This window comes from Phyllostomus hastatus, unplaced genomic scaffold (genome assembly GCF_019186645.2).
Source record: "Phyllostomus hastatus isolate PE091 unplaced genomic scaffold, TTU_PhHast_1.1 phas_contig_17, whole genome shotgun sequence".
Lineage (NCBI taxonomy): Eukaryota > Metazoa > Chordata > Mammalia > Chiroptera > Phyllostomidae > Phyllostomus > Phyllostomus hastatus.
In genome coordinates, this window is record NW_025333664.1 from 2431243 (window position 1) to 2570601 (window position 139359).

Here is a 139359-nt window from a genome sequence, read left to right on the forward strand (position 1 = left end):
GAGGTCGTTCATGGGGCTGAAGTAGTGCTTACCGTATTTCGTACTTTTTTGCTTATTGCCCCTGTTCTTTGTTCCTATTTTCGTCTTTCGCTCTTTCTGCCCCTTGTTGACCGAACTGAGGGTTTCATAGGATTCATTTTCTTTGTTCTCCACAAAGAGCTTGTTCGGCACCATCGCTTGCTCTTTTTTGGACTGCTTTTAGTCGTTATTCTGGTCTGCCCTACACGGGGACAACCCGTCCAAGTCCACTCCCAGGCCCCGTCCTGCCACTCCAGGGGCAGTGCTGTGAAAGCCCACTCCTAGTGCCCCCCAGCCCCTCGTGACACTGGGGGCGTCCCTTTCATTCACGCAGAATCACACATGAGCGTGTGTGTACACATCGGCCTACATCACCAAACACGCTGCTGTCGTTGCTACTTTGAACAAAATATGTTAGATTTATGAAGAACATGAAAAATAGCCCTGGCTGGCATAGCTCAGTAGATTGAGCGGGGGCTGCGAACCAAAGTGTCGCAGGTTCGATTCCCAGTCAGGGCACGTGCCTGGGTTGCAGGCCATGACCCCCAGCAACCGCACATTGATGTTTCTCTCTCTCTCTCCATCTCCCTCCCTTCTCTCTAAAAATAAATAAATAAAATCTTTAGAAAAAGAAAAGGATTTGCTTTGTCTCCACTGCCTCACCTCCATGCCCTTCCCGCCGTTGTGCGGGTCTGAGTTCCGGCCTAAGTTATCTTCCTTCTCTGTTGAGGCTTCTTCTAACGTCCTTGCGAGGGGAGTCTACCGGCAGCACATTCCTCGTGTGTGTCTGTCCCAGGACATCTCGACTTCTCCGTCGCTTTTGAAAACGGACTCCACGGGCGCAGAACTGCAGGTGGGCGGGGCTCGTCTCTCGCACTTGCAATGCTTCGCGTCACTCTGTTCTCGAGGAAACGATTTTTGAGGACAGTCAAGTGTCACTCTTACCTTTGTTCCCCTGCGGGTAAGGTGTTTTTCTCCTCTGGCTTTTTTCTTTCTTTCTTTCTTTTTTTCCAGGATTTTATTCTTCTTTGGCTTCCTGTAGTTTGAAAATGATATGCCTAGATGCAGGGGTTTTTTTAATGTTTTGTTTTGCAGTTTTCCTGCTCAGTGTGTTAGCTTCCTAGACATGTGGTTTTGAGGCCGGCCGTACCTTGGAGAGGTTCTCCATCGTTACTGTTTTAAGTATTTCTTCCGCTCCTCTCCCTCTCCTCCTTCGGGGCTCCCACTGCTCGGAGGGACGCCGCACCTGATGCAGCTGTCCTATAGTCCTTAGGTATTGGGGGGGGAGGGGACTTCAGTCTTTCTTCTCTCTGCTTCTCCCTTTGTGAGGATTCCAGCGGCACAGCCTCTGGCTCAGAGACGCCGCCCTCAGCCCAGCCTGCAACAGGCCCATCGAGGGCACTCCTCGTTTCTGTGTCTGTTACAGCATTTGTTGTTGTTGTTGCTGTTTTAATCTTTTCTTACGATTTCCACCTCTGCTCACACGACCCATCTGTTCTCGCATGCTGCCTATTTTCTCCATTAGAGGCCTCAGCATATTTTCCTCGTTGTTTTAAAGGCCTGGTCCGCGCCTTCCGGCATCGTCGCCGCGTCTGGTTTTAATGCCTGCCCTGTCCCTTCCAACTGTTAGTTCTTCCTTTCGGCGGGTCTTGTGTTTTTTCCCTGGTGGCCAGACTCCGTGCGCTGGGTGGGGAAGGGAACCGCCGACAGCGGGCCGCAGAGACGCGGTGGCGAGCCGTGCGGGAGGGAGGCAGGCTGCAGTCCGAGGGCTGGCGAGCCGGGGCCTCTGGGCCGGCAGCGTCACCGTGTTTCTCCGTCCTCTCCTCCCCCTCGGGTGGGATGGGGGTCCAGGGTGGGGCTGGAGGTGGGTGTGTCCCTTCCCAGGCCAGTGGGGCGCCGGTAACTCGTCAGGTCAGACTCCGGTCACTAGGGTCCCTGGAAGCACCCCCCTCTTACTGTGATCCCAAGTGGGGTGAGCCCGTCCGTCACCCATACTTGTCCTTGTCTGGCCACTCAGACCACTCCGTTTCTCTGACTACAGTGACTGGTTCAGAAAGGAGCACATGATCTCAGTTGGACCCATCAGAATCCTTCTAAGAATTTCCTTCTGTCATGGGACCAGGAGAGAAGCACTTTCTCAGGCTGGAGTCGCTAAGGTGTGAGGAGTGTGCCCGGCTGGGAGGGGGCCACCGCGCCCGCACTGGGGAGGGCTGGCCGGAGACAGGAGAGAGAATCGGAGTCTGGTGGCACTGACTGAGATCCGGCTCTCCTACCCACCGGCCTTCTGAATTAGTTTAACCGATACCTTTCCTTTTTAAAGATGAGTGTCACTCGCAATTACACGATCCTGATGGGTACATGACCTTATTTTTTGTTACATTAAATGCTAAGCCAGCAACCACCTATTGCTTTGCTTGCTGAGAAAAAAAACAAAAACAAAAACAAAAACCTCTGTCCCTCCCTGCAAACCCTTCTCCGCAGTTATTCTGGGATGGCCTTTTCTTCTGCCACGGACTTGCAGCCTAAGCGGAAGCCGGCCTTTTCCAGGCCCCGCCGTCCCGGGCACCTGCGACTGGCCTGGGAATGGCCCCTGGTTCAAGGCTGGCTTGTCCTCCTTTCTTGAGGTTCCCCCGCACCCCGCTGAGAACCGGGAGATCAGATAGAATCCATTAAAATAATACACTCCTTTTCTGAGAGGACAGGGCCGTATTCACAGTGTTTAATATCCTGTGAAAATCTCTAACAGGAACTCTTGAAAATCAAGTAGAAAATTATAAGAACTCGAATAGCAAAAAAAAAAAAAAAAGAGGAAAAGACGAGAGCACGCACTTTCTGGAGGAGCAGACGGAAGGGCCAACGAGCGGTGAAGAGACCCTTGAACTTATCAGGAATCAGCGCGCGCCGCTCCGCGCGGGGGCCGCGCTCCTCCGGCGCCCACTTGACCGGCAGGATTTGAAAAGCTGGCGACTGCCAACCGTGGGCCACATGGGGGGCGGGTATCGGCGCCTTCCTGCCGGCCGGCCCGTCGCGGAGGCCGGGGCGCCCTACCGGAGAGACGTCCGGCTCCGCTCGGTGAAACCGAGTCCGTGCCCTGCGGCCCCGACACCCCACGCTGGGGTGCGCGTGCAGAGGGCGGCGGTCACGTGGGCCCGGAGGGGCCGTGGGCGGGGGCGCCCCTGGCACCGTGCGCCGGGTGGCAGGGAGGGGAGGGCCGGGCCACGCACGTTCCGGCTCTTTCTCCCCCCACAGGCCCGTGGCGGCCCTGACCTCCCCTGCCACTTGGAGCGAGGTGGGACCGCGTGGCGTGTACTTTGGCCGTGAAAGGGTTTAGACTACTGTGATCTGGGCAGAGTCTCTTACCGCAGCGGAATCCGCCCCCGCTGACCGTACTGCGGCCAGCTCTGGCCACCAGGAGCGCGGAACGGCGCTCGCGCGCAGCCTCGGGAATGGGCCTTAAACACACGGCCGGGCGGGCGGTGGGCCCATTGCGGCCCCAGCATAATACTGTGTGTGTCCGCGAAAAAGCGATGTGCCCCACGCCTTTTCCACGCTTTTCCAGGGATGGACACACACACACACACACACACACACACACCCCAGAAAGGGTACTCAGCAAGCACACGGGAGCTGCAGGCGCGCGTGGAAACGGAAACGCAGCGGAAGGGGAGCCCGCCCGCCCAACGGGAGGCACCTGGCCCAGACCAGTGCGGGCCTGCCAGCGGCTGGGGACCCTCCCTGACTCGGCGCTCTTTTCCTGGGTCCAGCCAGGGGAAAGAAGATGTGCCCACCCCCACCATCTCTCCCCTGGAGGCACCCAGGGATACCTGCTCCCTGCGCGTCCTGCCGGGGCTTAGGCATCTGTCAGCTGTGAGTGGCGTCTTTTCCCAGTTGCACTTTGTGGTGAGGCCATCCGCTGCAGAGGGGACACACACGCCCGTGCACGTTTGGCCGCTGGGCGACTTTACTGCTGGGTTTGTCCTTTTCCGGGCACGAGCGCAACCGAGCGGCGGCGGCCGGGAACCCAGTACCGAGACGCGGCCGTCTGCGTAGGGACGCGACCCGGGAAGCCAGCGGGACCGGGGACCCTGCCTGCTCTGCCTGGCCTGGGGGTGTCCCCTGCTCTGTCCTCAGGACCCCTGCTCGCCTGCCCGCCAGCCCTGCTTCCGTCCTGGCCCCCCTACCTTGGTTCCACTCTGTGGGTCCTCCTCGCCCCCCCCCCCCCGCCCTGTGGCTGCTCCCCAAGTGGCTTTCCTCGCCTCTCCAGGGGGGTGGGAGGGTGAGGGGGGAGGGACGTCCGAGGGCTTCGCTTCCCCCGTTTGTGACCGGCCTGCGGCTGCTCTGCGTCTGGGCCACGTGCTCCTCCCTCCTTCAGCCGCCAGTCGTTCGGATTTTTAAACTCTACACGGACAGACGGACGCACGCGCACACGCCCGAGTAACTCCGGGCCCCCGGCAGAGCGGCTTCTGTTCCCGTTCCAGGGGGTCGCACCGAGCGGGTCCCGAGGCCAGCAGGGCAGAGGGCACCAGGGCAGGGCCAGGGGGGGATGCTGCCCCTGGAGCGGGGTGCCCTGCACCCCCATCCCCCATCGCGGGCGCAGGGCTCCCCAGACTCGGTTTCAGCCTCTTTATAGGGTGGGATTTAAAAACAGGGTAAGATAGGCCCTGGCTGGCGTAGCTCAGTGGATTGAGCTCGGGCTGCCAACCAAAGTGCCGCAGGTTCGATTCCCAGTCAGGGTACATGCCTGGGTTGCAGGCTATAACCCCCAGCAACCGCACATTGATGTTTCTCTCTCTCTCTCTCTCTCTCTCTCTCTCTCTCCCCCTTCCCTCTCTACAAATAAAAATAAAATAAAAAATAAAATCTTAAAAAAAACAATGTAAGATAATAGAAATTGTACATCATTTAATGTGAAATAGTATTTCCCATTACACACATGTAATTATAATGGGATGCAAGTGTAGTAATAATGCAACAATAACCTATATTAATCCATCATAAAACACAATATGGTGTAGCATGATAAATTAGATATAATTTAATATGTAATGTATCACCTTATACATGTATAATTATAATATAAAATATGTTATAAGTGTGGTAATATAAACTATAGCACAGTATTAATAATCTGGAAGATAAATTTATAATGCACCACAGTGCAGTTTTAATTGTATATAATTGAATATGTAATACCTCACACACGTGTAATTATAAACTACATTGTAACAGCGTATGCAATGTAGTAATTATTATTAAAATCTAGGATGCCGTATGATCCGACACAAACGGATTTAAAGCCTCTTTGGATCACGAAGAGGATGGACGTGTGTTGCCCTGGCCCGGCCCTCGGTGGGTGTGAGTTTTAGGTCAGAGTTGGGGGGCCGCGAAGAGCCGCACAGTTAGGGCTCGGCTGGGCACGCCACCGGGCCGCCGCTGTCTCTATGGTTACACGGCGCGTGAGCGCCGGATGCTCGGGAGGGCGCCTGGCGCTGGGTGCCGAGCTGAGGTGGTAGCACGCTCGGGGCCTCTCCTGCGGGGTCTTCCTAGGCCCCCTACGTAGCCCATCGCCCGCAAGTCATGACGTCATCGCCTACTTTCTCATGACGTTAACGCCAATGATTCTTCTTTCTTTCTTTCTTTCTTTCTTTCTTTCTTTCTTTCTTTCTTTCTTTCTTTCTTTCTTTCTTTCTTTCTTTCTTTCTTTCTTTCTTTCTCTCTCTCTCTCTCTCTCTCTCTCTCTTTCTTTTTTTTTGCAAAATTGCACTGGAAGTGTAACATGAACTTCCAAGCAAAGTTAATTAACAGCGAGGACAGCGGGCACCGTTTTGTCGTTCCCGACTCACGAACGGTGAGAATCCTGCCGGCCGTGGGACCTGCACGCACAGGCACGCACCCGACCTTAAGGAAGGGCCCAGGGCCTAGAAAACAACGGGGGGGGTGGGTGGGGGGGGGGCGTGTGTCGGCGGCCTTTCCGTCCCCACCGAGCTGCTGCTGGGGGTGCGGTCCCCTTACCCCGTTAGCGCGGGAACCGTGTCGGCGCCTTCCGGGCGCTCCTCCTTCGTGTCCGGGCCACCCCCCCTTCCCCCCGCCCCTTGCGATGGTCCGGGTCCTGTTTGCTGCGCGCGGTTCATCTCCCAGTTCCCAGGGAGGTCTCTCAGGAATCAGGGCAGGACACACAGTATCGCTATCGTTTTAGGAAGAACCAAACGAGCAAGAGGCACTCATCTATGTTAATGTATCAGGAAATCTACTAGCTCCAGTGATAGACTCGCCGGTGGCTGGCGGGACTGATACTGTAACGCAGTAACAGTGTAATAAATTCTGTGTAATTCAGTGTGATTGTTCCCCTTACACATGTGTAATTGTCACACATGAAATATGTCACGGATATCAATATGCAGTGATATAAAATGTTGTGCTATTTTAATAACCTATAAAATAGATGCATATATATAATTTATGCTTTTTTATAGATATATGAAATGCCCAACGTGACAGCATTCTTCTAAATGTTACCAAGTTGCTGAACCAGCTTTGACAAACCCAAAGCTGCAGTGAAATGCAGAAGAAAGATTGTCAGAATTGCTTACTTTGAGAGCATGGACAGAAACGGACTCTCCACCTCCTTTGAACTTGGACTCCCACCAGGGAGGCGTGGGAGTCGGAAGATGCTCTGAGCTACACCTGCAGGAGCCCTCGCCTGCATCCGACGTGTGGGTTCATTCCGCGTCCAAGTTTAAAACAAAACTTCCAATTGAAGAAAAAACGTAAGTGCCTTGCCTTGTAAGTTCAGTTTTTATTGGAGGCACATCAGTGGGAAAAAAAATCCTTTCCTTTTTTTTTGTAGCAAAAGAAATACAAGACTGAGTTTTTGCTTTCCGCACCGACAAGGTTTGCGGAGAGGGCCTTCGTGGCATGTGTGCCTGCTGTCCCGGGCGCGCACTGGGGATGTCCCTGCTTGCTCCACTCCTGTTCTCCTTAAAAAAGCGAAAGCCAGCCCTGGCTGGCATAGCTCAGTGGATTGAGCGCGGGCTGTGAACTAAAGCATCGCAGGTTCAATTCCCAGTCAGGGCACATGCCTGGGTTGCAGGCCATGACCCCCAGAAACCGCACATTGATGTTTCTCTATCTCTCTCTCTTTCTCCCTCCCTTCCCTCTCTAAGAATAAATAAATAAAATCTTTAAAAAAAAAAAAAGCGAAAGCCTCGCAGTGTGTCCAACCTCTCAGCGTCTCTGGGCCACACTGGGAGAAGCAGAGTTGTCCTGGGCCACACGTTAAATACATTGCGACACATAATCACAAAGAAAAACCTCATAGTGTTTTAAGTAAATGTGTGAGTTGGCGTCAGGCCGCATTCAGAGCCCCCCTGAGCCGCAGGTGGCCCGTGGGCGGCGGGCTGGACGCCCCCACTGGGCAAACGATAAGCTGCCGCGACAACTCCAATTTGCCGCCGAAACCATTATGCCAATGTTCCCAGCTCTGTATGATAATGGAAGGGCTTCTTTTATAGTTGTGAATGGAGGCAATTATGGAATTCTATTTGGGGTAATTTCTCAACCGGCTGCACAGTCAGCTATAATTTTAGGGTTAAAGGTTTAATGCCGTCGTTTTCGGATTTCACCTGTGTTACCTACTGGTTTTTCGATTTCCGGTTATGGATGAGGGAAAGGCCTCTTCTCACGTGTGAAATGCATCCTCTGCGCAATGCGCTCTTGTTCCCGGAGACGAATCACATTTTTTCTAGCTGTTCCAGTGAAGTAATTCTCTTTGGGGGAAAGGCAAGAAAACTGGAGTTTTTCCTTAAAACTGTCCACTCCGGCATTCCCGTATCGCTGCCCGCTTTGCCTGTTTTTCGGTGGGAGCCTTTGTTTCTTTGATCTACAGGTTTGCAAGGCCTACCTGTGTGTGATCTGACGCTAAAAGTGCGTTTGGTCTGAAGGTAAGGGGAACGTGGCGGTGCCCGGCCGCCCCAGCGAAACTGCACTGAAACTCTCCTCCAACTGCAGGAGCCCCGGGGCACCACCGCAGTGTGGAGAGTCCTTATGCCCGCTGCTGCCCCGGCCACGGGGTCGGGAGAGACAGCAGAGGGAGAAACATGGCGTCTCCGCAGACCCCCCCCCCCAAATGCAGTGTGATTTGCGATGGGGCTGCAGACACTCGCCGAACACCGGGAAACCCCAGAGCCCTGGGAACGTGGTTTCAGATGCCCTCACTGGCCGGGCGTTAGGGCACTGGTGGGCCCTCACTTTGCAACGATTGGTCAAGGGAATTCCGAGGCACCGACCGGGAACCGGGAGTCGGCAATGGGAAGGCGCAGGCGCAGGCTCTGCTCCCGGGCACCCCTGCCACCCCAGTCCCACGGGCGGTTTTCCGTTTCCCCCGGTTCACTGAAACCCAGCGGAATGGGAACTCCTTCCTGGGAGTGGCCCTGACCTTGAGTTCCAGGACCACAGCCTTTTGTTCTTTAATCATTTCTCCCCTCTCAGAAAAGGAAAAGAACCAGTTCTCATCTCTGGTTCAGGGATCCTTATTTCCAGGGGCTGATCTCAATGATCCCCAACCTTCCACTTCGTCTTTCTTTTTTAAAGATTTTGTTCATTTTTAGAGAGGGGAAGGGAGGGAGAAAGAGAGGGAGAGAAACATCCATGTGTGGGTGCCTCTCCTGTGTCCCCTACTGGGGACCTGGCCCACAACCCAGGCCTGTGCCCTGACTGGGAATCGAACCGGCGACCCTTTGTGTCACAGGCCGGCACTCAATCCACTGAGCCGCACCAGCCGGGGCTCAGCTTCATCTCTGAAGCAGCAAAGTGTGTGTGTGAGTCTGGAAACGGTCTTGGTAGGAAGCGGTGGGGGACCCAGCTTTCACCCGCAACCAGAAGAGCCCAGCGACCGGTTCGTTAGTCCCAAGAGGAAGCAGACGCCCGCGCCCTCGCATTTCTCCAGGCGGTTCCGAACCACTCGCCGGGCTCTGTGTCCAACGCCCTTTACTCCAGATTCCGAAACATGAACCTTTTCTTCGTTTGCTCTCTTCCTCACCCCACCCCCAAGCCCCACCTCCTCCTGATCCAAATCTCGGCTTTGAGCTGGCCTTCAGGTGGCACCTAACTCGGGAAACGGAAGGATCTGTGACGCGGGGCCCGTGGTCCCTGGGCGGCCGGTCGGGCCACCCTGCACCGCAGAAGCGCTCCGGCGTCCGCCGCGGTGGGCTGGGAGGCGGGCCGGGCCCCTGGGGCTGACCCTGGGTGGTGCCCGCCTTCCCCAGCTCCGTCCTCAGGCCCCGACTCTCTTCTCCCTCCCCACGTGTCCCTTTCACGTCGCCTCTTCCAAGAGGCCCTGCCTGGGCCCCATCTTCTGACATGACACCAGCCCCCGCAGCCCCCGCAGCCCCCGCAGCAACCCCCTCCCCATCACGCTGCTGGGCGTCCACAGCAGCCCGTGGGACGCTCTGAATCTCCTAGGTTACGGATTAGGTAGCACAGGACAGCAACTGCAGCCGCCTCGCGGTACCCCGGGTCTCCCGGACTTACCCGTGGGCCGAACTGGACCTTGACCTCTTAAATGACATCTCCCCTCCCCCCTCCCCCGCCCCACCCGCCCCCAGCCCCTGGCAACCACGTGGGAGCTCTTTGCTTTGATGAGGCCGAGCGCTGCAGAGTCCACAGGTGGGATCTGTCTTCCCCCGTCTGGCTTACTCCACTGAGCAGAAGGCCATCGTGCTGGCCTGTGTGGTCACACGCGGCAGGACTTCCCTCTTTTTAAAGGCCCCGTGATGTCCCGTTGTGGGTGCGGGCGACCGTTTCGAAGTCCGTTGATTTGCGGATGGATGGAGGGTGTTTTCATGTCTTGGCTGTCGTGACTAGTGCCCACACCTGTTCAGGACACCGACCACCTTCCCTCTGGGTGTGTAGCCAGAGGCGGGGTTTCTGGGTCAAGCGCCTCCTCCCGCAGTCTTTCCTTGGGGGCTGCCCCAAGCCACACCCCCACCAGCCAAGCGCGGGGCTCCCCCACCCTCCGCACCCTCGGCGGCGCTCACGTTTTTGTCTTTCTGGTCCTAGCCCTTTGGTGGGCGTGAGCGGATACCTCGAGGCTCGGACTTGCGTTTCCTGATCGGTGACAAGGGGCATCTTTTCATGTAGCTGTTGGCCACGGGTATGTCTTGTTTTGTGAATTTTTTAAAATTTATTGATATTTAGAGAGAGAGAGAAAACATCGATTTGCTGTTCTCCTTCTTTACGCCTCCACTGGTTGCTTGTCCTGTGAGCTCTCACTGGGGATCGAACCTGGGACCTTTGCCTCTGTGGCCAATGCTCTAGCCAGCTGAGCTCTCTCTCTGCAGAGATATCTATCCAGGTCCTTTGCACATTTTATAGCCAGGTTTTTTGGGGGGTTTGGCTCTTGAGTTGTGTGTATTCCTTAAACGGACACACCTCCTTTTACTGTCCCGCTGTATTGCGCTTTGCAGATATTTTGTTTTTTTGCAAATTGGAAGTTTGCAGCAACTCTGTGTCGACCAAGTCTGTTAGTGCCATTTTCCCAACAGTGTTTGCTCCATTTCTGTCATATTATGGCCATTCTCCGATTATTTCCAGTATTTCCAATATTTTATTACTGTTACGGCTGTTGCGGTGACCCGTGATCTTTGAGAACTCGTCTGTGAAAGGCAGAATCAGCTGATACGGCAAACTTCACTGTTGTCTTTTTTTTACATCCTCACCCAAAGACAGTGTCCCCTTCCACGGCTTTCAGAGGAAGAGGAAGGGAGGCGGAGGAAGAGAGAGACATCGGTGGGTTGCCTTCTCACACACGCCTCGACCGGGAGCGAACCTGCGACCTTCCAGTCTACGCGACGCCGCTCCAGCCCGCTGAGCCACGCCAGCCAGGGCTCACCGTCGTCTTAGTTAAAGGAACTGCCGCCCCAGCCTTCCGCCCCATCCCAGCCCCATCAGTTAGCCACCGTCAGCGTCAGGACAGGGCGCTCCACCAGCAAAAAGATTACAACGCACTGAAGGCTCCGATGGTGGTTAACACTTTTAGCAATAAAGCATTTTAAAATTAAGGCATGTATATATTCTTAGATAGAATGCCGTTGCTCACTTAATGGGCTACCGTGTAACCCAACACAGCTTCTATATGCACGAGGAACACACACGCAATGCGTGTGACCCACTTGACTGCAGTCCCTTGACTGCAGTGGCCTGGAGCCGCAGCGGACCGTCTCTGGGGCCTGCCTGCACACTCTGGACGGTAAGTCCTTATCAGCGACATGGGTTGTGGACTTATTCTCCCATCCCACAGTTCGCCTTTTCACGCTCTTGATTGTTTCTGTGGTTGAGCAGCTTTTTCACTGGATGCAATCCCACTTGTCAATTTTTGTTTTTGTTGCCTGTACTGGCAGCGTTACGCCAAAAAAAAATTATCGTCTAGACTAATGTCTAGAGCGTTTTTTTCCCTGTCTGCTTCTGTTAGTTTTATGATTTCAGATCTTACATGTAAGTCTTAACCCATTTTGAGTTGATTTTTATATACAGTTTGAGGAAAGAGTCTGATTTGATTCTTCTGTGTGTGGATATACAATTTTCACTATAGCATTTAATGAAGAAACTGTCCTCTCCTCCTTGATACTCTTATTGAAGATCAACGGACCGTAGATGCGTGTATTTATTTCTGGGCTCTCTGTCCTGCTCCATTGGTCTACGTGTCCATTTTTGTGCCAGTCCTGTACTGTTTTGACTTCTGTAACTTTGTAATATATTCTGAAATCAGAACATGTGACACCTCCAGCTTTGTTCTTCTTGTTCAAGATTGCTTTGGTTGTGTGGCGTCATTTGTCATTCTATCTTAATTTTAGGGGTTTTTTTCCCTATTTCTGTAAAGCATACCTTTGGGATTTTGATAAAGGTCACATTGAATCTATAGATCATTTTGGGTAGCATTGACATTTTAGCAATACAAATTATTCCAGTTGGTGAACATGGGATGTCCTTCCATTTCCCCGAACCATCTTGAACTTCCTTTGTCAATGTTTTATAGTTCTCAGTGCACCAGTCTTTAACCTCTTTGGCTTAGTTCATTCCCGAGTAATTTATTCTTTTCGCTGCTATATGAATGGGATTGTTTTCCTAACTTCTTCTTTTTTGGATAGTTTGTTGTTTGCTCATAGAAATGTGACTGATTTTTGTATACTGATATTTTACAGAATTCATTTACTCTGACTTTTTTTTGTTGTTGAGTCTGAAGGCTCAACAACAAAAGTCATTTCTGACTTTTAAAAGATTTTATTTACTTGTTATTAGAGAGGTGAGGGAAGGAGAAAAAGAGGGAGAGAAACATCAATGTGTCTGCATACATGACAGTGTCATCTGCAAGGAGGTAATTTTACTTCTTCCTTTCCAATTTGTATACCTTATGTATTTCTTTTTCTTGTCTAGTTGCTCTGGCTACCACTTGTAGTTCTGTGTTAAACACAAGTGGCAGGAGTGAGTACCCTTGCCTCGTACTGGGCCTTAGAGGAAAAGCTTTTAGTTTTACCCCATTGATTGTTGTGTTAGTCTTGCCTTTTCACATATGACCTTTATGTGTTGAAGAAAGTTCCTTCTAAAAGTATTTTGTTGAGAGGTTTTTCTTTATTCATGAGTGGATGTTGAACTTTGTAAATGGTTTTTCTCTGTATCAATTAAGCTAATCGTGTGATTTTTATCCTTCATTCTGTGAATGGAGTGTCCCACGTTGATTGATTTGCACCTGTTGAACCATCCTTGCATTCCAGGGGTAAATCCCACTGGCTCATGGTGTAAGATCCTTGTTATGTGCTGTGGAATTTGATTTGTTGGCATTTTATCAAGGAGTTTGCATTTATGCTCATCAGAACTATTGGCCTATAGCTTTCTTTTCATGTGGTATTTTTGTCTGGTTTTGGTATCCAGGTGATTCTGGCCTCATACGATGAGTTTGGAAGTGTTCCCTCCTCTATTATTTTGGAAGAGTTTAAGTAGAATGGCATTAATTTATCTTTGAATTTTTGGTAGAATTCACACATGAAACCATCTGGTCCTGGGCTTCTCTTTGTTGAAAGGGTTTGGGTTACTAATTCAATCTGCTTCTTTGTCATCGGTCTGTTCAGACTTTCTGTTTCTTCTTGGTTCTGTTTCAGTAGGTTGTATGTTTATAGGAATTTAGCTCTTTCTTCTAGGTTATCCAATTTGTTGGCATATAATTGTTCATAATTATTTCTTATGATTCATTTTTTCCTGAGTCATCGGTTGAAATGTCTTCTCTAGTTTCTGACTTTTAAAAGATTTTATTTACTTGTTATTAGAGAGGTGAGGGAAGGAGAAAAAGAGGGAGAGAAACATCAATGTGTAAGAGAAACATTGACTGGTTGCCTCTTGCATGCCCCCAACTGGAGACCTGGCTCACAACCCAGGCATGTGCCCTGACTGGGAATTGAACCAGCGACATTTTGGCTCATAGGCTGATGCTCAGCCCACTGAGCCACACCAGCCAGGGCTCATTTCTGATTTTTGAAACTTGAGTATTCCTTTCTTTCTGAGGGTAGCTAAGTGTTTGTTGATATTATCTTCCCCCCAAAAAAAAAGAAACCCAACTCCTACTTTTTTTCTTATTGCTTCTCTATTATTTATTGATTTACTTCTACTCTATCTTTATTATTATTTTCCTTTTACTACCTTTAGGTTTGATTTATTCTTCTTTTCCTTGAGATCTTCTCACTTTAAAAAATTTTTATCGATGTGTGTGTGTGTGTGTGTGTGTGAGAGAGAGAGAGAGAGAGAGAGAGAGAGAGAGACATCAGTTTGTTGTTCCATTTATTCATGCACCCATTGGTTGATTGTTTTACATGCCCTAGCCGGGGGGTCAAACCTGCAACCTTGGCGTAGGTGGGGCGATGCTCTAACCACCTGAGCTGCCCAGTCAGGGCTCTTTCCTCTTTTTTAATGTGAGTGATTATCACTATAAGCTTCCTCTTAGTATTGCTTTTGCTGCAACATTCTGTAAGTTTTGGTGTGTTGTATTTTCTTTCTTACTTTTTTTTTTTTGTCTAACGGTACAATTTAAATTTTCTTTTAATTTCCTTTTTGACCAAATAGTTATTCAAGAGTGTGTTATTTAGTTTCTACACATTCATAAATGTTCTCATTTTTGTGCTTTTATTGATTTCTAGTTTCATTCCAGTTTGGATGGGAAAGTCACTGGGAGAAATTTTGATCTTAAATTCGTTAAGATTTGCTTTGTAAGCGAACGTGGTCTGTCCTGGGGCATGTTTCCTGGGCATTTGAGAAGAGTGTGTGTTCTACCGAGTAGAAAGTTCTGTACACCCGTTAGGTCTCTTTGGACTATAGTGCCGTTCGTGTCAGCTGTTTCTTGATTTTCTCTCTGGATGGTCTTTCCATTTTTGAAAGGCTATTGATTTTGGCATGTTGGTCTTATAAAACTGTTCTTTACTAAATTGACGTGTCTTAGTAATTATTTTCCCGTGAATGTTTTGGGGAAATCATGATATTTAATTATATCATTTGCAGTAAAGGATAGTTCTACTTCTTCTTTTCTAATTATCAGGCTAATTGCTTTCTTTTGTCTAATTGAATTGACTTATATGTCCAATACAATGATAAATGTAATACGGCGATATGAGGCATCCCTGTCTTTTTTGTTTCTTATTTCTGACCTTATTGGAAAAGTTTCTAGAGGTTCCTCATTAAGTAAAATTTTGATTATTAGAGAAAAATATATATTATGTACATATTATATGTGTATATATATTGTACTATACAAATTATATGTAAATGTATGTTATACATAGTATACTTATGTGTTACATAGTCATTATATTAAAGTTTCATTAATTACTATATTATTGGATTTCTAAAACTATAAATGGGTATTAAATTTTGGCAAATATTAATGTTTTGCTAATATTGAATCAGCCTTGAATTCATAGAATAAATCTAATCCTATCTAGGTATGATATATTATCTTTTAAATCTAATGTATTCTGCTTGCTTACATTTAAAAATTTTCATAGTGATATAAGTGAGGCTGGTCTGTAATTTTACTTTTAGATGCAATCTTTAGCATGTTTTAGAATCAATGTTATACTTGCTTCACAAAAATAATGTTGAACTTTTCCTTTGGCTTTACTCTGGAATAATTTAAGTAGTACTGACATTATTTGATCTTTAAAGATTTAGTAGAATCCCCTATAAAACTATGTGGGCCTGATGCCTTTTTTCCTCCTTCTCATTCTTTTAAAAGTTAAAGTATAATATACATACTGAAAACTGCACAAATTATTGGCCTATAGTTCAATGAATGTTCTCAAATGGAACGTGTTTCATAATCTAAATGCTGAGTAAGCAGGCACTAGCACTGCAGAAATTTCCCTCATGCTTCCTTCTGGCTTCCCACCCCAAAACAGCCTGGGGCTATTTTATCATGATGCTATCCAAGTATGTTCTGTATTTTTTTTCCTATGATAAGTGGTCTGCTTAGATTGTTTTTGTCTCCACTGGAGTTGATTTTGATCAACAGTATTTCAGTATTTTCTGGACAATTATCTATTTTTAAAATAATTTTTAAAAATATTTTATTTTTATTTATTTTTAGAGAGGGAAGGGAGAGAGAGAGAGAGAAAGAAACATCAATGTGCGTTTGTTGGGGGCCATGGCCTGCAACCCAGGCATGTGCCCTAACTGGGAATCGAACCTGCAATGCCTAGTTCGCAGCCCGAGCTCAATCCACTGAGCTACACCAGCCAGGGTGACAATTATCTATTTTCTCCAGGCTTTCAAACTGATTTATATAGAATCATACAAATTAGTCTCTTATTATTCAAAAGGGTTTTTTTTAAAAAATCTATTATCTCCCCTAATCCTTCCAAACTACAGGCACTGCACATATTTTCCTTGATGTTCCATCAAGATCCAAATTATAAATCCTCACATGTGTGGAATAGTGCTATCGAGTAGATGTTTTTCTGTATGCCTAGCTAGCTGTGTATCTAACCATCTACCTCCTGATCCTGCTCTCTGGGTATCTTTGTCTATTCTCGGTGCTGGAGAGAAGGAAGAGCACTAGCCTCAGGCTAAGGACGCGATGCCTCTTACAGCGGTGAGAGAGAAGCCAAGGGAGTCGTGGCAGCGCTGGCCCTGCCTTTGAGGGGCTGCTGAAGTCACCCCGGGGGCACCTGCATCCGGAATTTTCGGTCAATGAGACATGAGCCTGTTTTTCTGGGCCACTCCAAGTCCACGTTCGGTTATCGGCAGCCAAACGCATTCCTGACTGAGACAGAGAATGAGACGGGCAAAACCAGGAAGCTGAGGCGCTCATGTACATGAATGTGCAGACGCAGGACAATCACGGTAGAGACGCCAGGTCCCTCGGCTCCAACACAGGGAGCAAAGTGGGGAGCCGTTACTCACATTAGTGCTGATTGCAGTGGCCTTTTAGTGCAACCATTGTTAAACGACTAACTTGCATGAGTTATTCACCACGTTTTAGATGTAATTTATCTCTTTTTGTTGTTGCACAGTGGGGTACGGATTGGCTACGCCTGGGCCAGATAGTTAGGGCACCTCTTCGTAGGGGTTCAACATGGCTGCGTGAGACAACCCTTATCGAGGCCCAAGACAGCTCTTGGCACCCGGGAAAGCGCTCCATAAACGCGCGTGCTCAGGTTTCAATAACTGATATTAATCGAAAGCACTGCTGGCTACTTGGACTTGGATGCCCAGCTCCTCCGCATCTTTGTACTTCCTCAAGAAAAGTTACCTCCTCCCAGAGGCCCCCCTGGCTACTCTGTCTAAAGTGGAACCTCTCCCCGATCTCTCCCACTCCCTGTTGTCCCCAGCTTGTTTACGAGCTCAGAGACCTCGCCACCATCTGTATTTCTTTTGACGATTTATTGGGGAAGTGCCTGTCTCCCCGGCAGGGGGTGAACCCCAGGGAGCAGACGGCCCAGCGGCTGGCACAGGTTCTGTGTTCTCTCCACAGTCGTTGGATAATAAAACGACCAAAAGTATCCCCCAAACCCACATGCTTTATGGTAAAAGAATGCCACTTGACCTAGAAGGGGCATTTCTTCTGATACAGTTTTGCTCACATTTAAATAAAAGGGAAGGTGGGTAAGAATTCTGCCCAGTCTAGCTAGGCCCTCCTCATATTAGGCCTCGTCAGGGGGCTTAGTGATTGTTTATTATTATTATTATTATTATTATTATTATTATTAATTTCTTTAAAAGGTCAGTGAATGGTTATTTATAATAACTGGCCCATACACTTTACAAAGTATGGCACAAATTCTTACATTTAGAAAAATATGTTGTTTTGGCATTCAACTAGAGGTAAAATTCAACTAAAAAATTAAAACTAATGTCTTCTTATAATCAAAGATTTCGATGTAATTCTCCATAATTTCTTGGCTTGCTGAAGACCCTAGCGTTTAGAGTTTAGAGTAGCCCTGTGAGAGTTTGGTTTGGTACCGGGTCAAAGGGCAAACGGAAATGAAAACGGTTCAGAGAGGAGGGATGGATCCTGAGGAAGGGAAGGGACCCTCGGACACAAAGGGGCGACTGGAGGTGGCCTCACAGCTACCCTCGGAGTGGGTGGGAAGGGGGAGCCCCTCCCCCTCTGCCCCTCCCCCCCACCCCATCATCACCGCCGGTTTAGACCAGCAAGAGGGAGCACCTGGGGTATCATTCTCTTGGTATAACCGTGGCCTTGACATTTTTCTAATTTTGGTGGATATGTGGCTAGTGCTGTGGCCACCTTATGTGGACTACTCAGAGAAGGTTCCAGAAGTTCTACGGAGACGTGGCATGCAGGTGGTCAGCTGGAAAGAGGGACTATGGACCAGCGTTGAACCTGTTTTCTGCCAGCGTAGCCTTTCCTTGGGTGGGTGGGTGTCTGCGTGGTCGGCTGGTCTGCTGGTTACACCTCACAGCCGGTCTCAGGTTCTAATTAGTTGTGTGTTTTTTTGGATACTTCGTGGGATTATGGGAATTTGTGGGCTGGTCTTCCGACTATATTTGCATAGTAAGCAATTATGTAGATTATATGTTAATTTGGGCTGGGTTTTTAAAAATTGATGAATTTTTTTTGAGAGAAAGGGAAACATCGATTTGTTCCATGTGACACGCATTCATCAGTTGATCCCTGTGTGTGCCCTGACCCGGATGGAGCCTGCAACCCTGGAGTGTCCTGATGGCGCTGTAACCCACTGAGCTCCCCGGCCAGAGCTGGGGTTGGGGGGGGGGTTTGAGGGCTGTTCTGTGGCCTAGCCCACAAGCAGGCGCACAGTCTTTACGTGGACTGGATATGATACAGGGAGGTTTGTGGAGATGGTGTGTTTGGGACTTTTTCTGCCCTCCTTGGGGCTCATGTTGCCGACAGTTTACTTGGCTAGGGTTGGTGTGATTTGGAAGGCAGGGGGTGGACATTTGGCCTGGATTATAGAATGGACTTGGTTCACGTCCCACTGGGCCCGTGGCAGAAGGTGCAGTGGTTGACACGGAAGCAAGCTGGGGTCTCCCCCCAACCACCCACCCACCTGGGGAAGCCACACCACGGGTGGGCACCAAGGGGTGACCCTGGGGGTGAAGGGCTAGAGAACCCAAGTGGACCTCAAGTCCAAGTGGCAACCTAAGGGGCTTTGGGGGGCCTGTGGGTGCCAACGACCACTCCCTTCCCACAAGGCGCAGATTTTATTTGCATTTCACTTATGGTGCGGGTTCCACATTCCCAATGTATTTTAATTGTTTGTTCATGTGTTTTGCCCATTTTTGTGATGGGTTTGCTTATTCTTCTTGCTAATGAGGGAAATGAACCCTCTGGGACAGATTTTGATCCAGTCCCCGCCCCCGTTCATAGTTTATGTGGTTTATATTTTGTATGGTCCTCCCCTCCCCCCCGTTCTCTCGTCCGTGGCTTTTGGATCGTAGCTCATGCTTGAAGATTTATACGAGATTTTATTTGTAAACATAGCCATTTTTAAAGCACCTTTTTGTATTTAAACATGTGATTGACTGATGTATGTATGAAATGAGGCAGGGCTCCACCTTAAAATTTCCCCCAAACAGCCAGCCAGTTATTTTAATACCATTTCCATTTTTGTGATAGCTCCTGCTACCACCACCTATTTCGGGGAGACTCTGGGTACACGGACACCCTGGGGTGCGGGGCTGAGAGGATCTCTGGGGGGGCACCAAGGACCCAAGTACAGGATTCTGGAAGGGCCTAGTGGTTTCCCCCTGGGCCTTGTTTGGGAGGAGGAGGAGGGGGTGGGTGCTTCCTGTTGTCTGCCGAGTGTCTCAGGAACCCAAAGATTAGGTCGAGAGAGGGGCCGGATTCCTACGCCCACTTATGAGTCTGGCCCTTGTCGCCTCAACGTGGGGCCGCCCACCCTTTGAGGCCATCGACACCGCGACCGACCGCCCAGGCGTGAAACCCGCCGCAAATAACGCATCGGAGTCGCAAACTGCTCACATTTAATTTTTTATTGATTTTTAATGCTGCACAAGACAATATTTATTTCATTTAATTCATTTAATGATTTCTGTTTGCTGCTGTTAATTACGTAAAGAGAGGGAACCATTGTGGCCTTTTTATCTATCTGAAGGCCGCCTTAAGCTTTCTAAATTTGGAATATTTAAGCAAGCTGGAAGGGGGAGGGGTTTCGCAAAATCACTCAGGGGGGAAGGGAAAGGCTGCGTTGTCAATCATGCCCTATGGTGGGTGATTAACTGCGTGTACAATTACATTTCATTTTTAATTGTGCTTAAGGCTTGAATTAAAGTCGGGGTTCCCTTCTCACAGCAGCTCGTACTGGCGGAGGTGCATGCGCTGGATGATGTCGCGGCAGTCGTTGAACACGCGGCGGATGTTCTCGGTGTCCACGGCGCAGGTGAAGTGTGGGTAGCAGTAGTGGCGCCCGTCCCCGCTCGCGGTGCTGATTCTCTGCGGGGCGGACACGGACACGGACACGGACACGGGTGTGAGCGAGAGGCCTCCTGGCTGGAAACCCCGCCCCCCCAAGGACACTCCGCCAGCTACCGGCGTCACAAGTTACCACGAATCCCAGCGAAGGGGCCCGAGAGCTCAAGTTCGCGTGGGCTACCCACGAAAGAAAACCAAAGTGGATGGTTTAACCCCCAAACGTGGGAGTAAGCCGATTCCCACCCCTGAGAGTAAGGGCAGTCAGAGAGGGAGCTAAAGACAGTCTCTACTCACCAGAAACTCATCGCGGATGAAGTACTTGGCCCGGGTCACGCGTGGGTCCTCTCCAGGCTCGGGAGTAGCTACGGAGGAGATAGACATTTTGTTACTTAAGGTAATTAGCCAGCATGCCTGCACCACGGCCACCCCCCCTTCGCCTCTCGGGTCTCTCCGTATGCAAATAGGTGGGAACAGCCAAGCAGCCGGAACGCGTGCCACGCCCTACGTACCATCCTCAGGAGTAGTGTAGCGAGCAAATTCTGGAAAGTAGTCCTCAATTTTCGATTTTCCAGCAAGCACTTTCTCAGCGAGCAGGTCTTGCTTGTTGAGGAACAGAATCACGGAGATGGTGCGCAGCCATCTGACGGGGAGGGGAGCGGAGCTGCAGCCCAGCGGGACCGCACTCTGCCGCGGGCGGGGGGGGGGGGGGGCTGGGGCCACGCGCCCAAGCACGTGGCCAAGACTCTGCTCTGTGACAGCCCCCCCCCCCGGGGCCGGGCGGACCCCCGCGCCCACCTGTTGTTCCAGATGCTCTTGAAGAGGTTCAGGGCCTCCTGCAGGCGGTTGGTCTGGTTGTCCTCCCGGATGACCATGTTGTAGCTGCTGCTGGCCACCACGAAGATGATGGCGGTCACATCTAGGGCACGGGACAGCACAGGGATGCGTGTCAGAGGCCAACACGACCCCTCACGACTACGAGAGCAAAGTGTCCCGAAACGGGAGAGGGGCCCGGGCTCCCCTACCATTGAAGCATTGGATCCACTTGCGGCGTTCGTCGCGCTGGCCGCCCACGTCGAACATGCTGCGGGAGGGGGGGCAGCGGTCACCCCACGGGCTGACCCCGGCCCCCCACGCCGAGCGCCACAGGGAACAGAAAACCATGTGCTTACTGGAAGTTGACTTTGTCCACCTGGAACTTGGTCTCAAAGATTCCAGAAGTCAGGACACGGCAGCGAAGCAGGTCCTGGAACGAAAGCAAGGTCAAGCCCGCCCGTCCCGAGCCGAAGCCCCGGCGGGCTCGTGGAGGGGCCTCGAAACCCCGCTGGCCTGCGTACCTGGTCGCTGGGGACGTAGTCGGCCTGCTTGATGACATCGATCTTGTCCAGGAAGCTGGGGGACAGAGACGGACAGCGGTGCGCTCAGCACCGCCCCCGGGCCCGCCCCTCCCGCCCCCCGCCTCCCGCCTCCCGCCGTGGCGTGGCCTGGCGTGGGCTCGGCCTGTGCCGGGTTGTGCACTTGCGGGCCTTTCAGCGTGGATTCCCCGCCAGGGGCCCGTGGGAAGCACGCGGCGGCTGCGTTCCTCGGAGGGACAGCCCTTCCTTCTCCCTTTTAAGCTCCTCGGGGGCCCCAGACAACAAAGGAGGAGGAGGAGGAGGAGGAGGAGGAGGAGGAGGGCGCACGCGGCCCCGCCCGCGCGACCACGCTGCACAGGAAACGCTCACAACGCTCCCTTCCGGCCCGTGTGGCCCACGGGCGAGGAGCGTCCAGATGTGAAATCTGGAGTGTGGAGAAACCTCGGGGCCACGCGGGCGGCGGGTCCTGCGCCAGCCGCGAGCGGGCCGGGGGCCGGGGGGCCGGGCCTGGGGGGGGGTTCCCCCCGGGGACCGAGAGCCGTGGGTGGAGAAGGGGGCCCGTCTCCCTCTCCTTGCTCCACTCAAAGCACGACCAGGAAGAGTGACTTCTGAAAGACCAGACTAATTTAACTGATCTAAAACAGGATAAAAACTTCATGTTACACCCAGGGTGGGGGCGGGGGCGTTGGAACGGCTTGAACATGGGCCCCTCAGGAAAGAAAGTCCCGGAGGGGAAAAGCCTGCTGCTGGAAGAAGTTCTGCGAGTTTTTTTTCCCCTTCCTCCTCGCCAGCCGAGCCGGCCGGGCTGGGAGGGCACTCCGACTTGCCCAATCAGTCTTACGTTACAGCGCCGGGCCAGAAATAGCTCCCCGGCCGCCCTGGCCGCCAGCGCGTTGCCATGGCAACAGAACCACAGTTCTATAAATAGCTCATCAGTACCAAATCTTGTGAGAGAGACAGCTGGAGCCGGGCCAGCCAAACCCCAGTTCAACAAATAAAAATAGGCAGCTTAAGAAATGGGCAAGGCACCAGTATCTCAACTGTAACATGAAGGCACTGCGGGCGGAGGCGGGCAGGGCCCGGCCCACGCAGGCCCACGCAGGCCCGGGGATCCTCCGGCCAGGGGTGCCATTTTACAAGTTGTCAGCTAAGTTCTCTTTCTCCCAGAGTTGCTTCAAAGTTGCCATACACTGTGGGCTCGGCGCCACTTTCAGATAAAGTTGCAGGAGTAAGTTAATGTGGCATTAAAGAAAAAAGAAAACAAAAAACAAAACAAAACAAAGCAAAAAGGGCGCCCTGAGCGCGGCCCGCCCTCCCGGAGGGCACGGCGGGGCCTGACCCTCTCTCGCTACCTGTCCCGCTCCCTGGGACCCAGCGCAGAGCGGACAATTCCAGGATTTCCATCTGTTTTGCGTTACTATAATTAGCACTTCCAGCTCTTAGCGCAAACTTTTGAGAAAATCAGGACTCGGTGGAAGGAGGGGTGGGGGCGGGGGTCCCAAGGACGGCGGCGATGGGCCTGTTGTTCTGGCCCCGGGGGAAACACGCGGGTCTGCGTGCGAACGCAGCCCTGCGCAGCAGCGGCAAAGCCTTTATCCGCTCCCGGGGCGGGGGAGGGAGGCATCCCTTTGTCAGGTTCTCCCGGGTTTTAAATGACAGCAAGGAGATATTTCTACATTATCCCAAGTGCGAGCGCTGCCCCGCCTCCCTAATTAATCACGACTATCATCTTCTCGCCTTAGTAATTGCCATTTTGGCTACCAGGCGTTAATTGTTTGTGTGAAAGCACATCCCAGCCCTGGGGAGTGCAGCGGAGGGTCTGAGCGACGTGACTCAGAGGAGCGGCCGAACTGCGGGTGGGGGCAGCCGGCCGCTGCTCCGGACGGGGGTCAGGGCCACGGGCGCGGCGTCCCGCGCGGCCACTTACTACTGGGCGCAGTCGATCAGCTGGTACTCGTTGGAGCGTTCGTAGCAGGCGCGCACCCCCTCATCCTCCCACAGAGCCTTGGCGTGCTCGTAGAACTCCTGTGGGCGGGGCGGAGAGGGCGTCAGGGGCGGGCCGCACCCACGCGGCCAGGTGGGCTCGGGGGGCCACGCTTCTGGTCCCCGATGCCGGCCACATAAGCACACTCAGGGCTGCCACGGGGTGCCCCGGGGGGTTTAGGGTACTCAGTTAACGGGACATCAGGGTTCGTGTGCCGTGTTTAACACACTGTCGTTTGTCACAAGACGCCTACGGGGGGGCAATTACGGGGGGGCGGGGGCCCAGATCTCATGGCCTTTTCTCTCCGGGGGCCGAGTTTTGCTCGTCCACCTTGAGCCGGGCCATGCCGATTAGCCGGGGTTGCGTCTGGGTGGGAGCAGCGAGGGTGCCACCCCTGAGCTGCGTGGTGTGTTGCGGGACACAGGCGTGGCGCGCACACCGGTGTGGCTGTGATGAAGCGTGCCAGCTACCCCGGGGTGGGGGGTGGGGGGGCTCGACAACCACGCCAGGGCTCTGCTTACGGGAGGGAAATCGAAGTCGGGCACGTTCATCACGCTCAGAATGTAGTCCACGCGGAACTGGTTCTCGGGGTTGGCCAGCTCCACCGGGGGCACCAGGCTGCTCATGGCGGCCACGATGGTCTGAAAGAGATTCGGGGGGCGGGGGTGAGGGGCCGCTCTGCTCTCTCTGCCTGCTTGCTGGGGCGGGTGGGGGGGGGGTGGGGGCCGCGGAGCGAGAACAAACGCGCGCACGTACTTCGATGGCCTCCTTCAGGTTGTTTTTGATGTCCTGCACCTTGGTGGCCTTCTCACTACAGTGGGAGCGAAGAGGAGAACAATCATATGGCATCCCGTGCACGAATGGGGTCGCTTTGGTCATGCTGTTCCGACTAAGCATAGTGCTCTGTTCCCGAGGGAGCGGTGGCGGGCTCAGACGGGGGCACTGCAGGTCCGGAACCCAGGTGGCTCGAAATGACCACCGCCCGGTTCCGCCCCGCACGGGGGCCGCCTGGCGGGTTGGCATCTGGACCGAGGCCGCTATACTGTACCAGAAGTTGGGCCCTGCCCTGTCACTCCCTCCGCGGTGGTCCCGTGGGCGTCCAGCCCCCGCGGCACCCCACTCCCTAGGTGTCATCAGCCTCTGTTGGGGTGGGTGGGGGAGGGGCATCACTGTGGGCAGGGGAGGGGGGAAGGGCCCCACTGGGCCAGTGGGTTAGTGGGCTGCAGGTTAGGGTTAGTGGGGTGGCAGGCTGTCCTGGCGGGTTCTTTGTGTTTGTTTCCTTATTTGGACAGCCACTGCGGCGGGCTGTGAGTGCACAGGGTCCCCTCTAGGGGCACAGGGACGCGCCCCTGCCCCCAAGGAGTCTGGATGATCTGGGACTCGCGTGCCCAGGGGGATGCTCTTGGAGCGGAGGTCAGAGGCTGTGCTGCTTTAAAGTCTTGACCTCGAGGTGGACCTGGAGGACGGCCTGTGTGGAATGGTCACGGGCACTAGTGGAGGCCACACCCTGGGACTTCTGGGCCCTCCCCGCCCCCCCCCCCCGGCCAGGATGTCGGCACCCCACTATGTCCATTGAACTACTGCGTGCCCCCCCACAGCTGTCCTTCATTTGAGGACAGGTCTGCGGGTGTGCCGGAGACGCCTCAGCTGGGGTTTTCAGGGGTGAGAAGGGACCCCTGGCTTGGGGCACGGACCTTGGTGACACCCACTGCTCCCTCCCCCGGGACCTTCTGCAGGGCCTGCTCATGTAGTGGAAGGGCACCAACTGTGCGCCAGGCCCTGGGGCGTGGCACTAAGAAGGAAACTGAGGCCCTGGGAACGCGGGAGTCACAAGCAGAGGGACAGAGAGCCCGTCTTCCTCTTGTCATTTTTAAAGGAGTCTCTGCAGACTCCCCAGTTCAGGAGCATTCACCTGGGGTCAGGGGCTGGAGGCAGGGACCCTCCGAAGAGGACAGAAGGTTGAGAGAGGACTGACAGAGGGTTAATAGAGGAGATGTGCGTTGGGGTGGGGAGTTAAGAGGAGCAGCCACAGCCTGAGTGTTAGTGGGGTGAGGAGGGGCCCTGGTGCCCGCCTGCCCACAGTCCTGACCCCCCAGAGAACCTGGTCTTTCCCATTTCTGATCCCCCATCAGAGCCCTCCCCTGGGGTCTCGTCTTCTGAGATCAAGGCCTGCGTGTGTGAGGGGTGGGCCCTCGCCTCTTGAAGGGGCTCCAGGCGCCCTTGCCAGGTGCAGCCTCTTCTGTTCCACTGGCCTCGGGACCCTGCTCCTTCCCCGGGGGTGGGGGCTGCTCTCAGCAGCTGGGGGCAGCCCAGATCGGCCTAGGTATCCCCTCGTGGCTGTGCTAAGCGAGACTGCTGCGCCCTGGGGACCGGAGGGGCAGATGGGGCAAGGGGTGGGGGCAGCCAGGAGGGAGGAACCACCCAGCTGCTCTGCCGCTGGACCCGGACCCCTGGGGGGCGGTGCAAGCTTGCAGCTCCGCCCAGCGATCAGGACGGACGTCCAGACGTGGGGCTGCACCTAACATCAGGCCTGCGCATGTCAGCGTTTTAAAAGCACGCGCGCCTGAGGGGCCCTGAAGTTTACCTAGGGGCTCAAACTCACAGGAGACCCCCACTCACTAAAAACAGGCTCCATTCCCAGGGAGAGGAGCGCCCAGACCCTTCTCTGGCTTTAAGGCCCCGCAGTAATGAGAACGAGCTGCACCTGGGCACTAGGCACCCAGCCGGACCTGCAGCCGGACCTGCAGCCGGACCTGCAGCGCGGAGAAACGGATCCCGAGACACCAGGTTCCCTCACTCAGCCTGGTTTTCGGGTCTAAGTAGTAGTATGGTAATTGGAAACGCTCCCGTCTTAAATGCGGATATTTTGAGAACGTGTTCAGTATTCATCTACGTATGTGAGTAGGTGTGGGAGTGTATCAAGTATAAAACCGCTAAAACAGGAAATCCGAAATCTAATTCGGGTGTGTAACACTCCCAACGCGGAGCCCTGCCGCGGGAGCGCTCGCTGTGGGTCGTGGATGGCGGCGTCCCACCGCGGGGCGGGCGGGCTCCTGTCGTCCCCACTGCCACCCGGGGAACCCGGCGCTGGCTGGCTGGCCGACTCGGGGCGAAGTCCCTCAGGTGTCAGGCCCAAATGTGTACCGGGGGGCTAGAATTCTAAGGGACCAAAAAAGTTGGGGCCTGAGTACTTTCAGGGCATTGGAGCTCCGCCCACTGTGCTTAAAGCAGCGGAGGAACTCGGTTCGAATCCCAAAAGCCCCGCCCCCCCAGTGGTTGTGGGGATGTCCTTCCGTTGGCTACCTTCGTGGTTTTATAGGAAAAGACAGACAAAAGAAGAAAGACAGAGAGACAGACAGGGACTGCTGAGACATGCAGAGAAGTTTTATTAATCACACGTGTTAATACTGAGATTTAGTGCACAAGTCACAGAGAAGAGCAGGCAGGTTAGTCAGTAGTAGGGTCGGGGGTGAGCGCAGCGTCTAGCGCGCGGTGGGCTGTTGGGGAAGGCCTGGCCACTCTGTCTGGATGCCAACTTCTGGTACAGTACACAGACCATCGGTCACTGGCTAGGCAGATGCCTGCTTGGGGAGTTACACTACATTTTGGATAATTAAGTATTTCATTCCATTTTTTTTGTTTGATTTTTGTGATTTTTTTTTGCTTTTTTTGGTATTTTTGTGTTTTTTTTTTTCACTTATCTCTATAGAGGTTAGGTAGTAGGGCCCCTCCCCCCCCCCCCCCACAGAACAGTGTTCTGATTAGCAGTTCCAGCATGCAAAGGGTGGTGGGGCATAGCCGGGAAGGAGAGGAACGGGAAGCCACCATCTAGGAATTAAATACTCTAAAAGAAACAGATGAACAGACATGTGTCAGTTACTTCGTCCCGCCCCGGGTCTCCTTGGCCCCGCCCCTCCCGGCCTCGGGAGCTATCCCTTCCACGCTGCCCAGGCCCGGGGGGATGGCCCTGCATGGTCTCATGAGAAACGGCTGCCCCACGACAGCATGCTGAATGCGCAGGCGCAGCGTGAGCGGCCCCCTGGCATGCACGTGTGTGTGTTGGCGTGTGATGGGTGGTGGGGATGCGGGAGTGAAGAAAAACAATTAACTCGATAATGAATGGAAAAAAAAGAAAAAAAAGGTGGATGCCATCGCCCATTTCCTGTCCACTAGCTAACTACGGTGCCTTGGACTCAAGTTAATTTGATAACTTTTAAAAGGCCAGAAGCTTCTGGAGATCATCCGTTAACAATGACGCGCCTCTAGCCAAGGTGCCCAGCATTTGGCACCCCCCCCCCAATGTAAGGGTGCTGGGGCACCGCGAGTTTCAGGGGAGGAAAACTCGTCCCAGAAGCTTGAAGTTTTAAAATCAGAGCACCCGACGGGTGGATGGACTTTAGTAGATAGTTTCAAAAAACCAGGAGCAGCTTCTCGTGGAGCTGGGGGGTGGGGGGGGGGGGGGGAGGGGAGGCCCGCCGGGGGCAGGAACCTTAAGGAGAAACAGCAGTTCTCCAAATCTTCAACTGATTGTCTAACGCTGAGAGCTATAACTCCCCCCTCAGCTGCATCTAATTATACTTTAAGGATGGCCAAAAAAAAAAAGTTTTACACGGGCACGTGCTGTGAGATGTTACGGAATTGTTTATGCACCCTTTGCACACGTGTACCAAGATGGAGGATGGCCCCTAAGTGATTCTTGCTTTCCTCCCGGGGCTCTGCCCTCAGTCTCCCAGCATGGCCTTCATGTCTGGCTGTCTGTTTTAAAAAGTTTTTTTTTTTCTGGTTTTGAGTGTGCCTACCCTTCGCTGTTGCTCCTGGCAGCCTGCGGGTCCTCTTCGCCGCCCCTTTTAAAGAGAGATTGAAAGCTCACCTAATCTGCAAGGCACGGCAAGGTCACCAAATCCCCACCCCACCTCTCTGCATTCCTAGCCGAGGGCCGCTGTCCGCCACCCCGTTAGTTCTGAGGTCGCCTTCCCGGCCCACGGGGACCGTCTCCTGCGGCTGCGGGCCGTGGCGGGCAGGATTCCACACCCCGGCTGCAGATTAGCTGAGCCCTCGGGAGACGCCCGGCCGGGGACAGAAGGGACTGATAATTATTTTCCTGTGCTTGCGCTAAATGTAGGTGCACCAGGGAGCCGGGGCAGTGCTTTGTCTCACAATTCTCCTGAGGATACAGCGGCCCCGAGGAAGGCTCCCTGCGTCCCAGACCTCAGTCCCCGGCGCGGGCTCCGAGCACGCGAAGGCTCGGAGCCCGGACTCGGGCCGCGCTCGCCCGCGACATCTGGTGCCAGGCGAGGGCCTCCCTTCCTGCAGTCTGGAAAACTATATAAAATGCTTTTATGGATACGTAATTGTTCCCCACAAATTCTCACCAATTAAAACCATGTCTGGACTCGGAAAACCAAACCAAACAAAAAAAAAACTACCTCTCAGAACCCAGTCTTCACACACAGTGGGTGCCCCCCGCCCCTTGGAGGTCGCAAGGGCGACGTGGCTACGCTGTCTGGCTGCTCTCGCAGCCGCTGATTAGCTCGGCCGGGGTTAATAGCGATGTTTGTTTGTGGCACTCAACGGAAGGAAGAGCGTTAGCTACGGGTTAGGGGAATCCGAATTTGACCTCTGTTTCTGAAAGTCAGATTAGAATTCCGAGTCACTCTACACAGGTCACCAGCGGGGAGTTAAGGCAGGTCGGAGAGCTCAGCCCAGCACTAAAGCAGCGCACGCTTGCGGGAGGAGGGAAGGACCCCACCCCTTTCGGGCCCGGTTTCCTCGGGAATTCCTAGGCACGGAGGAAGCCGTGTCTGCCGCCCTGCCACAGTGCGGAGGGAGAAAAAAGGAGGCCTGTGGGCCACGGCACAAACACGGCTTCCAGACGCACCCTGAGGAGGAGTCCCGTGTCTCACTTTCCCAGGCTAAATATAACGCCCCGGGAGCCGACACCTATGGCTTCCTCCACCAAGCAGGCGAACTTGGGACAGGCGCTTCCTCTTTTTTTTTCAAAAGGGAAAATCGAAAAGAAGTTCTGCTTTCAACGCCGGGTCTGCAATACAGACTGGCTGGCTCAGGGAGGGGAATCCTTTCTCTCAACAATTAAGAAAAGCAGGGCCGTGGGCAGGGCAGCAAACCTCTGCAGTCGGCCGTGGCACGGGCTGCCCCCCGCCCGCCCCCCCCCCGGGCTCGAACCAAGGTAAACAGGGGCACTGCACCCTTTAAAAACGCTGGCCAGGTCCAGTTTCAACCAAAATATTTATCTACAGGGGACGCGGCCAAATTAGTTTTGCTTAATTAGCACGGTGAAGAAGCAGTGCCCGCGCGGTGGCCGGGGTGGGGGCACGATGCAAGAGGTCTCTCCTGAGGGCACGCGTCCGCACAGCGAGAGGAGTCTGTGGCAGGTTTTGGTTTATTGACCGAGGACCACCTCTGGTGGCAGGACCCCCCGAGGGCCGCGTGGGGAGCTCAGACTTTGAGAATCGCTCTCTGGCCACTGAAGGCGACTTGTTGAATGGGCAGCATGGGGGTGGGTGGGTGGTGGGTTGGGGTGGGCGTGCGTACTGACAACTCGCTGGGGGTCGGCCGTGAAATCAGTGCCGTGGCCGATCCCCCTGATTTCCCGGGGAAGGCCTCAGAGGCACCCTAAACTAAAATGTCCATTTGCATGACGTCACCCTTTTCTTATCCCCCACCCCATTATTTGGTCTAAGAAATTCTAGAATTTTCCATAAAGGGCTGCCTTCAGTCAGTTGTTTAACATCCGAAAGGTGAAAACCCCCCACTCTTTGTTTCCCTGGTGCTCAGGGGACAGTAAGGACTTTTTTTATGCCTGGTTGGTGGGGGGGCAGTGCCTGGATTCAACTACACCACCGTGACTCGGTCTCCCCCTCTGGGCCTGAACAGGGAGCCACCGAGGGCTCCGCTCTCACTGGAGCCCCGGCTGGGGGGGGGGGCGCCAGGGCCGAGCAGTTAGGAACGGCACACCAGCGCCCCTCCGGGCTGCTCATGGGGGGGGTCCTCTGCTCTCACACCAGGAAAACAGAGTCCAGGCCGTGTCTCTGGTGGTCTCCTTTCATCCGCATTCTCCCTGTCCCATCGTCCTACCCCAAGGAGTCTGGAAGGGCATTTCAAAGGCAAAAGAGCCCCTCAGCCCGGCAGTGCCGAACTCCCAGCCTCTCCCCACGTCAAAGTCAAGGCCCCCTCTCGGGCCCGGGGCTACTGATTTCTAAAAAGGGAAACGACCATGGACCCACAATATGAATTCCAAAGGTGGGGGACGAGGAATTATTAACAAGGGCTGCCTCTTCCAACTTTGTTTTGTGTGAGAACATTATTGAAACAATGTTTCCCTGATAGTTTAGAACATCCTGCTTTGGCGCATTGCGCTGAAATCTGCGGGGGGGGGGGGCACCCCTCTTTGCCGTGGCCAGTGTCGCCTGACCGAGGGGGCGGCCCCTGCCGGCGGCCGCCGCCATGCTGAGGGCCCACGGCACCAGGTCTGCTGCAGACCTGTGCGGGGGACCCTCAGGCTCCGTTTTCCTGGGACAGGGCAGGTTGTTTTTTCGTTTTTGTCTGTTTTATGCAAGGCTGGTGCGTTACTATTATTGCTATGATTATTTGTTGCTGCACTGAACACTAACAAAAGGGAGGGGGGGTGAATCCCTGAAGAGCTCTCCCCAGATTTTCTAACATGCAGTTTCTGAAAACTTACGTGCACATTGGTTGCCCAGTCCCCCGAGCTACCTGAACTCCCTAAAGGTCAGGGTCACGTGTGCTCCTGGCCCTGGCCTGGCCCGGCTTTGACACTTACTCTCCATTAAACCCATTAACATGCAGGATCCTCATTTGCTTCACAATGGTGCTTTTACCAGACTCTCCCGCACCTAGAAAATGAAAGCAAGGCTCAGGTTATGAGGGGCCGTTTGGCGAGCTCTGGGCAGCCAGAGGGCTGCTGTGCCTTCCACTGAGGCCACGGGCAACAGGAACAGACGGACACACACACACACACACACACACAAACAAAAGAACAGACTTGCAATTTTGCTTGACATTTCGACGCCTCAAACGTGAAATAGATGTCCAGCTCTGTACCCCTGCAGTATTTCACCATCAGTGTAACAAACAAGAATGAAAGGTTTTGCTGTTTTTAGGGTGGGGTTTCTTTTTTTTTTTGGTTGTTTTAAAATTTGTGGAGCGGGAAAGCAAGCAGGGGTGGGGGGGGAAGGAATGACGCAATGTCAAATTTTGGGGGGTGGCGACACCAGTGAAGTTCCAGCCGTGCGACTGGACCCTCGGGACCCCCGGCACGTGCATGCACGGGGCCGCCGGTCACAGCCGGCCAGGTGTGTCCAGCCGCACAGCCCGGACCCAGGACCGGCGCCCAGATACTGCAGACTGCAGAGCGGCCCTGACGCAGCCTCCCCGGCGCCGGCCCGCCGCGGTGGCTTTCTGGGCGGGCTGCTGTCCCCGTGGGGCCACTGGGAAACTGGCCCCTCAAGCCACAACATGGCACCGCACCCCACTGTCCACCCTCCTTCCCCCGCAAACTCCATCGTCCCAAACACACAGTCGCCCTGGATTCAACAGCTGTGTCGGGGGGAGGGGGGGTGATGGTGGCGTGGAAGACCACCAGCTCCGTCCTCTTCTGGAAAAACACCTTTTAATATCGAATAGCGCGTTTGCAAACAGTCACATAAACATGCGGCGACTGTAAGGAGAGTTAAAAAGGACCAGACTTTCGTCAGAAGGAAAAACATTCCTGGAAACCACTGTGTTTTCAAAGACTTCAAGCCCTTCTCAACTTTTCAAGTAAGAAGGGACACGTACCCCCATTCTAAATCACCCTACATTTGTAAAAAACACCGAAGAACCACATTTCCAAGCTGGAAGGAGGATTGCTAACCCCCCCTTTTTTTGTAAGTGCACTCTCCCACAAATAGTTGTCTGCACCATATTTTGCCCCCCACAAGCCTGTTTCTTAACCCCCCCTTTTCATTTTTAATTTTCTTAATTGTTTTACTTCCCAGAGAGCAAAGCATCCCTCCTTCCCTTGCCGTTCACGAGGCTGAGAGCAACACCTGGAAAAGTTAAAATCTGTTTCCACAGAAACATTGATTTCAAAGCAAACACACTGTATCTTAATGAGCCTCTCATAAATTAAAATATTAAAGGCACTCGTAGGGGATTCCATGAAGAGAAAGCAGAATTATTCATCAGGACCCCCACTAGTCCCATGCCAGAGGCGTCGGGGCGCGCAGCCCCTCCTTTGCGGGCACACACAGACCCGTGCCTCGGTTTCCCACGCGTGTGAAACTGGAGAACCAAGCTGAGACATGGCTGCAGGCCCTTGTGTGGTGCTGCCATTCACCCGATTCTCCTGTCATTAAATTAAGATAGGTTAAATACAGGGTTTGGGGCATCATTGTTACCTCTTTTTTTTGGGGGGGGGCCTTATTTGGTGAGAATTGCCATTTAAAACATGCCAAATGCATTGCGCTGGCTTGGGCTGCACACACCTGTACCAAAGACTACCACTAAACTGTGGAGGAAAGTAGCCACAGAGACCAGGACACCTGGGGAAGGTGACCCAGAGCAAGACCAGGTGTGGCCAAAGTAACAGAATCAGATTAAGTGGAGACTTGGTGATTACCACACAAAGGTGTCAGAAATTTAAGGTCCTGCCAGCCAGCATGGCACGGGTCTTAAATTAGCATTCAGCTAACAAGACAGCATTCCTCAGGGAAAGGATTCTAGACTTTTCCAGGCTTGTGCTTTGAAATCAAAATTATATGCATATTATTCACATAGTGTAATCCTACCTTTAGAAGTTTGAGATGAGATTCGCAACATATGTATCATTTAATTTATTGAAACTGCAAATGCATAAACACCAAAGAGACTTATTATTTTCACTTAATAATTTTCAGCTTTACAGAAATTTGAACCCAGGAGAACAAAGACATGACCCATTCAAAAAAAAAAAATGCAAACCAAACACCACCACAAAGAAAAGCCCGCTTTTACGTTTTATTCTTCATAATTAGGCTGTTTTGTTTGAAATGTGACCATGAACTAGGTGCTAACCTAGCAAATTCACCAATTAACTCAGATGGCCAAATTACTAAGGAAGCGGGAAACTTCCACACTAATTAGTGCTGGGTAATTCTTCTGGTCATCTCAACAATGTCTTTCAGGCTTTTGTTTTATTTTATTTTATTTTCCCCAGGGCAGCACTTTGAGGAAAAAGGAGAGGTCATCTCCTTATAGTTCACACGCCCCCCCCCTTTTTTTTTTTGGCCAGAGTAAAAACCGCAATCCAAAGAGAAAACCCAGGACCAACCAAATGTCACTCAACAAACAACTAATTAACGTCTTTTCATCTCCTTCCACCTGGAATAAAAGTCTTCTTCCCCCCCCCCCCACCGAAAAGGACAAAAAAACGCCATTTCCAGATCAAGAAGCCATTTACGGACCAATGTCATTTTCCAGTTCTGATTTGTGAATGTCTTTCCCCCCCTTTTCCACAAAGCACTCGCAATGTGGCCAACTAACAGGAAAATGTGTGTGTTAATGGTTTACGGGGGGCGCTGCTGCGGGGGGTGGGGAGGGCAGCTGCTACAATTAATTCTCTTCTTTGCTTTTCAAAAAGCCTGCATGTCTGGAAGGGGAAAAAAAGGTCATACTGTAAAAATGACGTGTCATTTGGCTTCACTGGGCACTCAGCGTACTAACTCCATTTTTTTTTTTTTTTGGTTTTATTTTATTTGATTCTCCTTCCCTTCCTTCCACCGCCGGCCCAGCCCGGGACACGTCTGCTCCGCGCACACAATCTGTCCAGCCGAAACGCACCGAGTCGCGCCCAGCGGCGGCGCGCGCCCTGCTCCCCACCCCCCACTCCGGCGCCACGACTTGCCCGCGCCCCCTCCCCCTTGCTGCACCACCTTTACCACTCCGATCCCTTCCGAGGGGCTGATGTCACCCGTCCCCCACTCCTCGGCCACTTCCCCCGCCAGAGTCTCCCCTTGGCGAGGCCCCCTCGGCCACCGCGGCGCCCCCCCCGCGTCACCCCTCCACCCTGGCCCCTCTTTCTTTCCCTCTCCGAACAAATCACACACCCCACGGAGGCGGGTCCCCCTCCCTCTGCCCGCCACCCCATTTCCTGTCCCCGAAACCCTCTTTTTGTCGCAGTCTCCAGGGCCCGGCGGGGCTCCCCCTCCCCCTCCCCAACAAGCACCCGAGACCCTGGCGTCGTGTAGGCCTCGCGGAAAGAGAGAGCAAGGAAAAGAGCGAGGGAGGAGGGCGGGAAAGAGAAAGAGAGGGGGAGAGCGCCAGCCGGGCAAGGGGACCCCGCGCCCGCACCGCCGCGGCCCCCCGCCCCTTTTTGAGCCCTCGCCCAGCCGAATCCGCGCCCCAGGGTCCCCCTTCCGGCCTCGCCCCCCGGAGACAGAGCCCGAGAGCGGGCAGCGGGCTCGGGAGCGCGCGCCCGGGGCGGGGGGCGGGCTCGGCGCGCGCGGCCTGCGGGCGCCCCTCCGGGCCGCCAGGCCGGGCCGGGGCCGGCGCCCCCCGCCCCGCCCTTACCCAGCAGCAGCAGGCGGTGCGTGGCCCGGTAGACCTGCTTGTCCTTCTGCAGCTGCTTCTCGATCTTTTTGTTGGCCTCGCGCTGCGCCTTCTCCTCGTTGCGCTGGTCCTCGGTCTTACTGTTTCCGAGACAGCCCATGGCGGCGGCGGCGGGCGCGGGGCGCGGCCGGGCTGCGGCGGCGGCGGCGGGCGGGCGGGCGCGGGCGGCCTCACGCGGGCCGGGAGGGCCGGGGCAGCGCCGGGCGGGCGGGCCGGGCGCGGGCTCGGCTCCTCGGGGAGGAGCGCGGGGCGGACTGCGGGCCGCACGGGGCGGGAGGTGGCGGTAGGGCGAGGGAGCGCGCTGCCCGCCCCTTGAGCCGGAGCCGAAGGGGCTGCTGGCCGCGCGGGGCCGAGGCGGACCGGAGCAAGAGCTGCGGGCGCTGCTGCCGCGCTGCCGCCGCCGCCGCTCTTATTGCCTCGGCCCGGGCCCGCCGCCCCTACCCAAAAGGGCCCCGGCGGGCGGGGGGAGCGGGGGGAGGAGGAGGCGGCGGCGGCGAGGGGGGTGGAAGGAGGAGGAGGAGGGATGAGGAGCGGCCGCGGCGGCGGGGAGGGCGGGAGCTGGCGGAGGGAGGCGCCCCCCGGGTGCCCGGGAAGGGGGGTCCCTCCGCCCGCACCCGGCCCGGAACGGGACGGGGACGGGCTGGGGCGCCGCCCCCTCGCCCCCCTGGCTCGGGCCCCAGCCCGGCTGGCTGCGAGGGGGGGGGAGGGGGCGGCTCCGAGCCAGGGACGACCCCTCGCGCGACGCCAACGCTCCACCCCCCGGGCCGCGTCGCCCAGCGGCCCCCGAGGCCGCCGCCCCCCCTCCCGCGGGCGCCACCGAGGGGCCGGGGTGGGCGGAAGGGGAGGGAGCGCGAGCCCGAGCCCGGACTTCGGAAAATTTTCGAAGAGAAGAGAGAGTCGCAGAGAGAGCCCGAGAGCAGGGAGCGTGGAAAAAGCGAGGCGAGCACGAACCAAAGGACAGAGCAACCGAAAAGGAAAATGTGTCCACACACACACGAACACTGAGTAACACTCCACACTGCACATGGATGGCGGGGTCTGGTGGCGGGGGCGGGGGGCGAGGGGGCGCGCTAGATGAGCCTCTCATCGCGCCCCCGGCGCCGGGCCCCCTGGCCCGGGCCGGAGGCCCCCGTGGCCCCGGGGCGCCCCCGGCCTCTTCGCCTGGTGCGGCCGCCCCAGTAGGAGAAGAAGGCGCAGCCCAGGAACAGGCGGCAGCAGCAGGTCGCCCCGAACACGAAGCCGCAGCCCCGGCCCTGCTCCGTGGGCTTCTGCAGCAGGAAGTTGAGCACCCACGAGGGGCTGCGCACGGAGAACACCAGGAACACCACGAGGGGCAGGTGGGCGCTCAGCGCGCCGGCCTTCCGTGGCCCGGGCCGCCACACGACGCCCCCCACGCGGGGCGCAATGTAATAGGCGTCGTCCTCGTCGCCCGAGTCCGATTCCCACGCGGCCCAGGCCCTACTCGTGCCCCCGACGCCTGCGCCCTCGCCGTCCCCGGCGGTGGCCTCCTCGGCGCCCTCGGCGGCGGCGCCGGCGCCCTCGGGGCCGCGGGCCGCCTCCGGGGGTTCGGGCCCCTTCTCCTCCTTCTTCTCCTTCTTCTTCTGCATCTTCTCTAACTTCTTCCTCTCCTTCTCCTTCTTCTTCTCCTCCTTCCGTCTCTGCTCTAGCAGCTTCTTCTCGAGCTTCCTCTGCTCCTTCCCGGTCAGGAACTTCTCGTGGGGCGCCCCGCGCGGCAGGTCCTTGGGGTTCTTCGTGGTCTTCTGGGGGTCCCCGCTCTTCGGCGGCGCGGGCGACTCGCTCGGCCCGGCCAGCGCCGCAGCCGCCGCCGCAGCTTCGGCAGCCACCTCGGCTGCCGCCGCTGCCGCCTTCTTCTCGCTGTCCAGCGCCCTGGCTTTGATCTTCATGGCCATCTTCAGCATGGTTGCCCGGCCACCTCGGGGTGCCCGGCTCCCGCCTGGCCCGGGCGCCCTGCTTGCCCCTGGCCTCGGCCTTGCCGAACCCCGTGCGCCCCGTGTCGGGGGTCTCCGCTGCGCCGCCCGAAGCGCTGTCCCGGGGCCGCGGAGCGCGGCTCCCCGGCTTGGGCTGCTGGACGAGCTGCCTAAGAGTTTGCGCCAAAAAGGATGAGCAAACGAAAAAGGGGCGAGGACACACTAAAAAGCACCCAACAACAGCGAAAAACCAAAAAGCACCAAGAAATGTCAAACAACTCAAAAAAGAAAAGTGCAGAGGCGCGATGGCACGAGTTTTCGGTTACCCTCGGGCGCTCCTTGGCTTGGCTCTTGGGCGCGCCAATGGAGAGGAGAAAAGAGAAGAGAGAGAATTGGGGGGCGCCCGGGAGGCACGGGGCAGGGCGGCAGCGCCGGAGCGCCGCTGCCCTGTCCCGGTCCCGTCGGCTCTTGCCCGCGCCGGGCCGCTCGCACTACGCGGGGAGCCACGGGGCACCCGGACTTACATGTGAGTGAGGTGCACTCACACGCAAGGCAGTGCCTGCCAGCCGCCCGCCGCCGCCCCGCGCCGGGACAGGGGTTCGCTCCAGCCGCGGTGCCGCAGCCCCGAGCCAGAGAGCCGGCGAGCCAGCGAGCTCCGCGTGGGGCCAGCCACCTGACGCAGCCCGCTCCGCGGTGCCGACGCGACTGAGTGTCCCAGCTGAAGACCAGCGCTCCTAACCAGCCCGATGACGCCCCAGCCTCTTCAGAGGACGGACCCACAGCGGCGGCCCCTATAAAGCGAAGGGGAAGCCGAAAATCCGGCCCGCCAAGGACGCGCCCAAATGGGCCGCCGCGCCACCCTGGGGCGCGGGCCGGTGTGGGGACGTCGCGGAAGTGGGCAGGGGACGCAGGGGGTGCGGCAGTGGGGAGCGCGGGGACGTCCAAGTTGGTGGGCGCCGGACCCCGCCTCCCAGACCTGCCTCCCAATTTTCGGTGAGTGGTGTAGCCCTGGGCGGCGTGCAAAGTGTGCGACGGCGGCGCTCACCCCTGCGGCGCGCCTCCTCACCTCCGGCTCCCGGGCAGCGCACGCGGGCCGGGCCCACCCCGCCCTCCCGGCGGCGCGCGCCCGCGGAGGTGGGTGTCGCGGAGCCGAACTACTCGCGACGCCCAGACAGAGTTTCAGATCTGAGGCGAAGTGCTATGTGAGCGCAAAACTAGCACTGCTGCGAGAAGCAGGCGGCAGGCAGCGCCGGCGACGCGCGCGGCGAGCGGTGCCGGCCGCGGCGGCCGAGGCGGTGCACCCGGCGTCCTCCCAGGCGGCAGAGGCGGTGGACCGGTCTGTCCCGCTGCTCCGAGGCCCGGCCTGGGCGCCGCGGGGGAGCTCTGGAACAGAGGGAAAAGTAGTTTATTGGACATGAATTAGTTTGCAGATTGTTTAAAAACTCTCAACTGTCCGCGCCCCCACGCTTGTCCTGACACTCGCACGTGGCGGAGAGCACTTGGTTAAGAGGAAGGGCAGTGAGCTTTCAGCTGCTGGGCTGCGGCGGCCCACTTCTCCTGAGACCGCAGTTGAGTCACTCGCTGCCACTCCGGCGTCGGCTTAGCTACGTTTCATTCGTTCAGTCAGAGTTTGGCCCACGGGCGCCTTGTGCCCGGGTGAGCGGGGCCCCAGGTGAGCAGGCGGAGGCGCGGCCACTGCCTCTGCTGCCCCGCAGGCCTACCTGCCAACAAACTCAGACAAAAGTAATGGTGAGCTCGCCCATCTCGAAACTTTTTTGACTTCTAAACAGTCAGCAACACTGTGCACGTCTGAGGGGGGAGAAAAGAAGGGAAGCGGAGCTGTAAACCAGAACGCCCCGACCACTCCCAGGGGCCGGGGTGCCTGCCGGCTGCTCCCAGAGGCCGGAGGGCACACTGGCCTGAACGGCTTCTCCCAACACAGGAAGAGACCACTGACCACGCGCCAGGGCCAGGCAGAGGCCCCTGACACTGTCTGCTCGGCCCGAAGGTCAGGAAAGGCATGCCGAGAGGCTCTCACACGGCACTGTCCTGGGCCCCTCCGGGCGCACCTCTGCTCTGTGCGGGGCCTCTTTCTTTCTGGACCTGAATGGACGACAGAGAACAATTCAAAATCCCCAAAGAAACGCTCAGGACTCCGACCAGGAGGCTGGAGCGGCAGGCGGGACCCCGGGCCCTGCAGCTGCTGCCCTGCCCCCGGCCGCCGCCAGGCCTCCCGGCCCCGGCCCCACTCGGCTGCAGAGCCGTGCTTGCCGCCTGCTGGCGCACAAGCCGAAGGAGCCGGGTTTTGCCGCGCCCCGGATCTGGGCCTCTCTTCCAAGCGAACGCACACCTTTGGGAAGAGAGGCTCAAAGGCACAACCGTCCTCGGTGACGAGGTGACACTTTGCACGTCAACAGCAGCAGAGGACAATACGGGGCTCAGACACCCCCCCCCGCCCCCCGCCCGAATGTGCTGGGACTCAGAGCCACAGGAGGACGAGGGTGACGGGACTCACAACCACCCATCAACTAGCAAACTACTTGAAGACGTGGTCGTCTAAGTGTTACATGTTTATGTGTTAAATAAAACCTCGGTTGAATTTCATTAATTGATTGTCTTTTTAAAAATGGCGAAGACTTGTAAGGAGGAGGAAGAGATCAGAAATTCCTGTTAGCTCCCTTTGTTCCAAAGCACCCCCCTTCCTGCCCCTCCTGCGTCCAAGCACGGACACAGTGTATTCCCGAGGAAGAAGGTAAACAGTAGCCAATGCAGCCTTGATGTTGCTGCCAGCAGCTACCCACCGCTACAATGTAACAATCTCCGTGCTTGGAAATCCCTGAGCGGGGCTACCAGCTCCCCTCCTAGAGAAATATCTATGGTGCCTCCACTTTGGAGGGAGGGAATCTGCCCCATGTCACGCACTGGCGCCTATTCCAGGCAAAGCACAGTCGGGAGGGGGCTATTGTCCTAGAAACACACGTAGTAAGGTAAGGCTTTAGTTGTCTCAACTTCTGACCTAGCAGGCCATCCTTGAAAAAAAAATTTTTTTTAAATGTAGGTTTCCCCTATATTTTATTATGGCCAACCACCGACGGACAAATAAAGCGTGTCCCCCGCAAATAAGTGACAGCAGGCGGACTCGCCCACCCCGCACGGAGGGACGATGGGACCGCACTTGCCCGGCGTGGTGAGCCGGCGCCAGCTGCAGTCTCCAGTCCTGCGTGTGACCTCCCTAGGCTTTAAAAGTTTTCATTTTTTCAAAAAGTCTTTCCAGTGCGGAGGCTGCCATGTGTGACCTTTTCATGGGAATCAGTAATTTATTTCACTAGGTCATTACCATTTTAAGTGCCCGGTTTATGCTTTAAGGGTAGAACAGCACATTAGCATAATTCTTGGAACAGTCGGCCGGACACTCTCGCCATGGAGGGGCCCCCCGTTCGGCTCGGGGGAAGACGGACGTGGCAGAGGCTCCGAGCCCCGGGGACGAGCGAAGGGCCAGAACGTCCCGGGTGTGGAGTGCCCGGGGAGCCTGGTCCCTGGCTCAGGTGATGCGCTGCGTGCCAAAGCCGGCAGATGGGGGTCATAACGCGCCCTAACCTAAAACACGAGGTCACCGACTGACACAACCTGGACAGACAGATGGTGTCACACGCACGTGGCACAGAGGGACGACCCAGCCATAGTCTTTCCCAGCACCGCGCAGTTGACAATGAGGGCTGAGTGCGCTGGTCTCCTAAGCCTCACAGTCACAGGTGGACGCATTCCTGGGCTCCTTCGCCGCCCCCACCCCCCCCGCCCCAGGGGAGCAGGAGAGTGTGTCTCGTCTGCTCACAGAAGCAGCAGACTTGCCGCGGCTCAGAGTCTTGGAACTATCATCACACTTCATGACGCAACTCAGGTTTTGGACAAGAGGGTTCCCGGACTCGCACTAGTTGGGACGTGTGTAAGAGCCCAGAGAAAATACAATCATAACCGTATTTAAACAGCACAGGGAATGGCGAGGTTTCCACGGAAGCAGAACCCTTGGCTGTGAGGTTTTCATCGCCTTCAGTGTGTGCGCTGTGCTTTGTGTCTTTAAGGCACTCTCTGCACTTCTGTTCCATTACAAGGGCCGGGAGCGTGGTCCGAGCCTGGACGTGACCGGCAGCCCGTGCTGTGCAGGGCCCCAAGGACGGGCTGGGAAGGCCGTTTTCCTGGGCCCAGCTCGGGACCACAGAGTCCTGCGGACTCCAAGGCGGCGGCGAGCCCGTCTCTGCGTCCCCGGCCCCGCTCACCAGCCAGCAGCCTCGGGCACGGGCGCCCTTGCCCTGCACCCAGACCAAACATGACGCTCACGGTGGCGACCCTTCCTGTGGGAAGGCTCGAAATCGAGGAACTCACGGCCTGGCCCCATGCGACTTCCCGCCCCGCTGGTCTGGCGCCGTGAAGGGGGCTGGGCCTGCGAACCACCCAGGGCGCACGCCGGGGCCGCGGGCCTGGTCCCCGGTTGGGGGCGCACGTGCGAGAGGCGACTGATCGCCGTTTCTTTCCCTCTCTCGCCCTCCCCTCCCCTCTCTAAAAGTCAGTAAATAAGATCTTTTTTTAAAAACCAGAAATCTCCTTATTTAATAGCCATCGACTAGTTCTGGAAGAACTTTCGGCGCACTTCGGAAAGCACTCTGACCCGCAGGGCGCGGGCCCGCCCGCCCGGTGCTGTCCGGCCGGTGTCCGCAGCCAGAGGGTCCGAGGTGCCACCGGGCACCTGCTCACACACAGCTCCCGACACCTCTCCTGACCTTGGAAGGTGGGCTCTCCTGGGGGAGGGGCTTCCCGGCCCCCAGAGCCAGCGCACAGTGGGCGGCGCTCCTCTGAACCCCGTGCCCTCTATCTGAAAAGGTGGAAACCATACAAAGGCACTAAGCGCATCCCTCTACATTCCTTTAAAACGGAAACCTAACTACTAGGATGCCCACACACGGCGGCCTCGGGCAAAGGTTCCAGATGGACAGTTTGGGTGACGGGCATAGCGACACCAGGCACAGACCGACGCACGCACGTACTAGAGATCTTAACCGGGGAGAGAAAAAGGAAAGATGGGGAGGCGTCCGCAGGGGCTCAGCAAGGCCGGGGCTCCCGGGTGAGGAGGGCCGCCGCCGCCTCCTTTGCAGGGGCCTGCACTCCCAGCGCGGTTTCCCACCTCCGGCCAAAACGCAGTGTTTGCCTGGGAGCCCAGAGGCTGTGCCCCTGCCCCTCCCTTCCCCTGGATTGTTAGGAGCCAGAGGGCTCGGTGGCTTTCTAAGGCCTTTGCCGACCTCGGGAAGTTAGGGGGGGAAAACCCTTCGACCGAAGCAGAAGCCTCGAGCGCCTGCTCCAGTCTGGGGACCCGACGAGCAGGAGGAGATGGTTCACGAGCCTCAGCCGTCTGGGAACTGTCTCGGGACCGCCCCGGGCTGGGAAAGCTGCTCCTGCCCGCCTGCGCCCGCGCGAGCATTCCTGCCTCCAGGTCCTTTCGGTCTCGGCTACCTTCTCAGGTTACCGCTCCTTTTGTGCTAATTACACCGAAAAAAAATGGAAAGAATGTCGCTGACGTGACAAAGAAGCGAAGCAGGCTTGCCTTAAACCCTAAACACAGCCCACGTCGTCTCCAGCAGGCAGAGGGCGGGCTTTCACACGCGCTGCAGACGGCCGGCTCACCGCCCGAGGCCCAGGTGAGCGAGGCCGCTGGCTGGCCCGTGCGGGGCAAGGTAAACTCGCGTGCTGCTCTCGGGGGGGCCCCCTGCACAAAATGAGATCCCGTGAGGGTGAACTCCAGTTCCCTTCAGCATGTAAGTGTATATCGAGAAGAGACCCGCCGGGGGTGGCGGGCTGGCCCATGCCGCCCACGCGCGGGGCAGAAACAAAAGCCGGCCGGCGGGGCGGTCTGCACCCGGCACCGGCAGGTCCGGGAGCCTGACCGCTGGCCCCAAGGGCCGGGGCTGGGGCCCTCCAAGAGGACACCGCCCTCCGCTCCGCGAGCAGTGGCCGTTCCCAACGCAGGCGAGGCGGGAGCATGCCGCCGCCTCGGACCCGGCCGGTCAGGGAGGGCCCGCCTGCCACCTTCACTCCGAGGGTGACAGGGGAACAGGAGCAGGGCCGAGGGACTCACTTGTCTAAGGAGCACGACCGGCCACCCGGGAACCCGGCCACCCGGGAATCACGCTGCAGCCGTGACCCCGAGGGCTGGGCTCTGGACACCTGCTCGTGCGGCAGGTGCACCCGGTGCCTGCCCGGCGTGGCCGGACGGGCGAGACCTAACTCTGGTCTTCCCACCGATCAACCGGCGGGGACCCCGAAGCCAGCCGGAGGGGCCTTTTGCCAGGGATAGCGAAGACCTGAGCACGTCTGCTCGGCCCTCCAGGGCCCGGCTGCAGGGACCAGACGTGGAGGCAGACCTGGGGTGGGGGGGGAGCAGGGGGGAGAGGGTGCAGAGCTGAGACAGCTGACGGGGACCAGGCCCTTCTCCCAGGGTTTGAAGCGAGCCGGTCTCGCCTGTAATTGGCTTTTGGAGGATTTGAGCAACCAAGGCAGGTCTGGGGCTCCAGGAACTGTGCCGCCGAAATTGGCATTATTGGAGGAAGTGGTACAGAGCTGGACAGGCAGGGCGCCCGTAACACACCCAGTGCACCTGCCTCCCGCCCCCCCCCCGAGGTGCGGTGGCCTGACGCTGAGGATTAAAGGCTCTGGGGAACCGGCCTTCGCAAAAACAAGACTGAACACCTGAGGATGAGGCCACCGGGCGAAGGTCGCGCTGAGTCCTCGGGTCTGCCCCATCAGCTGATGTTTGAGGAGCCTTGGGACGGCGGAGGAAGGGGCACCCCGCTGAGACTGACGTCAGCGTCAGGGTCGGGGGTCCAGTCTGAAGGACGAAGGCCGGCCTGAGCACGGGGCCCACGGTGGGTCACGGCCTCCGAGGGCGGGAAGGAGGCCGGGCTGTGTTTGGCGGAGCCAAAGAGGGGTCCTCCGGGCGGCTTCCCCGGGTCCCTACCGCCCACCGCAGGGGCCCTGGGTCCCCATCTCCTGGCAGAGGGCGGCGGGAATCGGCCCCACCCCCGGGGCTGCCAACGCCCCCGCTTGGGGGCCGGTTCCAGTAAGACGATGGCCGAGGGCGCCAGCCCCCGGGAAGCACCGTCCGGTCTTCGCCTCCTTACCCTGGAAAGGCCGTCTCTGCCCCCGAGTTCCCGGGCTTCCTACGCCACCGGCCTCCCCGGCGCCGCCCCCGGCTGCGCACGAGCCCCTGGAGGACGCGCACCTGCAGCTCGGCTGGGACCCGAAGGCGCCGCGTCTACGCTGACCCCAAATTCTCGTCCGCGCCCCGGCGGGCCCCCCAGAGCAGGGCGACGCACAGTCATTCTCAGCCTGCAAAGCGAGTTTCCTAGAGGGTTTTCTGTTCGTGAAATCAGCAGTGATTCCAAATACGTCATGGCCACGAGCGGCCATGAGTTGGTTGAATGCAAAATGTGAAAACAGGAACACAAAACGAAACAAAAAAACCCGAACAAATGGTTGACTGGTGTGGTCCCCACGGACACTTGGTGTTTTAATCCTGGATAGAGGGGGGGCACCTTTCTCTGCCATTTACCTTACACGTTCCCAGAGGTGTTCACTCCACGTGTTTCCCCGCACCTGGCCCAGCCACGCCCCTGTGGGACGCAGTGGGGTTCCAATGGCGGGGGGGGGGGGCGCTTCGTAAGATGGGGGGGGGCGGCGGGACACAGAATGACCAGAGTGAGGAACAGAACTAGGACAAAAATGCAGCTTCTGAACCGAATGCCGAGGGCAGAAGGGACTCTGAGGGGAAGGTGCGTGCGTGATTCCTGACACGCGTGAGGCCAACACAGCGAGTCTGCAGACGGGAGGGGCCGTGGGGAGAAGCTACCGGCGGCGGCGAAACACAGGGAACCGAACGAACGAAAGCCTCTCTAATGCACGTGACGGAGCCCTGGCTCCCCCTGTCCTTTGTCCCCACACCTGACAGCTCTGTGACGCGACCCAGCCGCTGCCCTTTTCCTTCTACGAAGGTGACGTTGGTTCGCCCAGCAAAGCCCCACGACCGCAGTTCTGAGGTCTGCTTCCTGGGGCCACTAACAAACCTGAGCCGTCAGTTTCTGACCGTGCTTTTCCTGAAGACGGTGCCCCCTGACAAGGCCCCTGGGGGCTGCCCCCGGATGTCACCGGTAGGCCACGGGCTTCTAGAAGCGTCTGCTCCACGGGCCACCCGAGCCACCCTGCCTGCACGGCGCCTCGGAGCTCATGGGTCAGAGCCTGAGAAATGGGGTGTGCTGTCGGTGAGCAGAGAGAGCTGCCTCTCTGGCCGCCCCCCCAAAGCCAGCAGGAGCCCACAGAGGCCCAGGCTGCTCCCAGGGAGCTGGGCGGGGCGGAAGTCGCTCCACTGGGGGTGCCCTGGCTGCAGAGGAGTGGGCTCGGGGAGGTGGGATGCAGCTGGAACGAGGGCGGGGGCGGGGACATCCAGGGCCCCAGTGCCCCCTCCCCTGTCCAGTTGGAATTCGATTTTTAAGGGCTCCAATGTTAAAAATGCACCTCGTGCAGCCGTTGGGCTTCGCAGAGCTCTTCATTAAAATGCAAAGGTCCCTAAAGGGCAGCCCTAAGCCTGCGCTGGCTGAGGGGATTAACTGACCTGAACACAGCCACCTGCGGAGGGAAGGGAGCCTGGGCCCAGACCCCTGCTCCGAGAACCTGCCATCTCAACCCCCCGGGAGCGCGGTCCTGGCACCTCTTTCCCGAGCCCCCTGGGCGCTGACTGACTTTCCCGAGAGTGGGTTTTCCCGCGGCCGCCTCAGCGGTCAAAGCACTAACAGGCCACAAACAAGGAGCAGCCGAGACTGATGACCCTGTCGACGTGAATGTCGCTCACGGAACCAAACCGGTCCCTGTCGCCTGGGGGTTCCACCAGGTTGGTGCCTCCCTCCTCTGGCACGCAAGGAACCCCTCTGCCCACCTATCTGGGTGCATTCACTTTCAAACACACACGAGGTCACGCAGCACAGGCCGGGCGGGACAGCAGGCCTGAGGATAAGACGTGCACCCCAAGGGTGCTCCACAGACGACTTGGAAGCGTTAGTGGGGGCGCTACCGGAACACCTCTGCCTGCCAGGCGTGAGGGGCCGGGAAGGAGGGGCCCAGAGCTCCGGGACCCGAGGTGCAGCACGGACGCAGAGATGGAAGCACCCCCGCGGTGTGTGTCCACCTCTGGCTCGGAACCACCGCCTGTCCCTGCTCCCACCCTCTGAACACACATCCACGCACAGAAGACTGTCGGGCCTGGGGACTTCCAGTCCCATGAGATCCTGGAAGGGCGCTTGGCTGAAGGGTCCCTGCCGCACCGGGCCCACCTGGGCTTCCGTCAGCCCCGCCGCACCTCCCCGTGTGAGTTCCAGCCCCACACGGGCCCGGAACTCCGCTCACGCAGCCGCTAGTGCGGCCGGCGGCCCGCGTGCACCTTCCTGGGTGTTCCGCGGTGGGTGGCCCAGCTGACGTAAGCACACTCAGGTCTGCGGGGGTCGTCGTGGACCTCCCTCCCGTCTCAGGGCGCCCCTGCGCCCCGGCCCCTCAGCCTGCGCAGGGCTGCGGCCTCCGGGGTTTGTGCGGACAGTGCGAGGGCCCTGCACCCCGGACACTGGGCGAACGAGCGAACGAAAGGACGAATGGAAGCGGCCCCAAGGAGGGCGTACTCCCCTCCCGAGCGGCCTCCGCGGGTGCAAGGCGACGTCAGACCCAGGGGTGCTGCCGTGAAGGCCAGCGGGAGCAAGGCTGTTTGGGGTCCGCTTTCCCCGCGACGGGGAAACGTCCGGTCAGCAAGGAAAGCGGGTGCGCTGCGGCTCCAGCCCGGGGTGCACCTCATGCACTTGGTCGGTCACCAGCTGCCCACGGGGCAGACCTCCGAGGCGCCCGCAGCCGGACGTTTGGAAACGCCCTAAGGGACAGCTGCGCCCTTGGGAGCGTGGCTCTCCTCCCCCAGGCGTGGCATTTTCGGCGGGGTTCCCGTGAAACACTTTCTTTTTTCCTGAAGAACAGCCACGGCGCACCCTCCCTCCCCAACACACATGCCGCCCACACCCCCCGGGGCCCCTCATCGGCCATTGTGCTCAGTCTCCAAGCGACACAAATCCAGCTCCGATCAACTGGGGACACGTCTGCAACTCTGGGCGCCTGGGACAGTCGGCCTGTCCCGGAGGGCGGGCTCGAGCTGGAGGGGTGCCTGTGGCCCCCTGGGCCGGGCCGTCTGCGGGTTTTTTGGAAAAGGCAAATGCGTAGGAGACAGGGCCCTACCGCACCGAACTGAGACGAGACTTAGATTTTGTGTTTTCACTGCAGCAGATGGATCAACAGGACGCAGAGGCAGCTGAGGGAGCGCCGTCCCCACCAACGCCAGGAAACTGAAGGTCAACCGGTGTGTCATTCCCCTTCTTTCCCGCCCGCCGGGGAGCTCTGCATCTGGGCGCGAGGGTCACTGTGGGCCGCCGCGGCCCGCCCGGCCGGCTCGGAGCTAGCCGTGTTGTCCCAGAGCCTCTCCCCCGCGTCCCCTCCCTTCCTCGCCGACTAGAATGGACTCCCCTCTCTAATGAACGTACCCAGGAGAATAAAACTTGTTTTTCTAAAGTGGGGGGGAAGGAAGAAAGGAAGGGAGAGAGGAAGGAAGCAGGGGGAAGAAGAAAAGAAAAACAATGCCTGAATACGGGGGCGGCCAGGGCCAGACTCCTGAGGCCGCCGGCCTGTACCCCGAAGTATCCTTCGTGCCAGAGACTGCACAGAACTGTTGCAGGCTGTTTGCTTGTAACTTTAGGGTTTGCTGTGTTTTGTTTTAAGTCATTGTTGAATCGAGTAAGTCATGAAGATTGGATTTTTTTTTAAGGGCAAAGGTCCGCTGCGTGCCTGACTTCCTAAAGCCAACCTGCTCAGCAGGACGAGGCACGTGAAGACACTTGGAAAATCAGGTTGTGCAAGAAGGGGGTTTACTGCTCATCTGGACGACAAACAAAAATGGGATGACTGGCCTAGGAACAGGGCAGGAATGCAGGAGGAGCCGCGGGGAGAGGGCCAGGGTCAGAGCTCAGCACGCAGGGGTGAACGGGGGCAGGAGGCCCTTCCCCAGCAACCGCGCCGGCCTCCCCGGGCCTGTCCCGCTCAGAGGACTCCAGAGCCTACACGGCACCCAGTAGGGCAGCGGGATGGGGACAGGGCGACGCCCCGGGCCTGCAGGCCCCCTCCAGGTCAAGCCTGGCTGGGCCGCAGCTGTGCTGGCAAGTCTGCCCAACGCGGGCGCCTGGCAGCCTGGCAGCCTGCCAGCCTCCGCCCAGGGCAGGGCCGCTCCCAGGGCGAGCAGCTGGGCCCGCCCTCCCAGACTAGAAGTTCCCAGTGGGCAGGGACCCCGTCTGTGGTCGGAGATAAGTTTAGCGAGCACAGCTCTCTCTTCCTCTCTTCTTTCCTTTCTCCCTTTCCTTCCCTTCCCTTTCCTTTCCTTTCCTCCTTGCTCTCCCTCCCTTTCTCTCTTTCAAAACATTTAATTTAGTCTCCGTATTTATTTCTCTCTTAAGAGGTAAATGCACAATGCATGCACCCCTCCCTCCCTCCCTCCTTGCAGTGAAGACCTGGCTAACAGGGCAGGCTTTTCACCTCTGAGCAGTTCGCAAGGTGCTGGGATTTCAAAGGTCTGGAGAAGGCAAAGCCAAAGAAAGGAATTCAGATGCTCGCCCGCCTCCCCACCCCCGTGAAAGGGCCGAGCGGGCCACAGACCGGGAGACGGGTGCGGGGCAAACCTGAAGGAAGCCTGTGTGTGTGGGGGGTGTGTGTGTGCTAAATGCACAACCGTCTGCACGCCACGCTTCACACCTCCTTTAGAAACCGCCATCTTGTTACCCGGGAAAAGGAGGACACGGGGGGAGTCAAATCACGGTGGGATGGGGCTGGGGGCTGGGGGCTGGGCTGGGAGCCGGACCCCCTGCAACAGTAAGTATAGCCTCCGCAGGAGGAGGAGAAAGGGGCCTGGGGAAGGGGTGCGTGCGGCACAGGGGCCCAAGCAAAAGGGGCTCTTTGGCCCCACAGGAGGGAGCCTGAGTTCTGGGGGGTGCGATCCCCTCTAAAGACAAGGGGTGTGTGTGCCGGGGGCGGGTCCTGGCAAAGGAACCCACCGCAAGAGCAGACCAAAGCCCTCTCCCCACCCGTGGCACAGAACAGCAGGATTCACGGTACAGCTACCCCCTCAAAGGCCCAGGATGGGATGAAACCCCAACCGAAAATGGAAGATACCCACCCCCTGCCCCAAATGGGGCTTTTTTTCCTGGGGGGCTTTCTAAATTTCATCTAGAGGGTTCTAAGTGATCCCTCTTCCTGTGAGCGGCCCAGCTCTCTGCTGACCTCTGGTGGCGGACGAGCCCTCCCGGCCCAGAGAAGGTGTTAGAGCCGAGGTGGCCCACCTGCCCCGCAGCCCCAGGAGCCCCAGCACCCTGGGGCTGGGGGGGCCGCCCCTAGGTGTTACCTGGCCTTGGCCGAGGTTCCCGGCTACAAACTGGGCAGTTGGGAAGGAAGGGGAGCAAGAGAGACGTTAGAGAAGCCCCAGAAGATTGTGGTCTTAAGAAAGTTGGAATGAAGTTTGAGTGAAAGAAGAGAATTCAGTAGCAGGGTTGCAGCAGGCCTCTGCCTGAAGGGGATGCTCTACTTGGGTCCCCCGACTCCTCTACTGTCAGAGAGAGGAGAGACCGTGTCTGGGAACGGAGCACGGGGGGCAGGGACGGCCGGCGGGCGGGCACCGCCGCCAGGACGGGGCTTCGAAGGCCCGTCTCGAGGAGACGAGGTCGCCGCTCTGAGGCTGCTCGGAGGAGGGGGTGGGGGAGAAGCGAGGGTGCCTACTCTTTCCGGAGCCCAGGCATGCGGCCCCGCCGTCGGATCCCATCTCCCCTTCGCCGAGAACCCGGGCCAAGGAGGGCAGCCCGAAGGGCAAGGATGGGCCTGAGGGGAAAGGCGGGGGTCCCGTCCCTGGTTCCGAGCCAGGAGGACTCGCCACGAGGGGGATGCCGCAGTGTGTGGTGCTGACGGGCAGAGAGGTGCCGAGAAGGAGAGGCGGACACCAGCCCTGAGACCCCGGGCAGAGACCCCGGGCATCCCAGCGATGCTCTCAGGAGTGGAAGGCCAGTGAGGATTCATCCCCAGCCAGTGCCTCCTCTGTAAAGTAGCCCTGACCGCCCCTCCCAGTCTACTCCCTCGCCTCCCCGCATCTTCCCATGGCGTCTCAGATGCTACCTCCTCCAGGAAGGCTCCCTGGGTTTCCCTGCCCACCTCTGAATCTTGCCCAGCTCTCGAAGGGGATGGGAAAGAACGCACGCCTCAGTCTGCTTCCTGCAAAGATCTCCCCAGGGACAGGCACCCACAAATTCTAATTATTCACCGAAGGACGAAAGGTCGGCTGACCATGCCCTGCACGATCGGCTGTTTCTGCAAGGGTGCCGCACACGAGGGCGGGGGGCCGGCGCCCCTATCCCAGCTCAACTTTTCACAGGCAAGGTCGAGAAGTTCTCGAGTGAGGCGGCCACCGCTCTCACTCCCCGAACGAGGACAACCTGCCCAGAGTCTCTCGGCCGGCTCCCCGCAGAACTGGGGTGCAGGGGCTGGGATGTGGAGCCCACCGACCCATGCGCTGTCCCGTCCCGGCCACTTCACAGCCACTAAAGTGATGGGATTTGCCCGCAGGGATCAACCGCCCCACTGAAAACCCTTTACAGCGGCGCCTGGGCCCAGGGGGCCCGGGCTGGGCCCGGGGGCGGGGGCTGGGCCGAGGGCGCGGGTCGGGGGAGGGGGCGCGGAGCCGAGCCTGAGCGGCCCGCACTTGCGCGCAGCCAGCCTCTCATCAGTGAAGGGCGAGCGCCACCTGCCAGCCGCCAGGAGCAGCCCTGCTTGATGTTACTGTTTTCCCTCCAGCCCCAACTACTAGGTGTTCTCCCCTCGTTCCTGAGAAAGAGGGGTACTTCCTGCTCAGAGCCTCCCCCCAGAGGAGCATCCTATTTTAAAAAAAAAAAGGCTGGAGAGAGGGGAAAATGGGAAAACAAGAAAGAAGTTAGGGAGTGTCCTAGGAAGCCGGCTCCTGCCACCCTGGCCTGGAGCTGCACGCCCCTCTGGGGGGGCCACGGGCCAGCCCCTTTTCTCCAGCCGCAGCCTGGACCGAGGGTCTTCCTCCGGGCCCCCTCTTCCTGGCACCATGACGGCTGGCCTCCCACTTCTGAGCCTGTCTTAGCACCTAAAGTCAGACCCTTCTTCTGGGGCACCCAAGTTTTAGGTCCCCCGCCGCCGCCCCCACCCCCAAAACGAGCGCGGCCTCTGCCACCTGCAACCTCAGTCCCGGGAGAAGACGCTGGCCGTGCCCCAGCCCCCCACACGCCGGTCTCTATCCGGAATCCCCTCTCTCGAGCCTGCCCACCTGCTCACCGGGGCCATCACCTCTTCAGCACGAAGCCGAACGCAAACCCGAGAACTGCGAATCCCTCCGCGGGCCGCGGCAGACTCAGCCCGAAGGGGCGCCGCGGCCGCCGGTTCAAGACTCCGTTGGCCTTTTCCGGAGGCCGCTTGGCACACGCGTGGACTCGACTGCGGTCCCAGGAATGCCAGCCTCTCACAGCCAGTGCTCTCTTCCCACTCTCCCAGGACCCTCGGGGAGTGGGGCTCCCGGCCCCCGACCCCCGGCCCCCATCTGGGCGGCGTGGGAAGGCAGCAAGGAAAATCACTGTGAGCGCGCCCGTGCGCACCCGCCCTGCGGGGCGCTGATTTCCTGCGACCGGTCCAGAACCGTGGGGCCCCGGCAGGAAAGTTTCCAGAGGCGCCCACGTGGAAAGGCGAACCCGTTTGCAAGTGTCCATCTTAAACCCCGTCCCGGCCTTGGTGTGGGCAGCAACAGTGACCCAATGCGCAGCTCTTTCTGCAGCTAAAGATGAAGACGCGACGTCACGTGCGTGTTGCACGACGACTAGCTGTGCCTTTTCTGACACCCCGACTGTTGAAGAGCGCCCCTGGGGTTTCGGGTTTGTCTCGGGGACTGGCCCGGGGCCTTGCAGGCGTTCCCTCGGAAGAATGCTGCACTTGGTCCGGGCAAGACGCCGGCAGGGGCGGCGTTTAGAAATCCTGCCCGAGGCGATGCTGAGGGTTCTGCAACGAGGAGGTGACAGTCGGGGGAAACTTCGCTTGGCTCAACTCGGACCACGAGCGAGTGTTTTTAATTTGACACGTCCGATGCGGGGCCCACCGAACGGCGGGTGGCTGTCTGCCGCGCGCCCGCAGGGGGCCTGGTCATGAGAGCAAGCGCCGTCGGACTCGCGGTGGACACCCGCAGCGCGGTGGTTCCCCCTAGACTTTGCGGTGAACTTTAAGGCCATGGGCCCTAAGTTCTCCAAGAAAAAAAAAAGCTTTTTTTTAAAAAATTAAATGTTTGATGAAACTGCTACATCTGAAAGCTCTATTGAGAGACCAGATGGGGACAAAAATACAAGGTTTTAGGCTAAAAATGTAGCGAAGAAGCAAGCGAGCCTTCTCCCGTAGCGGTTAGGCGGGAGAGAGGCCGCTCGGGCCTGGGGGCGGGGCCGCCGCTGAAAAGCAAATCGGGCTTCAGCCCCGCCCTGGGGGCTCCCAGGCATCGCTGGGGGCCCCCCCACCCCCGCCCCGCGATGGGGGAGGGCCGCAGCCGGCCCACCGAGGACCAAGTGCAAGCCTCTCCATCAGGACACGTGCCCGGACCAGCCCGCCTCCTGGCCCCGCCGCGTGCTTTCTGGAGGGCTCCCTCTGCCTTCCGCAGCCGCCCGCAGGCATGCTGCCCCGGCCCCGGCCGCCATGCCCCGAAGGGACCTTGAACTAGCTGTCACTCAAGCGCGGGGGTCACCTCCACGCAGTGGGTTGGCTCCCTAAGGGCCTGGGGCTGAGGTGACCCGTGGTGGTCACACCTGGGGGTGCGCTGGTTACGCCGCATGTACACGTGGTGGAGCGGCTTTCATGTGTGTTTGTGTGTGTGGCGTTCACACCGTGAGTGTCATGTGGTGGGGAAGCTTCCCTGTGCATGCGTGGGGGTCACACCGTGAGTGTATGTAGTGTGTTGGAGTTGCTGTGTGTGGAGGTCCCACCTTGTGTGTATGTGGTGACTTGGCGTTTCTGGGTGTGTGTGGTGTTCACACCATGTGTGTATGTGGTGTGTTGGAGTTCCTGTGTGTGTGTGGAGGTCACACCTTGTGTGTATGTAGTGTGTTGGCATTCCTGGGTGTGTGTGGTGGTCACACCATGTGTGTATGTGGTGTGTTGGCATTCCTGGGTGTGTGTGGTGGTCACACCATGTGTGTATGTAGTCTGTTGAGTTTCCCGTGTGTGTGTGTGTGTCACACCATGTGTGTATGTGGTGTGTTAGAGTTCCTGTGTGTGTGTGGAGGTCACACCTTGTGTGTATGTAGTGTGTTGGCATTCCTGGGTGTGTGTGGTGGTCACATCGAGGGTGTATGTGCTGTGTTGGGTTTTCGGAATGTGTGTGATGGTCACACCATGTGTGTATGTAGTGTGTTGAGTTTCCTGTGTTTGGGGGGGTCACACCGTGTGTGTATGTGGTATGTTGGCTTTCCTGTGTGTGTGTGGAGGTCACACCGTGTGTGTGTGTAGTGTGTTGGTGTTCCTGGCTGTGTTTGAGTCACACCATGCATGTATGTGGTATGTTGGAGTTCCCAGGTGTGTGTAGAGGTCACACCATGTGTGTATGTAGTGTGTTGGCATTCCCATGTGTGTGTGAGTCACAGTGTGTGTGTATGTGGTGTGTTGGCTTTCCTCTGTGTGTGTGTGGTGGTCCACCATGTGTGTGGTAGTGTGTTGGTGTTCTTGGCTGTGTGTGAGAGTCACACCAGGTGGTGTGTTGGTGTTCCCATGTGTGTGTGGAGGTCACACCATGTGTGTATGTAGTCTGTTGAGTTTCTTGTGTGTGTGTGTGTGTGTGTCACACTGTGTGTGTGTGTAGTATGTTGGCCACACCATGTGTCTATGTAGTATTTTGAGTTTTCCTATGTGTATGGGTCACACCGTGTGTGCATGTGGTGTGTTGGCTTTCCTGTGTGCATGTGGTAGCCTGCCATGTGTGTATGTGGTATGTTGGCTTTCCTGTGTGTGTGTGTGGTGTTCCACTGTGTGTGTATGTAGTATGTAGTATGTTGGTGTCCCCGGCTGTGTGTGAGTCACACCATGTGTGCATGTGGTGGGAACTCCAACGTTCCCGTGTATGTGTGGAGGTCACACCTTGTGTGTATGTGGTGACTTGGCATTCCCGGGTGAGTGGTGGTCATGCTGTATGTGTATGTGGTATGTTGGCATTCCTGTGTGTGTGGTGGTGCACCGTGTGTATATGTAGTGTGTTGGTGTTCCTGGCTCTGTGTGTGAGTCACACCATGTGTGCATGTGGTGTATTGGCATTCCCAAATGTGTGTGGTGGTCATGCCATGTGTGTACATGGTGCGTTGGCGTTCCCGTGTGTGTGCGAGTGACACTGTGTGTGTATGTGGTATGTTGGCGTTCCTGGCTGTGTGTGAGAGCCACACCGGGTGTGTGTGTGGTGTGTTGGCATTCCCGGGTGTGCGTGGAGGTCACACCATGTGTGTATGTAGTATGTTGGCATTCCCGAATGTGCATGTTGGTCATTCTGTGTGTGTATGTGGTGTGTTGAGTTTCCCGTGTGTGTATGAATCACAGTGTGTGTGTGCATGTGGTGTGTTGGCTTCCCTGTGTGTGTGTGTGTGGTAGTCCACTGTGTGTGTATATGGTGTATTGGTGTTCCTGGCTGTGTATGAGAGTCACAACGGGTGTGTGTATAGTGTGTTGATGTTCCCGTGTGTGTGTGGGTCACACCATGTGTGTATGTGGTATGTTGGAGTTCCCACATGTGTGTGGAGGTCACACCTTGTGAGTATGTAGTGACTTGGCATTCCCGGGTGTGTGGTGGTCATGCTGTATGTGTATGTGGTATGTTGGCATTCCCATGTGTGTGTGGTGGTGCACCGTGTGTGCATGTGGTGTGTTGGCATTCCCAAATGTGTGTGGTGGTCGTGACATGTGTGTATGTAGTCTGTTGAGTTTCCTGTGTGTGTGTGAGACACACCATGTGTGTATGTGGTGTGTTGGAGTTCCCACATGTGTGTAGTGGTCGTGACATGTGTGTATGTAGTCTGTTGAGTTTCCTGTGTGTGTGTGAGACACACCATGTGTGTATGTAGTATGTTGGAGTTCCTGTGTGTGGAGGTCACACCTTGTGTGTATGTGGTGACTTGGCGTTTCTGGGTGTGTGTGGTGGTCACACCGTGTGTGTATGTGGTGTGCTGGCTTTCTTGTATGTGTAGTGTTCACATCAAGTGTGTATGTGGTGCATTGGGTTTTCAGAATATGTGTGATGGTCACACCATGTGTGTATGTAGTGTGTTGAGTTTCCCGTGTGTGTGTGTGTGTGTCACACTGTGTGTGTATGTGGTACGTTGGCGTTCCTGTGTGTGTGTGAGTGACACCGTGTGTGTATGTGGTATGTTGGCGTTCCTGGCTGTGTGTGAGAGTCACAACGGCTGTGTGTGTAGTGTGCTGGTGTTCCCGCCTGTGTGTGAGAGCCACACCAGGTGTGTGTGTGGTGTGTTGGCATTCCCAGGTGTGCGTGGAGGTCACACCATGTGTGTATGTAGTGTGTTGGCATTCCTGAATGTGCATGTTGGTCATTCTGTGTGTGTATGTGGTGTGTTGAGTTTCCCGTGTGTGTGTGAGTCACAGTGTGTGTGTATGTGGTGTGTTGGCTGTCCTGTGTGTGTGTGTGGTAGTCCACTGTGTGTGTATGTGGTGTGTTGGTGTTCCTGGCTGTGTATGACAGTCACAGCGGGTGTGTGTATAGTGTGTTGATGTTACCGTGTGTGTGTGGAGGTCACACCATGTATGTATGTAGTGTATTGGCATTCCCAAATGTGTGCGGTGGTCATGCCATGTGTGTATGTGGTATGTTGAGTTTCCTGTGTGTGAGACACACCATGTGTGTATGTGGTGTGTTGGAGTTCCCATGTGTGTGGAGGTCACGCCTTGTGTGTATGTGGTGACTTGGGGTTCCTGGGTGTGTGTGGTGGTCACACCGTGTGTGCATGTGGTGTGCTGGCTTTCTCGTATGTGTGGTGTTCATATCGAGTGTGTATGTGGTGTGTTGAGTTTTTGGAATGTGTGTGATTGTCACAACATGTGTGTATGTAGTGTGTTGAGTTTCCTGTGTGTGTGGGTCACACTGTGTGTGTATGTGGTATGTTGTTTCCTGTGTGTGTGTGTGGTAGTCTACTCTGTGTGTATATAGTATGCTGGTGTTCCCGGCTGTGTGTGAGTCACGCCATGTGTGTATGTAGTGTGTTGGCATTCCCGGGTGTGTGTGGTGGTCATTCTCTGTGTGTATGTGGTGTGTTGAGTTTCCCGTGTGTGTGTGAGTCACAGTGTGTGTGTACGTGGTGTGTTGGCATTCCCGGGTGTGTGTGGTGGTCACACCTTGTGTGTATGTGGTATGTTGGCATCCCCAGGTATGTATGGTGGTCACATGATTTGTGTATGTGGTGTGTTGAGTTTCCCATGTGTGTTTGGTAGTGCACCGTGTGTGTATGTAGTGTGTTGGTGTTCCTGGCTGTGTGTGTGAGTCACACCATGTGTGCATGTGATGTGTTGGCATTCCCATGTGTGTGTGGTGGTCCACCGTGTGTGTAAGTAGTGTGTTGGAGTTTCTGTGTGTGTGTGGAGGTCACACCATGTATGTATGTGGTATATTGGCATTCCTGAGTGTGTGTGGTGGTCACACCATGTGTGTAAGTAGTATGTTGGCATTCCCAAGTGTGTGTGGGTCATATGTATGTGTGTGTAGTGTGTTGGAGTTCCCATGTGTGTGTAGAGGTCACACTGTGTGTGTGTGCAATGTGTTGGCATTCTCGTGCGTGTGTGTGGATCACACCATGTGTATATTTTGTGTTGGCTCTCCTGAGTGTGTGTGTGTCATGCCATGTGTGTATGTGCTGTGTTGGGGTTCCTGTTTGTGTGTGATGGTCACACTGTGTGTGTGTGGTATGTTGGCATTTCTGGGTATGCGTGGTAATGCCACTGTGAGTATATATAGTATGTTAGCTTTCTTGAGTGGGCATGGTTCATACCATGTATGTAGTGTGTTGATGTTCCTGTGTATGTGGTGGTTACACCGTGCATGTAGTATGTTGGCTTTCCTGCATGTGTGTGGGGATCACACCATGTGTGTGGTAAGATGGTGTTCCAGAGTGTGTATGTGGGTAACACCATGTGTATATGTGATGTGTTGGCTTTCCTGTATCTGTAGTGTTCATATCAAGAGTGTATATGGTGTGTTGGTGTCCCCAGGTGTGTGTGGTGGTCACATCTCATTTGTATGTAGTGTGTTGACATTCCTGTGTGCATGTGGAAGTCATACCGTGTGTGTATGTGGTGACTTGGCATTCCCAGGTGTGTGTGTGGGCCACACCATGTGTTTATGTAGCATGTCAGTGTTACCATGTGTGTGTGGTGGTCACACTGTGTGTGTATGTAGTGTGTTGGCATTCCCGTGTGTGTATTTGGTATGTTGTCTCTCTTGTATGTTGGTGTAAACATCGAGTGGTATATAATATGTTAGGTTTCCTGAGTGTGTGTGGTGGTCACATCATGTTTGAATGTGGTATGTTGGCTTTCCTGTGTGTGTGTGTTGGTCATGCGAGTGTGTATGTAGTGTGTTGCTGTTCCTGAGTATGTGTGGTGGTCACACTGTGTGAGTATGTTGTGGGGTAGCTTTCCTGTGTGTGTGGTCAACCGTGTGTGTATATGGTGTGTTGGCATTCCTCAGTGTGTGTGGGGGTCACACCATGATGTTGTATGATGATATTCCTGTGTATGTGGTGGTCACACCATGTATGTAGTGTGTTGGCTTTCTTGCATATGTAGTGATGACACCGTGTCTGTATGAGGTGAGTTGGCATTGCCATGCATGTGTGGCGGTCACACGGTGTGTGTATGTGGTGAGTTGTTGTTCCCGAGTGGATGTTCCATCCTTTCTTGGATGTGTGGTGTTCACAGTGAGTATGTATGTGGTTTGTTCGCTTTCCTGTGTGCATGTGGTGGTCACACCATGTGTATGTGGTGTGTTGGCTTTCTTGTGTGTGTGTATGGTCATACTGTGTAGGTATATGTGTGTTGGCACTTCTATGTGTGTGCGGTGGTCACACCATGTTTGTATGTGGTATGTTGACATTCCCAGGTGTGTGTGGGTCACACCATGTGTTTATGTGGTGTGTTGGCGTTCCTGTATGTGTGGTGTTCATGTTGAGCGTGTACATGATATGTTGGTGTTCCTGGGTATGTGTGGTGGTTGCACCACATGTGTATGGGGTGTGTTGATTTTCCTGTGTGCCTGTGGTAGTCACACCGTGTGTGTATGTGGTGTGTTGGCACACCCGTGTGTGTGTGGTGGTCACACCGTGTGTGTATGTGGGTGTTGACTCCCTTGTGTGTCTGGTCTTCACATCGAGTGGGCATATAGTGTGTTGGCTTTCCTGAGTGTGTGGTCACACCGTGTGTGCATATGGTGTGTTGTTGTTCCCGAGTGTTTGTGGGGGTCACACCGTGTGTGTACATATTGTGTTGTTGTTCCCATGTGTGTGTGTGTGTGTGGTGGTCATACCATGCATTTATGTAGTATGTTGGTGATCCCGTGTGTGTGTGGTGGTCACGCCGTGTGTGTATGTAGTGTGTTGCTGTTCCTGGGGGGGTGTGGTGGTGTCACTGTGTGAGTATGTTGTGGGGTAGCTTTCCCGTGTGTGTGGTCACACCGTTGTGTATATGGTGTGTCGGCATTCCCGAGTGTGTGTGGTGTTCACGTTGAGTGTGTATATGGTGTGTTATCGTTCCCGTGTGTGTGTGGTGTTCACACCATGTGTTTATGTTGTTTTTTGGCTTTCCTGTGTCTATGGTGGTCATACCGTGTGTTTATGTGGTGTGTTGGCATTCCCGGGTGTGTGTGTGGTGGTCACACCATGTGTGTATTTGTTGTGTTGGCTCTCTTGTATGTCGGTGTAAACATGAAGTGGTATATAGTATGTTAGGTTTCCTGAGTGTGTGTGTTGGTCACATCATGCTTGAATGTGGTGTGTTGGCTTTCCCATGAGTGTGTGGTGATCATACCGTGTGTGCGTGTGGTGATCATACCATGTGTGTATGTGGTGCTTTCCCATGTGTGTGTGGTGGTCACACCGTGCGTTTATGTAGTGTGTTGGTGATCCTGAGTGTGTGTGGTGGTCACGTCATGTGTGAATGTGGTGTGTTGGCTTTCCCATGTGTGTGTGGTGATCACACCGTGTGTGTATGTGATATTTTGAAGTTCCCGTGCGTGTGTGGGGGTCACACTGTCTGTATGTAATATGTTGGCATTCCTGGGTGTATGTGGTAGTCACATCATGTGTGAATGCGGTGTGTTGGGTTCCCATTTGCGTGTGGTGGTCACACCGTGTGTGTATGTAGTGTGTTGGCATTCCCAGGTATATTCGGGTTCCCACCATGTGTGTATGTAGCTTGTTGACTTTCCTGTGTGTGTGGTGTTCACACCGAGTGTGTATGTGGTGTGTTGGGTTTCCTGAGTGTGTGGGAGTCACACCACGTGTGTATGTGTTGAGGCAGTTCTCCTGTGTGTGTGTGTGTGTGTGTGTGTGGCAGCACACCGTGTCTGTATGCGGTGGGGTGGCCTTCCTGTGTGTGTGTGGTCACACTGCATGTGTAGGTGGCGGGGAGGGTCTCGTGTGAGTGTGTGTGCAGGTCAGTGATCCTGCCAGTGGCCTCCAGTTCTCAGGGCGGCCCCCCTGACAAGTGTGTGTGCACGCACATGGCAGCCACGCTGTTACGCAGAGCCCCCGAGATGCCGCAACGCCCCAGCACGGGCCCACAGGGAGAATTCCCAGCCTCACGTAAAAGGCCGGCCTTGCCCAAAGCCCCAAGCCCCACGGAACCCAGGTCTGTCCCGGCGGCCGAGCGGCGGCCTCCCCCCTGGCCTGCTGTCCCTTTCCCGGCTCTCCCACCCGGAGGCGACACCTCTCTCCTCCTGCCACTCCCGCTAGGATGTGCCTGACGCTGCCTCACCATCCGGCGGCCGCCTGTAATGTCCGTCACCTGGACCACCTCCGGCCCTCGCAGGGCCCGTCATTAAAAAGGCCACCTCTGAGGGGGCGGTGGGCTGAGGACCCCCGGTGACGTGTGTGGTTTCCCGTAGGCCTGACAGCGGAGGGCGGCCCTGAGAGATTAAGATGGACACTTTCTAAGATTTCAGGAGCCCACGAAGGCCGCAGAGCCCGAGGCGCTGACGACAAACGAGGCTGACTTTTGGTTCACGGGATCCCGGGGGCGGTGCCAAAGGTGGGAAAACGGCCCCTTTGGGAGGGGCCGCGCTCACGTGGCCGGGCAGCTTCAGCGCCTGCACACTGCCCGAGCCGTCCGTCTGCTCAGCCGCTGCTTCCGTCTCTCGCCCCTTCTCACGTGGGCCCATCAGCTGCTTGTACAGCTCAAGGAACCGAGGCCCCGGGCCGTGGTCCCAGCGGCCGGCGGGGGACGGGCAGGCCCCTCGTTCCTGGTCCCCCGGGGGCCGCGCCCCGGTGGGCAGCCCTCCCTGGTCCCGCGCCACGCGGCCACGCCCGGCTGCGGTGTCTGTGCGTGCCCCTAAGCCTTGCTCTTTTCAGAAACCCCCGGCCGCAGACTTACCTGAACACAGGTGCCCTGTACAAAAAGAAACCGTCACGGTCGCATGCACACATCAGCCATCAAACAGGACAGAGGAGAGAGGTCACGTGGCCTTGTGAACGCGGGGAGAGGCGAGCACTGGACCCCTCAACAGAGGCTCTCGCCGCCCAAGGTCACGGGCCCTTCTAGGAACCCGCACTCAGCGCGATGCTGCGCGGTGGAGGCCGGGTGGGCCGCGGCGCGCCCCCGGGGGCGGGCGCGTCTCCTTCCCGTCGTCAACTCATTAAGCAGGTTTAAGGCACTGACCGTCCCACACACGGGATGTGTGTGACGGCGTCGTCGGGAACACTGACTGACTCACCGAGCACTCGGGATCAGGTAACAATGGGCGCTTTTTTACCTCTCTCCTCGCCCCAGGTTGAATCATTAAGAAACGTTTAGTGAGAGCTCATGTTCAAGTTCTGTGGGCAGAACTCCGCGCGTCGAGACGCTCACGAACCCTCCTGGGGTTTCGCAGATGACTCTGCAGTGCAATCTGGGGTTTTCGCTGTGAGCGAGTGCGGCACAGCCACACTCCCCTAACTGTCACCGCCCTGGCACGGGTCAGTCACCCTGCTCCCCTCCCTTACGACAACCCCCAGGAGGGCCTGCGGGAAGCCGCGTGGCCCTCCCCGCGGGAAGGTGTGCGCCCCCCTTGCGCCCTGCCGTCGGAGACCAGGGCGGCCCATCCCGAAAACCCCATGTTGTGTTTTCGCGTCGTCCCCTACCTTGTTCTCGGCCGTCTCGGCTTCCACTCCCGGGGGGGGGGCTGGCCTGCTTCCTTCTTCCTCTGGCTGTCGGGAAGGAAACTAAAGACAAACTCTTTTGTTATGCGTGTGTGATACCCATTCGACAATCTGCATTGGGGTCCCCGGGCTCAACCCCAGGACGGAGCTGATTCATCGACAAGGTCTAATAAAGAGGTGGCGGGGGGCGGGGGGGGGCAGGTGACACTTTTGGGACAAGTCAGAAAGGTTCCCTCGTCCTCTCTCCACCACATCACTCAAGCAATGGTCAATTTGGCGAGGTGTCCTCTGTCTACTGCCAGGCCGGCCTTGTTGACAGAGTGTCAAGGAGTGAACTCCCAAAGTGAGAGGCGGGAAGAGCTGTTGCCCCGGGCCCCGGGCGTTTGGAGCCTGAGTCCGGGACCCCAGAAAACAGAACACAAACCCAAAGACCTCACTGGGAGCACAGAAGAACTTTCTAAAAGCAAGGCTTCCCACTGTGCGGGGCTGGGGACACCTTTCAAGGGGAACTGGCCTTCTCTCTAGAGGAATTCAGGGAACTTGGCATCTCCTCCGGGTACCCCCCTAGACACCACTCCCCCGGTCAGCGGACCCCGTTGTATCAACTGGCCCTGCCCTTGGTTGTGGGCGCTGCTGCTCCCCCGGACAAATCTGACTTTGGAGTGGACAGCTGGCGTGTTGACCTCACGTTCCACCGGGAGCCTGGGAGGCACAGGGCGGGTTCGGGGCGGACACCACTTTGCCACAGGGGAGAGGAACCAAGGAGCCTGGAGACCCGTGGCCATCGGCCATTCGCGGGCCTCCTGAAGGTGACACCGGGTATGCAGCATTTCAAATGTAGTCAATGAGCTTATCTTCCTAAAAATACGTTTATTGTTTTGCTTAACACCAACCTTCCTGCATGAAAATCAGAGGTGATTTCTAAGAGTGTGCACTGACTCGCTCACCAAGCCGGAGTTGGCCCTGACTAAAAGAAATACTTAAAAAAACAATCACCATGAAGGGTACCGAGCCCCAGTCATTTGAATAAGCTCACTAGGCCCGAGAAAGGCTTCCAAACACTCTGTTACCACGGAACACTGAGAACACAGGGAGGCAGTGCGTGGGAACGACTGCATTTTAAAAGTAGTGTTTTTCCTGGAAACCCGAGTCAGTGAGGAAGCTTCAGATCCTGAAGAAAACCACGGGGGGGGTGTTAAAAACACTCCAAAAGAAAGCCTGCGTCTGAAAGGGGGAAAACGCCCAAGGAACAGGCCCAGGCCGCGGCACCGGCCGATGACCTCGCGCGCGCGGTGGGAGCTGCACACCCCCGCGGCAGTGCCGGGCATCTCAGCGATGGGAGCTCACGTTTCGTGTCCACTGCACGGCCACTTGTGGCCGGGAGCCTGCCAGGGCTTGGCCGTGACCCGCAGAACAGAAGACCGCCGGACACCCGTCCTCTGACAAGGGATTTTAAGAGCACACGGTCCCCACACGAGAATCATGCTTCACATTTAAACAATGCGACACAGCTGGTTACCGCGGGTTCTGGAGAAGCACGGACTCCTTGCCGGACTTACCTGGCGCGAGTCCCTGAGCAGAGAGGCCCCTGGCATGTTATCTCTGAGCTCTTGGGCTATTTGCCTGTGAAATGGGGTCCTCTCACGTTTTTATTGCCCAAGGCTGTTTCAAGTGGGACTCTGTGAAAGGCTTTTAGAAATACAGTAAGAATGGGCTATCATCATATAGAATCCTTGCTATCACTGGTCCCTAAAGACTCTAGGGCAGTTTGTGTATCTCCTTCTTTTGGGTCAGTGGGGAGTAGACAAAACAGCTCCCTACCAGTTTTCCATCTCTCTCTCTCTCTCTCTCTCTCTCTCTCTCTCTATATATATATATATATATATATATGGTGAATATGTATATATATATATACGTATATATATGGTGAATTCTAAACTTTAACCTACCTACCTAGAAAAAAATGTTCGATGAGAGAAATCTGGGGAAAATCAGATTTTAAAAGAGAGGAAGGAATTTTGGCCTTTGAGAAGCATGAGATACTACTGGGAGACCGAAAAGGGAAAAAGATAAAAGTCTCTCTGAATCCTAAAAACGCGGCCTGCCCGGCCAAGCCCCTCCCACCGCACCAGAGCACGGAAAAACACGCGCACGGGGTGAAAGGCGCGAAGGTGGGCGCCCTGCACCCCGACTGCAAAGGCGGCCTGAAGAAGCGACCACGCGACTCCCCGAGGCCCGCTGGATGGACAGCGCCGTGGCGGAATGGCCGCCACGACGCACGGCACTGGCCTGCACACGTTCAGTAAGTGCGGCGGCTACTGAGAGATTCTAACCTAGCAGTCCCTTCAATCCTTAAAACACGAGGGGATGCACCCAGATTAGGTTTCCAGAACCGTTTAAGCCACTGAAAGCATTCAAAAGGGGCGACAGAAACGTGGAAACCGTCCATTATTGGACAGTGCTGAATAAGAAAAAAAGGCTTCTGGCCCTGGCTGGCGTAGCTCAGTGGATTGAGCTCGGGCTGCGAACCAAAGTGTCGCAGGTTCGATTCCCAGTCAGGCCACATGCCTGGGTTGCAGGCCACGGCCCCCAGCAACCGCATATTGATGTTTCTCTCTCTCTCTCTCTCAAAATAAATAAATAAAATCTTTAAAAAATAAAAATAAATAAATAAAATCTTTTAAAAAAAGAAAGAAAAAAAGGCTTCTAAACTCTTAGATATTCGGGAGTTCTAGTCATCCTATTGATTCTATCTATCTATGTATCTGCCTAATCTTTTCCCCTTTTAAGATTCCCTGAACACAGCACAGGGAACACAGTCCATAAAATTGCAATAATATGTATGATGACATGGTCGCTGGACTCAGGGTGGTCATTTTTAAGGGGTGTAAATATCTCATCGCTGTGTTGTACACCCGAAACGAACATAACACTCTATGTCAACTGTAACTTTAGAAAATCTCTGTCATGGTAAGCTGTTTGGGCAATAAAAACAGAAAGGGCATATGTATACACCAACACGCACGCACACACACACGTTTTAAAGCAACAGATGAATCCGCACGTCACAAATTCGGAGGCATGTCAAAGGATGGTCATCGGGTCGGCATTCGCAGCAGTGGGAAGGTGATGTCATGTTTTACAGGTCAGGGCCAGGGTGCCAGTAAAAAGTCTTGTCCCAAATATAAGTCCTCATCCTTCCTCCTCTCCCCTCCCCAGGGACTGGCTCAGACCCCAGCGGGGCACCTTCCTTGGCACTTGGGCAAAAAACGGAAGCCGGTCAGAAGCGGTAAGCCTGGCTCCCTGAATTCAGACTGGTGCCACGCGAGGCCTGGGCCCCGGCCTCCTGGAATACCACCCGGGGATGGAGCCAGGGCCACGCGACCTTCCTCTTGCTAAAGTTGATGCTCCACCCCCAGCCCCCGGAACAAGGGAAACTTCTAAAGTTCTGAAGACTCGGCCCCAGCCGGTTTTTCTCTGCAGGGTCCCTGTTGCATAATCTCGGGTATAAGCTTCCAGTATGGATTTGGGGGGGCAGTGTTGCCCACTCTGCACCCCACCCCCCCGAACAGAGGGCTCAAGACTAGGAGCAAAGGAGACTTTGGGAGAGACCCGCTGGGAAAGGCTTCCTTTCGGAAATGAGGCCGATGAGGCCCCAGCAGGCCAGGGGCACCGCCCATGAGGGGCCAGGCGCACGCTGTCCTTGGGCTGTCCTGTCTTCACCGACCTGTGTCCCCCTTCCCAGCAGGGCCGGGCTTCCCAGAGCTGGGTTTGGGATATCGAAATAGGGCTGTCGTGGCAAAGCCAGCTGTCTGCAGGAGAACAGTGCCCTGTCCTTTGAGGCTCCGTGGCTTTAGTGCAGTGGGCACCCCCCGAGGTTTAAGCCGCCTCCCTCCTGCAGGTTTGTGGTAAAACGATGACATCATCATCTCCCTGGGTGGGCGTGAATGACCATCACATTTAAAACTGCGATTTGTGAGAGACGCACGTCACAAGAGCATACAGTGCCGTCAACAGTTATGCCATCCATGAAAACCATCACATATTAGAAAGCATTTGACAGACATGTAGCAAAGCCATAGAAACTGTGATCTTCAAATCCCTTGAAAAGTCTTAGAGACTAAATTAAAGAAATGAGGATTGTGGAGTTTCACTTCTGAAATTTTCATTTAAGCCCCACATTCAGACCATTGCTCATTACTGCTTTGATTAACTGTGGCCCAAGGAGCTAAGGCCCGGATTTGAGCTTGAGGAGTCTTGAGGAGGCAAAAGGGGTGGGGATTGGGCGCAGCCAGGGAAGGACTGGAAGATTGGCAAGGAGGTTTGTTGGGGGGGTGGGGCCTGGAGGGGGGAGGAGCCTGGGAGGGGGAGGGGACAGGCAGAGGGCCCCCACAGGTACCCTTCCAATATGATGATTTAAACACAAGACCTTTTGATATTTTTTTAAACCCCAACCCACCTGCAGAGGGTCTTACCTTTGAGCCTCTTGGCCCTCAGCTAAAGCTGCTTGAAAAGATTCACATGCAAACATTTATATTTTTCAAAAGTCATAGTCAGTTTTACCACATTTTGGCCACACACTTAAAATACACTCGGAGCATTTTTTTTTTAAGTTTTATTTTAATTGCATTTCAAACACAAGCCGCCAGTTGACTCCCAAGTCACAACCCCTCTTTTAAGCCAAGCCCCTCCTACTGCACTGGGGTGAAAGTGTAAATGATTGGCTTACCTCGCGCTCGTCCCTAGGGGAAAAAAATTATCTCACTTTGTCAAAGCACAGCCACGCCCACGCCCGGAACCAGCCCCGCACGCGCGGCTTGGACCCAGCGCTGCCTGCAGCAGGTTTGCGTGGTTTCCCCTCCCGCCTCCCTCCGCGCCCCCGCCAGGTGAGCCGGGTGTGCGCAGAACACCGAGCGTCTGCGCGCAGACCCCGCGCCCCAGATACCTGAGTGCCTGGTTTTTCAACCGTAAAGGCGGGAGGGTTTGGCGAACGAATGAGGAGTGAGGAAACGCTTAGCGCAAAGGGAAAAAAGAGAGAAAGACACACAGGAAAAAAAGGTTATGGAGGCCGGCGGGAGGCGGCCCCTCTCCCTCCAGCCAGGGGCCGACACGTTACCCAAGACGTCCCACCACTGTGTCTCCGCGGTCTCCGCGCCGCCTGCCGCAGAGCGCCGGCTCCCAGGTGCCGCCCGGGTGTGCGGGCTCCGAAAGTTTTTGCCCGCGCCATGGCGCACAACGCAAGACAGCCAGCTCCCCGATATAAATACGCAGTCGGCGGGTAGTTTGGGGGTGCCAGGGTTACACTTGAGCATGTCATGCACAGGCGGACACAATATGGACACCAACACACACCAACAAGAAGCCGGCCGAGTCCAAGCAGCCGTGCCAGGCGAGGCGGGGGGCGCACGTTCCCCAACGACCCCCGCCCACCATGGCCCCAACCAGCTTAGCCGGGGGGAACCCCGAGGTCCCTCCCCGGCAGTTCCTGGCTCACCTGAGGCCCCCGCCTTCCTGGCTGTCCCCCACCCCAGGACACGGGGTCGTCTTTTGGTCGCTGGTGCTGGTTTGTCCAGCTGGAAACGACCCTCAGTGTTGTACGGCACCACTTTGCTCCCTGGGGGGTATATACTTCGACCACCCAAGCCCCCCAGCGGCCCCCCGACCCACTCCCCAGGCAAAGTTGGGGCCCCTCACTGGAACTTCCTAGCAGGCTCTTCCGGCCTTTGCCCAGACACCCTCCTCCCGCCGCCAGGCCCCGGGCCCCACCGGGCAGCCCTTCCCCCCCTCCCGGGTCCCCCGCGGCCCTGCTCCCCACGGGCAGAGCCCGCCGCGTTACCTAGAAGCAGCAGGCGGTGCGAACACATGTAGCCCATCTTCTCGCCCCGGAGCTGCTTGTCGATGAGGCTGCTGCGCTTCTGGTCGGCGCGCCTCTGAGCGCGCTGCTCCCTGGGTTCCTTGCGCTTGTGCTTGCGCTTCTCGCCCAGAGGAGCCTTCCTGACCTTGGGGCTGCCCTGCGCGGCTCTGGGCTCGGGGCTCTCGGACCGGCCGAAGCAGCCGGTGAAAGCTTGCACGAGGAAGTTGCGGAGCAAGTTACGCTGCGGCTTTCGGCGGCGGCGACCTCGCCGGGACAGGAAGCACTGCGAGCATCCGAAGGTCCCATCGTCGGATTCGTCGCTGCTGCTGACCGACCCTTCGTCGTCGTAGTCGCGGCCGCGCTCCGACCTGCCCCGCCAAGCATACGCGCGCGGAGGCTGCGGAGCAGGCAGATCGGCAACCTGGATCTCGGGGCTGGGGGGTCTGAGGGTACGTATGAGCTTAGGGCGGGCTCCGGAGCCAGGGGCTGCCCAGGCGACAGGCGCGGCTGAGGCTGCCCGGGCAGCAAGCACGGCTGGGGTGGCTGGGGTGGCCCCAGAGGATGAGACACTGGAAGTAGTAACGGCTGCCCGGGCGGCAATGGCTGCCCGGGCGGCAATGGCAGCCCGGGCGGCAGGGACTGCCCGGGCGGCAAGGATCGCCCGGGAGGCAGGGATTGCCCAGGAGGAATGGGCTGCCCAGGAGGCAGGGACCGCCCGGGCGGCAGGGACCGCCCTGGCGGCAGGGGCTGCCCGGGCGGCAGGGGCTGCTCCGGTGGCTGGGGCGGCTGGGGCGGCTGGGGCGGCTGGGGCAGCTGGGGCGGCTGGGGCGTCTGGAGCGGCCCCGGCTTCTGGAGCGGCTCCGGCTTCTGGAGCGGTCCCGGCTTCTGGAGCGGTCCCGGCGGCGTCTGGAGTGGCCCCGGCGGCGTCTGGGGCAGCCCCGGCGTCTGGAGCGGCCCCGGCGGCTTCTGGAGCGGCCCCGGCGGCGTCTGGAGCGGCCCCGGCGTCTGGAGCGGCCCCTGCGGCAGGAGCTCCATCTCCCGGAGAGGGGACTTGGCGTCCCTCCGCGGCCGCGGCGGCTGAGTTGGCTGAGCTTCCTTCCATCTCGGCTGCTTCGCCCTCGACTGGGGGTCTCTCTCCCTCTGCTTGCTCTCTCTTAACTGGGGCTCTGGAGACCTCGATGGGCGGGCCGTCAAGCGCGATTGGGGGGCTGTCCATGTTGACGGGAGCGTCGTGGACCCCAGTGGGGGCGCTGCCGATCTCGCGCTGGGGTCCGGAGATCTCCATTGGGGGGCTGCCGCCCACGAAGTGTGGAGTAGGTCTGACAGCCTCTCGAGCTGCGCTGCCGATGGCGCCGCGGACCCAGAGGGGGGGCTCGTTCGCGGTGGGAGTGAGGAGGACCGCACTCGGCCCCGCAGCTGCCGCGAACCCGCCGCCGTGGCTGTGGTCGGTTTGTGGGTGAGCTCCGGGGAGCCCAGGGGGTGGGCTGTCGTCCCCAAAGGCCGCTCCATCAAACTCAAATGGCATAGCCTCCTCAGGGGGAGGGCTGCCTCCTCTGAAGCCGGCGCTGGCAGGTCTGAGGGCGCCGGGCTCCTCCGGGGGGGCGCTCCAGACCCCCACCCCGGGGCCCCCTGGAGCCGCGTCTGAGGCCTGCAAGGGAGGCTGGCTGTGGTCTGCCTGGGCCGGCCGCTCCCACTCGTAGGGCATGGCTTCTTCGGGGGGAGGGCTGTAGCTTCCCGGGCCCGGCCTGGCCCCCCCGAGTGCTCTGGGCTCCACGAGCACCGGGCTGAGAGCCTGGAGGCCTGCGGGGGCCACGCTGGTGTCTCCAGGCTGCCCCAGGGTCGGCCAGAAGCCTCTGGGGCCGGGCTGCTCGACCTCGAAGGGCATGGCTTCCTCAGGGGGTGGGCTGTAGCCCCCACGAGCTCTGACTTCCTCCCTGCCTTCTCCCAGGCCCTGGAAGCTGGGCCTGGGGACTTCTGGGGGTCCACAGGCCTCGCCTTCACTCTCGACGGGGATGGGCTCGCTGGGAGGCGGTGGGGCCTCCATCTCTTCGGCTGCGCTAGGCCCAGCACTGGGGGCAGCTGCCCCCGGGGCCTCCACGGCTGGCTGCTCCTCGGGCTGTCCCCCGAGTTCAAGGGGGATATCGCGTTGTCCTGACATATCGTTGCCGTCGAGGCGGTCGCACACGCCCATAACACGGTGGCGGACTCTTAAAATAAACTTGGGGCTCCGGAAGACGGAGCACCCAGCCAAACTAGGGTGAAGAAAATATTTTCCAAGAAAAAAAATCAAAGTACCAGCGAGAAAGTTCTCCAACCTCACTTGTCAGCCCTTGCGAGGTCTCAGGGGTCAGGGCCTCCAGCCGGAGACTGTGGCAGAACCGCCTCTGTCGTTGCTGGTGGAGTCTTATCTCCTTCCTGGCCACTTTTTATGCCCTCAGGCTGCCCCTGGCGCCCCCCCACCCCCTTGGCTGGCCTTGTTCCCTTCTCTCTCTGTCTCTGTCTGTCTCTGTCCTCCAGGCCAGCCCCGCCTGCTTGGATCTGAGGAGCGTGTCGATTCGGTCCGAAAATCGCTCGTAGTGCTCTCTTTCCGCCACCAGGGGACGCCGGCCGGGTGCCCAGGCGGCTGCGGGAGCCGGTTTCTGTCTGCGGAAGCCCTGGACTTTGGGTAAGGGGGCGATGAGCGCAGGTCTCGCAGGGACGTTTTAGCTCCTTCCAGTCCTCTCTCTGACTGATTGGGAGCCTTCCCTCCTCTCTGCTCCCCTGGCCAGAGAGAGAGAGAGCTCTCCTGCGTTGCGGGACACGTGACGCAAGACGTGGGCCCTGGGCGGCATGAGCGCAGGAACTGGAACCCTCCCTCCCAGACACAACAGACTCTCCCCGGGGGGGAGGAGGGCTGCGTGAAGGTTTCTTCACCTCAAAGGACCCGTGAATCCAAGGGTCGCATCCCCCACCCCTGGGAAGCCTTCCATCCCGAGCCCCTAGTCCGGAGCGCAAGGCTTTGGGCGCGTGGGAAGGGGGCGAGGGCACGCGCGAGAATGCGACAGGTGGTCGTGAGCCCACCAGCGGAGACGAGGTAGCGAGGGGCGAGGGGATGGCGAGTGTGCGCGCACAGTTTTTTTAAACGCCTTGGGGTGCTTTCCACCGCTTCTGCGGCATTCGTTTGCCGGCTTGCCAAGGCCGACTGGGGAAAGCACTTCACGTCCCCCATCCCCACCAGCGCCCTGGGGAGGGGGCGTCTTCGCAGTGGCTGAGGGCAACGCAGGCCGGGTTCTCCCCCATTTACGTGGACAAATGATTCAGGGAATAAAAGGGTCTCGGGCACGTACCACGGAGACCTTCTAAACGGGAGCCGCGGCAGCACAAAACGGGGGGCGCGGAATGCGCACGGGGACCCCACAGAGTGCAGGCCTGAGTTCCAGGGGTCCTACCGCTGTGCGGAAGGGTTAGAGCGGATTTCAGTTGGGATTTATGGCCGATTTACTGTGGTTTCAGAGATTGGTCAACCCTGTGCGCACCGAACCCAAAGACACACATCGTGCCGTGCCGTGCCGAGCCGAGCCGCGCCGCGCCGGCAACAGCTGCCGCGATGCGCGGCTGCCTGCCTCGGGTGCCGGCCGCAGGGTCGGTCAGCCAGATCCTTCCTCTGGCTCCTCTCCAGCCCCTCTCCAGCCCGCGTCCAGCCCCTCTCCTCTCATTACGGGAATCTCCAGGTAGCCGCTTTTACTTTCCAACCGCCAGAGCCCGCCGAGGCGCCCCTAAGCCCGGTCAAAAAAACCACGAGCCGCCAACTGTGCTCCCGTCTCCACGGCGCGTGGTGGGCTCAGAGCTCGCGGGGCGGGGGTCAGTACCACACTGCCTGGGCAGGCTCCGCGCATGTGCGCGTACTGGTCTGGCTCTGGGGTCTGCGCTGGGATCCGAGACCCGGGGAAATTTTGCTGCTTGCAGATCACGTAAAACCCGGGACACGGGCACCAGGTCTCTCTTGTCAGAGGGTGACACGGGCTTGCGAGCCACCTTTAGGTTCAGGTGCAAGGCGGCTGGGCAGGGGAAAAGGGCTCCCCTGGCTTGCGGGCGGGGAAGGGGCGGCGGGAGGAGGGGAACACAAGGTGGGCTGCGTGCGGCAAGCGAGGCGCGTCGCGGCATCAGCGAGCCGCGGCAGCAGCGAGCCGCGGGCGGGCGGGCGAACCACTCGCAACCCACTCTCATCCAGTCTGACGCTTCCCTTGCAGAATGAGAAGACCGCAGCCCCGGCGCAGCCCTGCCCCCGCCGCTGTCACCGGTGCTGCCGCGCTGCGCGGAGGACAGCCGACCGAGTCTCACCCTGAGTGACGCTTGGGGTCCCCCAAAGGGGTATCATCTCGGCTCTGTGAGTCTACACACTTCCAAATGCCAACACGAAACTTTCGCTCAAACTTTGGCCAACTACCTGCACGCGCAATGGTTCAACCATCCGAGCATCCACTCAACGTGCCAACTAGGTCCCAACAGACAACTCGCTCCCCTCCGACCCCAGGGCTGGGTCAGCCATTGGGCTGGGGTCACGCCAATCAAGGCTGGTTGGCGAATGAGCAGGGGGCATCGGACCGGAAACCGGATGTGAGTGGGCGGTCCAACAGGGGGCGCCGTGTTGGAACGCCCTAAGAGGTTGTGCTGTTGGGGTGTTTGGAAATCAGTTGGGGCGTGGGCGTAGGGCACTCAGACCCCGGGCACCGCGAGGCCGGCTGGCACCGTTGGGTCACTTTAACTGACCCCAAAACTCACAAGGTGGTCGGGCGCTCCCAGGGGCCAACCCCAGATCTCCCCGATGGCGGTGGGCAAACACACCCCACCCAGGGGACCACTGCTGGGGCGAGAACAGAGATGTCCAGGGCCTGGAAGGAGAAGGCCAGGACCCCGAGGGAAGAGAGGGCTCACCGCCCTGGTGCAGATGAGCAGCCCCCCCGATGTATAAGGAGTTGAGGCCCCGGGGATGCTGAGCTCTGCCGAAGTGCAAGGTCAGTAGACGCTGGGGGCTGCGCCCCAGCGAGGCCGGGCCGCGATGGGGCCCAAAGGGACGGTTGCGCTCGCCAGGCCTCGCGCCTTGCCCAGACACGGTTTACCAGGCAGGGGGTAGGGGTCCCTTTGTCTGACACGCCAGCGGGCCGGTGGGCCGCCTTTGTTCTACCCTCCTTCTGGAGAGCACCTGCTTTGAGGGGCGAGGACTGGGCGAGCTACATTGTAAAGGGGAGGCAGCCCAGAGATGCAAGAACTCCGATCGGGCGGACCCTGAGAGTCGTGGCGGAGACAATGGCCGTTCAAAAGGGCTTCCTCCCATGGAGGGACAGGGGGCTGGACGGCGAATAGGAGGTGGGGGATGGGAGGTGTTGGCCCGGGAGGGGCGAAGATGGTGGCACACGTGGTACAGGGCTGGGGAGGGAGCAGGCCACGGAGCAGTGGGAGAGAAGGCAGGAAAAACTAGATGGGGTCCCTCGCAGGACACCAGGACTGTCGGGACAAGCGGTTCTGGGGCTATTTGGGGAGGAAATGGCGGTGGCGTGGTCTTCTCTGTTGCCCGGTGGGTGCAGAGTTGAGGCCGGCGTTAGGACCGGTCGGGGCGGTGTGGAGCGGCTCCCGGAGGACACAAGGGGCGGAGGCCTAGCCCGGGGAAGGACGCAGGAAGGCAGAAAGAAGGACCCTCTAGCAACTTTGGTGCTAAAATGGCATAGAAGGCGGCAGAGCCAACATCCGGCACTTGGATGATGGAGTAGAAGCGGAAAGGGAGGTTGGGAGGAGCTGACCCGGAGGCGGAGCCACGCGGGTTTGATGGGCAGCGGTGAAGGATGGGCAGTCTGCGTGGAGGTTTTTGCAGGCCGAGGTTTAGAAGCAAGGGGAAGGCCCCAGATTCAAAGTGACACTCATCCTTATTGGCGCATGAGTTGGCTGGATCAGAAAATACCCTCCAGGGGAGAGATACACTTGGTGCCAGAATCTTGAACCCTTGGAGAAGGGAAGGGAGCCAGGCAGGGGGGCGCGGGGGGCCGGGGAGGAGGAGAACGGTCGGCTCCGCTAACCTGCGTGGCGTTTCCTTAGCCTCCGCACCGCTGGCGTTCGGGGCCGGTCCTCTGTGGCGGGGCTGCCTGTGCAGTGCAGGATGCTGCGCAGCATCCTAGCCTCTACCCACTAGATGCCAGCAGCAGCCCCTTAGTTGCAGCAGCGAGGAATGTCTCCCGACTTCGCTGAACGTCCTCTGGAGGGCAAGACTGCCCCCCGCCCCACGCCGAAGCCACTGCGATGGGCCGAGCCGGGACCTTAGCTCCGAGTGGAATCACCCTAATTTAAAGGTTAATGAGGACCCGTAAGAAAAACTCCAGTGTTTAACTCTGGCGTTCCCCTTTTTTGTCCACTTGTGCACGTGCTTCTGTAGTGACTGGCCGCCGGAGTCTGAACACCCCAGATCGCCTGGGTGAGCGGGGCTCCGAGCTGCAACTCCACCACAGACGCGCGCCGGGACCCCAGATGTGAGTGTGGCTGGGTGCTGGAGGGGTGCACTGACCCGAAGGGCAGCCGGGTGGCCTGGCCGTGGGGACCCGAGGAGCCTCTTATGGTGACAGCTGGGGGTGATGCGTGGGTGGGCCGACTAGGGGCCACCCTGATTGGTGCGACCGTCCGGTGAGCCTGCGCAGGGCCGGTGATCTTACTGGCTTAAGACGGAAGTGTGGTGTTGCCTTGGCCGGACGGGGCCAGTGGTGACCGGAAGTGCGCAGCCCAGTCCCGCACCCCCATCCCCCATCCCCCATCCCCCGTGGGGGCATGGTGTTTAGGGTCTGCTGTTGTGGTTTTCTAACGGCAAAGGCCCTGGAGCACGGATTTCCAGCTCGCTCCTGCTGTGTAGGAGCGAGAAGGAAGGAGGGAGGGAAGTCCGCAGCTGCGGGCAGGGCGGGTCGGGCAGGGCCGCTGGAGGCGGTGGAGCAGGGGGGAAGTGGGGAAGGACCGAAGCCGTGTGCCGGGGCCTGGACCCTGTCCCTACGGGACTGTGGACCCCGGGGGGCTGCAGTGAGACTCGGTGTCTTCCAAAGCCAGGGGAGGGTCTCTGAGAAAGCAGCAGTTTCCTGCAGGGGACACACCAGGACCGGGACGGGACGCGGCACCGCGTCTCAGGGGAACCGCACTTCTGGGGAGAGGCAGCCTGTTCAGACCAAACGGCCCGGGTGCTGTGGGTAGCAAATCCGCTGGCTTTTTTGTAAACAGCTAACCGCGCTGCAAAGGAGATACTCCTTCAGGGTGGCCCTGAACAGTGCCCCTGCCCCTGCAGAGATGTGGTCCCGTCCCTGGGGGCCCGGCGTGTTACCCTGGGCTTCCCAAAGCCAGTCTTAGCCCTACACCGACGCCGCCACGCCAGCACGTAGAATCAACAAATGGTCGACACACCATTACACTGGGGGATTCTTACTGCCAAACGCACAGACACTCCAGATTGTGAGTAGCTGCCTGTCAGCCTCCTCTGTTAGCTCATCCCTGCGTCCCCGGAAGCCCCAGCCCAGCCGAGGAGAGGAGGGTCCTCTGGCGCCGGGGGTGGGCTGGGGGAAGGAGCAGAGAGCAGGAAAGCCGGGCCTTTCTGTGGGCGGCCCTCCCCCCTGCTGCGGCCCCGGGGGCGGCACTGCAGAGCAGCCTCTGCAGCCCAGGCCTGTCATTACTTGTCAGTGGGTTTCTCTCAAACGAGGGAAAGGAGGGTCTTCCTACCAGTTTCGAGGAAATAGCAAAAGGGAGGGGACACCGGGAAGAGGGCCGAGACCACTGTGCTGCTTCTCAGCCTCCCAGTGACAAATGGTTTCTGAGTGCTGACTGAGTAGCAATAAGACTTGAAGCCGTTCAATTAATTACTGTTGAGCCGCGATGCACCGCACCCTCCTGCCTCCCGGCGTCTCCTGTGCCAGCCTCGGCCGACGGAGGCAGCAGCAGCCCACTGCTGCCTGCAGAGGGGTCTGCGGGGCCGGGCTGTCGCGGGCTAATAATGCCTGGGGAAGTGGGGGTGCCTCTGAGGGGGAAGGGTCAGGAGCAGAGGCGGCGCTGACACTGAAGACAGTGGGACCCAGGCCTGGGGGAACACTGCATGTGCCAGGGTCCCCCACGGTGCAGCCAGCACCCCTCCAGAGCTTGCTGGCTGTGCTTGGCCCTCGTCTGGGAGGGCTGCCCAGCGCTGCTGCGGCCGCGCGGTGGGCCCAGACAGCCCCCAGCCGGCGTGCCCCTCCTCCAGGTTCACTGGTGATGCAGCAGGGAATTCTGGGGGGAGAAGTGGCCATTCCAGAAAAGACAGACAGCACCCAAGGACGGGAGCTGATCGAGGGGTGACGTGGGGGCTGGGGTGCCGAGAGGGAATCCCGGAAGACGACTTTGGCTTTAGTGGAAGCTCTGTGTAAAATTTCCGTAATTCACGGTGGAAATTCCAGGCCCCCTGGGGGCTTCTGGCCAATGCATCCGAGGGGAACAGTGTATTTCACCTCGCCCAGGGCCCCGGTCCCCCCGGGCGAGCGTCCTTAAGGAAATCTAATTGACACAGCCATGTGAGCCAGACGCTCCGAGACCAGCTCTCGCCTGGGGGGTGGGGGCGGGGGGGGGCGGGAGACTTGTCTTCAGGTGCTGGCAGCTCTGGGCCCTGCGCCCCTCACACCCCTCAAGTTGAACGTCGGGGCCCCTCCCTGAACCAAAACCCAAGATTTAGGATTTGGACTACAAAACACGATTTCCTAAGGCGCAAGTCTTTCTGTTCGGTGGAAGCGAGTGAGATGCATGTATGGGGGCTCCACTGCACCTGTGGGGTGGGAACTTCTGGGCCAGGTCTGCAAGAGCCCGGGGGAGGGGTGGTGGGGGGAGCAAGGTCAAGGGTGGTGCATCTGAGCTCTCGCTGCCAGTGGCCCTCCACTGCTGTCTCTGCTGTCAGAATGCTGTTGAAGACTGCCAAAGACTGCCACTCAGTGTCCCCTAAACCCCTCTTCATTTCTTCAGAGTACGCTGTGTGGCCCGGACACCCACAGGCTCCGTGACGGCCGTCTCCGGTTGTCCCCTTCCCTCCCCGGTGGTGGCATCTCCCCGCACCTTCCCGGGTGGTCTCTTACCCCCCAAACTTCACACCTAAGCCTTCTGCCACCCTCAGCTCTGCCCCCACTCTGCGGCCTCCTGTCCCCTGCCCACGCAGCGCCATCTCCCTTATTTATTCACTCCAGCCTTTCTGATCCCCGTACCCACCCGTCACCGTGTAGCGTGCGCACCCTCAAATAAGCCCCCGGGGTGAACACTGGCCACGCCCACACACTGGCCGGAGCGCAGCCTCCCAGGAGCAGGGGGCTGGCCTGGCGGGCTGGGGCGGGGCTCCTGCCTGTGCAGTCTGAGCCCGGGCAACGGGTGACTGGGGCCCGGGGCCTTGGGGGAACCGAGTCACCGGGCTGTCGAGTTCACCAGGCGCCACCAGCACCAGCCTCTGCGCTGGGGGCTTTGGGGAAAACCAAAACCAAATCCATCGAAAAGGGGGAAGCAGACATCAGTAAAATTCACCTTCTGTGTACAGGAGGGGCCTTGTATGGTGGGGCCAAAAAAAAAAGGTTAAATGTAAAACAGAAATGAGATGTTAAATCACTGGATTTGACAGAAGCCAGTTCTGTTTTCCAAACATTTGCTCTGCTGCCGTGTCCACGCGTTCACAATAGAGGCGATGACGTTCGGGGGCGGGCAGAACCTCTGAGTCACTCGGGGCCCTGCGGCGCGGAGCCGTACCCCAGCACGCCGCGCGTCCGGCCACCAGCCTGCACCGGAGGGGTGCAGCTAAGGAAAAAACGTCCCGAAGGGCTCCTGGGAGGGAGTGACGATGAGAGAAAAGGAGGGCTGAGAAAATCGGTTTACCCTAACTAGCTGCGGCTTCTGAGCCGCTTCTTCCAGGCCCGGCCCAGTCGGGACACGTGCAGGTGTCACCGAAGACACTCAGCATTCGTGGTCAGCGCCGCGGGCTGCCTGCTGGACGTGTGCCCCCCCCCCCCCCCGCCAGCTTGTTCTCATGAAGGAAGAGCAGAGGGCGCCAGCACCCCCGAGACCAGCTCCGCCCACCGGCCCATTTCCCTCCCAGGTGAATGCGTCCCAGGGCGCAGTGGGATTCTGTATTCTCAAACGAACGGGCCTCCTGAAATCATTTTGCCACCAATTTCACACCAGATTTGCCAAACTCAGATTAGATCAACACAAACCAGGTTTCTTCACGACTGGTGCTTTTGACCTGATCAAGCTTTGAAAAGTGTTTTGGCTCCATTCGTGTTAAAATTATTGAAACCAAACTCTGGGTTTCTTACAGGACCCAGCCTGCAGGCCTGTAGAGCTGAAAGGCATGCTGGGAATACCCCATGCAGCCACTTCGTGTTCCATGTGGAGAAACTGAGGCAGAGGCTGCTGGGCAGGCAGGAACTAGAAGGTCCTTAGACCTGACGTTCTGCTGCCCGTCTCTGGGCGTCAAGATTCAGAAAGTCACTGACCCTGCAGAGCAGGGCGGGGGTTCCACTCCCCATTCTGGAGCTCGGGGACTACAGGTGTCATTTGAGACTCGTCCCCTGTGCTGGACTATGACATCACTCCCTGCTGGGAGCTGCACCTGACTTTAGGATTGTTTCTTGTTCTAGGTCACCTTTCTGTTAAAGAGACAGACTCCCCCCGCCCCACCAGGGTCTCCACTCGGTCTCCTCTGCATAGGCCTGAAGAGCAGCAGCGATGCAAACCCCCGCAGAGGCTTTGAGAGAAGACCTCACTCTCACCGACACTGACGTCTCAGCTCTCCATTAACCCTGTATGTAGCACAGCTGCTGAGGCTGGGGCCGGGGGTGGGGGCACCTCGGGTTCCCTCAAGACACATGATCTCAGACAAGTCCAAACTTTAACATTTCCAGTGCTTCAATTCTGATAAATATTAATTCAGAGTTTGCCAAAATGTAGCAGCACGCGCACTGCAGACTGTCGGCCACACAGTAGTACTTGAACATGGCTGCGTGGTCTTCCACGTGGGCCGTCCGGCTGCAAGAGCAGCTCTGGCCAAGGAAAAGCAAGTTCCCACTGAGCAAATGGTTAAAGGAGTAAAGGGCAAACCCCTGAATGCTGGCACACATCATCACGTTTAACTAACTTCATTCTCCTCTTCCTCTCTGTCTCTGCGTTTGAAATACCGTGAAATACTTGAGATGTTCACCTCTGTGGTCAGCAGATCAAGTCTGCCTTTCTGGAGGATTCCCTCACCAGACCCAACTACATCCAGGCTGACCAGCTGGCGAGCCGATTCAAATGCTAACTTCAGCTTAGCAGGTGAGACAAAGGGCCGGTGGGCCGACTGGGGAGCTGGGAATGCTTGGAGAGCGTGCCGGAGACGTCTCTGGAAAGGGAAGGCAGGTGAACCTGGGTGCCTCGGGCAGAAGAGGGTTGGGGGTGTCTGTGTTGCAAAGCCCCCCTCCTCAGGCGGGCCCGGGCACTTCCCTGGGGGTCTGGCGCGGCCCCAGGTTGTTCCGTGCGCAGCCTGATGAACCTGGAGCCCAGGAGCAGGATGGAAGGAGGAAGTGGGGGAGGGGAGGAGTGTGGGGGTGGGCAGCAGGTTTTCCCCATCAGTTAGTTTGCAGGTGAGCGCGGCTGAAAGATGGCAAACTCGGTGTGTGTTCCTAGGTGCCCCTCCCCCCTCAGTGAGCCTGTATACTGGTTCAAGTTGCTGTAGCCAGCCCCCTGTGCAGACTCGGGTGAGGGGCATGGGCAAGGCACTGAGGACTTTTTAAAGAACTTGCTTATTCACCCCGCAACGAGGCAACAGGCTAATGTCTCTGGAGAAAAACCCTACCTCTGCAGAAAAACTGGTGCAAGGTGCCCCGATCTGTGAAAGTAGCCCCCCACACTGAAAAGCAGCCCCCAAGCCCCACCGGAACCCCAGCTGCCTCTGCCCGGTCACTGGGGAGCTCAGGCTTTGCCCGAGGGAAAACGGCGCTCAGCCACAGGGAGGAACTCAGCGTCACCGTAAGCAGCAATTCCAACTTTGGGGAGCTTCGCTCCACGCAGCAGTCGCACACTTTCAAGTCCCCGGCAGGGCGCGGCGCGCCTAAGCCTCCGGCAAGTCCGGAGCAGCCTCGGGACTGACGACACTTCCACCCCGCCCGGGGAAGCCCCTGGCCGGCGAGCCGCCGCGGAGCCTTTGCACACCGGGTGTTTACAAGCGGAAACCACAGCCGCGTGCGGGCACTCAGTAGTCATCCGCCCGAGCCGCGCGCGCGCAACTTAGTCCCGGGGCGCAGCGCCGCCTCCCCGAGGGAGGAGACCTGGAAGGCCGTTTCAAGTTCTGTTCCGTCTGGCTGCCGCCTTCTCTTAGGGTCCTGAGGGCCCGGCTGTCTTCCCGAGCCTCGGGACGCTTCACCTGCCCGCCGAGTCATTCTCGGGATGGTTCAAACCCCGCCAAAACGAGACGCGCGCGCGCCAAGATCGATTTCCAAATCGGGAGAGGTTTTGTAAATATGTTTCACTTATCCGTCTCTCCCCCCTGGACCGGCGAGAAAGGCGCACTTTGCGCACCGACGCCGCGTTACCGGGCTGCAGCCGGTTTGGTGTTCGGACGCGGGCAGTTTCACCGCCGCATCACCGACTCCAAACTCGGCTCCGCCCGGGCTGAAAATGGCCGGTGAGCGCCGCCTCCCCGCCCCGAGGCTGCCCAGGCGGCCGGCCCCTACCCCCTCTCCGCCGCTCGCCCCAAGACTTGCGTTGGCTCCAAAACCTTTCCCCAGCTCCGCGGGTGCCGCACTTTTTGAGGACCCTGTGTAGGGTGTCCTGACGACCTACATGCCCCCTCTGCAGCCCACTTCTCGTTCTGCTTTACCTTTCCGTGCGCGAACACCTCGCGGGTCTCTCAGCCCTCTCTCTCACCAGCAGGGCGTTGCGCAAACAGCCCGGGACCTCTCCAGCCGGCTGCACCCAGCTCTGCCGCCGGAACAGCTGCGCCGAAAGGTTGGAGAAACCCGGACACAACGTGACCAAGCCCGCGGCACCAACCCCGGCAGCCCTAGAGGCACCCCGGAGACTCCCACACCTCCTCTGCCTGCCCTCCAAGTACCGGTAACCTTAGGGAACCGCCTGGGGCTCTGAGAGGTCGGTTCTAGGGTGCGCGCGGGCAGGTGCGCACGCTCTTTGCGGCAGTCTCGGCCCCGCCAGCGCCGGGAGACTGGTGGCGGCCGGGACTGGCGCACAGCCGCGTGGGGCACCGGCACCCGGGATCCCGAGGCTCCCGATTGGAAGCGCCGGGACTTGGGCTCCAGGCTCTGAGGGTCTTAAGCGCCTCGCGCGACTTGCCCCAGAGCCAGCTGTCTCCGGAGTTCTCGCCCAATGCCGGTCTGATTACTTTTCGCACATTGCAACAGTGTCGCTACAGCGCGGCTGCTGCGGCTCCGTGAAAGTTGGCGCGCACACTTCCAAACCACATTTCAGGCACCTGCTAAAGCCAACTTGTTTGAGACCAGCCTCCTCCAGGAGGGAAAAAAAGTGCAGAAAACAACCGACTTACCTGTGCGTGTGGGGCGTCCAGTCGGAAATCTGGGGCATGTCCAGGATTCAGTTGTGTGTCCTGGGCACCAGCTCGGGGACCTCAGGCTGTCTCCAGCGGGGTGCGAGGAGCCCCCCGCCGTCCAACAAGCCTTTGGCCACCCGGCTGCCCTCCGGCGCACTGGGGTGATTTGGGGAGCCCTTCTGGGCTCGCCCTGGCCCCTCACTTCCCGGCTGGCTAGCTGTGCCCACTGTCCTCCCACCTTCCTCCTGACCTGCCTTCCCTCCTCTTTCCCTGCCGCCCGCAGCTCCCGCACCGACCCCAGCCTCCCCACTTTCGCGGTGGGCAGCTCACCTGAATCAAAGAAAACGAGGAGAATCTGGACCGAGTCCTCCATCAGTGGCGCCGGATGGGGATGGGCCCCCTCTTGGAAGGGGACTCCGGGGACGGGTCTCGGCGGGTGGGCTTCTTGGGCTTGCAGCGGCGCTGCTGCGGCTTCTCCCTTTTTGGTTCCGCAGACTCTTCGGGGCCCCTGCGAGCCTTGTCCTCGGGCTGGGGCTCCCGGGTGCTGGGCTGCGCGCGGCTCGGGGAGGCGTCGGGGCTCCGCAGCCTCAGAGCGTACAGGCGCTCGGTGAGCGACTGGCCGAAGGTGCTCTGCTTGGGCGCCGCGGGGCCGCGCTCGTCCTCGGGCTCGGTCTCGGGCTCGGTGGTGGGGGCGGTCTCCGTCTCGGTGTCGAAGTCGAAGTCCGAGTCAAAGTCGGACTCGGACTCGGACTGGTAGTCGAAGTCTTCCTCGTAATCCGGGCACCCGGGGAGGGGCAGGGCTCGGGCTGCCCCCTCCGGCTCGGGCACGGCCTCGGGGGGCTCGGGGAGCACCTGGGTGGCGGAGCGGTGGTGGGCGTTGAGAAAGCTCCGGCGCTGCTGGGTGGCCGCGCGCTGGTGGGCGCGGGTGCTGGAGGTGGCGAGGGCGCGTAGCAGCGCGATGGAGCAGGAGAGCCAGAGGAGCGCGGTGGCGGCCCGGCGGCCGATGGAGGGGCACAGGTCGCCGTAGTTGTGGCGAGCTCGGCGCCACTGCTGAGCCCGGAACCGGCGATCCATCTCCTGGGCGCGCACCGGGAGGCCGGCCCGCTGCCCTCTGGCTCTGCGGAGAGCGGCTCCGGCGCGCAGGGGCTGCTGGAGCCGAAGGAGGCGCGCCTCGCAAGGAGAGAAGCTGGGTCCGGAGGTCCGGGCCCCCCTCGCTGGGAGGACTCAACTTTCTGGAGCTCCGCGCCGCTGCCGCCCGTGTGCGAGGAAGGAGGGGACGGGGAGAGGAGAGGGGACGCCGCCTGCTCGCGGGCTCCTCTCTCGCAGTCTCCGACTCGGGAGAGCTGCCCGGCCGGTCCTCTCGCCTGGGAGAGGACAGAGGAGACTGAGGCGAGGGGAGACGACGACGGGAGAGGCGCTGCAAAGTTGCGCGCCAGGACTTCTGCGGTGAGGAGGCGGGGGCGCCTCCCAGCGAGCTGCGCAGCGGCGGCCGCGAGCCGGTGGCGCAGACCCTAGTGGGCCGGCAGGTGGCAGGAGGGAACCTTGTTTGAAAGGATTTTGGCTGAGCGAGGGGCGGGGGGCCTGGCGGGTGCCAGGGAGCCGGGGAGCGAGCCACAGGTTGGAGTCCTTGGGCACCGGGCGGGCGTCGCGCGGGTGCCCCGTGGGCCCAGACCCCTCGCCACCCTCTGCAGCGTGGTGTCCTTCAAGTGGACAACGGGAGCAGCAGCTCAGACCAGACGGAACTGCAGACGTTCCGGGAAATGAGGGTCTCAACATGAGTATGAAGGACCCAGCCCTGGCAGGTTCCGAGGGCTTAATAGTTTGAGGACGGTGAGCTCGGGCCGTCATTAATCATGAAACCGCCTTTGGTAGACCCGCTCCAGTGACTATGTTCTGAGAAGTTGCCAAAAAATTCATTCCCCCCCCCACCCCCGCCTCATGCGGTCTCAACCTGCTAATTAGCTCATGGACAAATAAGCATCTTCCCTGGGAAGGGTCCCCACAGACGGGCTAGCAAGCCTGCTGGCCCGCGGGCGCGCTGCCCTGGGCGCCAGCTGGGAACAGGTGTGGGGGCGTGGCTTCGGCGCAGCCTGTCCCGCACTGATGGGCGGTAGGGACAACCGCCACCCCCAGCCCCGCACAGGCCTGTGTGTTGTGGGGGGGCGTGCCGGGGGGCTGTTCGGGGGGCAGCTAACAAGCAAACCTCGCTGGGTAGCCCTTAAGGCTCTCTCACAGGTTTTCAACAAGATTGATTAATTAATTAAACAGATATTTACTGAGTGCTGGGCTCCACTTTAAGTGCTGAAGGTAGAACTAAGGAAAAAGGGGGCAAATGTCGGGTTAAGGAAAGGTCGTTTGGGGCTAGCCCGCGGTGAGGCGGAGCACCCAGAGTCCCTCCCCCCTTACCCGCCAACACTGTATTCCATCTTGAGTTCTGCCTGAGAAAGCGGCGGGGTCACCTAGAACATTCGGCTTAGGGGACAGCTCAGCACCCCGAAGCACCATGTTGAACCCCAAGGGCTAAAAGGTCGGAGGGAGTTCATGTGTCTCTTTGCAGCCCCGGACAGTCAGGTGAGCCCCATGTCCTCGCGGGGGGCCCTAGAGTGCCCCGGCAGGAAAGCATGGTCATTGACAAACTCGGGTGTCCCCTCTGTGACCTCTGTTCCTCCGGGGTTGTGCCTGCCCCCCTCTTAAACTAGGGAGCACCCCTTTGCCACGGTGGCAAGACCAAAGGCGGTAGAACTCAGGGCAGAGCCACCTCCTAGAGCCCACAGCCATGTCGATGAGGCCGTGGCACTCGGGACACGTAGTAGTTTGGGTGTCTTCAAGTCCACGTGGGGGAAACGTGAAGGGGCACAACCTACTAGAAGCCTGCTTTCCCCTGTGGCCCACTGGCGGTCCTCCTGGTGGCCAGGCAGTCCCGTGCCCCAGCTGTGGTCAGTGTGGGGGGGTCGCCCCCGTGCCTGGACACCGGGCCCCCTTTCAGACCAGCACACTCGGAGTCACGAGCTTGTAAGAGTCTGGCAGCAGCTTTGGGCGTGTCGCCGCTCTATTCCTTGTGTCGAGTGTTCCTGACCCGGCTCCTTGACTGTGTCTGTCTGCTGTGGGGTGTCCGTCCACGTAGCGTGGGGCGTTACCATGCTAACTGGTTTAACAAAGTGGGGTTCATCTGGCAAACCCCATAAAAAGCTACTGTCTGCATTTCAGTTGTGCTCTGTTCCAGCACTTTCCAGAGAAGCGGAAAGGGTCTGTTTTATTGTCACAGGTGCCTGGATGCCTCCGGAGGGGCATCTGGAGTCGGACACCTCCAGTCCTGAGCTCTCGGCCGAGAGGGGAACATTCTAAACGTTCTGCCCACAGTGTCCCACCTGCTTCATTGTTTCTAAGGAGCACAGCCCGTGGATGGCACACGCAACAGAAAGACACAGTTCAGGTGGTTTCAGGCACACGTGGTGCTGGTGAGCGCCCCTGGCGTGGGGACGCGCGCCAGCTGTCGGCGCCGAGGTGGGCGAAGCTTCCGCAGGGCCTGCGAGGAGGCACCGGGGCGTCAGGAGTGCCGCGTGCCTGCCGCGGAGGTGGCGGCCCAGAGCTGGCCCATGCTCACACGTACTCCGAGATGGTCTGCATTATTCAAAAAGGTGCATTACATAACAAGGACTTCTGGACTCGCTTCTGCATTACTGATGCGCGTTTTCTGTAAGATGCATTTTAAGCAGCAGACGGACTTTGCACAAGACGTTGCACCGCCCAGCCCCAGTCTCGCACGGGCAGGTCCGCCCGGTGTCTGGCGTCCGTCCACCGGGGCTCCGGGAGGAGCGGGAGGGCCGCGCCGAAGCAGTGCCGTCCAGCGCTGCGCGACGAGCTCGAGCAAAGGGATCTGTGCAGAAATGCTCTTTAAGATGCATTACGTGCGTGACTTTAAAAAGTGCTTGCTGCAGAGTGAATTTCAAAAAGGAGCGAGCGGGTGATGAACGACCTCGGGCTGTCAGCAGCCGAGGGACGGGGGCTGTGTCTGTCTGCCGGCGAACGGGGGGTGGGGTGGGGAGGGGGAGACACACGGCCCCGGCGGGGCCCCGCCGAGAGGGGCCCCAAACCTGTCGGGCAGGAAGGCGGTTTCCCGGGTCACCGTGCTGGACAGGGAGGTGCTTGTCTGGAAGAATTTGAGGGATGTCGTCTTCAGCCCCTTCGAGGATTGTCCTGTGGAAGAGGCATTAAGATGTATTTTGTGTGACTCCAGAGGCAAAATTAGAACTGACGGGTGTTGGTTACAGCAGGCAGATTTCGGCTCAGCCCGGGGAGGACTACTCGAACAGTTAGGGCTCTGAAACGGAGCGCCTGTCGGACGGTTGGCTCTTTGTCAGAAGCGGTCTTCAGTCAAAGGCCAGATGACCGCATGTTGGAGATACTTTCCGTGGGACTCACGGGCCAGGGCGGGGGAGCCGGGCGCAGTGCGGTTCCGATTCCATGAAAGGCACGCGGAGGCCCTGGGGCGGGCCGGGGGCTCCTCCGACGCCGCTGCTATTTTAGAAGCGTTGGAAGGAGCAGTGGCTCAGTGACAGGACGGAATGTTTGGGTGGCATTTCAGGACATGAGCAAACAGGTGTGTGCTGTGGACCTCTTGTCACCGGGGTAGGGCTGGGAGGCCCTCTGCGCCGAGACTCACTTGTCAAAGCAGAGGGATGAGAGTGAGTCGGGTCTGCCTGTCCATCATGTTGGTCCTCTTCGCCTCCCCTCCCAGAGCAGGCGTGGACATTAAAAATGAAATCGGCTATTTTGCAGTCGTGCATTGGGTCCCTTCTGTGACCAGGACGTCGTCGCCCAGGCATCGTGAGGAGGGGCAGTCACGGCGAGCAAGCCCCTGCCACCCAGCGGTGCGGCGCGAGTGTCCGTGTGCGACGCCCCCGAACCGTCGGCAGTGGGTCGCCAGCAGGTGTCAAAGAACCACACCCACACCAGATGCGGAAACCCGGGGCGGGGGCTGGTGCGGGCAGTTACGGCCCGAGGCAGAGCTCAGCCGTGGGTTTCCACCTAGAGATTTTCTTTTCAAAGCCCCTGGGGGGTTGTGTCCCGTTCCCTGTCCCCTGGGTGCAGAGCTCTGTGCTGGTCACTCGGGGGAGACAGGTGGACCCCACGAGTTCTCAAAGGCTTGCCAGGCTCCTGTCAGGGGTCCCTCAGACACCGCCCGTGTTCCGAGAGGAGACGGAGGGCCAGAGGTTGGTCCTGCACTGCCCGGCGGGTGGGCGCGATCGCTCTCGAGCCTGTTTGCTGGCCAGTCCTTAGAAAGGGCCACTGGTGCAAATGGACAGCTTGTCAAACTTTCCTGAGGGTAGGAAGGAACTGGGGGGCTGGAGGTGCTCCCCATTCCTGCGTGGGGCCATCACCGGACAGGCCCTGCCTCCGTGAGAATTGGGCTGTGCCCTCCCACCCACCCCGCAGGTCCGGGTGCAGGGCGGACCTGTTCGGTCGTCCCTCCCGTGCTCCTTGGCTGCGGCGGACCGAGCGGCGGGTTCTCACCAGCAGGAGCGGTGACCGTCCTGAGCTCCTGATCCTGTGATTTGGTGGGGGTGTCATCTAGAGCTAAAAACAAACCGGGGCAAGCCATCTTTGTGACATGACGAAGTTCTGTCCAGGCCGTTTTGGGGACGATAGGGCTCTGTGCCCTTTGAAAGGGAGACAGGGTCACCGACGAGCAGACCCCTCTGTGCTCCGGCCTCCTGCCTGCCCGCGTCCCGTCCGGACATCCGGACAGGGCTCTGTCTGCTGGCCGCCCACCTGCCGTACCCGCAGCTCGTGGCCCAGGCCTGCCGAGAGATCAGTGTCCAGAGACCCCCCAGCCCAGGTGCCTCTCAGATGCCCCCTCTGCCCCGCACATCCGCCTCCCCCCGCCGCCGCTGGGGGCTGTGGGGAAGAACACCGCTGACGGCCGAGGGTGACTCAGCCCTCCGCCCCCCGGCTCACGGCGGCAGCCTTTGTCCAGCTCTCCTGGTCATCCCACCTGCCCCTCCAGCCACGGGCACTGACAGAGGGCCTCAAAGTTGTTTTTCTCTCATCTGCGGAGGCTCTGACTCACCCTGCAGCCCGGCGGGGGGGCGCGCTGTGGGCCGAGCGCGGGGGAGCGAGTCTAGTGGTGTCGTGGTTCAGACGCGCGCGCACAGAAAGCCTCTCTGCTCGCTGCAGCTCTCCAGAAGATGATTAGACCAATTTTACATGTCTAGTCAGCGAGGCTCCGGGAGAGCGGGGCCGTGTCTGTGTGTGCGAGTGGAGTGGGGGGTTGAGGCAATTACCTGCAGGCAGATGAGTCTGGGCTGTGTAATCGGTCCATCCTGGTAACCTGGGGAGTTGGCTTCATTCACTGCAGAGCTGCCTCAAGTTAAAAAGAATTCTCAGACATTTGTTTGCATTTTGCTCTTGCTTTGTTTTTCCAGAAGGCAGGTGGGGTTAGGGTGTGTGGCTCCCTCGGGTTGCGGGACCCCGGCGACCAGACAGGTGTGTGGGCGTCGGCCTGGATCAGTGTGTGACCTGCACCCCGTCACAGGGTGCACACAGACCGAGCCACCTCTGCCTCCATGGCGCTGGCGCCTGGTGTCCCTTCCGTCCTTTCTTCCCACCCTCCTCCCCCTGCCCACGAGACTCCTGAGACGCGGGCCCGGATGGTCCACAAAGCCACCCGCACCGCCAAGATAAGAGAGATCCCAGTGGGGCCCACAGAGACACGCGCACCGCACACGCTGGAGAAAACCGCCCGAGACTCGGAGAATGAAGGACAGGTCTTCTTGCGACCGGAAATTCAAACTCGTAGGCTGGCGATGGCTTCTGGACCTTCCCCCCACCTTCCGTGGCTGTGGCTAAAAGCCAGTGTGTACTGGGGCTTTCCCCTTTGCTGGTCTAGAAAGTCTGCCACAGAACAGCCATTGCTTCCTCCCAGCTCCTCATTCGGGAGCGGGGGAACCCATAGTTCTTCCAAATCCTAATTACCCTTGAGGACAATTTGGGTAATTAGGCAGTCAGGGGTCTGGCGGGGGAGCCCAGACAGGAGACTGCCCCCCCTCCCCCGGCCCCCAACACACACACTCACAGAGAACCACAGGAATCTAATCACCTCCGAAGGTGCTTTTGACTAAAGCACCCTCGAACAGGCTCGAGACGACCCTAAGACACATACAGCAATCACAGACTTGGGACTTTTTTCAAGACTGTCAGGAAATCTTCATCTCTGTTCCTTTGAAATACTCTGACGTTGCTGAATTCACTTTTAAAAACAGAAACCAAAAACTCCCTGTCCACACTCGGGAGAAGAGGGTTCTGGCCAGCCTCCCGCTGCCCTCGGACCCCGCACTGCGGGTTGTGTGTGGTTCTGCTGCGGGCTCGGGGGTCCGCTGTGGCCCGGCCCCAACGCTGTGCCGTCCTGCCCAGCGGGGGTCTGACCGCCAGAGGCGCGGGCCCCCCCGATCCCGACGGCCGTCGTTTCAGACCTCGTTCTGACATCCGCGGGGGCCGGCGCCCCCGCTGCAGACTCTCCCGGGTCCCCGGCAGTGCCGCCACCCGTGTGCGCACAGGACTGAAGCACCGCTGTGTCTTTATCAAGGTCTGGGGTGGCCTGGCTGACTGTTGGCTGGAGCTGCATTCAGGCTGTGAACTAAGTTGGGAAGGAATGTCATCTTTTCTGCATTGCGCCTTGAGCCAAAGTACGATCTCTCTCTTCATTTATCTGAGTTTCCATGTCCCCCATCAAGGATTGGGGTTTTTTAGCGTGTGATTCTAATACCCCACATGCGGGGCTGACGTGTGACTACGTAGCCTATTTCCTGAGTGTTTGATACTTCTGTTGCTGTTGTGAACCGGCTGTTTTCATTATTATTTTCAGGCTATTTGTTATGTGTTTATAGGAATGGTATTGATTTTTGTGCATTCTTTTCATATTCTGCTACTTTTAGAATTGGTTGGTTTATGAGGCGGCCAGAGGCCTACTCAGCAGGCGCCTGCTGGAGGATTTCGGAGACAGCCCCTCGCCCCGGGGAGAGAGCCCGCCGGGTGGGCAGGGCTTGAGGGCGGGGCGGAGCTAGGGGAAAAGAATAAAGCGGTTTTCCCCTCAGGCTGCATTTATTCTGGGAAGGGTCAAAGCTTCTTACCTTTTAGTATTTCCATGTCATTTATTTTTGAATGACAACGGTAATTTGGGTTTTTAAGATTTTCCAGGGTTTATAAAGAGCTTTAAGAAGTTTGCTAGAAAGACTCACTCAGTACCTTAGGAGGACAGACCCGTCCCGGCCCCAGGCTGCGTCTGGGGTTTCTCTGGAGGTGGCGGCGCCCGGAGCTCAGAGTCGGGAACTGCCAGCCGGGGCCACCCGGACTCGGTGGTTGTGTGACGTCTGGTAGTTCGGGACTTCGGTTCCGCAGTTTACAGTGACCTTCGGTTCAGCCTCGTGCATTCTAGTGAGTCGGGTCACTTGGTTTTTACTTCTCCTTCCCTCTTCCCCGCCCTTCACTGTTCGCACTCGGGAGGGGGAGGCTCCTCCCTGGGTTCTTTTGTAAAAGGGATTTCTTCTAATCTCAACTGTTGGCGGCGTTTAGGTGGGTTCTTGAGAGCAGCGACAACAGCACGATGGTGTCCTGGGCGAGGGGCCCGGCAGAACGGTGGGGTGAGAGGTGAAGGGTCAGATTCGGGACCGGCCGGGCCTGGACGTGCGTCCTGCCTCCTCCTGCTCCGGAGCTGACCACTGGGGTCGCCTGTCTGGGTTTCTCGCTCCTGGGCGGCAAAATGAGGTCCTTCTCGGGTCCAGGAGGACCCGCCTTCCAGGGCTGTGGAGGTGATCACGTAAGCAAAGACATAGGAAGTGTTTAGCAATGGCCAATAGCAAGCAAACACAGAACTAGTCGCTCAGTTGTCACTGCAGTTGTCACTGATGACGGTGGTGGAAGTGGTAGTGGTGGCAGTGGTATCGGCAGCGATGGTGGTGGTATCCATGGCGGTGATTATGGCGGTGATGGTAGCAGGGGCGGTGATGGTGTCAGTGGTGGTGGTGATGATGGTGGTGGCGGTGGTGATGGTGGCGGTGGTGGTAAAAGTCGAGAGGCAGGGGAGTGATGGTGAGGGCTGGGAAGAGCCCAGCTAGGCGGAAAGAGCCTAACAGAAAGTTGGAAAGGCCGGTCGAGTTGGGTTTTCTCTATGTGAATTTCCAGTTTTTAGTGGCCTCTTGATGAAGGTCCCAGAAGCTGGGGTTTGATGTTCAAATCTTTGCCGAATCCCCTCACTGCCCGGCACCAGGACTGTGGTAGGAGGGAGCTCCATTCGTGCACCCAGTGGGGACCTGGAAACAGCGAATCACCACATCCGTGGGGTCGCCTTGCAGCCTGAGGGAAGGGCGCTGGGACGGCAGAGGAGGCTGCCCCAGGTCGGGGCACGTCGGGGGATGTTTCCTGAGGAGACGACACGGGCACACGCGTGCCGTGGCCTGAGGGGCAAGTACTGGCGGCCGGGATGGTTGCTTCGAGTGTGGTGGTCGAGAGTGTGCGGGCCCCCGCTAGACACCAGCACACAGGGCGGGACAGCTGGCAGAGGTCAGCGGGACGGGGCCGCGGCGTGACCGGAGTCTACGGGGTGGCGGGGCTGCCACGTGGGCGGGACAACATGCAATCTGGTGCCTCCACACCCTCGGACGACGCGAGCCCTTGCCCTGAGGGCCGGGAGGTGCTGTGATCGAGTGTCTGCTGGAGAACCTCTCTGGCCGCAGAGCAGGAAAGGGAATTGGAGGCAAAGCCCGCGGTGGCGCCAGCTGGGTCTGGGGGGGGCGGGATGGCTCTAGAAATACACAGAAACGGCGGTGGCAAGAGTGGCCGGCGGGTCATTTAGCAGGTCGCCCAACAAGGCTTGGTGACGGACGGATGTGGGGAGCTGGCCGTGTGAAGGACGACACCCAGTGCCTTGCGCGGAGCTGGAGAAGGGTGGAGGAGGCCCGCGGTGGGTGAGGGGCACCCGTGAGTCTGGGCTTTTTCTTATTTTTTTTTTAAGATTTTATTTATTTATTTTTAGAGAGAGGGGAAGAGAAGGAGAAAGAGAGGGAGAGAAACATCAATGTGTGGTTGCCTCTCGTGTACCCTCTGCTGGGGACCTGGCTCACAACCCAGGCACGTGCCCTGACTGGGAATCGAACCAGCGACCCTTTGGTTTGCAGGCCCACGGCCAGTCCGCTGAGCCACAGCAGCCAGGGCCCGAGTCCCGTCTTTGACTCCGAGCTGGAAGTGCCTGTGGACCACGTGTGAGGGGGAGTCAACAGGCAGAAGCAGGTGCGTCTCACGGTCGGCGGTGGGCTGCAGCGGGAGCAGGGGGGTGTGGAGAGGGGCGCCCGCGCTGACTTCCAACCGAAGTCGGGTGGGTGGAAGTTGTCCCAGAGCTGCAAGGGACTTGGGAGATGAAGTCTCAGCTCTTTCGTCGCACGGGGGAAACTGAGGCTTAGAGGGGGGTTGGGACCTGCTCGTTAACAGTGAAACCGCCCCCTGGACAGAAATGTCCGCGGTCCTAGCTCAGTCCCTTTTCACAAGGCGCCACGGGCGCCTCTTCCTGCAGAGAGGGGACAGGACCCGAGGGCGCAGATGTCAGCCCCCGGTGGCAGGCCTGTTTCTGCCAGCACCCAGATGGACCGTCCGCAGCTCACGCTCTTCCCTCCATCACCGGAGGGCTCCCGTTCCGCCGGCTCCGCGGGGGAGAGCCGGCAGGCGCTGGCCAGGAGGGGCTCGGAAGCTGGAAACCGAACCGTGCCGCGCCCTTCACAGCCGGGTCCGGCAGGAGCCGTGCTGCCGCAGTGACTAGGGCCAGGCAAGGGCCAGGCCAGGACCATCGGCTGACCCTCCTTTCTCTGCTGGTTACGCAGCAGTGCAGCCAACTCCAGAAGCACCAGGTTTTACTATGCGGGAGGAAGTATAAGAAGGCGGAGCTGATGTTTCTCCCGACCCTTCGCCCAGGTGTCTGCTCTGTGACACCTGCGACGCGGCAGCCGCTTCTCCCAAGGCGGCGTCCGCGCGCACCCGGGTCACGCGCACTAGATGCGGCGGAAGCTGAAGGGAACCGGCCGAGCTAGGACTTAAGTCGGCTCCCACGGCCTCCACCCGCCACAGTCTCCGTGCCCGGCCTCCCAGGTCTTCCCGGAGTTACCGGCTGCACATAGAGTGACCGGTTTCCACAGAGACACCTTCAAAAAAAAAAAAAAGTAGTGTCGGTGTCACTTTACAGCCTGTCACTTGGCAGGCGTCTCTCCGAGGCCCTGCTGCACTGGGTCAGGTGAGGTCTTGTTCTTCTGGGTGGCCACCCGGTCACCCACGGTCCGACAGGAGGCCGTCGAGAGTCCCTTCCCTGGGGGCACTTGGTCCCTTAGAGACAGCACCCCTGCCTCTGTCCTGGCACATTCCTGTGGCGCGCCGACAGGGTCCCCAGGGGCCAGCTTCGGGCAGCACGAACGCTGGGTCGCAGGTCGCCCTTCCTACACTAGGCCTCCGGCCTGTCTCCACGGGCGGCGGCAGCAGCAGCAGCAGCAGCAGTGCAGGACTGCCTGTGCCCCTCCTGCCGCCGCTGTTCCTCTAGGGAGTGCCGGCCCTGCCAGGGAGCCCGGCGCCCGAGTGGGGGGCAGGGTGGCACCGCGTTCCTGCGGGGAGGTCCGATCCGGGTCCCCCGACACCCACTTCAGAGACGTGCCACTGAGGGAGACGCGGGGAGACCCTCTCTGCGGACAGCAGGGAAGAAGCTCGGGCCTGCGCTTGGTCCAGTTCCTCCCGGCCCTCCCGACCGGGTCACACCGCCCTCACTGTGAGGGCCGGCCGAACCCGAGGGGGAGACCCCTTCTGACCCCGCGTCTAGACCGTGGGAATGGCCACAATGTAAAGAATGCTCCCCGGCCTTTGACACAGAGGTCCCTGTCCTCCCCGCCCCGCTTGCTGCAGTGCAGACTAGTCATGGTGTCACACGAGGGCCACAGTCCACGTGGGCGTCCATGCGGGCCGTTTCTGAGCTTGAAAGGCAGCGCCGGCTGGAGGAGACGCGGCGGCGAGGGCAGACTTCCCGGCACCCGGGCTGGGGGTGGTTCATGACGCCGCCCTGTTAGTAGCAACGCAGTCGCAGCACTGGAACGGTGAATGGAGTCTGTGAAAGGGCTCAGTGTCACTCGTCCGGTGTACCCGTAGGAGTGACTTCTTGTCCCCCACTGGTCCCCAGCAGACACCTGTGGGGCCCCTTTCTGGAACCCGGGTGGGAACCGGAGGAGAAGGCAAGCTGCGTGCTCAGAGCGCGTGGCTGGGGTCCCGCCCAGCCCGCTCCTCCCCACTGCTCCGAGTGGCCTCCCTCCCTGCCGGCCGGTCGGGAGGCTGGCTTGGGTGTGGGAGGGCCATCTGTAGGCAGACAATAGAGTCAAAACTCTGGGCTCAAAAGGCACCTTAGACATTAGAAACATTTCACGGTCCTGTGGAACCACCGCCACGGTCTTTGCGCAGACTTCAGTGACCCCCACGCCGCACCGGAACTACATGCCGCAGTTTTCTGTAATCAGCTTGTTGTGTTACAGCCCAGCGGTTCCGCGCCTGCGAGCACAGCTGGAGAAGTCTGAAGCACTGATTCAGAAGGATGCGCGCGCCCCTGCGTCCGCCGCAGCGTTACCGACAACCGCCGAGACCGGGAGCAGCCCGAGCGCCGGTCGGCAGATGAGCGGGTGAAACGGCTGTGGTGCGTTCACACGAGGGAGCACCGCACGGTCAGAAACAGGAAAGAAAGCTTACCCTCCCCACAGCACGGGTGGGCCCGGAGATGAGCACAGGCCCGTCAGAGAAGGACAAGCACCATGTGATCGCACTTATACGTGGGATGCAACGAACAGAATAAACTCACTGACAAAATAGAAGCAGACTTACAGACACGGAGAGCAGACTGGCAGCTGGCAGCGGAGTTGGAGGGCTCGGTGAGAAAGGTGATGGGACTGAGCTCAAAACAAACGGACACAGACAACAGTATGGAGACTGAGGGGGAGGGAGGGGGGAGAGGGTCAAGGGCGTAAATGGTGATGGGAGGAGACTGACTTGGGGTGATGGGCACACATACAACATACAGATGATGTCTTACAGAATTGTACACCTGAAACCTATATGATTTTATGAACCAACGTCACCCCAATAAATTCAGGAACAAAAAAAGTTAAAAAATAGACTTGGCTTTCTCGCCATAAATCTAGTTTGAAAGGACAGCTCTGCCAGGGCGCCTGGCCTCCGGCTGGGCGCGTCTAAACACACGTGAAGGTGGCTGCGCTGCTCTTCGCACGGGCGGTGTTGGCCCCCGTCCCCTGGGAGTTGCCTTGGCCCCCGCCTTGACCTAGCCCAGCACGTGCCTCTCCCCAGCTGAGGGCAGGGGCTCAGCCTGTGTCCCTGGCAAGGGGAGCGCGCCCAGACCCTCAGGTAACGCTGTGACAGGGGTCCCGGCGTGTGCAGCAGGCGCTCGCCTCCTCCCACGGGCACCTGCCGTCGAAGGGGACGGAAGGGGACGGAGTCGGTAGGACGGTCGCGGCAAGGCACTCGATTGCGGCTGAGGGGCGGCGGGGCGGGCTGGCCCCAGCTGGCTGGAGCCTCTCGGGTTTCAGCGGGACTGAGTTAGGCGGGGTGTGTTTTCTTTCCGTGACATTTGCCTTCTAATAATAAGTCGACAGATGTCGTCGTCTTGATCTGCCTTTACCGTGACACGTGCTGGCCCTTCACGTGTTCGTGCTCGCGGGTGCAGCCAAGGAGCGGGCTTACCAGTGGGCGCTAACCCTAACGGCCCGGGCCTCCTGGGAGCCGTGTCCCCGGCTGCAGGGGCAGGTGCCTGGCGCCTCCTGCCGGCACATGTGCAGCCGCCCCTGCAGCCGAGGCCTTTCCTCTGTTTGCGGGGTGGGCGCAGGAGGTGGGGCTCCTCCGCCACCCTGTTCCAGTGTGTGTCCACACTGTCTCAGCAGCAGCAAGGTCAGGCCCAGCTGCTGCCGACCTGCCCGCGGGCCTCTGCCCGCCCCACCGCCTCCTGCACGGATCACCCCGACCGGGAAGTGCCCGTGGGGTTCCTAGCACACACTAGGTCCTCTCTAGACATGTGTGGAATGCTTTGTTCACATGTGTATTTTGGAACTTGTCGTCATGGAAATTTCCACGCACACTGCCGGGGCCAGGAGGCCCAGGAGGCCCAGGGGTCCCAGCGCAGCTGCCGCGCCGTCGGCCCCTGCCAGTCTCACTCCCTCCACGGCCCCGCCTTTCCTCTGAAAGCAAATTCCAGAAGTGACACCGTCTGGGCTCCCTCTGAGAGCCTCGGTCCCTGTCGGGTGCCCCCTCCCTCCCTGAGGCCCCCGTGCAGGCCCAGGGGGCCCCAGGAGTCTCCCAGAGCGGCACCCATTCTCGAGGCCCCCAGACTGACCGGCGGGGCTTCCCCCGGCTCCCCAAGTGCAGCGGACCCATCTTTAGTGTCCAGGCCAGTCCCGGCCGTGCTCCCTGGAGGAGCACATGCCAGGAACTCACGGAGCGCACGTCGGCGCGGTGTCAGCTGTCACCAGCCGTGCAGAAAGGCTCGCTGTGGCCAGCTGCCGGGCCCCTCGGCACTGTATTAATAGCAGGGCCGAGGGGCCCGACGGCACGGGAAGCCAGGGCGGAGAGGGACAGCTGCGGGGTCAGCACACCACACTCCAGGCATGCGCTCCCGGCCCGGCCCACAGGTGGCCCGCACCCCGCCCTGCTGCTCAAGCCCCCCGGAGCTGGCGCCCGCCTTCTCCTTGTAGGGTCAGGAATGGGCCCGAGTGGACAGCACGCTTGACGAGGGAGCCAAATTAGGGCTGGCTCAGTTGGGGTGGGGGGCTGGGGTGGCCCCGCGCTCGGGGTCAGCTTACACTTTTACTGGAAGCGCGGGCATGTGCGGACGGAGGCGGCGCTGCCCCGCCAGCCGCTGGGGTGTTGGGTGCTACGTGCTGTGGGGGGACAGAAAGACTTGAACGTCACAGGCCAGATGGCGGCTTGGCCGGCAGCAGGGTGGAGGGGGCGCCGACCCGCTCAGGGGGCTGGGGAGGGCTGGCGCCTGGCAGGAGCCCCGGCATGTGAGGCCTGTGAAGGTGGCGCAGGGTCGCCCGAGTGAGTGGGCAGCGAGGGCGGCACCAGGGGCAGGTCTGAGAGGGAGAGGTCGGCGAGGCCCAGCCCCCAAGCCCAGGGGAACGGGTTGGGTACTACAGCCAGTGCTTCAGGTCCCTGGTTTGGCGCCAAACCCAAACTGAGCACCACCCGCAGGCCCCACTGTCCGCCCCAGGCCCTGGGGCAACTCACTGATCTGCCCAGTTGCAGGGGAAGGGTCAGGGCTCCTGGACGACTAAGCCAGACAAGTCGCCGCTGGCACTCAGAAAGGAGTCCCTGACGGAGGCGCTGCTGTTCAAAGCAAATGTTAATCTGAAAACTGAGGGACAGACGCTGAAGCTCCCCTCCAGGCCTGGTTCTGCGCAGAGACATCTGTGTTTCAGCAGCACCGGACTTGTTACGAAGTCTAAATCACAAATGATGCCCTATGCTTAGATATTAGAAGATTTTACCAAGAGCTCTGGAGATCGGACTTCTCCCAGCCCGTGGGGACCTCCAGACACCTGGGGCCTCTGTGGCGAGGGGCGACTGCCCCCTGTCGGCCAGCCACAAACCCGCCACCGTGGGTGCTGGCGGCCACCTGGCCTGTCACTCAGCCCTGGACAGGCCCTGGCCTCTGCAGGCATTTCCACTTGCTCCCTGCAGTTGGGTGGAGCTATTATTATCTCAGAAGGAACAGGGGCCACCAGAATTGGCACCGAGGTGCTGGCCAGGCCTCCTTGACTTTGTGGTGACATTGGTCTGGGTGGCCCGGGCCATGGGCTCAGGGTACTGGGGTCCTGGTGTGGAGGGGCGGAGCGAAGGCCCCCGGCGGCGAGGGCTGGGCCAGGAGCTAGCGCAGTCGCCCCTTACCTGCTGTCACCCTGGGTGGCCCAGCAGAGACACAGCAGGGTGGGGGCAGCTCCCTTGGTGACGCCACCTGACATCTGGGCTCTCTGGGCCTGGGGCCCACGGCTGCCGGGACCTACGGTGGCCCCGGGGCCCAGGGTGGTCCGAGGCCCGGGCGGGGCGCTCAGCACGAGGGCGGGAGGGTGGAGGGAGCTGCAGGTGCTCTCAGGGCTGCCGGCTGGAGGCGAGCGCCCTCGTGCTCCCTCGGGTCCCTGCAGCCCGACCTCTGCCCGCCTGTCCAGGCCTCGGGGGGGCTGGGCCTCGGGGCGCCCGTGGGAAGGCCGAGGGCAGCACTCCTCCTGAGAGGAGAGACGTCTCTTGTGGGAGCAGCGCCGGGGTCGGCGGTCTCTATGCAGCCTGCTCCCAGCTCGGTCTTGGCCCAGGGAGCGCCCTCCTCACTCGCCTGTCCCCCCTTCGCCCGATGGGTCTCCTGTTGCCTGCCGTGTCCTGGGCATTCCGGGACACGTCCATTCACTCACGTTTCGTCTCACAGGAAAACCGAGACACGGAGAACTCTAATGACTTGTCCAAGGCCACGCAGGTGCAGTGTTCGAGTCTGCACTTGAACTCAGTGGTTGGCTGGGCTCCAGAACCCACCTTGCAGACCACTGGCCTTGAATGCTGCGTGGGAGATGAGGGGCTCCGGGGAGGGCCCAGACGACACTGGACTGAGACAGGCGTCTCGCGTGGCAAGCTGTGCACAGGCCCTGTCGGGGGCGGGAGCCGCTGCGGGACGCTGTCTGGCCCAGACACGCCTGGAGACGAGCCAGGCCCCCGGCACGTCCCACGCCGTGCAGGACTCAGGTGCCCGGACAGCTCTGAGCCGAGCCGGAGCAGCTGGGCTCTGCTCCTGCGTTGGTCAGTCGGGTGGGGGCCTTTTTTCTGAGGTCTCTTTCTTGACAGTGTTGAAGAGGGTCCCTGGCCCTTCCAGAATCTTCCTCAGCCCTCTGGGGCCCAGCCTGAGGCACACCCACACGGCCCAGGGCGCGGCAGCCCAGGGGAGAGGCCTGGCGGGCAGGGGCCGCTCCTGGGGGAGACCGCCGCCCCCGGCAGGCCAGAGCGTGTGCCACTGCGCGTGGGACCCGTCTCCCCCAGCACGGCCTTCCCACTCGGCACCCTGGAGGGCGCCTCAATACTCTCCCCCAGACGTGTTCCAGTTTCAGGGGCTTCTTCCCTGACAGGTGAGGAAAGTGAACTTTGAGAGAGGTCAGTGCCCGAAGCCCCCTTCCCAGTCCCCTAACGAAGACGGCTGGCCGGCGGGGGCGGCCAGGTGGGCGGGTGGCCGGCGCCTGCTGTGGGCGCGCCGGGAGAGGCCCCCAGATGCCCCAGGCCCTCCCCGGAGCCAGCCTGGCTCCCTGGGTGACCGAGCTCCCGGGGTCCAGCCGCGGCACCGTGCCCGGGCCCCTCGCCACCAGATGGCGCAGCTGCAGTGACGATGCAGCTGGCGCTGTCAGGGCCCGTCTCCGGAGTCTCAGGGCCGGGGGCTCCCGCGCCCCGCGGCCCAGGTGTGCGATTCCCGCCAGCTCTGGCGCGCCGCCCTGAACTGGCTGCAGGTTTGGCCACCGGCTCAGCCGCCCCAGTCCTGTCCCCCACACCCTGTCCCGGTGCCGCAGCCCGCCGCCCCTCTGCGGGCTGGAGGGGCCCGGAGAAGGCTCCTCTGGGCCCGCTTCCTGCCCCTGCCCTTGCCCGGGCGGGGGCGGGGGGGCCCTGCAGAAGGTGGTCTGGGCAGGCGACTGGTCTGTGACCTCGAGGACAGCCTAGGAGATGGCGGCTCAGCTCTCTGCGCTGAGCGCCCTTTCTCCTTCATCAGTACGGGGCCAGGTTTTCGGAACCCTGACTGCTTCCCTCAGGGTCTTTTCATCTACCGATTCGAGAGGGCGAGGGAGGGACGTCAGCCTGCCGTCCCACTTACCGACGCACCTGCGGGTCGATTCCCGCATGCGGTGGCACCCCTGGTCTCCGCGGCCCCACGTGCTACCTTGAGGGGCCCGACGGGCTCCGGCCCGGTCCCACTGAGCTGGGTAGCCCCACGCGGGTGTGGAGGCGTGGCTCCGGCCACCGAGGAGGGCTCGGACACCGACACCCAGGCCACCTCCCCAGACCTCAGGAGCCGCTGTGCGAAGGCAGGCTTCTCCCCTTTTGACTAAACATCTGGCCGCCCTCACCCACGGCCACGGCCGCCGCCGCCGGTGCCCTTTCTGCATGGGCGGCTCGCCAGAACCCACGTGCACTGGATCTTTATGATACATTCTGCCTCAGGTAATGTCTTCATCACAGGTGGAAGACGGCTCCGTGGGAATGCTGGCGTGGGCCACTCGGTCACTCTCGCTGGGGAAGCACCGAGACATCATTTCCCCCACCCCCACCCTCACCCGCCCTGCGCTGGCTTATAAGGGCGCTGTCTCCCAGTCCAGTAACGGGAGAAGCTCGCCCCGGCCTGGAGCGCAGAGGGGAGGATGCAGAGGGAGCTTCGGTTCATGTGGCCCTTGAGCCTGGGAGGCTGGGATACTGAAGGTGAAGAGAAATCATTCTTGGAGGCAGAAGGGTCTCCCTCCCTCCGCCCTCCCTTCGGAGCTCTGCTGACTACACCTGGTGGCTGGCGGGATGCCGGTGACACCATGGTGAACAGGGTCCGACGTGGCCCTGGGCCCCGGGCCGCTCGCAGCCAGACAGGCGCAGACGGGATCGGTGGGCTAGGCCCTCCCAGGGGCGGGGGGGGCGGGGGGCTGGCTGAGATTCCAAGGCGGGGGCAGCAGAGGAGGCACGGCCGGCCAGCGAAGGCCCCCACGGGAGAGCCTGGGAGTAGTGGGCGGGCCCAGGAAGGACAGGCCCACGAGGGGACCGGAGGAATCGTGCTCGCTTCCTGGAGAGGCCGGAGCGCGAGGAGTGGCTGGGGAGAGGGAGGCACGCACTCAGGTCTGCGTGTCGGGGTCGTGTCACGGAGCTGAGGCTCAGCTGCGACCACCGGGGAACCAGGAAGGGAGGTCCCTCCCATGCGCAGACCTGGGTCCAAACGGGCCAGGAGGCCCGGGGGGCCGAGAGGGAGTCCTCGGGATAGTGGAGGCCGGGCTTGCGCGGGGCCGGGGTGGGGATGGCGGGCTGGAGAGGCGGCAGGCCGGCCCTCCGCTTGCCACCGGGGCGAGGCCGCACGCTGCTCGGGAGAACTCTGACGGGTCCCCACGGGCTCCTCCACCCCAGTCCTCCCGGCAGCGGACAAACCAATCTTCTTAAACCTCCAACTGTTCTCATACACTCATCTTTTTCTTTGTTTTTTAATATGCGGAGCTCAGGAGAAACTGACATTCACACCAAAGAACAAGCCCGGACGCTAGACCGAGGCAGACGCGTGCTGATCCGTCTTCCGGAGGAACCGGGTTAGAAACAAAGCGCACCAACAGCCTCGTGACGCCGCCGCCCGGGCGCCTGGGAGAACCCGCGGCAGCCAGCGCCCCTGCACAGGCCCAGCCCCTCCCGTCGGGCCCCGCACAGAAAGTGCGGGGCCGGAGGGGCCGGAGTGCAGGGCCGGAGGGGCCGGCCAGGCCAGCCTTCGCGCAGGCCCCAGGGCGTCTTCCGGCACACATGTCCCGTCACTGTCCCAGGTTGCTGACGAGGGCACGGAGGGTCAGAAAAGTCCAGTAATTTGCCTGAAGCTCTTACCTGGCAACTATCAGAACTGGGCCTTGATTCCCAAAGGACAGAAAAGTGACCTGCCTTGCTCTTCTCTCTCTCCAAACGCGGAGCACATGCAGGACGGGAGGTACACGCTGCCATGCACCTCAGGGGTTCCTAGCCAGGGGCGGTGCTGTCCCCCAGGGGGCCCTGGGCAGCATCCGGGGACGGACGTTTTTGGTTGTCGCAGCTTCGGGGTGGGGAACACTAGCAGCATCCAGTGGTCGGAGCCCCGGACGCTGCTGAACACCTCGCCACACCCAGGGGGCCGCCCGCAGAGCGTGGCCGGGACCCTCGAGCGCCGGGCCGCGCAGCCCCGATGCAGGCAGGTGACGGGGGGAGACGGGTGCCCCCACGGGCAGAGAAAGGCCTGGGGAGGCGGGCACAGACATGGCTACATTAGGTTATCTCGGTGAAAGGATTCGGGTAACTTTTAATTCTTCTTCTCCATGTTTTTCTGTACTGGTTGAATTTTTTTTTAAGGAACCATGCGCACGTACCATTTTTATAATCTGAAAAAGAGTTGTTTCCATTCTGTGAAAATTAAAAAAGGCCTCGCCCTCACGCACTGGCTGTCCGAATGGCTCTCTGGGAGACGCGTCGGTCCTGACGGTGCGGACACGTGCACCATCGTGGGCACGTGCCGTGGTGTGGCCTGGCAGGGCTCTCTGGGCTCAGAGAAGAAAACCGGGGGAGGGGGGAGACACGCTGAGCTGCTGCTGTCTCGGGTGCCCCCTCCCAAGGGGACGTGCACATTTGTGTGGCACCAAAACTCCAGGGACAGGGTGGGGGCGGGGTGACTCCTGGGGGTCTCTGACGTGCCAGAGACTGGGAGAGAGAGGCGGGCCCAGCACGCCGCCCCCTCTCTCAAGGCGGGGGCCGCTCCCCAAAGCGCACAGTGCTCCTTTGCTGGCTCCACATTCCTGCCTCCGTGCAGAAGTGACCTTCCCTTTCCATCCCATCCTAGAGTGCATTTTCCGCTCCCTTTAGAAAGTACTGTCCGTTCTCTGATGCCAACTACGCCCTAACAGTTCTCCGCGCAATTACGCTACAGACCCTAAGCTGATACGGGAGGTCCGATGAGCGAGGGGGGTTTGGCTGGATCAACACTTGCCTGCAGCCCCTTCTCAGAGAGATCGCAGACGGGTGGTGCCAGAGGTGGGCCCTGGGGTAGAGCGCCCCGCTGGAGACCGAGGGTTGGCTGAGGAGAAGGCCAAGAGCTCCAGGGGCTACTGAAGTGCAAGGGGGCTCCAGGCGACACTGGGGAGACACACGGGCGGGGTTCCAGTGCAGACGGTCCTCGCCGGGACGAGGACAAAGAGAAGCCCAGCAGAGCGGGCTGAGGGCGGCGCGTGACGTCGCCACCGCACAGAGACAGCGCCTCCCAGAGCCCCGCTCCCCTGCCCGCCTTCAGGACACCCACGAGAGCCGAAGCGCCGGCTCGTTTGGGGCGGTCACGGCCTGCTCTCCCGTGCGCGGCTGCGGGCACCTCCTGTGTCTTCGTGACTTTCTTCGCAACCACCTAGTTAATCCTCCTGCTCAGTTCTGACTTAGGACTGAGCTTGGAAAGTTCTCGGGTAGGGGAGTGGAGAGGCCAGCCGGGAAGCCCTCTCAGACACCTCAGGAGCAGGCCTCCCTCCTTTCCTCCTAAGTGGGGGCCCAGAAGGAAGGGGTGGGCCTGGGAGTCCGCGCTGGGGTTCCTGCCCCAGCCCCCGTGGCGGGGCGGGACCAGAGGGCGGGGCCAGGGGCCAGGGGGCAGCAAGGAAGGGATCGATTTGTTCCTCTGACCCAGCACGTTCGGGTCAGGTCCCCATCTCCAGGCTTTGAAGAGGCCTCGGTCGGGAGGGTGCCCCGGGAGGACGCCGCCACGAAAACCCAAGGACCCAGTGCCGGGCCTGGAATGGCCCGAGGGCCGTCGGCCAGGTGGCCTGGTGGCTACGGCCACACAGGTGACAAACAGATGTCTCTTCTGTTCTGCGGCTGTGCTCCCTGCTCCAGGGAGGGCCACGGGAGTGTTTTTGGAAGGAGGGGCGTTCTTCCAACCACGCTCTGCTGCCCAGGTGAGCCGCCACTCACTTCCATCTCCTGGGGTCTCCACCCGCTGTTCCTTGTTGTTACCTGGCTGCGCATTTTGATACAACCTCGGGGGAGGTAAGATCAACCTCGACACACCCCAGTCCCCGGCCTGGGAACCACGCCACCCGCTGCCCCAGCCCCGCCCCTTCCCCAGAAGCAGGCCCACGGGGAGCCCAGCACCAGCCCCAGGTGCTGGAGTCAGGACCCCTGGGCCGCGAGCTCTGCGTCGGGCGGCAAACCCATCTGCTCGGTGGGCAGGTGGAGCCAGCTTGTCTGACCAGCGTGTTCTGCCCACCACGTGTGAGTGGGCAGAGGGCAGGGCTCGGACACTCGGCTGCACGGACCTGTCAAAACACAGGTGCCCAGGCCCTCCGACCTGTGGATTCTGAGTCACCAGGAGTGGGTTCCAGGGTCTGTATTCTTCTTCAAGGCCCTCCACCCCACACCAGCCTTGCGGACAGGGGCCTGAGGATAATTCCAAACCGATTCTTCTTTCAGAAAGATTTAGGGGGGAGTGGAGGCGGAGTGGAGAGCAACACCCTGATTTGCATGAGGGTGGGGGGCAGAGAAGTCCCCCACCACCCTGAGACTCCATCTCCAAACAACCTGCGGCCGTGATTAGACATGCAAAGTAAAGCCGAAATTTCAGAGAAGTATCTGGAGAATTCAATTCAGAAGGAGCACGTTGGTCTGAAATACCTAGATAATTAAAGAAAAAAATATATTCATTGCATAAACTGCTCATTAATTCACTCCTCTGTGGGGGCACACGGCTGGAAGCAGGCGCCGTGATTAATCCAGCTATCCGAAGTCCTCAAGGGACGCTCTCCTTTCCCCGGGCCCGGGGCCTGGGTTTTTGTGCTTCCTTCCTCTCTAAAGAAATCATAAATGAAGTTGTCCCTTTGCAAAAGTGGGTTTCAGACGTGGCGTGGCGGAATGAGTCCCGTCGTCGGTAGAATCAATTTAGGGGCGCATTTTCCTTTTTAAAGCACACATTTTGAAATCAGATGCATTCTTTCCAGTCCGCTGGCAATGCTAATTTCTCCCCCGTCACATCTCGAAGTTACACTGTGCGTGGCTGAGCGAGTCAGAACCGGCACAATGGCGCTTCGGAGTGACTGAGCAGGGCCGTGATCCCAATCAGAGGGAGAGACAGGGAAACGGTTAATGTCAGAAGCAGGCCCCTGATTGGGAGAAGAACCTATAGAAGTATTTATTTCCTTAAAAGAGAAGAAGCCCTGAAAAGCCAAAAACCCCTCGGAGCGGACGAGCATCGGAGACTGGCGCGGTGATTCCTCAAGACCCTCGGTGAGACGTCGCACGTCCGTTCCCCACTCGTCGCCCTGCCTCCGCCGCTCGGACCTCGGGCGCCATGGCCGCCGGACCCCAGCAGCTTCTCTCTCCCTGCGGCTGCTCCGCTCGGCCACGGCCACGGCGAGCGCGTGGCCGCCCGGCTCTGCTCTCGCCCGCACCTTCACCTTCGCAGCTCCGGCCCGACAGGCGTCCCGGGGCGGACAAAGGCCCCTGCCGAACCCGGGTCTCCCCCGCCCCGCCCCGCCTCCGAGGACGCACCTCGGGGCCCTCGAGCACTGTCGGTGGGAGCGCACATGGGCGCGGCCGCTGTGGAAGGCGGTACGGAGGTTCCTCAAAAAACAAACTAGAATGAACTGCCTTGGGACCCAGCGATCCCGCTTCCGGGGATTTAGCTGAAGAAACCCAAAACGCTGATGCGAAAGAATCTGTGCGCCCCTCTGTCCCCGGCAGCGTTGCTCACTACCGCCGAGACGTGGAGGCAGCCCAGGGGTCCGCGGGAGGAGGAGCTTACGGCGCATTTGCGCAGCGGAACTCCACTCGCCGTAAAAGAGAAGAAGGCTGCACCCTTCGCGACAGGACGGACGGACCTGGAGAACACCACGCGCAGTGAAATAAGCCGGCCAGAGAACGGCAAACACCGCAGGATTTCGCCGGTATGTGGGACCTAACGAACACACTGAACTACCGAGCAAAACAGAGGCAGACTCAGAGATGGACAGCAGGCTGGCAGCTGTGGGGGCGGGGGTGGGGGACTGAGAAAAAAGAAAGAGAAAGAACTCGTGGACATGGACAACAATGTGGTGATTCCCGAGGCGGGGGTGGGGGGGCGGTGGAAGAGGATATAGGGGTGATAAATGGTGATGGAAAAAATACCTAAAGAAGTAAACAACAACAACAAAAAAGCAAGTCTGAGAACAGAAGGAAAATACAGGTGTAGCCTCCTTGCGCCTGTCGGCTCAAGCCGGCGCGCTCTCTGGGGCACCTCGCAGGGGTCGGTATCCAGTGCTCTGCGCCCACGGCCTGGCCATGCAGCTGGGAGGACCGCAGTCGTCCTGGGTTAGAAAGCCCCGTGTCAACACGCACTATGTTCGGGCACTTGGGGACGCTTCTTTCCAGCTGGCTGACTCACCGATGAGTTGCTTTAACTACTCACGGAAGGCCCCGATCCCCAGATAGGGAATTTTATAGACCAGTAAAAAAGCGAAAATAATCAGAGGGGAGATTGCCGCTTTTCACTTTCCCAAGAACGGGCATTAAAAAGCAACCGCCTTCAAAGGCCACTTCTCACAAAAGAAAGAGCCAGGGGCGCCCGCAGGGCAGCGTGGGCAAGGGCTGGCTCTAGGGACCACTCCGCCATGACCACGGGCCCCCTCTGGGGCTGGCACGATCCAGGCGCTTGGCCGCAGGGGAGAGCAGGTCCCGCTGCCCGCAGGTCCGCCCTTGGACTTGAGGGCACCCAGCATGGCACAAAGCTCGCTGCCCCGTGTGTAGGGGAAGTCACACGCTCTCTAGGTGGAGACCCTGTCCAGTGCCAGTCCCGCCCCGCCTTGCCCCGCCCTATCAGGCACAGAGGCGCTGAGCGGAGGGGGCCAGTGCGCCCCCCCAGAAAGCACACCCCCAGCAAACCAGCGAACAGACCCAGGAGAGGCGAGTGAGAGGAAAGAGGCAGAGGAGATGGCCCACTGTTTCTCATGAACCAGCCACGCAAGCCAGCCCCCAGTGGAGGGGGCACCCCGAGGACCCACTAGTGTGGGGGGCAGGGGCTGGCACTGGAGGCAGAGTTGCCTGTGCCCTCCCGCGCCGCGAGGGCCCTGGCCGTCCCTTCCCACCTTCCTCCCTGGAAGAACCAAGCGCTTCCTGCGAGCCCAGCGCCTCCCCTCCCGCCGCCAGGGCCACGCCACTGTGAAGACCACGTCCGCGGTCCTGTCTGGCAGCTCCGAAGCCAGGCACCCTGAGACGGAGGGCCGGCCCGGGACTCGAGAAGGACCACACTGGAACGGGTCCTTCCTCCCACGACAACTGTCTTCTTAAAAAAGCACCTGCCCACACTGCCTGAAAAGTTCACAGGGCACCACGTGCTGCCCTCCCACTCCAGAGGGGGCCGCGGGCCACGGACACGGGAGGGACACGGGGGTCGGGAGGAGGACCAGCTCGAGAGCGGGGCCAGCCAACAACGCCCCGTGGGCTGGGGCCACCCGCCCGCTAAGAGCGGTTCCTGCGTGTTAAAGTGATTGGATAAAGACATCAAGAGAAGAAGATTCTTCTTGACACGTGGAAGTTATTTATGGGAACTGAAACCTGAATTTCCTGTAATGTGCCGCTGGCACCGGGCCAGGCCCGGCTGCGGCTGTCATCTGTGGCTGCTCCTGCTGAAGACATGTACTGCCCGGCGCTCTGTGGCAGAGGGTCGCCGGGCCTGGGCAAGCCCCCGGGTGGACTTTCAGAGGGCTCCATCCATTCCCAAAACGGTCTGCCCTTAGGGCCGGGTACTTTTTCGGAAGAGGGCCCACGGCTTTCCTCGCTAAGTCCCCGAAGGGCCGGGTTCCCCAGCACACAGGTCTGCCAGGGTTGGCAGATACGCAACGGCAGTTACGTTGCATTTCAGGGAAAAAAGAAACTTTTTTTTTTTTTACTATAAGCCTGTCCCAATTACTTCACACGTACTGAAAAATTACCCATCGTTTATCTGAAATTCCAATGTCATGGGGTGTGCTGTTTGGACCTGCAGCTGGGCCGGCAGTGCCCCCTCATGGCCCCACCCTCATGCCCAGCTGACCTGCTTCAGGGCGGGAGGGGTGGGAGGGGCGAGTTTCGTCTCCTACTCTGCCCAGGCTCCGCCCTCCCGTTTCCCGAGCTACGTGGTGGTTTAGCTCACAAAACGTTCCATTTATTGTATTTTGCCATGTATAATGCACACCCACATTTTTGGCCCAAACTTTCAGGAAAACTTTCATTTTAATTTTTTATTTCAAGTATTTATTTACTTATATTTAGATGCTTGTTTTGTATTATGAAGGAATTTTAGCATTTATTTGTGAACATATATTGATTATGCTGTTACAGTTGTCTGGATTTTCTCCCCCTTGCCCCCCTCCACCCAGCACCCCTGCTCCCTCAGGCCGTCCCCCCACCATTACTCATGCCCATGGGTCATTCGTGTCCATTCTTTGGCTTCTCCCTTTCCTGTACTGTACTTTACATTTCCATGGCTGCTCTGTAACTACCTGTTAGTCCTTCTTAATCCCCTCACCTCTTCACCCATTCTCCACTCTCCCCCCATCTGGCAACCTTCTGGTAACTTCTTTTCTCTTGCTTTTAAGAGTCTCTCTTTATCTTTAACCTTTGGCCTTTTAATAATGATATGTTTTGGAGTGGTCCTCTTTGCATCCGTCATAGTTGGGACTCTTTGGGCTTCCTGGACTTGTATGTCTGTTTCCTTCACCAAATTAGGGAAGTTTTCTTTCACTATTTTTTCAGATACGTTTCCAATTTCTTGCTCTTTCTCTTCTCCTTCTGGCACCCCTATGAGGTGAAAATGTTGGACCCCTCGAAGTTGTCCCAGAGGCTGTTTATACTATTCTCATTTTTTAAATTTCTTTTTTCTTCTTATTGTTCTGTATGGTTGTTTTTGCTTCATTATATTCCAAATCATTGATTTGATTCTTGGCTTTATCCATTTCGCTGTTGTACTGTGAATCTATCAATAATCACCTTAAATGTAAATGGCTTAAATGCTCCAACCAAAAACAGAGGGTAGCTGAATGGACAAGAAAACAAGACCCATATATATATATATACTGCCTCCAGGAGACCCATCTCAGATTGAAGATAAACACAGACTAAAAAGTTGGAAAAAGATATTTCATGCCAATGGAAAAGAAAAAAAGCTGGGGTAGCAGTACTTACATCTGACAAAACAGACTTTAAAACCAGGACTATAGTAAGAGATAAAGAAGGACACTACATAATGATAACGGGAGCAATGCAACACAAGGGTAGAACCCCAGTAAACACTTATGCACCCAACACAGGAGCGCCTGCAGATGTACATCAGATCTGGATGGGCGTAAAAGGAGAGACCGCTGGAAATGAAGTCATAGTTGGGCTTTCCACACCCCACTGCCTTCGGTGGGTGGGTCTTCCAGGCAGAGGGTCGACAGGGAGACAGCAGCCGTGCACTGACGCAGACGCACTAGAGCAGAAGGAGTTAACAGACGTCTTCAGAGCATTTCACCCCCAAGCAGCAGGACAGACATTCTCTTCAAGTCCACGTGGAACGTTTCCTAGGCTAGACCACATGCTAGGACACAACACAAGTCGCAATAAGTTTAAGAAGACTGAAATCATATCAAGCATCTCCTCTGACCACAATGCTATGAAACTAGAAATCAACCACAAGAACACTGAAAAACAGGCAGACGTGGAAGCTAAATAACATGTTATTAAACAATGAATGGGTCAACAATGAGATCAAGGAAGAAGTGAAAAGGCACTTTGAAACAAATGAACATGAGGACACAACAACCCAAAACCTGTGGGACAGCGGGAAAGCAGTCCTAAGAGGGAAATTCATGGCATTGCAGGCCTGTCTCGAATAGCAAGAAGAGGCTCAAGTAAACAATGTAAGTTCACACTTAAAGGAACTTGAAAAGGAATGACAAATGAAGCCCAATGTGAGTAGAAGGAAGGAAATAATTACGATCAGAGTAGAAATAAATGAAATAGGCTGTAAAAAAAAAAAGATACAAAACATCAGTGAATCCAGGAGCTGGTTCTTGAAAAGAAAAACAAGACCAACAAACCTGTAACCAGACTCATCAAGAAAAAAAGAGAAAGGGCCCAAATAAATAAAATCAGAAATAAAAGAGGAGAAATAACAACTGACACCAAAAAATACAAAGGATTGTTAAGAAAAATACAAACAATTACCTGGCTGGCGTAGCTCAGTGGATTGAGCGCAGGCTGCAAACCAAAGCATCGCAGGTTCGATTCCCAGTCAGGGCACCTGCCTGGGTTGTGGGCCAGGTCCCCAGTGGGGACCACATGAGAGGAAACCACACATTGATGTTTCTCTCTCTTTCTCCCTCCCTTCCTGTCTCTAAAAATAAATAAATAAAATATATATATTTAAAGAATTTCCTTAAAAAAAAAGAAAATATGAACAATTATATGCTAGCAGACCGGACAACCTGGACAAAAATGGATAAATTCCTAGAAACACACCATCTTCCAAAAATAAGTCAGGAAGAATCAGAGAATCTGAATAGAGAGATTACAACGAATGAAACTGAAGCAGTAATAAACAAACTCCCAGCAAACGAAAGCCCTGGACCAGATGGCTTCACAGGTGAATTTTACCAAACATTCCAAGGACTCAAACCTCTCCTTCTCAAACTGTTTAATAAAACTCAAGAGGAGAGAAGGCTCTCAAACTCATTTTACTAGGCCAGCATTATCATAATTCTACAACCAGACAAAGACTCTACAAAGAAAGAACATTACGGGCCAGCGGTGTTGAACCCGTGTTCCCCGGGCCACATCAGCCTCGCAGTTGCCTTCCAAGGGCCGGATGTAATTTCAACTCCTTAACAGTGGAGGAGCAGTCACATGCACACAGTCCTAAAATGATTTCGGCCCTTTGGAGGCAACCGTGAGGCTGGCGTGGCCCCCGGTGACAATGAGTTTGACCCCCCTGTTACAGGGCAATATCCTGATGAACATGAATGCTAAAATTCTCAACAAAATATGAGGAAACCGAAGACAGCGATGCATCAAAAAGATCATGCACCATGACCAAGTGAGATTTATCCCAGGAATGCAAGGATGGCAAAGTGTTCACGAGTCAATAATAAACATGATATACCACACAAACAAGATGAAGGATAAAAACCACAGGATTATATCAATGGATATGGAAAAAGCTTTTGATAAAATCCAGCACCTATTTATGATAGAAACTCTCAGCAAAGTGGGAGTAGAGGGAACACACGTAAACCTGATAAAGGCCGCATATGGTAAACCCACTGCCAGCATCATACTCGACGGGCAGAAACTACACGCATTTCCCTTAGGGCCGGAAACAAGACAGGGATTCCCACTTTCACCTCTTATTCAACAGACTACTAGGAGTCCTAGCCACAGCAATCAGTCAAGAAGAAGAAATAAAAGGCATCCAAATTGGAAACGAAGAAGTAAAACTGTCTTTATTTGCAGATGACATGTTAGTGGACACAGAGAATCCTAAAAATTCCACCAAGAAACTACTAGAACTGATAAATGAACTCAGCAAAGTAGCAGGATACCAAATTAATATTCAGAACTCATTGCATTTTTATAAGCCATTAACGAACGAACAGAAAGGAATATTAAAAAACAGTCCCATTCACAACGGCTCCAAAAAGAATAAAATCCCTAGGAATAAACCTAACCGAGGACGTGAAAGAGCTGCACTCAGAAAATTATGAGACACTGAAGACAGAAAGTGAAGGAGGTACAAACAAGTGGAAGCACATACCATGTTCATGGACAGGAAGAACTAACACCATTAAAATGTCCACGCTACCCGAAGCAGTCTATAGATCCAACGCAACTTCTGTCAAGATTCCAATGATGTACTTCACAGTACTAGAACAAATACTTCAAAGATTTATATGGAACCACAAAAGGCCTTTTTCAGGATACCAACAGGAATTCCTGAAAAAGAACAATGAAGTTGGAGGAATCACACTACCTAATATCAAATTATAATGCAAGGCCATAGTAATCAAAACAGCCTGGTACTAGCATAAAAACAAGCACATATATAGATCAATGGAAGAGAATAGAGAGCCCAGAAAAAACCCACACCTTTATAGTCAATGAATATTCAACAGAGGAAACAAGCACATACAATGGGCTAAAGATAGTTTACTCAATAAATGGTGTTGGGAAACTGAACAGACACATGCAGGAAAATGAAACTGCACCACCTTCTTACACCACACACAAGACTAAATTCGGAATGGATCAAAGACTTAAATGTTAGACCTGAGACCATAAAAGTCCTGGAAGAGCCCTGGCTGGTGTGGCTCAGTGGATTGAGTGCTGGCTTGTGAACTAGGGAGTCGCGGGTTTGATTCCCAGTCAGGGCATGTGCCTGGGCTCCAGGCTGGGTCCCCCGTGGGGATGCATGAGAGGCAACCACACATTGACGTTTCTCCCCCCTCTCTTTCCCTCTCCCTTCCCCCCCTCTAAAAAATAAATAAATAAAGTCTTTTAAAAATCAACAATGGATCTACCTTTTGACTCAGCAATCCTATTTGTGGGAATATATCAGAAGGAACCCAAAACACTAATTTGAAAGAACGCAAGCACCCTATGTTCATTGTAGCGTTACTTACAGTTGCCAATATATGGAAGCAGCCCAAGTGTCCATCAACGGATGAGGGGACAAAATAACAATGGGGCATTTTACACAATGGAATACTACTTGGCCATAAAAATGCAAATTTTACCCTTTGTGACAGTATGGATGGACTTGGAGAACATTATGATAAGTGAAATAAACCAGTCAGAGAAAGACAAACGCCGTATGATTTCACTCACGTGTGGGATCTAATGAACAAACTGAACCAACAAGCCAAACAGAGACAGACTCACAGACGGAGAAGAAATAAGAGCTGGTTGGTGGGGTGGGGGGGTTAGGGGTGGAGGGCTCGAGCTACAAAGAAAAAGCACTCACCTACGTGACCAACGGGGTGGTGATTCCTGGGGGAGAGGGTGTAAGGGGACTAAAGGGTAATGGGAAAAGTATAATAAAGATTATACATTAAACACAAAATAAAACACAAGAGCAGATACAAAATATTTCAGGCACGGCCTACATATAATGCACATCCTTATTTTTCCCTCAAAAGTCGGCTACAAAAGTGAGCATTATACACTGCAAAATATGGTATTTCCTCTAAATCGAATTTTTATACATTTTTATAGCATAAGCTCTTTTATGATCACAATAGAAACCCGTGCTTATTAAAACTTAAACCCTAGGTGAAATGGATGACAAATGAGGTGAGGGTATCCGGACCCGCCGCTGGACACCGTGCGCCGCCTGCGGCTGTTCGAGTCCGAGCCCCCCGAGTTTCCTCCGGGCCCCTCGGTGTGGCTGCTGCCCCCTCTTCCGTGCAGTGACACTCTGTGGACGCCTTCCCCCCTGAGGACGCCCTGCCCACTGACGGCTGCACCGTCGCCGAGGTCACGTCCCACAGACAAACCTGGTGTCATCCATCCCCGTGTCACTGCAGCCCGGAGCCTCTCGCTCTGATTATGTGAATTAAAGAAGCTGGTGTTACTCCTTTTCTTTTCATTGAAGTAATGCGTGTACGAAGGAGGACCAAAAGGCCCCCTGAAATTATTCAGTGTCTTCTGGAGGGCGGGCCCCCTGTAGGCCAGGCTTCCCCCACTAGGTGGGCGTCCTGGGAACCCATCTGTATCAGTGCACCAGCTGGCGTTGTTGTGAGAGGCCGCATTCGGCTTCAGTGAATTTTTTTACGACTCTTTCAACGTGTCTGCCCGTTCCGTGACGGGTGATCGATGAGCGCCCCTGCCCACACTGCGCTGAGCATCCAGCCGTTTCTGACCAAAAACATCAGGACCCCCGTGCCCCACCCTCCCCAGTCACCCGATCTCACCCAGGGAGACTTTCTGTTTCCTCGGATGAAAAAAGTCCTCAAAGGCAAACATTTTGCCGATGTGGAAAAGGTGAGACAAAAAACATCAGGAGCACTACAAGGCATCAAAACGGACAGTTCCAACACTGTCGTGAGCCGTGGAACCAACGCCTTGACAGGTGCCCTGCGTCGAATGCAGAGTACCTGGAAGGCGACGGAAGCTCACACACGTGAGAAGAAATGCACGATCTTTCATAAGTAAATCTGGTTTTCCGGGTGCCCCTCGTACATTCTCTACAAGCCAAGAGCACCGAGTGTTCGCAGTGGGAAAGACGGCCCCGGGCCCGCCCTCCGCCCTGACTCTGCGCTTCCAGCCCGTTCTTCGCGGCGTCCCGCCAGACCAGCACCCGGGCCGTGCCGACCTACCTGTCCGAGGTTCCACCCGCCGAGCTCCCGCACGGACCCCCGAGCTGCCTCCGCTGGTGCCGCCTCCCCAGGCCGCGCCTCCTTGCCCTGGAGGTGTCCGACCCCAGCCCGAACTGCGCCCTGCTGGGCCTGGGTGAGCCCCGTGAGGACAGGACGAGGTGCTCCCCGACCTGCCGGCCGGTGGTGCCGGGAGGAATGGAGACAGAGGCCTCCCCGCTCCTGCGGAGCACCGGGCCTCCTGCCCGCCTCCACGCGGCTCTGAGACCACGACCCAGCCCCTACTTCTCGACCCAACCCGCACTTGCTGCAACAGTCCCCAGCTGTCCGCCAGGCGGGGTGCTGGGGCGTGAGGAGAAACACCTGTCCTTCCCTCGGCCACCCGGCATCTGGCCCTGGCCTTGCCTCGGAGGCTGGAGCCTGAGCCACGGGGTCCTCTGGTCATCGGGGGCACGTGCCTTGGGAATGGGGGTGGGTGACCCCGGGGCAAGTTCATCCCCACCAGTTCCTCTCTCCTGAGAAGTGTCTGGACGCCCAGCCCCAAGGTGGGCGCCCCGGAGACAGAACAAGGCCAGGTCCTGCCCCAGAGGACCTGCCCCCGAGGACGGAGCAGGCGCCACGCCCATGCAGCGGGGAGCACCTGGGGAGGCCAGGGAGGGCGGCGAGGCAGGGAACCCCAGCCAGCACCCACCCGCAGCCCGCCCCGTCCACCCGCCGCACGCAGCTCAGACGAATCCCCGTCCATTCACCTGTGTGACCCCACAGCCACCCGGAGACGAGGAAAACGGATGGCAAAGACCGCAGGTGCCTCCCCGGCCGGCCCCACAGCTTGTGGAGGGCGGGCAGACCCGGGGGCCCCTGCGCTACAGTCAGCACACAGCAGTGGCCACGGTCACGCGGGCGGACAACAGTGAGGGCAGCGATGCTCACCAGCCCCACCGGACAGGGTTCTGCCCTGCCCCCGTTTCCAGACGAGGCAGGTGAGATTCAGTGGTGTCAGGAGGGGAAGGGAAGCCTCCTGGGGCAGGGGGTGGACTCCCTAGAGGAGAGGCAAGATTCGGAAGGGCGAGGGGAGAGGGGTGGGTGCCGGGGCTCTTCCTGGCCGGTGTGCTTCACCTCGGCTTTTCCAGGATCGCGAGTGCGACTGATTCCAGGGATGGCGTCGTCCGCTCAGGCCCAGGAGTCCGTGAGGATGGGAAGGCCAAAGAGGCCGAGGGGACACGCACGGACTTTGTCCTGAAAGTCGCTGCCTTCACTTCGGGCTTGAAGACCACGCCGGAGCCCTTCCTCCCCACCCCAGGGAAGGCCCCGCCGCGCGGCCCCGCCCTGAGCCCGGCAGGGATGCCTCCCCAAGCGCGCCTGTGCCCCTGCGCCTCCGTTCGGGGGCTGCGCCTTCCCAGGGCCCGTGCAGCCCAGGGCGGCAGCCCCCCGCCCCGTGTGGCTTTTGAGCACTTAACATGTAGCTCATGCAACTGAGAAACAGATGTTTCGTTTTACTGAATTAAAATGAAATTTCAAAAACTAACACTTGACTGAATTATTGGAAAACTTGGAAGTCTGTTTGGCACAACTTGGGTGTGTGGATCTATGTTTTCCACTCCACATTTTATGAAATCGACACACGGGTCAAGTACTTCCAGTGGAAATTCAGCACTCAAATCTCAATGCCGCAAGAGTAACACACGCACCAGATTTGGAAAACCCGCCACGGCTAAGGCCGTCTCCCGAGCAGGAGGGGGGGAAGCTGCCGGGAGAGGTGCCCAAAGCTGAGTGCAAACGAACCGCTGGGGAAACCCCGGGCTGCGCAGGCCAACATGGCGCCCGCGGGCAGCACACCCAGAGACCTGCCCACCGTCTGCCGCCCCTGCCCTGCGAGTGCTCATCGGGCTGTAGCATTGCCTGTGTCCGAGTAGCAAAGTGGCAGGGGTGACGAGGGCTCACAGAGGCATGGGGGCAGGTGCTGCTCATGTTCACAAGGGGCGTCAGGGCCCCCAGAAGCAAATGACTAGCCCGAGGTTGGAAACCCAGCTCCCCGAGGCCGGGGTAGCAGCTGTCCGTCTCGGAGGAGGCCGTCTGGATGCGTAATTGCCCGGAGCACTCGTGCCCGCTCACCCTGATGGGCCGGGCCCATCCTTTATCTTGTCCCTGCGTCCGTGCACACGCCCGTGACCACACCGGGTGCCTGGGCCCGAGGCACGCGCATGGATCCGTAATACACGGAAGGGGGAGCTGCCCCCAGTGGACTCCCTCCCTGCCGTGAGAGCAGCCGCAGGTGTGGCTGCCCCAGCGACTCCCGCTCTGTCCCACGCCTCCTGGGCCCAACGCCTTCCTCGCTGGGTCCGCTCAGAGTGGAGCCTCCACTTTGGACTTAGTGACATGTGGCTCCGTGACAGCTCCGGGGTGTCAGGACGGCCCCTGGGGCTCTCTGGCCTCTCCCCGCAGCGCCCACCACTGTGTTCTGTGCACACGGAGTACGAAGGGTGGCTGGCCAAGAGCTCGGGCCTCGGTTTCCCCTCGGAGAGCACTCGGGGAGGGGAGGAGACCGAGGGGTGGAACTACTGCGCTGCGGAGGAACCCGACGACCTCCCTCCCCGACTCAGGCGGGCTGGGCGAACACTGCTCCACACCTGTCTCGTAGTGTCGTCCGGGACACAAACTTCAAAAACAGAATCTGATGGATGAGTTTAAAAAAAAAAAACAAAACAGAAACCAAAGCCAACCACACCTGCTTGTCCGTGCCTTGAGGTGGCCGCCCAAAAGTTTCCTCTGCGCAGAGGAGCCACAAACCTGAAACTCGCCCCGTGATGGAATGGGACCCCCCAACCCCGCCCACGGCTCCTTTCACATTCCATCCAGACAAGCACCTCACTGTCCAGCACGGTGACGCGGGAAACCGCCTTCCTGCCCGACAGGTTTGGGGCCCCTCCCGGCGGGGCCCCGCCGGGGCCGTGTGTCCCCCCCCCACCCCCCATTCGCCAGCAGACAGACACAGCCCCCGTCCCTCGGCTGCTGACGGCCCGAGGTCGTTCATCACCCGCTCGCTCCTTTTTGAAATTCACTCTGCAGCAAGCACTTTCTAAAGTCACGCACGTAATGCATCTTAAAGAGCATTTCTGCACAGATCCGTTTGCTCGAGCTCGGCGCGCGGTGCCAGGCGGAATGCGGTTCCGGCGCGTGCCTCCCGCGGCCTGTTCGGAATGCGTGTGCTGAGACGCGGCGCGGCCCCGCACTGCGGGCTCGAGGGGAGGCCGCCCGTCACACCTGTGCTGAGTGCCAGTTCCCGCCGGACCCCGGGCGTGGGGCTGTGGAGGCCGCCGAGCCCACAAGGCTGAGTTTCTGTCCTCTGTAACTCAGCATCCGGGCGGGGCACCGAGACGTGCATGGGCCTAGTTCAAGTGCAGGGAGAGAAGCAGAGCCGGACCCGCTTCTGGTGCGGGGCCGTGCTTCTTGCTGGCTTTGGTCTTAGAAGAGGGGTGCCTCTGGGTCTCACCTCACGCCTTCTCAGTGAGGGATGCTGGGGGAAGGCTGGATCACCCAGCAAGACTCCTCGTAGGAAGAGCTGGCCGGAAGGAGTGGTCGGGGTCCCTGTGGAGCAGAGGTGGTGGGCAGTTGGGTCCTGGCTGAAAAACGGTCCCAGGCAAAGTGTGTGTGCTCTGGCGTGAGGCCAGTAGCTCTGGCCTGGAAAGGACCACTGGCCAAAGTGGGGGATGGAACTAGATGTTCTCAAGGGCCTCTGCCCTCACCTGCCTCGAACCGGGCTCAGGATGTCCCCCTGACATGATCTCCTCCCCCAGGGTCCTGCCTCAGTCGACAGGATCTCTGTCCAGCAAAGTCTGTGGGAGGTTCTGTCCCTCCCCTCCAACCCCTGTCCACTGCACCACAAGGCTGCTCTCGCGTGGTCCTGAACTTCTCTGGAATTGCCTATTGGCCCCCCCACCCCGGCACACTCCCCCAGCTCTCCCTGGGCCTCTGCGTTGTCCCGCCTCGCCTGCCAGCGTACCCTTGCCGCCTCTCTTCCGTACAGAGCAACCGCAGGCATTCTTTCCAGTAAACCTACCCTCCCCCACGCGCCCTGCGTCAAGCCTCCACGGCCCCCACTGCTCTCGGGGTGAAGACTGATGTAACTCGACGCGTGTGCACGTGTGGCTCCCCCAGGTCTCTGCCACCAGGCTGGACTCGGGCTGGACACGAGGGTGGGGGTCGTTTCTGCCCATCGTTGCACGTGCGGCACGTCACAGGACCCCGAACGAGTGGACTCGTGAGACCCCGCGGTGGCTGGGCAGTTCGAACACCGCCCCGCAGACCACAGAGGGACGCCGACGCCACAGCAGTGTCGCCGGGGGCTGCTGGTGCTGCAGGCAGTGGTGGGGAGAGTGCCGGAATGCAGACGCCCTAGGGCCGTTCCTTCAGCAGCCCGGTGAAGAACAGGCGGGGCGGGAGGCCGAGCGGGCCGGAGCGCCGGGAGTGGCCAAGAGGCCCCTGCAGCACTCGGGGTGAGGTCAAGTTCCCAGACTGGATGGAATGAAAGGACGTGCAGAAAAGACTCAGGGTCTGGACGAGGCTTCAGACAGCACGACTCTGCTGGAGGAAGACACCCAGGTCCTCGGAGGGTCACATGCCTTTCTCACAAGTCACCCCCAGGAATGTACCGACCACGGCCCTCCCCGCCGACTTCTGCGGTCTCCAGGCCTCACCGCGGATGTCCCGGAGGCCACGGAGCCCACAGTTTCAGCCTCCCGTCCAAACGGCCACCAAGCAGCCCTCCTCCCCTCCCTCGCCGGGTGCCACCACTCGCAGGTGGGACCTCCCCCTTCTGCGTGGGGAGGAGTGCTGGGCAATGCTCAGGCCCGGGCCCGCCAGCTTTCTCTATTTCTGGAGAAGAGCACGGCAGCCTCAGGTAGGAGACCCACACGCCGCCGTGAGGGTCTCCGAACCCCTGACTGTCCCGACTCCTAGACTCGGAGCCCGGCAACTCTCAGTTCCCACGGCAAGGTGGAAGGGGGACCAGACTCGTGTCTCCGGGGGGCGGGGGCCTGGAGCTCTCTGTGAGCATGTCTCATCCCTGCCCAACTTCCTCCTGTCAGCTGCTGCCATGGGTGGGCTTGGGGGCAGAGCCCTCCTGGATTCTGCCTGGCCACGTGGCCCCGGGGATGGCCCAGCTTCGTGTTTAAAGAGAAAGTGCTCCTTCGGTCCTGGCACTCGGCATGGGAGCTCGGACGGGCGGCAGGCCCTCGGCATCCGTGATGAAAATCTCCACGGCAGTTGGGGCGCCCTGACCCGGGCCCGAGGGTGGGAGGGGATGGGCTGGAGGCCTGAGGGTCATTTCCACACAGCTTTTGGGGGTGACCTGTGTCTCCTGCTTGTCACTGATGCCGGGCAGGCCCAGCTTTCCCACCAGGAGACAGGAAGGAACGCTGTCTCTCGGGAAGTCTTGCTGGTCCTGTGGGGCCTGACCAGGGGGTGGGCGCTGCTGTCCCTCGTCTAGTGCTGGGACGTGCCCCCGACGTGCCTTTGTGATTCGGAGGGGCCCGCGCCTTGAGCCCCGGCTGCCCTGCTCAGAACGGTGCTCTGGCGATCAACAGGACGCAGGTCGTCCAAGCCTCTAATTCCACGGGACCTGAGAGGGAGACCCAGTCGGTGTGCGCCACGTCAGGGACGGCCAGCTCGGCCACCCCGTCATGGGTGACGGCTGGCCGGGGAAGGCCGGATTTGGAAACGGGGTCCTAAGAAGGCTCTGGAACTCCTGGCCCCCAAGGTGTGCTGGCGAGGGGAGAGGGGGCCCTGCCCACGGGCGTGGGGCCGTGACCCGCACCCGCTGGCTGGGCTGCATCCTGCCGTTCTCAGCCTGTGTCATCGGAATGGCCCGGGCCTGGAGGGGCAGTCAGATGCAACCTCGGCCATGTCTCCTCCTGGGGCCAAGGTCAGCAGCATCTCTCTTTGCTCCGTGGTGGGGTGGGGCCTGGGGACTTTGCATTTCAGAAAAGACCAGATACAGAGGGGCATGGGCCGGGAGGGGAGGGTGGCTGGTGGGGAAGCGGGGGCCCTGGGCCCTGGGCTCTGCCTCTGCCAAGCCCAGGCTCCAGGGACCCTCAGGCACCGTTTTCACTCCGGGCTTCAGGTTCCTCCTCTGCAAGAGGCGGGGGCAGGTGGACAGCACGACCCTCCACTCCGACACCCGGGAGCCCTGTGGCCACAGCACAGGCGATGAGGGCTGGGCACCCAGGGTGGGGATGGATGAGTCCCTCCGTCCCCCCAACGACCCTTCCAGTGGCCGCTGCGGCTCAGACGACACGGCCTCAGAAGGAGGCAGAAGCCCGTTCCTGCTCCAGGCCCCAGTGACAGGGTGGAAACTCATGATTCGTGTCCCGGGGAGGATGCGGGAAGCAGTAAAGTTCTCGTTTGCTTTCCACCGCAGAGTCTCCCTGCATTTTCATCTTGGCAGTGGCCGCGGCAGCAGGTCCTTGGGAGGCGGGCGCCGGCAGGGCCAGAGGCAGCGGCTCGGGGGGAAGAGTGCAGGGAAGCAGAAGGCGGGGGGGCCCGCCTCCCTCCCCAGGGGCTTTGCAGGACGTCCTGTGCACATTTTGAAGTTAACCGTCCCTCCTGGGTACCCCAGAATCCTAGGGCAAGGTGGGGGAGCCCCGTAGGCCCACGCTCCCGGCCTGTCTCTGGCTGGCCCTGGAGGGCTCTCAAAGAACTCCCAGGCGGCAGCCCCAGGCAGCCCGGGCCCCGGGGTGGTCCCTGGTCTGGAGACGCTCTGTCAGTTGAGAGCTCGCCCGGCAATGGGCGCTGTCCTGCCAGACTTCGGATACAGAATTCTTGGGGCGTGGGTGGGGTCTGAGGCGGGCCCCCCAGTGCTGGAAAGAGCAATTCCCCTGGGTGGGGAGATCAGGGGCCTTTAACCCCAGATCAAGCCAGTCACGGGACACCGGGCAGGCAGGGCCAGAGGACGGCCGGACCGCGGCAGTGCGCAGACGCGGGGAGAGGACGCAGTCTGCAGTGGGTGGGAACGCATCCCGCGAGGCCGGCAGCTGCAGGTCTGACTGTGCCACCCCGACGTTCTGGCTGTGCCAACACTCTCAGAACCTGCACTCCAGCAACCCAGCGGGCGGGGACACTCGGCCAGGCAGGTCCGGGGGACTGGACCTGCGGGGCTGTCCCACCCTCTGCTCCCCAGTCCGCATCTCTCGGTGGCGGACCCGGGGGCTCTCGGGGCGAGCCGGGACTCTGGAGGCCTGGAGAGCCAGCGCAGGGCCCACACGCATTCCCAGTGACGAGTGCCTCGTCCCACAGCCTCACCCACACCCAGACACGCCAGCGCCAGGTTAGCCCTCAGGTCTGACACGGCGGAGGGAAAGGTCGTGTGTGTGCAGGAGAGAGATTTCCAGCGCCACCCGGGCCGCCCACCAGGCAGAGCCCCGGCCCGACGGCTTCTGCGCTGTCCACTCGGGCGCCTCCCCAGCTCCGAGCTCTGCTTTTCTGCCGGCGACTCGGCCGCAGGCGCTGACCCCTGAATTCACTTTGGTGTCCATAAAAACTGGCTTAGGCCCTCTTGTAAAACCGAGCTTGGGCTCCAGCCAGACAACAGTTCTGTGGGAAAAGGAAAGGTTTTTGCACTAGGAGTTCTCACTTCCACACTCTCCTGGGCCCTTCGTGCGCAGCCTTCTCGCCCCGGCTGGTTCTCGTGCCTCCCCGAGCCCCTGCAGCACCCCTGCAGCGCGGGCCTCGGACGGGACGTGCCTGAGCGGCAGAGGCACCGTGGTTCACGGAGAGGGATCCCGAGGTGCTCGGGAGGGCCCTGGCCTCTTGTTCGGAGGGGGTCGCTGGATTTCTCGAGCACGCCCGGGCTGCGTGAGGGGGCGAGGACACAGGCTCCGGAGCCGGAAGGTGGCTTCTGCAGGCCCGTCCGCCGACAGGCCCGGCCCTGCCAAGAGTCCACGCCGCCGCCGGGGCCAGGAGCAGACGTGCTATCAGACGGCGCGCAGCCCCGGGCTTCCTTCTTGGGAACTCTCGGAGGGGGGAGAGCAGTGACTCACCGCGACCTGTGTCTGCCGCCCGTGCTGCTCGGGAGGGTTCTGGGGGCCCGAGGAGGGTGTGGAATGTGGAGGAACACCCTTTTCTAGTCGTTTCTATGCTCTCCGGGCCCCTCGGCAAAGCTCCCTGCTCCTCCAGGTCTGTGGAGATGCCTCTGGCAGCCCTAAAGCTTCAAGGTCAGCACCCCAGGTCCAGGGAAAGGTATTCACTAGGACTTGGCCGCCAGCCCACGGCTGCTCCTTGGGGACCGGGAACCCACGAACTTGAAACCGTAGGGCGTCTCTCGCCCATCCCGGGGGGGTCACCAGACTCTCATGCACCCCCCTCCGCGGCTTGCACTCTCAGTTTCAGCCTCGAGTCTGACCATGCGCCAGGAACACGGGTCCGAGGTGGTTTATGGAGAGTGCTGGGCTTCCTCGGGCCCCGCGCTTTCAGATGCCCCTCCCGGGTCCCCCACGATGAGGCACCACTCGGCTAGGGACAGAAAGTGGCAGGGCGTCTCGGCCAGTGTCTCTGTCGCCCCCCCCCCAACCCCCAGGCCTGCTTCTTCACCTCCAGGCTCTCTGCCCTGTGGGCGCAGACGCGGCCCGTGGCTGGAGCTGCCTGCTGAGCTGCCGCGGCTGCCTTCCCACGCAGACGCCCCTCGCCTCCAGGTCGGAGCCCCCAGCGCCGGACCACTCCCACCAAATGGAAGGGCGCCTCTGATGGCCCTGCTGCCCCCGGGAGCTCTGGGAGGCCCTGCTTATGGACCCGGAGACGGGAATTAGATTTGCTCTCCGTCTGCAAGAGTTCTTCCCGAGGGCGTGCGGGAGGCTGGGCCCCAGCCCCTCTGCGGTGGCTGCCTGGAGGGCCCGCCCGCGGCTGAGCGGGCTGAGCGGGCCGCGCTGCTGCTGCCGCGCCTCCGTCAGGACCAGCGTGGAGGCGCTCGGTGCGGAGCCGCTGCTTGTGCGACGTGCCATGTGGCCCAGGGGTTGTTTATTCCATTTGTATCGTTCTGCATTAACTAAATGAAGACGCTGGCTGTGAAACTTGGCTTTTACAAGTTTCCTAATTTTTAGACTGAGTCACTAATACGTTAGACTGTTTCGCAGAATTCTTATTTTAAAAGGTGCTACGTTGCCAAAGCGATTCCTCTTCTTGCTAAGAACAATTAAGCAGGGGGTTGCCGCCGTCGTCTTAAGGCCCGGCTCTGTTTTTCGGATCAAACTGAGCAACACTCCTGATGCGCTCCACGGAAATGACCCAAAACAGCACACCTTGACTCTCTTCCCCCGGGCTGTAAACCACGCTCCTCTGTCACCGCCACGTGGTCTGGTTTTGGTTTCTACTCAGCTGTGCTCTCCTCCCCGGTGGGGGCTGAAGGCTGTGATGGGGAAGGGAAGGGGCCGTGCGCTCCCGGGGGTCCCCCCGGGGGGTGGGAAGCCACACCCCACACCTGGCAGCTTCTGGGCTTCGGGGGACCTGTGGTATGTAGGGGTGCCCACTGTGGCATGAGGACAAAACTTGGGGAGAAACGGTCTCTCTTGAGGCCTCCTGGCCTGCCCTGGGTCAACTCACGGAAGGGCGTGAAGCAGGGAAGATTTTCAGAGGCGGCTGACTATGTTTGGGGACTGGGTTGCCATGGCAACGGAACAGGAGCGCCAGCCCCCACCGTGTTCCCAGCACAAGTGCCCTGTGCTCTGTATCCCCAGCAACACAAGGAAACCGACTCCCGTCTCCCGCCAGACCTGCAAGTCTCCCGTCTTCAAGATTCCTCCTGCAGGCGGTGCTCCCCTGGGGAGAGGTGCGCCGGCTGGACCGCCACCTGCTCCTCACCCTGCTAGTCTCATTCCTGAGGACATTCCGGCAGGGGAGGGCGGCCCGGCTCGGCCGGGGGGGCGGGCCAAACTAGGGTGCAGCACAGTGCTCTCCACCCTGGGGAGGGGTGCGGCAGCCCTGTACACACGGGAGGGAACAGGCTCCCAGGCAGGTCGCCAAGTGAGGAAATGGGGTGCAGAGCACTGGGCACGGAACGTGCTGCTGCTCCCGCCCGGAACGGGGTGCCATGTGGGCGCACGCGCTTCTGCAGACAGAGCGCAGGGACAGAGGCCGAGGGTGGATGGTGAGGGACAGACCTGCGACAGTGCTGGCCGTGGGGGACGGCGGCAGGTGAAGAGGACGGTCCCTTTTCATTGGCTACCTTTTGTACCTTTCGAATTATTTTCTAACTATGCACACACACTGTGCAGCCAATATAATAAATGAATACCCTATTAAAAATCTACTAGAGAGTTTGCTGTTTAAAGAAATTCAACGAAAAAAGGAATACTTGGATAAACAGAGGCGCCTCCCGCACCACCCTCAGGCTCGAAGTTTCCCTTCGGAAACTTCAGAAGAGGTGAGAACTGAACAGTAGAGGAAGACGCGTTCTTCCAGCTTCGTTTCCGGAGTCGGCTGCACCCCGTCTGCACGCGTTTCAGCTGAGAACGGGTGAAAAGCATCACGGTAGTCCCTATCCGTGCAGAACCAGCCAGACCAGACGCACTGTTCCCTGAAGACCGAGTCCTTGCGCCCCGCATTTCCTCGTGGCTCAGGCCCGCTTCCCCACGGGCTCTGATAAAGCGGGCTAGCAAGTTGGTGCAATATTCAAATGCCTGAGAATATTCTGCCTTTGGTTTCGGCCTCAGACCCAGTGGGGGAAGGAGGCAAGTCAGAACGTGGCCGGCAAAGCCAGCCATCTTGTGCAGGGGGAGGGGACACCGGAGGAGGGTGGGAAGAGGGGCGCAAGGCACCAGCAGGCTGTCGACGCCACTTTCCCCACAAAGCCCCGAGAGACACTGTCCGGGGTCGTTCTCTGATGTTGCCAAGAATGCTGCGCATTCAGGAAAACAGCTGATTCATTAAAGAAAAAGAATCCAGCCAGGTTGTTGACTGAGCTCCCTGACCCCCACGACCTCAGTGTGCTCTCCTGACAGTTTCCGTGGCAGACTGTCCCCGGAGTCGGGGCCCTGCCCCGCCCCCCCAGCCCGCTCGGGCCCCAGCAGCCTCGTCTTTCCCCCCACGCCGGACAGGGCGCCGGCTCACATCAGCTGGACCCTCCGATTCAGAGTTCCGTGACAATCCGTGACGATTCCGCGAGAGGCAGGGCTGGCGGCTGCCACTGCACTTTTGATGAAAGCGCAGTTTGCAAGACCCAAAGGCCAGAGGTTCCTGGAGTCCACGTTGCTTATCTGGGGAGCCAGCGCTTACGAGTGACCGGGCCTGCGCGCCGGCTTCATTCAGCTGTGGGCGGGACGGAACTGGGACGCGGCGGGCACCCGGCGCCGGCCGCATGGCGAGGGCTTCGCGCACGCTGTTTCTGCCACCTTACCAGACAGACTGCAGTCTTTCTCAGACGCAGGGCGGGGCCAGAGGAGGCTTACGGTTGCGAGGACACAAAATACACAGCTTATTCTTGTGTTATTATTTATTCATTATCGTAGTATTTTTCCATACGAACAATCGTAAACCTCCTTTGGCCCCACCCGGCATTAGCTCCCAAACGTGGAAGGTCTAGAACACGTACTTGGCGGCCCTTGGCGGAGACAGACGGCCGGGACGGCCCCGCGGGGGACGCGGGGATGCCGACAGACGGGGGGCTATGGGGAGGCTCTGTTACGGAGGGCGGCCATTGGGGAGACTTCGGGAGAGGGCGGCGGGGAGGTCGGCGTGGGGGTGGAGGGGCCCTGCTCCAAGGGCCTGGCGTTGCCGGAAAACAGCATTCTTAACCACAAAGGCGACCACTTCCTAGTTTGCTCTGCTTTTTTCTGACTTCCTCTTCCAGGCAGAGGTCTTCCTGTTGTTTCTGATGAGAAGCTAGACCCCGTGGAATCACGGGGGGCAGCCAGTTAAAGCCGCCCCCTCCCTCCAGAGAAGGAAACGGGTGATTGGGACTCGGCGGTTGGCGAGCTGACCGCTGGCTTTCTGAAGCTTCCAGAAATAGTTAATGGAACTCAAGTGTGTCTGCGGCGCGTCCTGGAAATACACATGGTTACGCACGGATCTCCTGTGGTCATCTGGTTCCCGCTGCAGGAGGCCAGTAGCCTTTCAGGGGACCATGCTTTGGAGCGCTCGAGCCAGATTTTGAGACCTTTTCCTCTTTCTCCTGCACAGAGCTGACCTCTGAGCAAAGGTCCGGCGGGCGTATTTTTAACTCCCATTTCCGCCTGCCCTGCAAGGCCCCGATCACAGGAGGGAGCAGAAGCAAGCGGAGCCCCCACAGACTTCAGCACTTCCCCCCAGGTTTCTGTGATGAACACCCTGTGATGGGTGCCCCGCTGGACACCCTGTGGGTGCCGTCCTGCCCTGTTCCAAGGGGCACCGGCCTGCACCCTGCATCTCCGCTGCTCTGGCCCGCGCAGCGCCGATCTACGAGACGACGTGAAAACTCCAGCGGCTCGTGCCCTCTGCCCCGAGGTGCCTGCCCCTCCACACAGCCCTGGCCTGCCCAGGTCGGCCTGAGGCCTGCTGAGCCCCGTGGGGGTGACAGGACTGGAAGGGAGCTTGAAGAGGTGCCCCTGCTCTTCATGGGGAGCTCCTGTGACCCCCGAGCCCTCTGGTTTTAGCTGGGGAGGACGACAGGTGCTCTGCCATGGGGACTTACAGAGAAGAACCAAGGTCTCTGGCCCCTCCTGGGCTTGTATAGATGGGGCCCGGAGTGGCAGGGCTCTGCCTGGGGCCTTTCGGCCAGAGACCCTTCCTAGGTGACCCTACCGCTTGAGTCACTTCTGAGGGCCACAGGAAGGACAGACACACCACCGAGTACCCCGGCATCATTTCTCTGTCCTCCCAGGTGTGACAAGGAAACAGAACTCGCCGACCAGCCAAGCTCACCAAAACCTCGGCCCTCTCCCTGAGCCCGGGGGCCCGGCCGAGTGGCTTGGAGCGTTAAGGACATGGGCTGGCAGGGTGCAACCTTGTCTGAAGGTAAAGGGATTTAGGGGTGAACTATGGCCATGGTCAGGGGGTACCGAGCAGTGGGGATGTCAGGGGGTGCAGACCTGCAGGACCCACGCGTCAGGGAGGCCCGGGTGAGATGAGGTGCCCAGCCCGGGCTTGGCGCGCCACAGACACCCACCCGGTGAGCCCAGCACCCCCTTCCTGTCCCGAGGAACATTCCATTAAGTAATTGCTTTAGTGGCCAAGTTATGTATTGCTGAGAATGAACCTGGCTGCGACCTACCCTTCACTTTTACTGTTCTCCTAGAGAGGTTCCCGTGGCAGCTCAGAAAGCCAGGACTGAGGTGACATACGAGGCGGGCTGCTGGCAGAAGTGAAAATTAAACCACACAGCCAAAATCGAAGGCTGGCGGCGCTCGCCTGTGCGGACGGGGAGATTAACCGCTGCCCTCCCGCAGCCTCAAGCGGGCAGCTTAAGGGCTGCGGCCCCACTTTCCGGAGGGGGACACCAAGGCTCGGGGCGGCGGACTTAGCCTGCACAGGGCATTCAGAGAAGGAACGGCAGGGCTGGAGTGAGCCCCCACCTTGCCGGGTAGCACTGGAGGAGCTCAGACCGAGCAGGGGAGGCCCCTCCCACCCACAGCTGCCCCAACTCTAGCAGCCTGCGCGTTCCTGGGCCTTGGCCTGGAGCAAAGAGGAATCACTGTCTATGCACGCACGCACGCACACACACCTGCGGCGACAGTGGCTGGCCGAAACCCTCCCGTAGGGAGCTGGGGATGGTCAAGACAAGGAGTGGCTAGCGCCCGTGTGCCTGGATGCCCACCCACTCCCTGGCGCCCCCCACCCCAGGCGGCTGTGCACTCGCTCCCCAGCTCTGACGCTGGCCTGCAAGGAGGGCGCTTCTCCCCGGAGGCCCCGGGCCCACCGCAGCCTCACAGAAAGAGGCAGACCATGCGGCCCAGCCCTAGAGCTGTTCTCATAGTGACATTCAAGCAGACGAGAGCCACAGCCAATCAGGCTGCGCCCCGGAAGGCGAGGGAAGGGTGACCTCACACGTCACTGGAGAACTAATCGTGTCCCATACATGCCGCTGGGGAGGCAGGGAAGGGCAGAGTCCTTTCTCCTTCTTTTTTTAACTCAAGTCATCAAGAAGATGAACAACAGGGCTCCAGTGCTCCAGGGGGTGACGCTCTGCTTTATTCTGAGTCACTGTGCGTGAGCCCCCATGATTCATTTCCTGGGAGCTCTGGAGAGCTGGGGCTTCACTGTAAGGCATTTATTTTATTTTAAGAAACGCCAGCTTTGCCTGGTTACCACTTAACTCCAGACCTTGCCCCCAGAAGTTTATGGAAAAGGATGGGCCGGCCACCCAACCCCTCAAGCAGAAGTCCTGTTTAGTCTCCGTCTCCCGGTGCGCCAAGGGCGCACGGCGGCCTCTGCACGGCCGGCCGGCTGCGGGGGCCCGCAGAACAGAGCATCTCCACGAGGCCCCTGGAGGCGGGGCCCGTCCCACGGCATCTGCAGGGGAAGAGGGATGGCGCTCAGACTGTCTGGAGCGCCGGACAGGCCTCACTCTTCACCTCACGGAGTTAGTCAGTCTCTCTCGAGCACCCGGGTTGAGGCTCACAGGGCACACTTACGGCTAAATATGAGCTGATAAGGCAATCCTTTTCATTTCGGTGTCAGATAATCAATAGGGAAATACAGCATATTTGTGACCAGCAATTAGGCTTCCGCTGCACCCCCCCCCCCCCCACTGGTCCTCAGCAAGCACCCTCCACGAACCACGGCCCCGAATCTGGGTGCCTCTGACCGCACCCATCAAGTCTTCCTGGGTGCAGGGGAGGTTCCACAGCACGGCGGTAGAAAGCAGCAGCCGCCGCCGCCACCCACCAAGGAAGGTTTTTACGTTCACACATCGCGTGGCAAGATGGATTTTCGCATTAGCCGGCGGCCTTGTTAAGAGCTGGCAGCGTGCGGAGGGAGACGTCCTTGAAAGGCCGTGTTGGTATACACGTTGCCTTATAAAGTAATATAATCAAGCAAAGTAAATGAACTCATTATGATTGGCTTTTTATTCCCTGCTTGTCAAGAGTCATTGCTGTAGGAAGCATTCTCCACCTCGATCAATTGGAAATGCAGTGCCTTGGTGTCTGCGGAGAGCACCTCTGGTGGGAAGAAGCGGGAGGGAAGGTTTGGAGGGCGCGGGGACGGGACCCGGTCCTCCTGACAGCACGGGGCTTCTTCTGCGAGAGGGCAGAGGCCGAAACACACGCCTTCTCTCGGGAGCGGGCGGGTGGCTGGGGCGGTAAATGGTTCGGAGCACCCAAATCACTGTTCACTGGGGAGCTGAGGATGGGCAGTACAGGGGGAATTTGTTGTCTGCCCACCGGGCAGCCGTGAGAGACGAGGCTGCTGCCCCGGGGAGCCCCGATTCCAGGTGTGCGTTGCTTGGCGGAGCTGGTTCGCCATCTTGGCCCCCCCAACTTTGGAGGTGACAGTGAGCTAGCAGCAGAGATTGTATCCCCACCCCCCGCCGCCCCGCCCCAATTCATCGCCAGCGGCCAGAGCCCCTCCCTGTCCGGGACTCTCCCCCCCCCACAACCCCCGACACCACCACCTGAGCCATTCTCGACAGTGGCCTACAGGGTCCTCTGCGGCATTTCATCAACAATGGATTTTACGAGTCTGGGCTTAAGGTGGCATCCTTACTTACATACACCCCCCATGTCCTAGGTTGTTACTCTGTGTTTTATTAACAAGGAAAACATCAAGCATGTACAAAAGTCAGGAGAACGGTAACATAAACCCCCACACAGCCCTCGCCATTTCCAGCAATTCTCAACGCATAGCCACTCTTTGTCTCGCCCATCCCCCGCCCCCTCGCCGCTGCCCGTGGGTTATTTGGAAGGAAATGCCAAGCATCGTGAATATTTCTGCGCATATCTTTAAGATACACACTCTTCAGAATGGAAACATTAGGGCAATACCACTTTCACACCCATAAAAGGGAAGAGTTCCTCAAAATCAAATATACAATCTGCGTCCAGATTTTCAATTGGCTCAGAAAATTAAAATGTATTTAATTCGGGATCCAAATAAATCCACAGATTATAAATGGTTACTTGGTTGATGGGCCTTCCAAGCTCTTAATCCACAGGTCCTTTTTCGGTCCCTGCAGCCTACGGAAGGAGCCTGATCAAATGCTGTGGAATTTCTGTCTCGATTCTGCTGATTGCATCCCCACAGTTTTATATCAAATGGTGGTATTCTACTCCTATTGTCTTCTCTATTAACTGAAAGATTTCTACAAAGAGAAGGATTCTCATCAACTTTTCAATTTCCCTGAGATGGAGCCCTTATTTAAAAAAAAAAAAAACAAGACAAGAAAAATGCTTGATTTTTCAGAACAGAGAGCAGGTTTTGCAGGACCCTCCCGAGCTGCCCGTGAGCTTGCAATGCTTCCACCATTGCCGCCACCGCCCTATCAGTGGCCCCGCTGGTCTGCCTTCCGCCCGTGGGAGCCCCTGGCTGCCCCTGGCTGCCCCTGTCAGGGTCTGCTCACGGCTCCGCCCTTTGCCTTCCCTGCTTTTTAAGTCCCCCGCCCACCGAGAGGCCCAGGAGCCGTGCTGCTCCTCGCCCTGTGCTTGACGGGTTCCGCTCCGTCTTCTCTCGGAACCATCTTTAACAAACTGGGGCTTGTAGTATCCAATCTGCTGACACATCGAATGGTTGTAATGAACTCCGGGGCTGTGGGGGTGCTATGTAGAAGCAGCAAAGCAAAAACCCATGAACAAACCCAACTCCCCAGCCTCCCCAAACACCGGCAGCCTTCCGGTCCCCGGGCCGAGACGCCAACCCCGCCTGGCATCCACCGGTGTGCCTCCACCTTTCGCCCTGGCGGCCGTCCTCGATGTCGTAGGGCAGCGCATGGGTTTCTGCTGCCCCCCATGACACCTGGCCGATTCACTTGCTGCATCTTCGGTGCAGGAAAGCAAATGCCGAGGTCTGGCCCCGATACCGTGGTTTTCTTGTCAGTCTTATGACCTTTCCATGTTCTCTGTGCCTCGGTCCGCCTCCTGCTCTCCGCAGGGTTAAGCCAAGCCACCTGCACACCCCGGACGCTGCGAGGGGACTGGGGCGTTTTGGCGAGCAACGACCTCGGCCTGCACATGCTGGTGTCCTCAGGCCTCTGCCCCTTCAGTGGGGCAGGGCCGCACTCAGGACTCGGGCCTCGGCCACGACCTGCCCACCCCCAGGGTGCCCATCCAGCAGCACTGTCGAGGCTGAGGGGAGCCGGCCCCCCAGCGCACCCAGGCTCGCCTTGAGGGGAGGAGTTGGTGCCCACCACTCGGAAAGGCCGACGGAAGTGAAGCGAGCAGGAGACAGGAAGCACAGCCCCCTTCCGCCAGGGCCTCTTAGCACCACCCCACGCAGCTTCGGTGGCTCGGAGCAGGCCGGCGGGTGGTCGGCCCGGCGCACGGATGAGGAGGCCCAGGCTGCACCGGGAAGAGCGCGGGCTGCTGCGGGGCCCAGGCGAGCGGCTCCCAGCGGCGCAGGCCGGAGCGGGCCGGGTCCGCAGACGGGCACCGGGCAGCCCCGTCCGCGGGTCGGGCCGTCTCCTCCCAGCGCAGGGGAGGTTCGGAACTCTGGTCCTGAGAGCAACCGAAAACCTCTGTTCTTTGTGTAGGCGCCGTCTCCCCAGCACGCACGCACTTCTGTCCGCTAACACGTTTCCCTGCGAACACTTCCGCCGTCGTCATCACGCGTCCCGCTGGCTTCCCAGTTCTCTCTCCTCCCCCCGGCGTCCCCCTCCTCCGAAAAGTGCCCCGTGGTCGGCTCCGGGCACTTCGCAGTGACCCTCCGGCGCCTGTGCACAGCGCAGGCCGGGCGCGCAGCTCCGCCTGGCGGCCCCAGGCACCGCGACCAGACCGGCCAGTCAGCGGTCCGGGTGTTGGAGCGGTTCCCAGCATCCTCTCGACTTTTTTTTTTTAAGTCCTTCTCTTGACCCTGAAGGCCACAGACAGTTCAGAAAGAAGAGTCTTTCGTTTGTTCATGAACTTTTGTTTGTTCCTTTATGAGTTTGTTAGTTCTTGTTTAACCCCTTCACCTTTCCTCCCAGCCTCCTGCCCCTGCCCCGACAGCCGTCGGTCTATTTTCTGTGGCCGCGAGTCCTTCTGTTTCGTTTGCTCATTCTGTTCACGGGATGCACAAACGAGCGAGGTCACGCGCACTTCATCTCTCTCTGGCCCGCTCATTTCAGCAGCGTGACAAGAGGACAGTCGTGCTCACGAATGGTGCTGGGACATCTTGGGGTATGTCCATATTAAACAATACCTCAAACCCTAAGCACAGAAAACCCTTTATCCATACCTCCTATCACACAAAAATGGACTTGATATGGATTATAGCCCTAAATGTAAAACCCCAAACTATTAAACTTCCATTAAAAAAACAGGAGAAATTCTTTGTGACCTTGAGTTGGAGGCAGATTTCTTAAACAAAACACAAACAGCCAAAGTCATAACAGAAAGGAGTTGATAAATTGACCTTCATCAAAATATAGAAACTTCTGCTCCTCAAAAGACGCTGTGAAGATCCAGACAAGATAAGCCACAGACTGGAAGAAAAGACTAGCGAACGCACAACTGATAAAGGCCGTGTACCCAGAATACATAAAACACTGTTGCCGCTCACGAAGAAAACAGCGCCAGTTTTTAAATGGGCAAAAGATATGAACCGACACTTAATCAAAAAAGATAATGAGCATATTTTGAAAAGATGCACAACATCATTAGTCATTAGGGAAATTAAATTAAAGTGAGATGTCATGGCACGCAGAGTAGAATGGCTGAGATGAAAGCAGCCACAAGCCCGAGGACGGCCGGCGCACGGAGCGCCGCGGGAGCGCCCGCGCTCTCGTGGTGGTGGGAATGCGGCAAGGCACGGCTGCCTTGGAAAGCAGTTTCTGACGCTGTCAAAGGCACACTTACTGTGCAGCCCAGCCGTGCCACCCGAGGCATTCACACAAGTGAAATGGAAACTCGGCCCCACAGAAACCCTGTACATGGATGGTTATGGCAGTTTCACTCACGGGCCTGAGCTGGAAACGCCCGTGTCCATGACCGGGCGAGTGGGTAGGCCGCGGCCCATGCACACAGTGGAGAATCACCCGCCAGTGAACCGCTGATGCGTGCAGTGACGTGGATGACTCTCCAAAGCACTATGCCAGACACAGAGGTGACACAGCATCTGGTGCCATTTACATTTTTTGGGAAAGGAAAAACTCTAGGGACCGAAAACGGAGACGGTTCCCTGGAGGTGGGGGAGGGCACTGGCTACAAATGACATGGGGAACGTTGAAAGTGACGGAGATACTCGGGTTCTTGCCTGTGGGGGTGGCCACGGGGCTGCGTGCATTTGCCCGCACTCACGGAAGTCGGCACATGGGAAGGGGAGAACTTCGCTCAGCGCGAGTGCCCCCTCGACAGGCCTGGCTTCACAAGACGCGGGCACCGACGTGTCTCTGCGGTCTCCTGCCTGCTGGGCTTCTCCCCTCTTCTGCTTTATGTCCTTTTGGCTGTTGGGGTTCTTTTGGAAATATCATCAAAGATTTTTTTAAAGGTTTTATGTATTTATTTATCTTTAGAGAGAGGGGAACAGAGGAAGAAAGAGGGGGAGAGAAACACCAGTGTGTGGTTGCCTCTTTTGTGCCCCCTACCAGGGACCTGGCCTGCAACTCAGGCCTGTGCTGGGACTGGGAATCGAACCAGTGACCCATTGGTTCACAGGCTGGCACTCAATCTACTGAGCCACACCAGCCAGGATCATCAAAGATTTTAATTTAACTCATCAATTAATAAGGGAGCCAATGAGATGTCACAACTGGTCAAAGGAGATTTAAAAGAAACAAGTTCATATGAGAAAAAGGAAGGCTTAAGTAAGTTTACTTACAAATAGATGCAAAAATGTGTCTAGCCACAGGCAACAATCAGTTGTATTCTATGAGACACAACAAATTTGTAATATGGAAAGAATCATTTGCATTAACAGCAGTTTTCTACAACTTAAAGGGCTGTCAAATAGCTTAACAAGAATGACAGGGAAAGACAATCCCGATGGGCGGGCCAGTCCACTCACAACGTGACCCACTTTAGGATGACCTGGGGGAGGTGTGTCTGTGTCTGTCGGGTGATGTCATCTTTTGCTTTCTACTTGCCTCTCCACTCTTTCAGGCCCTACGTGGACATGGTAAAACTCGGTGGTTTTCAGCCCTGGGTGGCGTAGCTCAGTGGATTGAGCGCAGGCTGCGAACCAAAGTGTTGCAGGTTCGATTCCCAGTCAGGGTACATGCCTGGGTTGCAGGCCATGACCCCCAGCAACCGCACATTGATGTTTCTCTCCCTCTCTCCCTCCATTCCCTCTCTAAAAATAAATAAATAAAATCTTTAAAAAAAAAACATGGTGGTTTTTGGTAGTATTTCCAGTCCGTGCTCTGCCTGGTGTTTCTCGCGGGAACAGCAAAGACCGATGTGTCCAGTGCTGGGCACCTGGTGGCCTTTGGACACTTCATGCTGCACAGGAGCCACCTCTTCCTGAGGTTCCCCCCCCGGCCACGGGGCCGCCTGGCTGCCCGAGAGGCCGTGGTGGCCGGTGGAAGACCTTCCTGCTGGCCTGGGAGAGTCCCCCTTCCCAGGCCGCCCTTTGTCTGCCTAGCCTGACCGTCTTAACGCCCCAAAAAAGGTCCTGCCGAAACCAACAGTCATCTGAAGAGGACTTTTTCAAGGACGTGTTTGCCAAAGGTGGAAACTGTAAAATGATCCCCGCACGTTATGCACGATACCGCCTGTGATTTCTGGAGTAGCTTTTGCTGTTAACGAGCTCAGGACTCGCAGGAGACCCGGAGGGAACCGGGGCAGAGGGCCACAGAAAGCACGCTCTCCGATCCAGCTGACAGCCGGAGCCCGCTCACTGTGGGGGACCGTGCCGCACGGACCGGCGCACCCGGAGTGCAGTTGCCTGTGAATAGATACGGAACGGGTGGCTCAGTCTAGTAGCCGGAGGCCAGAGAGTCCTGGGTCTGAAGACTGGGAGGGGCCTCACGAGGTGACGGGGTGCGTTCCTCCCTGCCCCCGCCTTGGGGCGGTAGGATTTCCTTCCACGTGAGAAACGAGGGCAGGGACGTTAAGGGGCCGGCTGGGGACCACCAGTGAGTCTAGGGAACGCTGGATCCCCCCCTCCGGACCCCGGTCTGAGCTGCCATGGCCCGAGCGCGCGCCCCTCCGACTCAGCTGCACAACGGAACTCCACTCAGCATAATGAGGCTCCTCCTCGGAGGCCTCACAGCCTCAGGTCACCGTTCAGAATCTTGGTTCTCTTTGCTTAGAACTTCCAAGTGATTGCCTGTCAGATAAATGAGCTTTTACTGTGACGGTGATGTTCGTATTACCGATTTACCTTACTGCATCTCCGTGGGCAGAGGTAGCACGGTGTCCTTCAGTGTAATACATCTCAGGGCTCTATCCCCCTAATGGCCGGTAGGTCCCCTTTCATAAAAATCGCAGATGGCGAATCGGGACGGAGGCCGCAGAGGTGACACGGCGACTCCGTAGACGGGAACGCCGGGAATGAGAAAAGAGGAGGGCAATGTCCCGCTCTCGGCCGCACGATGACTCGTAGCCGCCCCATCTCTTACACACGTTCCTCATCCACACACCAGGCCCTCCCACGGCCTCTGCGTTGACCCTGCGCTGGGTTCTTGGGGACCAGCACGGCTAGACCTGTTCGGTTAAACAGCCAACTGCTCTTCTTGTGGGTGACTGCCACGAGCACGGTCGCCACTACGGGGACAGATGAAAAGTGACGCTGGGGAGGCCCCGATGGGGGACAGTGCAGACAAAGGGCATGACCAGGCTTCTCTCCTGCAGGTCAGCCGGGGTGCGTGCGCAGAGGCACTGGTTACTCGCCTCCCGCTGCCGGCGGTCCGCGGTCTCGGCAGCTGCTGGCAGCAGGAGGGCACCGACCAGCTGCGTCCCCAGGACGGCCACCCGCTCTGCGCAGGTGTGGCCCGGGCACAGCCAGTGCAGGGCTTGTGTGTGGTTAGGAAGAAAGGTCAGAAGCACAGCGAAGTGGAAAGAATAGCACGTTGATCACCCATCCCCATCCTGAGGTTTCCAGTTGTTTTTCTACCATCTTCCCTGTGTCCCTATTTGTAGGCGTCGGTGCATTTCTGTGAAATCGCTGGAAGAAAGAGGCAGACGCCAGGAAGTCACTGCGGAACCACGGCATCTCAGCTCATCCTAAGAAGATGAACTCTAACTCCCCAGTGCCCTCCAATACCCAGTCTGCATTCCAGCGCCCCCAGGTGCTCCTGAATGGGAGACAACAGACATTATTTTATTATTATTATTATTATTATTATTACTCGGACCCAGGATCCAGTCAACACCCATGGCTGCAGCTGGCTGCTTGGCTGGACTTCTCTTCGAGGGGACACGGAGGAAAGGCCCAGGAGACACGGGGAGACGCCCGTGCTCTCTGAGGAAAACCAGGACCCAACAAAAAGGAGAGGCTGTGAGGCATCAGAGGCCCCGCCTGGAGACCCAATGTCAAGTCAAGTCAAGTCAAGGGCAGCAGGGCGCTCCCGGCAATGGCCTTCGGCTTGGGAGTGTTCCCTCTCCAGGCCGGCAGCGCGCCCTCCAGCGGGTTCGTGGAGCTCCGGCCGTAGAAGAGGGAGGAGTAAGTAAGATCTTAACTAAGGTCTTAAAGGAGGGTAAGATCTTGGGAGATAATGACTTGTACGTGTGGAGGAAGGGCAGGCACAAAGGGCCAGCTTCCCTCTGCCAACAGCTGGGTGAGTGCCAGTAAGCACCCCGCGGCGGTGGGGGCCCAGTTCAGCCCCGCGTTGAAGGAGAGGTGGGCTGACTTCTGTGTCCAATCAGCCCAGCCCCGCAGGGGCCCTAAAGCTCAGGGGCCTCCCTGGGGGGCCCCCGCCCATCCTGGTCTCAGACCTCAGTTCTTGGTGAAATGTCTGCTTGCCCGGTGACTTCATGGCCTCCCCAAGGGACAGGCTCCTCATCTGGTGCCCAAGCAGTCGTCCAACAGCCATGTTCTGCTCCTTCATGGGGGGGGCAAGGCCATGGCCAAAGGGAAGGGACAGCTTTTGCTTCAAGGAGGTCGCACGCCCGTCTCGGTCATCTAGACTAGTATTCCCGAACTAGCTATGCCACCACGGAGACTGTCCCCTCAGGCTCCGCAATGGCGCGCCCTTGTACCTTCCCGCCAAGCACAGCCGGTGCCGGGCGCCCTGTAATAAGCATCGTTCCCACTTGCCGTCTCCACGGTTTGTGGGCGTCCTGTCCTCCCCCCACCGGGCTAAACTCGGTCTGTGTGTGTTCTCAAGGTTCATGCTCTTTGGGTAAATGAGAGAAAAGGGTTCCTTCTGAGCGGCTGGGGAGACCTGTCTTGTACGAATGATTGATACAATTCATCTTGACATTTGGTGCAAAAACTGACAGTGACACTTCATGAGCAGAAAGACGTAACCCAGGCTAAGCCGGTTCCTTACATTCACTTCTGAGTTTTAGGGGCACTGAGCGGCGGGCTGTCTGTGAGCAAGCTGCGGAGCGCCGTGACGGTGCGGGGACCAGGTCCCGACGGGCCGGTCCCCATAAGGCAGTCAGGGCGGACTTCCTTCTTCTCCCTGGAAGCACGGCCCTTCCACAGGACCTGCCATCTTCTTGTTGCTCGTTCTTCCCTCTGGTGCGGACCCCCCCCTTTCTGCTTCTCTCTTGTCTCTGAGTTTCCCCGAGAAGAGGGGCCTGAGCAGGCTGCAGACACGCCGGCGTCAGGAGCGCGCCGCGCTGACAAGCTGTGAATGTGGGTCAATCAGTGGACGGAGGCGGCGGAAATTACAGGCTGATTCTTCCACCGCAGACAAGAAAGGCAGTGCTCTCGAGAGTGACGGGAACATGAGCTTCCCCCGGGATGACCTGTCACCTCACGCACTTCTGACATGACAGGGCGATGCTTTCAGTTCGGAACAGCTCAGACTCTGCTTCGGGTGAACTCCTTGTCCCCCCGAAAGGCCACTTGCTTTCCCAGGTCTAGACCTCATTCAAGCGGTCCCCTGCCGAGAGGGGCTGCCTGCTGCAATGGTCAGCCAAGGCCGCGCTTCGGCGCTCAAAACACGGTAACGCCTGCACACAGGTGGCAGCCAGGGCAGCTTTAGGTGGCAAACGCGTGAATGTATACATATACATATATATTTGCTTAAAAGTTACATTATTCATCGCAATGCACTTCGGGAGCAGGGATATCTAGGCCATTTAGTGAGTGACTTCAAGGATATTACTGCCTAGGATGAGGCTGAATTTAAAAAGCGAATCAACTTGAATCAACGTTAAAAATGAAACACTGGTGGAGAAACTATGACATGCACAGGACTAAAACTGGTGCGACATTGTTTTGTTGCCTGCTCAAGTCTGGACTCCGAAATCACCCAGGCCCACTGAGAGCCCCCCCGCACCCCCCCGCCCAGGCCCCCTCTGCACGGCCGTCCCCTGGGCCGCCAGCCCCCCGGGGGGCCGGGCGCCTTGTCTTCTGGAGCGGAGCGCGGGGCACGTCAGCCCCCCTACCCCTCCCACCCCGGACCCTGTGCAGCACCTAGAACAAGATCCTGTCCCCAAGGGTGCTCGATAGGTTGGCTGACACGGCCCCTCATAGCTAAGGGGGGCTTGGGAGCACGGGTTCGGGCATCTCCTCCTCCGCTCGGGTCTAGGGAAGAGGGCGAGCAAGGAGACCGACGACACGGCCAAGGTGCTTTGCCTGGCGGAGGAGAAAGGAGCACTCGCTGTCCGCCTCCAATTGTCGGGACGGAGGAAAGCAGAACAAAGTGAGAGGAAACTGCTGCTCCGCCGCGAGCCCGCAGGGGCCCTGCTGACCTGGGCATGAGCGTAAGCCGCGGGCCCGGAGAGGGAGCCCACGTGAGAGAAGGGCCCGCGTCGACGGTGAGCTGTGGTCACACGGGCGTGTGCACATAGCCTGCTTCCAGGGGTCTTTTTAAAAATTGGGTTTTATTGTTTATGCTATTACAGTTGTCCCAATCTTCCCCCCTTTGCCCCCCTCTACCCAGAACCCTACTCCCTGAGGCAATCCCCACACACTGTCCGTGTCCATGGGTCATGCATATACTTTCTTTGGCTACTGTATTCCCTATGCTGTACTTGGATCCCCAAGACTATTCTGTAACAGCCAATTTGTACTTCTTCATCCCTGCGACCTTTTTGCCCATCCCTCTGACCCCCCTCCCGTCTGGTAACCATCAGAACATTCTCTGTAACTATGAATCTGTTTCTGTTCTGCCTGTTCATACATTTTGTTTTTTAGATTCAATTACTGATAAATATGTATTTATTACATTTTATTGTTCATATTTCTGGTCTTCTTCATTTCCTTAAAGAAGACCCTTTAACATTTCATATAATAATGGTTCGGTGATGATTAACTCATTTAGCTTTTTCTTGTCTGGGAAGTTCTTTATCTCCCCTTCCATTCTAAATGATAGCTTTGCTTGCTACAGTAATCTTGGTTGTAGGTCCTTGCTTTTCATCACTTTGAATATTTCTTGCTAATCCCTTCTAGCCTGCAAAGTTTCTTTTGAGAAATTAGCTGACAGTCTTACGGGAACTCCTTGTAGCTAACTAACTGCTTTCCTCTTGATGCTTTTAAGATTCTCTCTTTACCTTTAACCTTTGGCATTTTAATTATGATGTGTCCTGGTGCAGGCCTCTTTGGGTTCCTCTTGTATGGGACTTGCTGTGGTTCCAGGACTTGTATGTCTATTTCCTTCACCAGGTTAGGAGAGTTTTCTATCATTTTTTTCAAATAGGTTTCCAATTTCTTATCCTTTCTCTTTTCCTTCTGGCACTCCCATGATGTGAATGTTGGTATGCTCGAAGTTCTCCCAGAGGTTCCTTACACTATCCTCATTTTTTATTTTTTTTCTTCTTGTTCTGATTGGGTATCTTGCTTCCTTATAGTCTAAATCACTGATTTGACTCTTGATCCCATCCTCTCTATTGGTGACTCTTTGTAAATTGTTCTTCATATCAATTAGTGTAGCCTTCAGTTCTGACTGGTTCTTCTTTATGGTTTCCATGCCCCTTTTTATGCTTTTGAAGTTCTAAATTCACCAAGCATCCTTATCATCATGTCCTGAACTCCGCATCTAGCAGGCTGCTTGTCTCCATTTTGGTTAGTTCTCCCTCTGGAGTCTTGCTCTGTTCCTTCATTTGGGCCACGCGTCTTTGACTCCTCACTTTGGCAGCCTCCCTGTGCTGGTCTCTATGTATTAGGGAGAGCCAGTGTGGCCCTTGGCTTGGTAGTGAGGCCTAATGCGTTGTGTGTCTAGTGTAGCAGATGTCTACCAGAGGCCTGGCGCAGGGTCCAGGGGCACCGCCTCCCCTCTCACTCCAGCCGGGCACTCCAGGTGCACCTGTGTGGGCTGTG

At 58.4% G+C, this 139359-nt stretch overlaps 2 protein-coding genes and 1 long non-coding RNA gene across 14 annotated transcripts; 1 reads left to right on the forward strand and 2 right to left on the reverse strand.

Moving 5' to 3' along the window:
- Positions 1-19512: 19512 nt before the first annotated feature.
- GNAS (GNAS complex locus) lies at positions 19513-69439 on the reverse strand. Of its 12 annotated transcripts, XM_045833556.1 has the most exons (15): positions 67944-69439; positions 67216-67718; positions 66874-66993; positions 31104-31176; positions 28102-28146; positions 24059-24113; positions 23824-23943; positions 23246-23343; positions 21301-21355; positions 21136-21209; positions 20989-21047; positions 20762-20882; positions 20476-20606; positions 20261-20328; positions 19513-19987 (listed from the first exon to the last, which is right to left on the reverse strand). In XM_045833556.1, exons 1-15 carry the CDS (start codon positions 69422-69424, stop codon positions 19841-19843), a joined length of 3150 nt encoding a protein of 1049 aa, XP_045689512.1. In that variant the 5' UTR covers positions 69425-69439; the 3' UTR covers positions 19513-19840. The 12 variants fall into 12 exon arrangements, with proteins under 12 accessions (XP_045689512.1, XP_045689515.1, XP_045689514.1 ...); XM_045833559.1 differs by lacking the exons at positions 28102-28146; positions 66874-66993 and adding an exon at positions 25998-26000; XM_045833558.1 differs by lacking the exon at positions 66874-66993.
- Positions 69440-71902: 2463 nt separating this feature from the next.
- On the forward strand, positions 71903-80426 carry LOC123815117. Its single transcript, XR_006785020.1, has 4 exons — positions 71903-72227; positions 77871-78034; positions 78423-78543; positions 80140-80426. It is a non-coding gene; the product is annotated as an uncharacterized LOC123815117 (long non-coding RNA).
- A 678-nt stretch (positions 80427-81104) lies between these two features.
- Positions 81105-82182, reverse strand: LOC123815116 (neuroendocrine secretory protein 55-like). Its single transcript, XM_045833315.1, has one exon. The coding sequence runs from the start codon at positions 81842-81844 to the stop codon at positions 81143-81145; it is 702 nt and encodes a 233-aa protein (XP_045689271.1). The 5' UTR covers positions 81845-82182; the 3' UTR covers positions 81105-81142.
- Positions 82183-139359: the final 57177 nt, after the last annotated feature.

Coding starts and splice junctions, on each gene's coding strand:
- GNAS (XM_045833556.1), bottom strand. CDS start 69,424: ATGGGCGTGTGCGACCGCCTCGACGGCAACGATATGTCAGGACAACGC. Junction 31,177..66,873: donor CAGGAAGGCGGGGGCCTCAG/GTGAGCCAGGAA, acceptor TTCATTTTCTAG/GTGCGGGAGAGTCTGGTAAA. Junction 20,607..20,761: donor AAGAGCATCTGGAACAACAG/GTGGGCGCGGGG, acceptor CCTCCCCGTCAG/ATGGCTGCGCACCATCTCCG.
- LOC123815116 (XM_045833315.1), bottom strand. CDS start 81,844: ATGGATCGCCGGTTCCGGGCTCAGCAGTGGCGCCGAGCTCGCCACAAC.